The following is a 111,461-nucleotide window of genomic DNA, read 5'->3' on the forward strand; positions in this document are numbered from 1 at the left end:
TTTTTATAATCAGCTGAAAGAAATAATATAGCACTTAAATAACACATGACAGTAAAAGATCACAAGTTGTGAGGCGTTTAAAGTACAAGACACAAGTGAGACTTTTTGGTCGGTTGTGTAACGGGTGGTTTGCCGCATATTTGCTCCTCGCTGTCCGCCACTTTGTGTTGTTTTTCACTATCGTTGCCTGAAAACCAAATGTGAACATTTTAGTACATTGGCTTATAGTGAGCATGAATATTATTGATTTGGACGTTTGTGCACTTACTTGAATGATCTGTGCGCCCTTCAGTATCCTGAAACAACAGACAACTTCAGTTTAGGTATTGTTAAAAATATAGATCAAACTTTTTACTGTGTCTTTTACCTCGCTTAATTTAGTTTTGTTTTTCTTCCTCTGTTCCAAATATCTGGAATGTGACAACAATAATAAGTCTCCAACATTTTCATTGAGAAGCTGAGTGGCGTTCAATGACCGTGAGGAAAAGCAATCCAATCATTTTCCATTATGTTTTTCTCCATTGGGGTTGCATGTGAGCTGTATTCTATGGCCAGCGTTAGGAACATCCATCCATCCATTTCCTGAGCCGCTTATCCTCACAAGGATCATGGGTATGGAAAAAAATTTAGCTTTTGAGGCTTTTTTTCCCCCGAATGTACCAAACATTTTATTCACTGAAATTTACAAAAGCATCGATAATTTAGTTACATGTTTTCTCTCAGCATTGTATTGAATTAAAAATACATTATAATGTTTTAATTAAATTATGTAATCTCTTTCCATGTAATTTCTTGCTCCATAGCCCTGGCGATGCCAGTTAACTTCAGGCAAGAGGTGGGGCACTCCCCGGACCAAGTTGCCAGCCAATGGGAGGGCACAGATAGACACACAGCCATCCAGGATTTAGAGGCTTCAACAGTGGTGGTTCTACAACATGGGTGTCAAACTCAAGGCCCAGGGGCCAGATCCAGCCTGCCACATGATTTTATGCGGCCCGTGAAGGCAAATCACGTGTGTCAACTTCCATGATTTTTATTAAAATCTGTACCAAAATTTCAAATTGTCATATCATAAGTGATGTTGAGACATTGCAAGCAGTTTTGTGTTATAACATCAACAATAGCTCATAAGCCATTAGCCTTGATTTCTGATTCCAAAACTAATTAATACATTTTATGTGTAAATATAATGAGGTGAAAGATTTACATTGCTTCAGTCAGAACGGCCCTCCGAGTTTGACACCCCTGTTCCACGGGGCGGGGCAGTGCCCCCTTAACACTGTGCCTGAACCGCCCAGTGCCCCTCTCTGGTCTTCAAGGAACCCGGCATGCATGAACTTTGGAATGTAGTCGGAAGCCCGGGCCTGTGCTGAGATTCAAACACAGAATGTCTTGACCGTGAGGCAGACATTTTAACCACTAGGTTGCCGGGTATACGTCATGTGATCTTCATATAAATTATGTTAGGTCCAAGTAGTACATTTTCAACTGGTCTTTGATTTTGAAGGACATCCGAGGTCAATGGGGTCAGAGACAGTAACTATTGGAGGCTCATGCGTTTATCAAAACGAGACAGAGGTCTTATTCCTAGAGAGTGTATTTCACATCTTTGTAAGGCCATGAAAAACATGCACCGTTGGACCATTATCCGTCTTCTTAAATATAGGGAAATGAAAAATGGCACAATGATTCAATTAGAATGCACTGGACATAAAATAAAAGTATCACTCCTTGTCAGTGTACAAGTACACTTTTATAGTTACACGCCTTAGTGTAGTATTACATTATACTGCAACATGCTGGTCTGTGGGAAGAGATGCAACGTGATAAAGACCAAGAGGAAGGGGTGGATAAGGGCCCCATCTGGGTGCCATTAATAGTCATAGTTCACACATAGCGGATGAAGTGCTGAAAAAGTAGTGTTCAATGCTTTCTTTCTTTGTATTGTTGCTAAATCTGTGTTAAAAACGTTCTGTTGTTATATTTACCGTAACATCTATGCTAATTTTGTCAACCCGTCAATGACATTTTGCAATATATGTTAGCATTATGCTAACAGTTCCATTACAGGAAATAATTGAATTTGGTTGAAGAGTTTGGGGTTTAAATTAACGTTGACTCTATTTTGTTTCATCTCGCGATTTGCCAGTTAACGTTTCAAACAACAATAACATTGTTCTCCCGATGCAAGTTGACAGTAACCTTCCCACCGTTGCAGATACGAGTCGCAGTTCCTGTGATCGAATTCGGCCACCACCTTCGGTACATCCGATGACCCCACGTTGACTCGGCCCGATGCTCCTGATGCGATCGGCATCTCGACCTGCAGGACCCGCACGCTGACGATTCTGGAATCGAACTTGCGCTCATTTGGATGCGACCCAGCACTCCATCTTCGTCCAATGTCGTCTTTTTTAGTGGTTGGGCGAGGAACGAATAGTAGCTGCTTTGAGTTTTTGTGAGGGGTTTGTTGTTGTATCCATGGAAACAGTCAGGGGGATTGTAGAATGCGCTGGCACTGAAATTGGGGTGACTTTAAGGACAACCTTGACGCAGAGAATAAAAATGAGGATGGGCCAATATTTGTGTCGTCATGGTGACCAACATCACCACCAGTGATGGAAGCGCTGTGTCAATGAATAGATTGAAAAAAAAAAACAGGTTTTTTTATTTGCCTACTTGTACTGCTGTTTATTTTTACTTCCATGTACTTAATATTGAACAAAAAAATGTACAATATAATGTATAATAATTTTTCTAAATTTCTATTCATTCCAAGGGAAACATCTCAACTTGAAAATTTACATCCATATTTTTTTTGTGGCTCATCAGTGAGTATTCTGTATATGTATATATATATATAAAAATCAAATTTTTGTATAAATCTCTATATTTGCTGTATAACATCTTGTTTTTTTTCCCATTTCAATTTTATTTCATCCACGGGCGTCTTTTTGGGATGTCTTGGGCTGAATCTTGTACTAAATTTTGTACTACATCATATGGAAATGTATGTATAAATACTGCGTGTGCTGATATGAAAATAAACGTCTTTCAATCCTTAACAGAAAACGAGAGTGAGTTAGCCCTGTTGTATGGTACAGCTATGGCAAATAGTGGTAATAGTAGAAGAGAGTATTTATTCCAGCTGTTTCACACATTACTTGCAACGAGCGAGCCTCGTTCAGGACTCTTCCTTCTCGTCTCCGTGCGTGATGATGTAGCAGAGGGACTTGTAGTCGATGTTTCCTGTCGGGTCGATGGGAGCGAGCGCAAAAGCCTGATCCACCTTGAAAGTCAAACCAGAGAGAACACAGCTCAGGGCCTCGGAGTGGGAATCCATATTTGAAACGTTTAAAGAACGTGAGCCGACCTCCTCGGGTGTGAATTTGTCAGCCTGGTTCAGCAATAATCGTCTAAATCTGGAGCAGAAAATAGCAAAACAACTGAGCTCGTGTTGAAAGTAAAAATGATGATTTCATTTTTTCACTGTCAGGACATACTCTTCTTTGTTGACGAAGCCTGTCGCATTGGGATCGAAAAGCTTGAAGGCGGCGAGGATGGTGTCTTCCGGATCGGTCCCTGCAGATGAAACACCACAAAATCACCGACTGGGAATCGTGCAATGGGATCTACTTGTCCGGATCGAGTCTCACCGTTGAGTTTCTCGCCAAAGAGAGACAAGAAGACGGTGAAGTTGATGGGGCCTTTGCCCTCGTTCAACATCTCATCCAGCTCTTCTTCCTTCACATTGAGCTTTCCTGTTGATTGAGAAAAATATTTGGAGGGTTTTGCAAACAGGGCCGGTTCTAAGACATGCTCAATTGAGGGGGCAGGCAAAAATGTTAAGGGGGGGATCAAACTAGGCCATTTCTTTATTCCCATTCATTGCCTTAACTTTTTTGTTTCCTGCGCGCCGTCAGCTCGCCTTTGAGCAAGGCTTGACTAGTTAAGAGTGCAAATATCTTTTTTTTTTTTTTTGCTTTTTGTATGCATACACTGGTGTCCAACTCAAGGCCTGGGGGCCAGATCTGGCCCACCACATTACTTTATGTGGTCTGCTAAAGAAAACTATTATTATTATCATCATTATTATTCACAATAACAACGGGAAATATTAACTACAATGTGGCCATCAACAAAAATGTGTATGAGACCACAGAATATACAGCAGAAAGAACATTTAATTATTATTTTGAAAATTATTTTAAAAGCATTTTGTGTTTAAAAGGAAATCTATATATGCTTCCCTTGCGTTTTTTTTTCCACCTGGCTATAAAAATGGTGTGAAATTGATTTAAAACGGACCAAATTTAGTTTCATGTGCGTAAAATCTTGGGTTTATCAATTGAAAGAAAAAAAAAAGAAAAAAACAAAATAAGATGTTAGTTACTGTTAGTTATATTCAAAAAGTGTAACATGGATGATACGGATTCCAAAGATACAGGTTCCTTAAACACTATATACTAATACTCTGTAAAAGGGGAGCTATATTGTAGTCATGTCATTATCCAAGCTGCTTATCCTCACGGGGGTTGCAGGAAAGCTGGAGCCTATCCCAGCTAGCTTTAGGCAAAAGGCGGGACTACACCCTGAACTGGTCGCCAGTCAGTCGCAGGGCAGATATCGACACCATCACTGAGCGAAAATCGATTCCACACTGCCCGCACGAAAGGCAGGCATGTCTGGCAATACACCATTAGTGACACCAATACTGTAGTATGGATGTTATTGTCGGTGTAGTATTTGTGGCATTGTGTGTGTCGCTCCCTGAGTTTTGCGTGTAAGAATGACTACATTGGAACAGCTCAGTTGATTATTTAACTTTTAAAGCCAGTACGTTTGTATTTAATCTTTAAGAACTCTTCATTTAGAAACATTCACCAATTTCATTTTGATTTGCAATTCATTTCATTGAATTATTACATAGGTAGTTTAACATCCCCTCCTCCCCATCCAAAGCCTACCCAGCTGTGCGTAGGTCTCCTTCAGGTCTTGTTTTTTAATAACGCCATCTCTGTCCTGGTCAATGCAGCCAAAAGCCTATTCAGGGGAGGAAAAAACAAAACATTTGTGATGCATTCACTGCAGTTGTGATGCATTAACAACTTACCTCCTTGAATTCTTGTATCTGGGACTGCTCGAACATGGAGAAGACATTGGAACAAGACTTCTGCGCTCCCCTCTGTCTCTTATTGGACGCTTTTTTACTTGCCTACAACATCATGATCGAACATTAAAGTCATATCTTTTCTTTATTGCGTATTTATGACTTACCATGTCCGCGAAATCCCGTGCGGTGTCCCAGCCGAGGCCCTATGCCGGGGTGGGTTTTATACGCAGCCTGTTATCATCCCCCACCTCCTATAATAACCTGTGGTGGGAGTGCAGACCCTTACATGGATACACGGCTGCTGTATATGTGTCACCAAAGGGAGCTGATAAGAGGAGACGCAGCCACGCAGGAATCCTCCGGAGCAGGAAAGTGGAGATATGTCGAGCGGGGTGGCCAAAGAGGGTGACCCCTGATGTTTGGCAGTCCTCCGTAACAATGTTCACTTCTTATTTGGACTTCAAAGTTTACATAATCGTTACTCAAGTGCCATAAACGAATCCACAACAAACAAAACAGAGCATATTAGAAATAAGGAAGGCAATTTCTCTTGAAATTGTGCGACTGCTTAAGAGCCGATGCTAAATTAAAATCCTGTGCAATTGAGTGAACGGCTGGAATAGAGAACGTAGCAGTTTATGTCTCTTAAATTGAAATGTTATTGTAGAGACTTGGGAATTGGCAAATTAGATAAATAGTCAAACTGGACGTTCAGAATGAACGAACAAACTGCTGTTTGAAGTTGGAATCTTTTGAATTCCTCAAGAAACGTGAGAGGAGGTAAATATGGAAACCATCTCTTGATTGGAGAATTTTACAAATGTGGTATTGGAATGTGAGGAAAAAAAGGTTTAAAGTGGCTCTGTGTTGAACCATTCAATGTTGGAATGGTTTGAAACCATCAAAATACGAGGAACAATGAGGTAGATATGCAAAAAAAAATATGGAGTTTTATTGTAAAGATTTATAAATTTGGACAATTTGATAAACCTAAATAAATTCTTCAATGCGGCACTGGAATTTCTCCCATTTCACTTATGTCATCTCAAAAATATTCTTTATTTATCATAAATAAAACAGCTTGCTGCTCAATCCATCCAAGCGATGTATAGTGACAAGCAGCATGTGGCAAATAAGGATTATCTATTACAGTATAATGATACCACGATGTATTGTATCGCTTTTACGTCAGAGTATTGATACAAAAATCAAATGAATAGTACTCCTGTGGAGTTTTTGGCCTTTTAATATATTCAGTATCCTCCCCCAATTCACCATTACATATATAATATACTGTACTATATTGTAGATGCATTGTAGATGATTTTCTTCCCATACACTGTATTGCGGTATTATTGCTATTTTTGCACCAACCCGTAATAGAATATGCACAGGTGAAGCTCAATAAATTACAGTATCATAGAAAAATTAATTTATTTAGGTTGTTCAATTGAAAAATGAAACTCATCTGTAAAACATACAGCATTCCTAAAATATATAGGAAAATACTTTTTCAGAAGGTACATTCCTACCGAATTTCAATATGTTGATTGTTTCATATGTACTATGAATTTCTTGTTATCTGAATTTGCGATTTTCGTTGGCTGTAATCTACAATAAAATCACGATATGTTACACTGTGTTTAATCAACTTACATAATACTTGAATTTCAATTTTTGAACTGAACTACAGGACTGAAATAAATTAATTTTCCACAATACTGAGTGAGAGGCACCTGTATTGCCTCTATATGCCTTATATAATTTCCCAGTACTCCGAAGACTACAATTGTCTAAAACATTATAGAGAATTCTTTTGTATCATGATGTTAAAGGCCAAACAGACAGATAACAGAAACCACAAAAAAATAATAACGCTACAGCATAATAACGCAACACATTCAATTCAGTCATACAGTTTCATGACATGTACAAAAAAAGAATACAATATACATCACATAAAATCCTGAATACCAGCTGCAGAAGTAGAAAAATTATTTAGATGCCTCCCTAACACTGATGGTTGCAAAAAAAACTCCAGTAAAAACAACACGTTTGTGTTTTTCAATACGAAAATAGCGCTCTGTAATGTTGTACACGACAAAAACATACAGTAATGACATAATTAAACAGCACGTAAATATTTCACGAAATATTTAATGGAAGTTGTGGTGCACAGTACGTGACCACTTGGGGGCTGTGTAACAGACATACGGATGTTACAGCTCCTCAGTAGACTGTAGTAATATTAGTCATTCTTCGCAGAGGATAAAGAATACATCTTTGTGTCTACATGTGTTGCTTAAAGGATAACACCGCGACACAGATGGTATTCCTCATCCCGTCAACGGCATTGTGCGTTGTTTATGAGCATTAAGCTAAACAGACTTATCGAAAACAAAGCTGTGTGATTGTTTGAAATAGCCGTGTAATTCTTTTTAATGTTTAATTTGAGAGTAAACCTCAACTAGGATTTTTTTTAAACCAATTGACAGTTCACCATGACCGAAATCCAATGTACTGTACCTCCTTGTTGCAGTCTTGCAGTGCTCCCAACAGAAAAAATATGTGTGCAGCAAACATCTTTTGAGATGATTTCATGTACGGTAATCAACAGTCAAACTTGAACGGTCCTCCCAGGTTCACCTCTCACTGCGTCAGCAAGCAGGCCGCCATCTTGCAGGCCACCGCCGAGATAAGAGCCGCCCCACGGCCGCTTCCCTCCTCTGACTGGATGAATGTGATCTCGCAGTGTGGCGTCAGCTCTCTGACTACTTTGTGAAACCTGTCACGAAAACTGTACAAGAACAACAACAAAAAGAAACATATCCAAACGTACTTTTTATATCTTCCATCAGTATTTCGCTAGTAATACAATTATTACTCTGCCCTGCGACTGACTGGCGACCAGTTCAGAGGGTAGTCTGCCTTTCGCCCGAAGGTAGCTGGGATATGCTCCAGCTTTCCCGCAAACCTTGTGAGGATAGGCGGCTTGGATAATGACATGACATGACAGTTATTACTTCGGCAGATTTTTATACTCTAATATAAACTTGCAGTGGCAGGTTATCAAAATTGGTATTGTACAGTATATAACTAGCAGTAAACATTCATTTTTATGTTTGTATATCAGTACATTCTAGAGAATCTCCTTTTTTGTTTTTACATAAATAAATGAGTAGAATTAGAATATCCACTTTAACAAGAGTATTTTTTTATGGGTACTTTTACCCAAGTACAGTGCGAGTACTAGGAATGCAACAATACCGATAACACATATAACAGTGCTGATATGGTACGTCAGTACTTGTTTGTAGTCAAGAAAAATGCAATGATACTATGACTCCGATTCCACTTTATGAGCCCAATATATACGGTAACTTCTGAACAGGTGTAGTACGAGGCTCGTCAGCCTTGTGGAGATACTTTAAGGCACAGGTGTCAAACCCAAGGCCTGGGGGCAAGCTCCAGCCTGCCACATCATTTTATGTAACCCACAAAATCAGATCAAGCTCGTCAGCTTCCATGTTTCCTATTAAAATCTGTACAAAAATCTCAAATTGTCAATTGTATTAAATAATATTAAATAAAATATTGCAAGCATTTTTTTGTTACCAACCCCCCTTTTTTATTAACTCAACAAACTATAATCCTTTAATTCTGATTTAAGTACTAGTACTAGGTTTGAAACAAAATGCTGTCATTGTATCCCTAGTGAGTACTTTTGCCACCTTTGGCCATTTCTCACCACGGGTGGAGCTTGTAAACGGAGCCGTCCACCCCCACGGTGATTTTGAGGGCCTCCAGGCCGCGTCGCTCCTTCATCAGGTTGATGACACCGGCAAGTCCGGCGGCACACATGTGAGCCGAACGAGTAGAGACGCTCTCGCATACCAGACCCACGATGTCGCAGTCCAGCTCGGACGGTAGCATGCCCAGCGACGACAGAATATTGTAGATTTGCTTTCTGTCCCCCGAGTCACTGGCAAAGACATTGAATGACAGTACACGGGTTTGCATAATTGGCAGTAGATGGGGAAAAAAGGTTTATTATTTTTAAAAATTATTTCATTGAGAAATTAATGTGCATAAATAATTTCCTGTTGTGCTGCTTTTAGTGTAGCTTTGTCTTGTGTGTATATGTGAAAATAAAACTGTATTTTTCAAAGAGAAATGTTTGCGATATTACGAGAAAGCAATAATATTCAAAAATATATTTTTTCACATTAAAACTTTAATGTAATGAAAAAAAAACACATCATGCTCACAGTTGGGGGTTCAAATTTTAGTGACAGCATATTTACAGTTTTTAGATTTCCATTATTCTCCGCATGCTTGATTGGGTTTTCTCTGGCGAATCTGGCTACTCCCCACATTACAAATACAGCTATCCATTTTCTTAGCCACTTATTCTCACGAGGGTCGTGGGATAGCTGGAGCCTTCCCCAGCTGTCAACGTGCAGGAGGCAGGGTACACTCTGAACTGGTTGCCAGCCAATTGCAGGGCACATAAGAGACAAACACCCGCACTCACAATCACGCCTAGGGGGCAATTTATAGTGTCCAATTAATGTTGCATGTTTTTGGGATGTGGGAGGAAACCCGAGTGCCCGGAGAAATCCCACGCAGGCACGGGGAGAACATACAAACTCCAGATAGGCGGGACCAGGATTGAACTCAGGACCTCAGAACTGTGAGGCCAACGCTTTCCAGGTGATCCACCGTGCTGCCCGTTCCAAAAACATGCTTGGTAAATTCATTTTAGACTATCTTGTCCATACTGTAAGTGTGAATGTGAATGGTTGCTTCTCTATGTGTGATTGACTGTCAAGCAGTCCAGGTTGTACCCTGCATCTTGCCCAAAGTCACCCAGGATAGGCTCCACCTCACCTAAGACCCCTAACGAGGACAAGAACTACAGAAAATAGTTGGGCAGTACCACGCTCACTTATTTTCTCTCGTGCAAACAAGTGTCCAATGTCATTGTGCTTACCTTTCCACCTGCGAGACATGTCGCGTCTCGAAGCTGCCGCGCGTTTTTAGCATCTCTGAGGCCTCGCCGTTGAACAGCAGATTGTCATTGACTAGCTTCATCATGACCAGCCTCACCAGCTCACCCATGTACTTGCCGCTGATCAGCTTCTCAAAGCTGCAAGGGGGACACAGGTGACTTTAAAAAAGGAATGAAAAGCTTAAAAAAAAAAAGTCACGCTTAAACCTGACACGTCACAGGAGCAAACATGAGGCGCTCAAGAAGCTGTGTGACGCTGGCCTCAGCAGTTGACTGACGTTGAAGGCAAACAGCCATTAGGTCGACAGGCACTGTGGCGAGCTCATTAATCTGACACCCTTACCCGTAGTCCGGATGTATGAGGCCCCGCCACGACTATAAACATCTTTAAGCAAGGGCAGCCGGTAGCTCAGCAACCAACACCAATGAAGTTGGAACTTTGTTTAAAATGTAAATACAAATAAAATACAATGATCTGCAAATACCTTTTCAACACATATTAAATTGAGTATCCTGCATAAAACAAGATGTTAAATGTTCAAACTTTTGTTTTGTGGGGGGAAATTGTGACTCATTTGGCGCACTCACCACAGACAACCTGTTCCAAATTGGCCTGCCTCCCCTCTTCTCGCTCTTTCGTCTTTCTCTGCAATATGTACGCAGTCATTGATGACAACGAGGCACTCTAAAGTAGCCATGCCAACAGACTATCTGAAGGGAAGATGCATTACGTGTTGGTTGAAGGCAAAGCTAACTGCATGTCGCAACTAACCAGTGACGTGACAGAAGGGACACAAGTTCTTATTTAATTGGGGGTGACTCATGTCAAGGGCTGAAGTGTGTCCCCCACCCTCCAAAAAAATCAAGAAAACTGAAATGTTCATATCTCCAGAATTGGGTCTTTGTAGATATTTTCAGCAACTCAAGTATCTTCAAAGACGAAAAAAAAAAAACATCTATGAATTCACTTCACAGGCTCATTTTACATTAAAACTTGGTCAGACTGAAATGTCCTGGTCTTAACTCTTTTAGTGTGTCCAAGGTGTGTTCATCCGTATTTTGCTTGAATCAGACTGTCCCACTCACAGCTGCTGTCCAGGGTTGATGGAGGTCTCGTCCACCACTCTGTCGTACTCCAACCTGAACTCCTCCAGCTCGCCGTTATCGCCAAAAGCCCCCCACTCCGTGTTAACGCACATGCGGCCCTCCTCGCCTTCCACCAGCTCCACCGTCCACATCTCTTCCATGTAACAGGCATTACAACCGGTACCTGGTTCATAGAAATATAAGATCGTTGATGTTAAAAATGGATGAATCTGCTGTTTAAGACTCATTTATTGTCAGTGTTCCATACCAACAATCATGCCCACTTCACAGCTGCGGTCCTCGTAGTAGCATGAAATCATGGTGGCCACTGTGTCATTCACCATGGCGACAACGTCCATTTCAATGTCCTAATCGGCATGACAATGACAGTCACTGTATGGCTTGGATTCATTTTCTCATGTTCAGTTTCTTTATGTTCTCCTTTTGTTAGGATTGTAAAATTACAAGAATGATAACAGATTTATCTTTTTAATGTTGCAATACTTTGAAGAACAACTTGTAACTTCTGATTTAGTTTTTCAAACTTGAAGGGGAACGAATAATGAGGGGGAAAAAACTAAATCGTACGAGAACAATGAAAATTCTATTTTTGGAAAAAGAAGTCATAATGTGGGAAAGAAATCTTAATATTATGTAAATGTACGGGCGGCACGGTGGGTCACCTGGAAAGCGCTGGCCTCACAGTTCTGAGGTCCCGGGTTCAATCCTGGACTCGCCTGTGTGGAGTTTGCATGTTCTCCCTGTGCCTGCGTGCGTTTTCTCCAGGCATTCCGATTTCCTCACACATCCCAAAAGCATGCAAGATTAAATGGACACTCCAAATTGCCCCTAGGTGTGATTGTGAGTGCGGCTGTTTGTCTCCATCTGCCCTGCGATTGGCTGGCAACCAGTTCATGGTGTACCCCGCCTCCAGCCCATCGACAGCTGGGATAGGCTCCAGCACTCCCCGCGACCCTTGTGAAGATAAGTGGCAAAGAAAATGGATGGATGGATGTAAATGCAGTCAGATATTCTGCTTAGCCTCACTACGACTGCGGGTGAGATGGAAAATGATGACTTTGAGTGATAGGGGGTGTAGTACAACCAAGGCTGGTCACCAGCCAATCACAGGGCAGGTACGGACAAACACTGAAATACACACTCATGGTGAATTTAGTCTTCATTGAATGTTGAAATGAACGAGTGTTTTAGAAAACTGTGGGGGAACCTCAGTACTCCACATTAGCCAGAGACAAGATTCGAACAAGCAACCTCAGAACTGTGAGCCAGATGTGCTGAACAATCGTCTGACATGCTGGTGCATGTCTTCATTTTTATCATCATTTCCTTCTGTGCAGACGTACCCCTCGCCTCTTGATAGCATCTCTGAGCAACCCCACGACATTGTTCCCCTCAGCCCCAGAAGCCTTGAAACCTTTGGTCCAGTTGAGAAGGATTCCCTGCACGGACACAAACTGGCAGGTTAACTTTTGTACGTATAGTAAGCAGGGCTTTTTGACATTTGAAGACAATTTGAAGACGACCTTGTCGATATCCTCATGACGCACTGGGAAGGAGAACGTGAAACCCAGGGGAAGCTTCTTGTGCTTGATGTTGTGATGGTCCAAAAAATTGGACATACACTCTGCGATGTAGTCAAATAACTGCAAACAGGAGGGTAGCAGAACTTCACAACAAACAGCAGATTGGCTGTGTACCATTCTTCTTAAAAGAGGCATTAAGATTTTGTCAAACCAAATTTGACACACACACCCAAAAAATATACCGTATATTTAAAACAAACACACAACCATAGTACAACAAATACCATCAATACTCGTGGTGTCGTAATAATTCTTTAAGCAACAGATGTTTGAAAATTGGTGGAGCAACACACGTAGACAGACATAAAAATACTACTTTTGGGCATATATTCTTTATTAGTCATGAAAAATGACAAAGGTCACTGTTCTTACTGAGTCAGTTATGAACCTTTTCTTGTAGCTACAATACGTCATTATCTGTATTATACAAGACAGCCATATCAAAAGGAGTGTAAGCGCTCAATATAATTAAGTTAATGAACCCTACACTCTTTGTAAGAATAAGATAAAATTCTCGGTCTCTCGTCTCTCTTACAGTTTTTTTTCTCCACAGTGTGAGCTGAAAGTACAAGACACTTTCCTTCATGAAATAATACTTGATCGTTCCAGTATTTTGGTGAAAATATGTCAAAAACAGGTTAGCAAATCACACTGGTTTGGATTGGTGAAAAAAAACAAAAATAACCAAGGCATGTCTTTTCAGCGAGAATTTGTAATTTCCCTGCAGCACTTCATCCCCAAATCAGCAAATTAACAATCAGTGTCTCTATGTGAAGGCTGATTAGAATTATCATCACTCTCCCACCAGCCCCTTCGTTCTCCATCAATGTGGTGCATGCAGAAGACACATTGCCAAACACAAACAGCCCTATTTCTGAAAGTTCTACGTGTAGATATTGGACACACCAACATGACTTTTTATTAATGTTTGTGATTTTTTTTTTAAAAAAAGGGCTGGAGTTTACATGTTCATCCTGCGCCTCTGTGGGTTTTCTCCGGGCACTCCAGTTTCCTCCCGCATCCCCAAAACATCCGTGCGAGGTTGACAGGAAACTAAATTACCAGCCTACAGAGGGCACCTGGTAATAAGCCGCAACCAGTACATTTGGAAAGGAAATACCATTTGGTACATACATACGCCGCAGCTGTGTAAAAGCCGCAAGTGCCCACATTGAAACACGAGATATTTACAAAGAAAGACGGTACACAGAGAGTTTAACAGTAGCGCCGCCGCGGTAACGCTAACCCTGCGCTGTCAGAGCTGGTTAAAAAAAAAAAAAAAAAAAAAAACATACCAGTAAAAGTCACTGAGACACGGCAGTAACACGCTAGCGCAGCGCAAATAGGGCCGGATCGGTAAAAGTCACCTCCTCGGCACATATATTCCACCAGTCTCACTCTTACCTTTTCCACTCGAGTGCCCCCTTGCGGCTACTAGAAAAAATGCACAAATTAGCCGCATCACCGCATAAACCGCAGGGGTGAAAGTGTGTGAAAAAAGTATTTTTACTGTGAATCATTGTTTGTTTGTATGTGTACTGCGGTTGGCTGGCAACCAGTTCAGGTTGTACCCGGGCTCCTGCCTGAAGTTAGCGAGCCTAGACTCCACCACTCCAGCAACTCTTGTGAGGATAAGCGAGTCAGAAAATGGATGGATGATGGACAGATATCTATCGTTGTAATGTAACCTCTGTTTAGTTATCCCTCCACCACAACGTGAATGAAAATGCAAATGATCTTTCCAAGCCTCCCCAAAAACATTTGTGTTTTCATAAGGAAAAAAAGCACTCTGTAATACTTAATTAAAAAACAATTATATAGAGTGCAAACAAAGTACATTATAGCTAATTCATATAGGCGCCTTCTGGTGTGCATGACTTCGTCCCCTGGGGAGCATAATACAGCTATGCAGACACAATAGAAAAAAAGAAGAAAAAGTTTCACAACACCCTTAGTGAGTCTGTAAACTGTGGTTAAATTAATAGTTTTCACAGAGGGTAAAGAATATGAGCCTGTGAGTCTTGTTATATTGTCTGTCTCCCTGTGCCGCTTCGCCGTTTGTGTTCAAACATCCATTCCTTAAAGACTTACAGATGCTAGACATTAGCTGATCCAATGACAGGCGTTTATAATTGTGTTAGCATTAGATGGTGACTTTAAGACAAAGTTATACTGTTTTTTTCAGCACACAATTAGCAATTCCTTGTTTGATGTTTAGTTTGCCAGTTAACTTCCAAAGGTAGTGGCAATAAAAATCGAGAGGCTTTGTTTTGGAAGAATTTCAAACTCCTGCTTGTTGAGAAGTACTTTTTTTTTTTAGACTTCACTTCTACAATACAGCGATCACATGTCAAGTTTTTACGAGCAAGTTGCATCTCAAAAAACTAACGCAGGTACTACTGTCTCGTGTCAATCGTTCCACGGGACTCACCATCTCAGCTGTTCCTGTCATGGCGTCTTCAGGAATGGAGTACATCTGGTTCTTGGTCTCCACCTTCCAGCTCCTCTCCTCATCCGCTCCAACCTTGACCAGCATCACCCGGAAGTTGGTGCCCCCCAGGTCCAGAGCCAGGAAGTCGCCTACCTCTGTTCAAACCCCATACTACACATAAATACAGCGACAGGCAAGGAGTACTTTACAAGTGAGGTTACCTGATCCTTCGGGGGTGGAGCAAACGTAAGTGGGCAGCATTTTGACACTGGCCTCTTCGTGCGTCTCTAAACGCAAGCCTCGCTCCATCTCACGCTGCATCCTCCTCATGATCTCTTTCAACTCGTCCTTCTGCAGCCTGAATTCAGATAGCATTTGATCAACCTGCGGAGAAACCACAAAGGCAATCACTTGGAGGCAATACAAAAGAGGAGGCCATAAGCTCTCCATTACCATCATGCCAAGTTTGTCAAATGCAGAGCTCAGGCCACTACACGTCTTCGCCATCTGCTCCATACAGTATATGAGCTGACGTACAGCATCTTTACCAGGAAATGTGTGTTTTTAAGTGTGCAGTGTGTGTGTCCACACTAGGTGTGTGTGTGTTTGTGGGTGTACAAAGCAGGTCAAGTGCGAGCGTCATTGAATGAGAAGCTCATCTGTTTTTACACGACAGGTAAAGTGGGCCGGCTTAGCCTACATCCCATATCTTTGCAAAATGACATGCACATTTAACCCTAAAACACTGTCAAACCACAAGTAAAAGAAACAAAATGCTTCCCACTTTTAATGACTGTGTGTTTCTTTCAGCTTGTCCCTTTCGGGGTCGCCACAGTGTGTCATCTCAGATGAAAGCACATATGTTTGGCACAATTTTTTTTTACGCCAGATGCCCTTCCTGACGCAACCCTTCTCAGGGAGTGGAGGCCCCAGTGGGATATGAACCCACAACCCCTGGTTTTCCAAACCAGTGCTCCAACCACTGAGCTACAGGGACTCCAAAAGCTGGTTATAATGTCCACTTTTAATGACTAAAATACATTTATCAACCTCTAAAGGTCATATTACCTCAGTCAAGTAACATTTTTTTTTTAAACGTTTTTTTATGTTCATGCAGGTGCTTCAATATCACGATCGGTGTCATTGAGACTTTTTTCCCTCCATTCACCTTCCAAACCGCTTATCCTCACAGATCGTGGGGATGCCAGGGGCCTATGCCGGTTAACTTCGGGTGAAAGGCGGACTACACCCTCAACTGGTACTTTTTCCCTTCATACCCAAAATGTTACTATTGAGCTTCATATTAGTTCAAATCGATATTAGTCACGCTCCCACACTATTGTTTTTCATAAATTGAACTATAAACAGACAATGTACATGTATAACATAACATATAACATATGTAAAATATTGCTGACAGATAACAATGACTGGCTGAACATTTACGTCCAATTTTCAGATTTTATGAGTACATACTGGACCAGAACTGAGCAGCATAACTGAATTAGCAAACAGACTGACTGTTTAATAAATATTCTTCTAATTTCTGAAAGGTTTTTAAATCAAATTGATATTTTACAATCACGAGAGGGGACATGTTTAGGTTGACAACATTTAACGCCACACAAACGATGACATTTACAAAACATTAATGTAAATATTTACAAATACAGTAGCCCCTGGTTTAGATTCCATTCACAAAAAGATGAATTGTTGGTCATTATGTCACTGAAAACGTCAAAGTGCTCTTAAAGGGTACCCCATAATGACAGAGTGGACAACAACTTCAGCAACACAAGCAAAATGTTCAATGTTTTTATGAAAATAGAATACAAATTATCAAAATGACTCGCGGACAGCAAAACCATATAAAACGTTTTAGATTTTGTATCTCCTAATCACTTATTACACTGGCAATAAAAATCCAAATATATCTGTGGTGCATTAATTATATACAGTGTAAAGATTTGTTTTCTTTGTACTTTTGTTTCAGCTGAACAAGAAAAATAAGTGAATTAGGTAAATATTGAATGGGCTCCAGTGTTAACCAAAATGTAAAGCAATAAAAGTATTGTAAAATAATAACAAAAAAATGTGAGTTCAGGCAGATAGAATGGGGGGGGGTTACTTTCGGCTTGTCCCTTTCGGGGACGCCACAGCGTGTCATCTCAGATAAATGCACATATATGTTTGGCACAATTTTTACACCGGATGCCCTTCCTGATGCAACCCTTCTCAGAGAGTGGAGGCCCCAGTGGGATGCGAACCCACAACCCCTGGTTTACCAAACCAGTGATCGAACCACTGAGCTACAGGGCCTCTAAGGCAGATAGAATAAACCATTAAAAATGATTTTAAAATATACAGGGTGTAAAATCTAATATTTGTTTTTAATCACTTTTAATATGACAAAGTACATCATGTATTTATCTTTTCAAATTCCTTACTACAGTTACAATAACAATCCTACAATCCCACATCATAACTACTGGTATCTCTATGTAGATTTCAAAATAGGTGTGTGCTGGTATTTTCCAAGAAACACATTAATTATTGCAATAGTAAGACAACTGACAATTTCAAGAACTGTGTAGCTAGAGGTTATGTGTTCTGTTTTCTTTTGACATATTTGTGCATCCAGTGTCTTTCTGTGCAATAGATTTGCACAGTGCACAAGGGAGGTGGGGGGTTATGCATATATTTGCAAAACAAAAACAGCATCTAAAATTAGCAACAGGGCAGAATATCTGACCTACAAAGTCAACTATGACAAGCACCAGGCAAGACCATCTGCGCTTATCGGGATGACTGTGTGACATTCTACCTAGGGACATCCAACATCCAGAAGTCCAACATCTACTGGTAAACCTTTGGCCAAGGTTTTGCTATGACACGCTGCACACCACGTACACTAACATGGATGAATGAATGGATGGATGAGTACCTTGATAGATACAGTAGATACTGTAGACAGACAGACAGAGATATAATCAAGCGCTTTTCCATTTACCTTATCCATTGTATGACGACAAGGGTGTCCTGTCGGTCATTGGTACTCTGCTGCCCTCCAAAGTTTTTTGTATCCTTACAACGGAATTTCAACTGAACTGTGGTGGGGGAAATTAACCTACTACATTATGAAAATCCAAGCACAATTACATCACTCAAAAAGAAAGAAAGACATGAGAAAAATGTAAATGGTGAGAATGACCAAGGGCTTTATCCGCAGTGATGTCTCGTTTGTAAAATCGCCTCCATTCTTATAGTACGAAAAATACATGTAGCTTCTTCATCCTCATCGGTCTTATTCCGAGTTGGTAATTTGTCCATACAGGATGAATAACGAAACATTCTAAAACTCAATAAAAAGAGTCTCCCAATCAGTAAATCCAAAGGCACATTTTTGCGGAGAAATAAAAAAATAAAAAATAAACTAAACAAGCCTCTGCTTTCAGTTTCTTCAAGCTGTACAGGGAAGGAGAGCTCAGTTCCTGGAAAAGTAAGGACAATTTCCTCCCGGGCGACCTGTCAAACATTTGCATCCCAAACCGTCATCCAAGTTGTTGCCTTGGAAATGAATTGCAGGCACACATGTGCCGTCGAAAACACTCACCGCTGAGGTAAGTGCCCGGGAGGGAATTGTTAAATGGAGCAAGACTACCAGAGAAAACATCAATTGCAATGCTTAGGGGGAAAAAAATAATGCTAGAGTCACAAGTTTAAGGATGATCACTAGGCTAATCATATGGGTAAGATTTTTCGGTGAGTCATTCATCCATAAAATTTGTTAGACCACTTGTCATAAAGAGACCATACATTTTATGAAGTCATTTACTGCGGACTCTTAAAAGTTTAAGTGAGCTCTTGACATTTGACCATTTTGAATGGGAATGAGGTACCTTTATATACACACATATGGCTAAGAACTCAGTATAGCAATACAATTAACAACTGATGCTATTTTCCGTTGAGGCATATCTAACAAAAATATATAATCTCTCAAGGGAAATTCAACTCACATCCGGCTGCATATTTGTGTCCCGCACCACCAAAAAAAAAAAACATTAAATCACACTTTGGCATATGTACAAAGAGAGGTCCCACTGTAAAAGGGGCGTGTAAACCCCCGGGAGGTGGGGTCAGGAGCTTGCTCAGGGGCACCTCAACAGTCACCAGGATGCAGACTAGCAGCTCTCCCACAATTGGTTGCCATTTCATTGGAACTGTGACTCTTTGGTTCCAAAGCCAAGTCTTCACAGATGCCCCCCTGCCATCTTAATCATATACAGTATAATAATGTGCTTTAATATTTCTGCTTGTGGTAAAACTATATGGGAAAAAATAGTTATGTTTTAGTATTTCAATGAACTTCTACATTGTGGTGTATTAAATATCACAGAAAAAAATATATTTCTGGTCATTAAAAATCACAACGTTGTTCATTTAGGGCAACTGTAGTATAAATCTTACATTGGATGGGATCCAAATATTCTATGTAAATTATACACTGTATTTGGGGTGTAGCTAACAATTATTTTGATAGATCAATCCATCCATCCATCCATGCATTTTCTTAGCCGCTTATCCTCACGAGGGTCGCGGGAGTGCTGGAGCCTATCCCAGCTGTCATCGGGCAAGAGGTGGGGTACACTCTGAACTGGTTGTCAGACAATCGCAGGCCACATCGAGACAAACAGCCGTACTCTCAATCACACCTAGGGGCAATTTAGAGTGTCCAATTAATGGTGGATGTTTTTCGAGATATGGGAGGAAACCGGAGTGCCTGGAGAAAACCCACGCAGGCATGGGGAGAACATGCAAACTCCACACAGGCAGGGCCGGGATTTGAACCAAAGTCCTCAAAACTGTGAGGCCAACGCTTTCCAGCTGCTCTACTGTGATGCCTGATAATAGATGAATTTGTAAAATGTTTTTCAATTAAGTGATGAATTAGATGAAAAAAAAAACTCCACCCCTCTTCTCAAAACCAGGTAGGGCATTCTTTCAAACTGACAGAGCAGAAAATGTGCAAACATAAATTGATTATGACTCAGTGACTCTTCCAAAGTAAAAGCAGATGTTGGTGAAAGTCTTATTTTGACTAAACACACAGCTAATCAATATGTTTACATGGAGGACTACAGAAGTGTGACAATATTTACTGTTGAGAGGCTGAAATTCCATGAATCTGGTGTGTCTGAAAACAATCAATGGTCAAAATTGTTGTTGATTAATTTGATAATCCATTAGTTGTCGATTCATTGTTGGACTACTACACTGTATTTTTTAATCTTTTTGTACCTGTTGTGTGTGTGTGTGTGTGTGTGTATATATATTTTTTTTTTTTCAAGTTGACCAAATTCTCTGAACAACTGATTAAGATGTGCACTTTTGTCAACATAGTATATTAAGAAAAAAATCTGTACTGTATTCAATTTTATATATTATTATTATGATTCTGCCCTTGTGAGCACAAGTGCCTCTGATAATGGATGGATGGCTTATTCGCAGGCGGAACCACTAATGTAACAGACTTTTGTTTCGAGGGGTCTGAATATGGCGCGGGACCTAAAGATGATCGTGACGTGGTGATTGGTCACAGGCAAAATAGCATCTTCCTAACTTCTCCATTTGGGATTAGCAGGTTTCGGATTGCCACACAAAGGACATATAGCTAATGTTTATATTTATGTAAAAAATAATTTATTAGGTTTATTGTTTTAATCTAGTAGGCCGTCGCATTTTTTAAACGGGTGTTAGCTGAGAGGCCTGACGAAAACAAACGGGTAAGGAGCACTCGGCCTTGTTTTGTACACTACATGTAGACATTAGTTAACTTGGTTTGAAATACATTGTGATGAAATTCTAGTAGTCTCATTACAAAATACAACTAAATTGCAGTCTTGATCGATGTCGCCTTCTAATAAGGCGGCTAGTCTCCCTTGTTAGCTAGCAAACAGCGCCGAGGTAGCTTTTAAATCGTGATAGCAGTCTGAGGCGGATAATGCTGTCATCTGACCCACATTCCATTAGATTATTTGGCGTGCGTCACCTCGTCTGCTGAGAGGGACCAGGCAGCACCATGAAGCTCTACAGCCTGAGCGTCCATTACAAAGGAACGACTAAAGCAAACCTTCTGAAAGCGGCCTACGACCTGTCCTCTTATAACTTTTTTCAGAAGTCCAGGTAGGGTGACGTTGACCCTGTGTGCATAACTTTTTTACCTCCACACTCTGCACATAAAGAGGAATGCATCAGTAATTTTGAAGATTCTCTAACAAATGTAAATATCAGACAGAGGTAACCCAAATAATCATGGGATGTAGCCTTTTAAGTATTTGATTATTTAAGGGGGGGGGGGACTGGCTACCTGGCCCTGTCCGGAAAAAGTAACCCCTGTCATTAAATCATAAACTAACTGTAGCTAATCACATTTTAGGGGGGAAAGCTCAGTTCATTTTCGCCAACCACACCCAAGCCTGAATAGCTCCAGACCTGTTTACTCAACAAATCGTAAAGACTAGAACATTTTGATGAGATCAAGTCTATCATAAGATCTGAAAAAGATGGAACAAAACGCCACCATCCAAATAAGTTCAAGAACTGAAATTATGGTATTTTCTGGATGACAAGTTGATACCTTTTTTCCAGCACTGCGGCATATGTAACAAAGCGGCTATATTTTGTCGCTATCAGATGTGACTTTAAAAATACAACAAAAACTTGTTTGAATAAAATTGTTAAAGCATAGCTGTTCCCTACAATGCACTTGGATTTGGACCTGTGCAAATACCTCCAATTTGTAGAAGACGACGACTTTCATCCCATGTAGAAAAAGAAAAGCTTCTGCTATCTACGAATGGATAAAACGTAGAACAGTGGTGAACATAGGAGTGGCAATTTGACCCCTAGTGGACAGTAACATCTCGAGCAGGGGTGCTCAATGCGTCGATCGCAATCAACCGGTCGATTGCGAGGCAGTCTCGGTCATCGCGGGACGGCATGCCCACAAAAAAAAAAAAGAAAAAACCCAAGGAACACCAGGATGAAAGTACAGACAATACAGTGCACAAAAAGCTAATTCTGTATTTTAAATACAGGGGGGAATATAACAACCTTAAAACTGTTGGGGAGCATCGTCATCTCACCCCCCTTTCGTTGGTAGCTTGCAAGAGGCTGGCTGCTTGAAAAATAGATCTTGAGGTAATAAAGTCTGGGCACCCCTGATCGAGAGGGTCACAAAGGAACCCGGGAAAACATCTAAGCAACTGCAGGCCTCCGTTGCCTCAGTTTGTGCCTGAATCAAACTGCAAAAGAAATTTGGTCTTTAATGATTGTACGACGTCAGACTATTGTCATAAAACCTCGGTCAGACAGTGGCAACACTAAATGACATAATGCTAATTTTCCCTTGAAATAACAATTACCCTTAAAATAACAATCAAAGATGGGAGGGGGGGGATGCTGAAAATTATCCTGATTATCAGTCCCGCTTTACACAATAATAGGGCTGCAAAATTCCAGGAAAAACGCTTTAAAAATCCTTCCGTTGACAAAATGTTATTGTATTATTATAATTGTATCATTTTGGATGGCTCTATGCTTTTGACAAAATGGTTATATTTATGCTTGAATACAATAAGACCCATGATATGACCCTTAATGTTTCCGAAATTCCTAACCATAGAACTGTTATCGGAAATGTTCCATTCCTTTTTGCAACGCTACACAAAATTAGTGTGTACTGGTTTCTTTTTCAAACCTCTTATGTTGTGTGTCTTCTCATTGTTCTTCAGCATCCAGGAGTTCATGACCTTCACCAGTGCCTTGATTGTTGAACGGACAACAGTTGGAAGTCGTGCCTCTGTCAAAGAGCAAGGTAAAAAGTCTTTGGGGAGATTCTCATGGAACCCCCGGTACCCCCTGCACCGCTTTAAATAACTCTTTAGCCACGATAGGAAAAACTGAGGTTATGATATGCTGTAGGGCTAACACAATCCTTCTCTCACAGAGTACCTCTGTCACGTATATGTGAGGAATGACAACCTGGGTGCCGTGGTCATTGCGGATTCTGAATACCCGCAAAGAGTCTGCTTCACACTGCTTGACAAGGTGAGCGCAACGTCGATGCTGCTGCTTATTCCACATTAGCTACAAGTTCTCCATTGAGACAGCGTTGTGTGTTTTAGGTGTTAGAAGAGTTCTCCAGAGAGGTGGACAGTATAGACTGGCCCTCTGGTAACCCCGACACCGTTAACTACAAAGCCCTAGACGTTTACCTCGCCAAGTATCAGGTCTGTCACCTTGAAATCAGATCATAACAATTACAAAATAAAACACAACAACAACCTGATAACAGTGACTTGTGTATGGAAATTAACGCTAATCTATGATTGACTTCAGAACCCCAAGGAAGCGGATGCAATGTCCAAAGTCCAGGCGGAGCTGGATGATACAAAGATCATTTTGGTACTGCGGACCTGGCTTTTATCTATTTATTTAGTCATATGTTACGTAAGAGACAACTTGCATTGCATTTTAACCACTTCTGACATAGTTTATACAGGGAGTCCTCGGTCTCCGACTGAGATCCGTTCCTACAGTAGCGACGACTTAAGTTGGATTCCACCATTAGTCAGATTTTATATCAAAATACTTTGTATAAAAAAACAAATACGTTGAAATAAACAAGATGACGTACTTAGCTTTACTCCCGAGAGGTGGATGGAGAAGAAGGGGAGGCTGTGCTTAGCTATTGCGAAGGACCTAAGCGAAGTATCAAAGAACCTTGTTTTGTGATCATTGTATCTGACATCGGAACGGAACCCTTCACATGTGCTAAAATACGGGCTTTGTCTTTAATAATTGTCACCACAGTCGACCGACTGAAGCCTTGGTGGTGTTGGTGTCTCTCCTTTCTCAGATCTTTTTATGATCTTGAGCTTCGTTTCTATGGTAATGGAGTTTCTTTTGGCTGCAGAAGCATTGCTAAAAGACAGTTTTCTTCTTTGGGTAAATGTCTGAAAAGGAGGGCAAAAAATGATCTATCGTCTTAGCTCTTAACATGTCTCTCAAATCATCTTTCCCCATTGAAATGAATGGAAATGCAATTAATCTGTTAGCACTTACCCCCAAAACACCTAATATTTTTGTGATGTTTTTGTTTTAATGCATTATAAAATTGAACTTTATAATAACATACAATTACAGCAAAATCAAATGTAAAGAATTATCATATTTTGTGCTTAAAGGACATTGTACTGGTCTTTTTGGTGTGTGAGTATTGGACATCTTAGGGCAGTAATATTAATCGTTGCCTCGTTCTTTGCAGAGGAAAGAGTACTTCTTGGATATTGTTATATTGGCTGTTACTTAAACCATTTTAACACCTCCTTATACAGTTTAGGCACAATCAAATGAAACATAAGTACAGCATGAGCACGCATCCTCATATTCTTACGATGCTGTGCAAACTAGTACATCGTGGGCCATTTGTAATGTGATAGGTCGTAAACTGGCGAGCCCCCGGAATCATTTCTTAAACATTCTACGACAATTTGGATGATTATTAAGACAGCTCTGTAGGTGATCAATCATGATTAATTGCCGTAGTCTTATTATTCCGTCATGTTGAGGGATATTGTGTGCGTGTGGTGTCTGTAGCACAAGACCATGGAAAGTCTGTTGGAGAGAGGGGAGAAACTGGATGACCTCGTGGCCAAGTCCGAACACCTGGGGACCCAGTCCAAAGCCTTTTATAAGACTGTGAGTACCACGTGTTTGTCGGAGAGAATGCTGCAATTTCTTGACGTTTTTTTGGGGAGTCTGCAGTACCTTATGTGACCGCATGTGCCCGCCTACCCCTCTTACAGGCAAAGAAACAGAATTCCTGCTGCGAGATCATGTGACGCCGCCGCCTCGTCCCCACAGACACGCCTCTATCTCTGACTCTCTGCCTTCCTGCTCGTCGCAGTCCTACGTTCCCCATCATGCACCAGCTCTCGACACAATGAGATGAAAATCTGGCGTGATTTTCACCGACGGGGGGGGGGGCCAGAGGAGCGATTGGGGTCCGAGGAACCTTTTGCAGCACTTCAGTAGCAGCGGAGGACAAAACTCGCGTGTCGTTGTCTTTTGATGTCGTGTTGAAACCATTTATCATCCAGATTGAATCACGTCTTAAATATTATTTTTTTTTCATCAATAACATGTTTGTTACTCGTTAGTTACATGCTATTCATTTGGACTTATCGTCAACATTCCTGCTGTCGCTGATACCGTATTTGTGAGGTGTTCATGCGGTGTGAACATTTATTCACCCCATCAGAGTGGTGGTTAATAATGTCTATTTCAAAGCCAAACTGGACTTGGTCTTAAAAGATATACAAAAATGGTTGAATGACACTCCATTGCAACCCCCACCCTGCTTTTTTTTTTTTTTTTTTTTTTTTAAATCTACCTATTTGCGTCACTTAAAGATGGAAACATGCCTTTGGTTGTATTTTAGATGTTTCTTTAATTTTTCTGCTCAGTTTGTGTGTGCATGTGTATGATTTAATGAGTGTGTGTGTGTGTGTGTGTGTGTGTGTGTGTGTGTGTGCGCGTGTGTGTGCTTTTACAGTGTAAACTGTTGTGCAATACCTCTGCTGACTGGTGTCTCAAAACAGGACAAAACAGAAATGTTGCTCATAACAGGTTGTTCAATTGGCCTTTGCACACTTGTCTTATGAGTAATGCAAGATGAATAAAGCCTGTGCAGGGTTGATTCTTGACTTAATAAACACGTCTGGATTAATATTTTGCCCTGTGTGAATTACCTAGTTTGTCATTTATCCTCATTCGGGTGGTGGGAGAGCTGGTCTCCAGTCAGTATCTGAAAACAAATTGTAGATATTTAGAAACACGGGTACATCAGAAAACAGTTTAATATACTTGTGAAAATCTACATTTTGGCGCATAAACTCTATTTAAAAAAAAATTGCTGATATGAATCAACAGAATTTTTGGGAAATAGGGACTGATCCCTATCTCGACTGCCCGGAGGAAACCCACGCAGGCACAGAGAGAACATGCAAACTCCACACAGGCGGGGCCGGGATTGAACCCGGGTCCTCAGAACTGTAAGGCCAACTATTTAGCAGCTGTTCCACCGTGCTGAGTAAAGTAAATTTCTTTTTTTTTTAATAAATAAATAAATGGTGGGAAATTATGCTATTAGGCTAATGATACGAGACATGACTAAGTCTTGATTACAAAACAGTGAATCACACATTCATGATTTTGAAAACGATGAACCATGAATATGGGGGGAGGGAGGGGCTCACTGTACAATTTATGTTCAAAGGAATTTGGTGGAAATAATTTTCGACACTTGTGAAGATAAGCGGCTTGGAAAATGGATGCATGTGCATGTATATAAATATAATATTGTTAAGGTAAAGGAAAATTACATTTTGGCTACAGAAGGTTAAGTTGAAGTTGCTATTTTGCAATCGCAAAGCCTCAATGTGCAAACTCAGCTTTTTTTTTTTTTTGGAGGGGAGGGGGGGGTCCTCTTGAACAGACATGCAACCCTTCACTGTTCCAGTAAAGCTGGTAGCTCTAATGCACATTGTTTTGCTCAATTAAAAAAAAAAATCTCAAATCTATCAAGGTGATTTTAAAACCTTCGAATAGATTCCCAAACGCTTATTTAAGTGATTTATACCGAAATCAAAACGCCTTTCAAGTGTATGTGTCGTTTTTCATGAAAAGTCCGAAGTCTGTCGGAGGACTTGAACGCGTCACGCCAGCAGGCGCACAGCTGAAGCGAGACGAAAACATGCACTGATCACTTTTGGCCGCCGTGGAGTCTCCGAAAACTAATAATAATTAAAAAAAAATGTGGACCGAAGCGCAAAACGACAGCAAGCTCGTCCCCGACGGGGTCGACAACACTTCGGAGGTAAGAAAGCCGACGGGACTGCGTTTTGTCTTTCGTCAACATTCTTGTCTGGTTGCACAGGACATTCATAAACGAAGTCGCTAAAGTGTCACGATAAAGATGTTGACTGACATGCTGCAGTCGAAACATGCCATGTTCACGTCGCTGTTTTGGACAATCGTTTCTGCAGTAGTTTTACTCCCCAGCGTTCTACTTCCATGTTATGCGCGTCACTTTTATCTTCCCTTCCTAACCCCAAGCTGCAACATTGCAATTTAATTTTTTGTGTGTGTGTGCTTTGTTTGTCATAATGTTATTATGTCGTTACACTTTTTAGATGGTTGACCCAGATCTGACCTGGCAAGCACTGCAGAGAAACGGTGAGCCTCCCTTTTTCTTCTTCACTAATAGCTTAAAACGCTCAGGAAGTTTTAGGATTGTTGCTGCATATGTTGAATTGTTGCATCTTAAAGTTGCATTCAGAAGGATGGGCGATGCAGAATAAGATATATTTTGAGAAAAAAATATAACCTTATTTATTTAGCTCACCATTAGTCACAACAGCCTCACAAAGACAACAAGCATCAATAGTTAAAACTATAAGGAAAAATTGCGCAAACACACAGGAAGGTAGCAAACATGAAGGGCAAGATGGCACAGGAATGTCTCCTGTAGCGCTTCACTTTGGCACAAGCATAATACTGCACATCGACTGGCAACACGTAGTGTCTCGCAACAATATGTATGAAATATTCATTTACAATGTTGTTACACAGAGGGTATAAAAGTGTACACACCCCTGTTCAAATGCCAGGCTTTTGCGATACTAAGATCATTTAAAAACTTTTTTTTACCCAGTATCCATGTGGTCAATAATCTATGCAACTCAATAAAAAAAAAACATCTTTGGGGAAATGAATATAATGCTGATTGATATATGAAAGTAAGTCATTTGAAATTCAGTTTTTCACCTTCCTGGAGGTTCTACTGCAGCAGCTGTTCGTCCATCAAGTACCGAAGACGCTTTAAACACAAGTAATGGAATCATTCCTGGTAAGCGCAGCACAGAAAATACACATTTGTTGTGGAACTCTTTTTAGTAACATGTTGACAAAAAATCTTTGAAAATATGTCATTTGGGCTCTTTGAGCCCCAGAGTGCAGATTTCAAATCGGTTTAGCTAACAGCGTGCTTACATGAAAATCAACATTTTCCCTTTAGAGCAGCAGATGTGTTCATGAAAAAAAATAATACTGTACTGCAATTTCTTAGTGATAATGCACATCCATTTTTAACACGGACCCCGAAAGTTGACCTCAAAATTCTGGGGAAAAAAAAAAAAAAAAAAAAAAAAAAACATTCTACCTATGTAGAACGCGTTTTTACAATGCATGATTCTACATCTACTAATATTATCAAAACATTAAGTACTATCCGTATTTTGTTAGTTTTTTAAAAATAATTCTGATATTAAGCACCTCATTTGAACATGTAATACTTAATGGACTTCCTCTATTTTGAAATTTTTATCCCTACTTTTAATTACTAAATGCCCAGACAGAATGTGTAAGATGTGTATAATTTAAACACGAACAGGAAAAACACATTTCATGTTATTTTAATGGAATATAGATTAAACTGTCGAGAAAAACACGATCATTAAACAAAATAGAAGCAGAAAGAAATTATCATAATCACAAATTCTGTCAGTGCATGTAAACTTAGAAGCACAACTGCACGTCATGTACATGCAGTAATATTAGCCTTTTCATAACCTCTAGATGGCGCCATACGTTTATAAAATGGGAGTTTTTTCATTATCCCCTTTACCTAATGTAAAGAGGATTTTGCGTGAAAAAAAATGTTGAAAAACATCACTTCCTGAAATTTGTGGTGGGCAAAAATATTCCCCCCCCAAAATCACTACAAAAAATTCTTTCAAAACAATACTGCAGTCATTTGCAAAGTTGTGACTGCATTTTTGTTTTTGTTGTATTTAGGATTCTGATTTTCTTTTTTCTCCTTACAATTTTTCTAGTTTTTTTTGGGGTCCAACATTCTATATTTTAAAGTTACGGTGTTCACACAGGAGCCATCGCGGCCGCCATGTTCATCACGATGTTACTGGGCCTCTATGCCGTGCTGTGGAAGTGCATGGTGTCGCCGCCGCAAAGGTTCACGCTCAAAATGCGCAGCGCAGCCCCGATTAATTCCCGCCGATGTTTAAAACCGCGCCGTGTCGCTTCATTTCTCCATGTGCCCCCTTTCAGAAAGCGGCGGAAAATAAGAGCGAGACTTCAGCAAAGAACGTCGGCGTGACCGTACGAGACCAGTTTTGCGAGACGTTTTCTCCAAAAGATGCGGATTGCGATGGCGGCGAACCACTAAAGATGTTTGATACAGCGAAGTGACGGGCACTGTTCCCACTCGCCGTCACTCTTTCCTGCTGACTGGACGCTGCTCATTGTTCTTGTTTTGAAAAGTCTGCTGCTTTTTGCGGTGTCAACTCTGCACTACTGAGGGCTGAGACTGCTCACTCCCTAAACCACCAAAAAACTGTTTGAGTGAAGTTACTGCGTCTGATGACGCGGCTAACTACCTTCTATTTTAAAACCTAAATAAAACCCCGTTTTCCTCCCAAGGATGTGAAGGACTATCAAAATCACCCTAAAAAAAGGGAAAAAAATGGCATTACCAATTTAAAGTAATAAATGTATGAGGTCCATCTTTCCATTTTCTGAGCCGCCTATCCTCACAAGGGTCGCGGGAGCGGTGGAGCCTATCCTAGCTATCATCGGGCAGGAGGTGGGGTACACCCTGAACTGGTTCCTAGCCATTTGGAGGGCACATAGAGACAAACAGCCGCACTCACAATCACACCTATAGGCAATTTTAAAGTGTCCATGTTTTTGGGATGTGGGAGGAAATTGGAGTGCCTGGAGTAAACCCACACATTCACAGGGAGAACATGCAAACGCCACACAGGCGGGGTTGGGATTGAACCCGGGTCCTCAGAACTGTGAGGCCAACGCTTTGCAGCTGCGGCACCGTGCCGCTCTATGTATGAGGTCAAAGTTGCATTTTTTTATAGATAAAGTTGTGTATTTTTTAGGAAAATAAAGTTGCATAGTTCCAAGATAGTTACGTATTTGTCAGACAAATTGTGATTTCAGCAGAATAAAGTTGTATATTTTCAAGATAAAATTGGCTTGTAATTTTACAAAACAAAAAAAGTCTCATTCAGAGAAAAAGACTGGATATTTTAGATTTTTTTTTAGAATAAAGTCCCAGTACAATGAAAACTATATGGTATACTCCGAGCAAACCAACATCAAAATTAGAGAGCAGTATTTAGGCTACTGAAAAATGCAAACCTTATTCTCGTAATATTAAAATTTTAATATGGAAAATAGTTGGTCTCATAATTGTTTTTTTAAACTTTTTTTTTGAGAAAAAAAAGTCAAATTTGGCATATTACTATGACCTGGACAGCTAGAAGTCTACACACATATAAAGGAAAAACTTTTTTTAAAGTAGCAACAGTGGTATTTTTTCATTATTGTGACTTAGCTCAAAATGGACAATTATATTCTTGGACTAAACATATCTTAAAAATATGTTTAATGCCCATGATCTTCAAAATATACAAGACTTGATTCTTGTAATACTTTAACTTTTATTTTTTTTAATCTTGAAAATCTACCGCTTTATTATTGCAAGATCACATCTTTAATCTCATGCCACTTATTTTCTTTCAGTACGGCCATCATACACTTTCCTGCAGAAGTAACCTTTTGCCTTTGATGCAATTTATTATCTTTCTTTGGGATTGGGAAGTGTTTAATCACTGTAGATATGTTGTAAAATTAACTGTGATATTTTTTCGAGTGGACTGAACCTGAATAAATGTGAAATTGAAATGACAGTAAAGGGAACGAAAAAAATATGTCTCTTCAATTTGTCTCCGTCATGACTGTCAGTGTTAGTAGGTGAAGATGGAAAGACCAAGGAGTGAAAGTGTCTTGGGTACAAATTCTGTGTCAACTCACTCGCAAGCCTGGTTGTGACCACTCAGCTGTGACGAGCGCTCACATTCACGCACGCAGACTGAAAAACACGTGAACGTGATTAACGACTTGCTGATAGTGTATACTGATTTTCTATACTTAATTTGGATGTCATGTCGGCCTGGAGGATTTTGGAATGGAAAGTTGTTGGTTCAAAACCTGGATGAGAATATGGAAAGAGTGACTTATTGATTGAAAGATGCAATAATGTTGGTTTTGAGATCACTTACATGAAAAACAAGTGTAAAGTCCATTATCTTTTCCCATCTACACAGAATCTGGCAATGTGTTTACACGGCTACAGCATGGTTAAAGGGGAAATCCAATGCTTTCCATGGACAGTGTATCCAATAGGTCATGTAATATGTACCCTTTTTTGACAATGTGATGTTAAATCCTCTCTCATTTAAATGTGTTTTGAGAAGATTTTTATCGACAATTACGAATTTTCAGGGGCGTTGCCATTTTCGCGAGGCGCATGACCTCCATGGACAGATGTGACGTGCCGTTCCAAATGCTTGATTACATAGGACACCATTTGTGCCCGGCGCCCATTTCTCGGTTTTATCCTCGTCTGATGAAGAAATAGCATTATCGGTTGATTGGGAAGACAGAGGAAAACTTCCATACAGATTTGAACCTGTGGGTGTAAATGTTGAATATTCGGATGGTTCTTCAGGCAGAATGACACGGAGTCTGACTACTCGGAGGCCTGCGCGGTACATAAGTGCGCAAACTAAGGATCGCAGAGCTCCAGGCCGGCAGACTCGGATGATTCTTCGGACCGGAATGACGCTGAGTCTGACGAGCGAGCTCCGGTGGAAGACCGCGAGCCGAGCTTCCAGGCAGCAGTGGCCGTTAGCCCCGGACCCCTCCACCGAAGCTTGGCTAACGGCAGGTTCAAATCTGTATGGAAGTATTCCTCCGTTTTCCCCATCAACGATACTGCTATTTCTTCATCAGATGAGGATAAATCCAAGAAATTAGCGCTGGGGATAAATGGTGTCCCATGTAATCGAGCCTTTGTTCCGGCACAGCACACGTCACATCTCACGCATAGGTCATGTGACTCGCAAAAATGGCAGCGCCCCTGAAAATTAATTAATGTAATGTAAGTAGTGGTCGATAAAAATCTTCTTAAAACACTATAAAATGACAGAGGGTTTAACATCACATTGTCAAAATAGGGTACATTTTACATGACCTATTAGATACACTGTTCATGCAAAGCACTAGATTTCCCCCTTAATATGCCACAGACTATAGCTCATCCTATCCGTGTTGCCCAATAGCTCTTTACAGGAAAGAGAACCACATTTCAAAACTGTAATTATAAGTAAACCACAAGGCAAGTAGTGTGAGTTTATCAGTTTTCTATCACTTGTTTTTGTACCTGAATAACCTTGTCAGTCAGCTTTTGCTAAATGGTTAGCATGCATTAGCGCGCGAGAGCTCATTTTATATCGAAAAACAATACCAATTAACATTCGGCTCACTCATACATTGTGATATGTACATTTCACATCTAATAGTGTTTAAAAAAAAAACCACTTACATCATACTCTGTCCTTTTTGGAAAAGTTTATCAGTGTCCCAACGCTGCCTCCGTCTGGAATAAATGTCAGTGTGAAACACCGGTCCATTCGAACATTCCAGGGAAAAATTCTGCGTCACTCTTCAGTATATTTTAAGTACACTTCGCCAAGTTAGTAAAAAAAAAATTCCCCAGCTCTCTTGTGTATATCCAGGAAAACTATTACATATGGCTTTATATTCTTGAGCCAGTTAGTGCCCGTACTGTATTGCTACGCAGTACTGTAGATTTTAATTTACATTTACAAAAAAGACGACCTCAGAGGTGGTCTTTTATTAATTCGATTGTATGGTATTTGTTGCACCTGAGACTAAGATAGAAATACAGTCAGAGATAAATGGCGTTTCGGTTTGGTGGTCTGCTCTGGGCTATCAGTGACCCTTGTCATCGCTGAGGTCAAGCAGCTGACGTTTCTTGGCTTCCGGGGAGGTGCTAACTGCTAAGGGACCGCACAAACAAACGCTGACAAAGATGTGAGGTCAAATTTCGGAGCCATAACGACGATATAAGTAAGATTGACGGCACGCGACGACGATAAATGATATAAACTGCACATAATCGTAAAAAGAATATGTTTCAATACTCACACATGCTTATGTTACCTAGAGTACTTTGGAGGCAAGCAGAAGATTGCAACCATATTTTTATGTGCAGCACAAACCTTTACATACAGTACATCACATCAGTGATTAGTGATTAAAAATAAACCAAACATTGTGTACAGTGCATGAAGCCATTTACATACAATAAATTACCAAGTTGTTACAAATGGAGACAGTGAGAAAAAAAAAAACCACACCAGAATTGTGGCACTTGAAGAAAATTATAAACCTCTTCCAACGGTGCACATAGGTAGCCCTTTCAATAAACTATAGGGTACAGTACATACAATAATTATGTGCATACCTTAGTTATATTTTTTTTGCAAATGTTTACATTCCCTAATAAATATAATTTAAGATCACATGGCAATACAATGGCACTCTATAGGAGAGCAATTAATGCTGTACATAACTTGGGGAAAGCCTAAATTGGCTTCCCCAATATATTTCTTTTTATTTTAAGTGCTCACGGAAAAAAATTGCATCAGTACTTGTGTCTTGGAATTTCCTAGTGCCTTGCTTGAGGGCATGCTGTGGATTCCCCCAGTATCCCGCTAATAAAATAAGGAAATAACCTCATTTACAGATGCAAGTACCAACGCAAAAGGCACAACTGCTTTTGATTAAGCAGGAAGCGCACTGATTGCCGCCACAAACAGTTTTCAAAAGGCACATATGATGCGATTCCCTCACTTGATTAGCCGCGATTACCCACATGTATTTACCTCAATCACAAATACAAATACAGTAAATAAAAACGACAAAGTGCAGTTACTGCGCCATCAGAGGTAAACAATGTTCTCCTCGCCACTGTCCTCCCTGAGATGTCCTTCTAGAGAGAGGTAGGACTGTGAGGGGAGGAGCGGGGCGAGGGAAGGTGAGGAAGAGGGGTAGGTGTTTTCGTAAAGTTCTCGACCTCGCATCTCTGGCCTCCAGGACCCCAGGGAATGTCGATCCAACTGTGGACTGAAGTCTGAAAGAGAGGAAGAGAGATGAGAGGGAGGTATTATAGTTTGCTCTGAGCATCCACAGAAGCAGTGGACGAAAATCTACAAGTGATTCACCCACTCATCCATTTTCTATAGTTTGCCCTTATTCGAGCCTATTCCAGTCCACCCCGAGGAGAACATGCAAACTCCACATAAGCAGGCTCCGAACCCAAAACAGTGAGGCAGCTGTGCCAACCAATAGGTCCCCTTGCTGCCCTAAAGGTGGCAAATTTATTTTCAATAATCTTTAAGTGTCAAAGACGAAATTTCGAACTGGTAGGACAGCACGGTGTACTAGTGGCTAGCATGTCTGCCTCACAGTTTGAGGTTAGTAGTTAAAGGGGAAATCCAGTGCTTTACATGAACAGCATATCTAAGAGGTCATGGAATATGTACTCTATTTTGACAATGTGATGTTAAATCCTCTCTCATTTAAGAGTACTTTGAGAAGATTTTTATTGAGAATTACAAATTTTCAGGGAAGCTGCCATCTTCACAAGTCACATGACCTATGTGCGCGGATGCAACATGTAATGCCGAAGCTCGGCTAACGGCCCCCCGGACGTCGAAGCTCGGCTTGCAGCCTGCCGCCGGAGGCCTTTAGCCGAGCTTCGGTGACGGCGGAGGCCTTTAGCCTAGCTTCGGCGTCCGGGGCTAACGGTAAATGGTGTCCCATGTAATCGAGCGTTTGGAATGGCACGTAACATGTCACATACGCCCACGTAGGTCATGTGACTCGCAAAAATGCCAGTGTCCCTGAAAATTTGCAATTGTCGATTAAAATCTTCTCAAAACACTATTAAATGGGAGAGGATTTAACATCACATTATCAAGATAGAATACCTATTACATGACCTATGGGATACATTGTTCATGCAAACCACTGGATTTCTCCTTTAACATCTTCCATTTAATATACTGTAATTCCTGGCCTACAGAGCGCACCTGGTTATAAGCCTCAGTACATAGAAAGAGTTTAACGCTAGCGCCGCATCACCGCATAAACTGCAGGGTTGAAACCGTGTGAAAAAAGGTGCGGCTTGTAGGCCGGAAATTACGGTATCATATATTAGTATATTACTGCACTACATACACTTGCTGGTGCTCTGCGGCTGTGGTCTGGGTCTGCCGCTGAAGGGATTGACAGAGGTACTGGAAGGCTGACTGCACTCGTGGCTCTTTGAGTAGTGAGCGAATGTGAGCGCATCCTGAGGTTGTTTCCCGTGGGTTTGGCTGAGCAGAGTATTGAGGCTGTTATAGAGACTGGCGCTGAGGCTGAGGTCAGCGCCATAGCTGGAAGCTTGCCGGAGGCCGTCGTGATTCCTCTTCGGGGCGGAGAGCAGGTACTGGTGTGGGTTGTTGTTGGGGGGGTGCTTCTTTTCGAGGGAGTCGAGCAGAGCTGCATCACTCTCGTATGTCCAACAGGTGCCGTCCAGGCTGCCTGAGCGACTGTGAATCGGCGGCAGCTTGGGAGATTTAAAGGACACGAGATCAGATGACACAGAGTGGTGCCCCAGTATTCACAAAAATGTAAATCTTAATATTTGAAGGATTTGCAACTTTTTGACATGGAAATTACTATTCATCAGCCTATCCCGGCTGCTTGTACCACCTGGATTGGTGGGCAGCCCATTGTAAGGCACATTATAGACAGCCATTCAGACTCACAATCACACCTATTGACAATTTAGGGTCTTTAATGACCAACAATGGTGTTCCTACAAGAGAACACTTATGGGCACGAGTTATGGGTCATGAGAAGAAATAAGAACAATATCATTAACAGAAGTAACCGAAACAAGTTTTAATTGCGGTTATGATCGCTATTAGAGATACGGTGAGAAGCTCGGTTATCCGGGAGAGGCTCCTCTGCATCGACAGGAGCCAGATGAGGTGGCTCAAGCATCTGGTTAGGAAGCCTACTGCATGCCTCCCTGGTGAGTTGTTTCCGGCCTGTCCCACAGCAAGGAAGCCCGGGAAATGACTCAGGACAGACTGGAGAAACTAAACTGTTCTTGTCTTTGGAAGGCTTCTTTAGTTCTGAAATTTGAGGTGTGGAGTGTCTCCTGTTTATACTTCAGCGGGTGTGTTCCTTCTGCTCTCTCTAATTTATGAGGGTGTTTATCGTTTAACATGGTTTAAACACGGCCAGCTGTGCTGATCCTTTAACCAAAAAGTCTTTATTATGTCACAAAAGTAAAAGCGTGTCTAACGTCATAATTTCAAACTCTTTTTAAGAGTCCCAGGCTGATAAAATGGGGATGTGCCATGATGCCAGGTGCTCTCTACGTTGACAGGAAACAGTACCCATCAAAGTCAATAGAGCTTGTGCATGTGACGTCACCATTTTCACGCTGCCATATTGCCAGTCAAAAAGAGGTGCTCGACAGTGTGGGGGACATTGAACCCGAGTAGAATATTCACAATACCCGAGACTTGTTGTGCTGTTGGTTATTACAAATATTCAAAGAGGTCATTCTATAGAATACCATCTGAAAAGCGGAAAGATTGATGGATTTTGGATGGATTATGTAGGACTAGATGTTAATATCCCACTATTCATGCATAATTCGGCTCTGAAACTGAATTATGCATGAATCTTAAACGTGCGTAGAGATCACTTCATTTCAGGAAGGAATTATTCTTCTCAATCTCAAATTCACATGTAGTACTTATAATGCCAAGTTGGCTCATTTGAGAACAATGCATATTTAAAAAAACAAATGTCTGTCAGGGAGAGGTTTACCGAAGTATAACGTGTGGCCGCAACACGCTTCTGTGTACATTGGAGATGACCCCGTCTCATTTATTTATTTTTTTTAACACATTGTTCTCAAATGAGCCAACTTGGCCTTACAAGTACTTCCTGGGAAACGCACGGAGGAGCCGACTCGCTTGTTCTCTTTTTTTTCCCCAAATCATGGTTAATGAATGTGAGTTTGTGTAAAACCAGGTGTCATTGATATAAATATTGGTATTTGTCTTGAATACTAGCAGAAAAGATCGATGGATTTCAGCAAAGGTTAACGTAACCGAACAGACTTCCATGTTCACAAGCCGTTGAGAACAGATCCAGCAACGAAGTATTTGTATGTGTATACGCTTTTAAACTTTTCTGTGTAAATCTCGACGACTTACTCACCAAATACATGTGCAGATCCAGATGTCCAAGACAAGCGGAAGCAAATTAATAGTCCAATTTCTTATCGGCGAAAACATCAATTTCAGCATTAAATGTGGGTCCTCTATGCCAAGTGTCTCTCATTTTTCCACATACCTTCGTTTATTATCACCTTCTAAATGTTTTCGGCATTGGACAAAACTCTGGGCGTCGTGCTATAAGAGGTATTTTCATGTTATCTCCAACCGACTTAGCATTAAAGAACGGCTTGTTTGACCGACACTTCCGGCCAGTGACGTGATTTGAAGACGTACGTGCACAAGCTCTATAGTCACATGATGCCAACAATCGTAAGAAGAAAAGGAAATGCCTGTGTTAGGTCATCTTCCAAAACTGTTTTCCAAATGTGAGCGATGCAGCAAGCGACTCACTTTGTGCATCTGTCCTGTGCAGGAAGCATTACAGCTATCGATTGTAACAAAAGAATCCCACAGAAATTACAGAAATTTATCTAACCGCGCCTTTAACTTGATCCAAAGCCAGACTTTGAATATACATATCGTGACAATGACGTCGCAGGACACACTAGTATGCGGAAATCAGACATCGACAGGCTAGAACATTCGAGCATTACAGATAGCTTAATTTCCCCATTTTTCCACAGTATTAAACAGCCTTCCTACTGGTGACATTATTGTATGAATACTTCCTCCTATTCATACCTTGTATCCATCCAGCGGAATGGTGACAGGTAGACTGCTCTGTCGGTTATGCCTCCAGGTCTGGAGGAATCTCTGTTGGGCTTCGAGCTTCTCCTTCTCCCTGTCCACGCTCTTCTGGCCTTCCCGCAGTCTGTCCAGACTGTTATGATACTCCAGCAGCTGAGTTTTCAGTTCCTCTCGCTCGCAACGCAGCCGCTCTGCCTCCAGGATGCATTGCTGCTCACGCTGTTCCAGTGCAGTCTCCTGCTCATTCTGCACAACACATACATTAAATCATATAGACGAGTAGGCACTCTCGTGAGGGAAGCTGGATTTTTCAAACAGACATAGGGTCAGGTAATTCATAGATGACATAATGAGACCAACCTGTTGTTTCTCTCTGGTCACACATTCCTTGTCCCAGCGCTGCTGGTCTTGTTTCAGTTTCACATGGAGTTTCTGCACCTCATCCACCTCTTCCTTCTTCCTCTCCAAAGCCTTCTTTTCAATTTCCTCTGTTTTCTTATCATTGCCCGTCTGCCTCTCCTGCTCCTGCACCACAGCATATCTCCTGTCAACTCTTCGCAAATAGGACGTACCAAAACATTTTGCAGGACAATTCCGAGGCATTCATACGAAGGTGTTTTGGAAGGTGTGTGTGAAGGTGAGGGTCTTGAGCTGAGATTTGTCTCCTTCCTGAAGGAGAATTTTCTGGATCTCAAGACAGCTGTCTTGAAGGGTCACAGCAGCCTGCAAACGTCAAAGAAAGCTACTAATTCTATGGATGTACAAAGACTGCAAGTAAAAATGTAACATCTATCCATTTTCTGAGCCACCTTTGTTCACAAGGGTCGCAGAAGTGCTGGAGCCTATCCCAGGTTTAATCGGGCAGGAGGTGCGACAATTTAGAGTCTCCAATTAATGCATGTTTTTAGGGATGTGGGATTAAAGCAGAGTGCCCAGAGAAAACCCACACAGGGATGCAAGCTCCGCACATGTGGGACCAGGATTTGAACTCTTGGTCCTCAGAACTGTGAGGCCAACCTTCTAACCTGTTACGACACCGTGCTGCCCATCTATAACAATATAACTAATTTAAACACACTTCTACTAATTTCTAGCAAGCTCCAATAAAACAGTTTTTACAAGCTTTAACCCTTGCAGTTAGGCATTGTGCATATTATTTGCGGATTTTCAAAGATCAATGAAATCATCGTCAATGATCATCAATTAATGCTTTGGGAATTTCTACACAAACTCCATGTTGAATTGTAACTTCAGATTTTCAAGTTTGAAGTTCAAGGCAACCGGCCCCATTATTGAAAATCAAAATCGAACTACATTAGTTTGGAGTAAATGATGATACTGGACCTTATTTTTTTTTTTTTTGGTCTTAGCTTAAGCGCTTTTCCATCTGTAGACATTTCCTTAAGTGAGGTTTGGCAGTTTTTGTTTGGGCTGTCAGTGTGGCTTACGTGTAAAAAAAAAAAAAAAAAAAAAAAAAATCTTTTAATTTAGTGAGTGCACCCTATGTGACAATGTAACTGAACAGATTTTATGGTAATTCATTTTTGAAGATAAAAGGGAAGAAGAGACAAAATTGAAAGATGTGCTAATTTTATTCATACATTTGTCTCCTTACTCACCTGCAGACTATAAAGAAGCTGAGTCAGACTCTGGACACTTTCTGCCACCTACAGAATATTATGTTAGTATACCGGGACACTAACAAATATTGATCAACAAACATCTCCAAATGAGAATTATAATGGCAGAACCTTGAACAGTGTATCTTTAGTGTCTCCTTTCTTTGTCTTAGGAGGAGACCTCCACACGACTCCATCCATCGCTGTCCCCTCACTGTCTGATCCAAGAGAGGTGGAGCTCATACTGAGCGTGCTTAAATAATCGGCTGCGGAAACAAAGGGACAAAATGACGTAGCCTGCACATGTTGCATGTCTCACATTGGAGAATTGCAAAAGAATGTGGTTACGTTCTGAGGGAGATTCTTGGATGCTGCTGCCGTGGCTATTGTAGTTGCAGGAATCGGGCCCACGGATTGGAGAGATGTCACTTTGTACAAGAAGGCCATCGTGAGCCTGCAGAATGGTGATCAGGTTCTCCGCTGCAGAGGAAGCAAACAAGACGCAGAAGTTGTGTATTGTGTAGCAGACTCTTTATTGGGGATCTGGTTTATTTTGACTTGATTGAGTACAATATTGAAACTGAAATAGCATTAAATATCTTATACACATTGAAACTAGAAATAAAGCTTTATCTTTCATTCACACTATATTCCTGGCAGCCACAGCAGCCCCTATGTACCCGAGATGTATTGTGCAATAGGATTTTGGACATTTTTGTCCTCCGAAATCCAAATGTGGTGAAGGTGCGATTGAATCAGAAAAATATGCGTCCCATAGCTCCAGGGACTGCCTACAAGTTGTGTGACGCTCGATTACACACTTTCAGGTTTCAATGCGTTACTATGGCCACTTAGGTTTCATGTTAACAGCCTGACTGCCGTGGAAATTTTTCCGATGGTTATAAACGATCTTGCCAGGGATCTACATAATCACAGTGTCGTTTGCACATCCAGTCCGCCTGCGTTGTTTCACGACCATCACATTTTGCCCATGGTGGATGAAATAGACTTGCTGTGGCTGCCGGTAACATAATGTAAATGTAGCATAACGTTATCTAGGTAGAACATGGTATACCAAACACATGTGGACAGGTAGACACAGTATCATTTTACATTTGTACCCAATATTTTAGTTATTGGCATTTCAGATTCCACTTGTTATTGAAAATGCGCTTGCTGAAAAAAAAACATTCAGAGACGTAAATCAAATCACCTTTCTAAGTGGTTGTCTTACCTTCTCTGAGTGCAGCCGTGAGGAGCGTTGAGGCCTGTCTTGGCGACTCAATATCAATTTCCGGTTGTACCAGCAGGTGGCGATGTGCTATGGCTTCTGGAGAGTGCAGCGTTAAGTCAGTGAGCTCAGCATACAGCTGTAATTTCTCCTCCAAACTGTTGCAGATGCGCTGGTCCTGGCTTAACAATGTCTCTACAAAAAAAATACATGTACTTTAATTAATGTGCTCATAGCTAACTGTTCAATCTGTTCATCCAGTATTAAGATGTACTCATAGGTTACCTTGGAACTTTGACATTTTCTGAACCTTCGCTTCCACTGCTCGCTTGGCCTCTTCTGATTCAGCGCTGCGCTCCTCCTCCTCCTCTTCCTCTGGACAACTGCCATGAAGATTAAGTAGGTTAAATAATGATTAATACACACAATACTGTACACAAGCACAAATTACTCTTCCGTAAAACAAAATGTCACATTAATCAATGTACATGTGCACGCAGTTGATTTGAAAACAAACCTCTCGACAGCTTGTCTTATCTGTTTCATCCAAGCATTTCTTTCCTCTCTGGTGGTCGTGTGAACTTCATACATCTCTGGTCCAGCTGAGGAAGCAGAGATGAGGAACATCCCTCGCTCCTCATTGGCTACTTCTCTCACGATGAGCTTCTGCAGTGGGATCACGGGAGGTTTCTGGTCCTGAAAGTAAGGAGAAAATGAATAGATAAGTAAGGCAAATTTAGTAGGGAAGACTTGCACAGGTTGAGGCTTACCACAGCCGCAAATACAAAGCGCTGATCTTTCTCTTGCAGGAACACCATGACGTCAGTAAGCAAAAGCGCCAATGTATCTAGAAGAAAGGGGGAAAAACATACAAATTAGCTGTCAAACAAATCTAAAATGAAAAGATCCAGTTTCAGATATGAAGCTTGACAAACCTTTTAGGCGCCCTGTTGCGGTCTTCCAGTAGAGCAGCCCCTTGTGTTGTAGATCTCTGTGATTGCTGTGCAGGTCTTGCTTGCGAATTACCTTGCCGCTCTTGAGTTTAGCCAAGCTCTTATTCTCCAGCCGGGCGAGCACTTCCTGCAGCTCCTGAGACCTCTCGTACTTATTTACAGTCAGGTCCACTGCGGCGATGATATCCCGTATCTGAGCCAGAGCACTTGACAAGTCTGAGTGTTCCTGACTGCCTTCTGTTGAGAGGAGTGTAACAGAGGTCAAAGTAATGAAATGCCAGTTTTCAAATGGACATTCAAATTTCAGAGAAATATTCATTATTTTTTTGTGTGGTTCAAGATTACAGAAAGTGTTCAGCATTAAGCAAATAAACTACAGTGGAGCCTTGAGATAAGAGTTTAATTTGTTCTGTAACCACACTCAACTCAGAAATCTCAAATCATCTTTCCCCATTTAAATGAATGGGAATGCCATTAATCTGTTCTAGCCTCGTCAAAAGTACCACAAATTTTATGTAATGAGATTTTCAAAAAGAAAAACAGCACTGCATTATACTGTACTTTATAAAATTGTCTAATAATGTCATAAATCGACCAAAGAGGAACAGTTTGGCATAACTCAAACTGTGTGTTGCGTCTTCTGGTGTGTGTGTAATGGCCATCTGGGAGCAGTATAATCCATCCATCCATCCATCCATCCATCCATTATCTGAGCTGCTTATCGTCACATGGTTCTTGGGAGTGCTGGAGCCTATCCCAGCTATCTTTGAGCAGGAGGCTGGGTACACCAGCCAGCCAATTGCAGGGCACATAGAGACAAACAACCAGTTGCACTCACAATCAGACCATAACACCCCTCACACATAGAGATGGCCACAAATTACCTCAATAAAATGCAGTAATCCACAAAGGATAAAGAAAATTTGCCTGTGAGGATTGCTATATTGTCTGTCGGCATCTGTTGCTCCACTGTTTGCATTAAATATCTGTGGCTTAAAAAGTTACAACTAAAATCAATTTAAAGTTTCTTTTTTGGGAGAATTTATCACTATCCAGCTAGCTTTTTCGTTGTCGTTGCGCCCATACTGCTGCTGTATGTGGAGTTGACGTGCCTTGAGTGTAATGTAATATCCTCTCCAACAGGACTGGGTACTTGGTGATGCGCTGAGTGACCAAAAGGATAAACTCTGGTATCCCTCTTCTCCTGACCAGTGAGTTACTGCTCTGTTGCTGCAAGCACACAAACCACAATCAGATTTTATAATCCATAGATCTTGAAAGCATACAGTATTTTAGACCTCTGACCCACTTTGACAAAGTTCTGGAGTTTTTTATTCTGTTGCTGAAGCTCTTTGAAGACGTTGACAGCTTCCATGTGGTGACTGCAGAAATCTCCATATACTTGCTTCATCTTTTCAGCATTTTCATCTGAGAACTGAAAGGAGGATCTTAATTTTGTTTTATGGGTGGACGTCTATATCATTTTTGCAATCGTGAACATGAAGTGTATGTCTCATTACACACCTGCTGAAGCAGGATGTCTCCAATGTGATGGATGAGGTAATTTCTCTGGTTCTCAGATTGGATTGAAGCCTGTCTGCACTCTTGCAGTGATCCGAAAAGATTCCTGTGGAAGAGCAGCAAGGAATCCAAGCACGGGAAAATCCGGGCCACGCAATCCCAGTCCAGTTGGAGCTCCTCTAGCATGCCTCGTCTGAACACTTCCGACATGACTGTCAGAGTCTGGATATGGTGCAGTTCTGTTTGCATTAATTCTACAGAAAGGCAGCAAAGTGGATTATGATTATAATACAAATTTGAATGTTCACGGATTAAAAAGCAAGGAGCTTTGGAATGAAATGGGCAAATGACACTCAATGAGGTAACCCCAGCCTCACCATAAATGACATCCTGCCGTTTGATGGCACGCCTGTCATGCTGCCTGCAGAAGTCGGGACTGACTGCGAGGCTCCACGATTCTGCGTCGAGTCCCAACAGGTCGGCTGACAGATCGCTCAGTAGGGGAGCATCGACTTCATCTACAAAAAGTAGACTTTTTAAAGTAGCCTGAGCTACCTGACCATAAAAGTTTTTGACGTACCCTGTGAAGTGACTGGTGGGTCGATTGAAGGAGGGGTTGTTGTAGTAGGAGTCCCCTCCTCAGAATGTGAGTTGTGAGCTGTCGGAGGGGAATCAACCTCCACCCCTGCTGTGTCACTCAGCCGTCTATATGAAAAAAAAAAAGGGATATAAAAATTTCCGTTTAGCTGCTACAGCTTTGAAGTCTCAGTTCTTAGCTACAAATTGCTATTTGAAGGTTTTTAAATGCATTCAAATGGCAATGTTTGATTTTATAAAAGGTATTTGGACCCTTGTGATGATAAGCAGGTCAGAAAATGGATGGATGGATTTTATAAAGATATTTGGACCCTCTGCATTAGTTTACAATTGCCAGAAGAGCTGAGTTCTTTTACCAGACTTTTTTTTAGAACCATTAAATTGAAAATAACGTCACAAAGCTGGCGGCACGGCGGTGCAGCTGTAGATCGTTGGCCTGACAGTTCTGAAGACCGGGGTTCTAATCCCGACCGTGCTTGTGTGGAATTTACATGTTCTCCCCATGCTTGCGTGGGTTTTGCTTGTGTGGAATTTACATGTTCTCCACATGGCTGCATGGGTTTTCTCCGGGCACTCCGGTTTCCTCCCACATCCCAAAAACATGCAACATTAATCGGTCGGACACTCTAAATTGCCCCTAGGTGTGCTTGTGAGTGCGACTGCTGTCTGTCACGGTGTGCCCTGCGATTGCCTGGGAACCAGTTCAGGGTGTACCCGGCCTCCTGTCCAATGATTGATGGGATAGGCTCCAACACTTCTGAGATCCTTGTGAGGATAATCGGCTCAGAAAATGTATGTATGAATGTCACAAATACTTTTATTTTTTAATGAAAGGCACAGGATTTTGCTGAAAATCTGCATTGTTACTCGATATCATGATACAACAAAAGGTATACTTAAAACTTTAATTTGACAGCTTAAACAATATTTAAAGTACCACTAAACAGTCTCGTACGTACTTGGCAAAGAACTGTTACTGTTAAGTTTGCATGTTCTCCGCGTGGCTGTATGGGTTTTCTCTGGGTACTCTGATTTCCTCCCACATTCCAAAAAGTAGGCCAATTGAAGATTCCATTCTGTACGTGTGAATGATTGTTTGTTTACATGTGCCCTGTAATTGGTTGGCTCGCCTTTCGCCCAGTTAGCTGAGATGTGGGTCAGCACGACCTTAGTGAGGATGAGCGGTACAGAAAGTGGATAGATGGATGGATGCTGAGTGCATTAAGGACCGCAAAGTTCATGTCAATGTCACATAGTGACGGGTTTATCAAGGACAGATTGTTTCTCAAATATAGTACATCCCAGACACTATTCAAAGAGTCAGCATTATATCACACCTGCTGTTTTGTGGATGCAAGAGACGTTTTGGGAAGAAAACATTATTTCTAAGCTGTGTAGCAGCATGGAAAATGTTTTTTTTTCCTTTCTTTCTTGCTGAAACCTTGTAGTGGGAGGGATAAAATACAACTTTCATTAAAAGCTACACTGACATTTTTTGTGGGACAACTGTGGCCAGTAAAAATATTGAAACCCTCATTCACAACATGCCTTCGAAAATGCCACTTAAAACATTTATTACGATTGTTTTTTTTTTTGCAACTACTGTGTTGAAATTCATCTAATTACCGTTAATACACAGGGTTGAACTATAGCTGTAAATCCTACCTGTTCTCTAAAGACACAGTGAGGCTTTTGGGCAGAGGCGCGAGTGTTTCTCGCTTTTCTTTGGGCGTTGTCATAAGTGAGGAAGCTGGGGAAAGTGATGAGGAGGAGGAAGTGTTGTCTTTCACAGAATCTGGAAGAAACACCGGAACAACAAGATAGAATTTGACTTGTAAATTTGAAATGAATGAACGACGTTTGAAAGCTACAAATTTAGTGAGAAACATAATCTGTCAGTGGGAGGACGATGTCCTTGTGCAACCTCTGTGCTTAAAATATGTGCAAACAAACATAAATTCCATCCAGGATGGATCCCCCACTCAGACCAATTAAAATTTAACTTAGAGGTGAGCCAGGGGACATGGTAAATGGGTTACTTTCAGCAACAGGGAAAACATGGGAGAACAGGTAAATGGGAAAAGAATAAATGAAGAGAGAAGGAGGATACGGGAGACAAGAGGGGGGGGGGTGTAATTTTTGACTCACTCTGTGGGAGAGACGAGGTCTTGCTTTTCATCAGCAATGCATTCTTTTCCTGCAGCTTCTGAGGAAACATGTCGTATAAACTTAAGATGATGAAGAACACACTGGTGCCTTTAAAATCTAATAAGTATTGGGTTGTTGTTTTTGGAACATCAAAATAAATGAACTAAATTTGGAGAAAATACTTTACGAAACGCAACGGTGTACACTGCTGTTACTATTTTTCACTGTTCAGATCATCACATGATTCCAGGAATTGCTTTTGTCGCCAAGTGTTGGAATTTATTCTTCCAGGAAAAAATGTATTTCTGATTTCGCATTCAGCCTCAGACTGGCATTGCACTAGCGTGAAAGAAGGAGAGACAAAGGCAGCCTGCAGCCTACTGTAGCACACAGCCCTTATGAGTTTCTAAGAAGGACGTCAACAAGGTAAGATTTGTAAATACAATTGAAAAAGTTGCATTGGTAAATTGATGTTGAGATTCTAATTTATAAAATTATATTATAAAAAGTGGAAATTGGCAGGGGGCAACACAGTTGACAACTTGCTTAGCACATCTGCCCCATGTCTGAGAACCCGGGTTCAAATCCAGCCGCTCTGTGTAGAGTTTGCATGTTTTCCTTGAGGGGGTTGTCGCCAAGTACTCCAGTTTCCTCCCACATCCCCAAAACATACAAGGTAGGTTAAGTGAAGAGTCCACATTGCCCGTTGGTGTGAAAGTGAGTGTAAATGGTTATTTGTTTATATGTGCCCTGCAGGTTGGAACAGCTGGCGGAAGGTCTCTGGTGTGTTATGTGACAGAAGAGTCTCTGCTAAGACGAAGGGCAAAGTTTATAAAACGTTGGAGAGGCCCGCCATGATGTACAGATTAGAGACGGTGGCACTGAAGAAACAACAGGAAGCACAACTGGAGGTGACAGAAAGGAACATACCGACGTTCTTGCTCGGAGTGAGCAGTTTGGATAGGATTAGAAATGAGCTCATTAGAGGCAGAGCCAAAGTTGGAGCTTTTGGAGACAAGGTTCGAGAGAGCAGACTTCAATGGTTTGGACATGTCCAGAGGTGAGAGAGTGAGTATATTGCTAGAAGGGTGCTGAGGATGGAGCTGCCAGGCAAAAGAGCGAGAGGAAATCAAAGACATGACATGAGGATGCTGGGTGTTAGAGAGGAGGATGCATGAGATAGGCTTAGATGGAAAAAGATGACAAGCTGTGGCGATCCCTAACGGGACAAGCCGAAAGGAAAAGAAGAAAGAAGAAGATGTGCCCTGCAATCGGCTAGCAACCAGTTCAGGGTGTACCTCGCCTCTTGCCCAGTGTCAGCTGGGATAGGCTCCAGCAAGATAAGCGGTACAAGAAATGGATTAATGGATGGAAATTGGAAGGGTCATTTTAGGACAAGGCTGCAGTACTAGTTTTTTTTTTTTTTTTGCCAATGACTATTGGTATAGTCTTTAAGCATGTTTTGTTCGACAATTTGTGTCCAAATATCTATTGCTTAAAAGGTTACAACACCGAAACATCAATGGTATTCATTAACGTATCTAAGGCATTTTGAAGTGTTTGTTAGCATTAAACTAAGTGGCCTTTCCCAAGGCAAAGCTATAATATGTGGTAGTTTGAAATCAATAATTCTCTTTGTTTTTGTTTAATTTTCCAGTAATCTTCAACTGGGAGAGGAACTGAAGAGCCCGAAGTCTATTTTTTGAAGAATTGTTCATTCTTTGCCAAATTGTAGCATGTCATGAAGCAAGTTGCGTTCATTGCCACTATACACTGTTTTGAGGGGAAATATGAGTTACTGACTTCATTACAAGTACAAAGAAGCAATGTGAATCATGGGAACAAAGTTAGTGAAACAAAACATTTTGGTCACTGCCAAAACGTTTGGCCACAACTGTACGCTCCATGTGTTTGGATGAAGACCCAAACAGCAACTGCATTTCAAAGAGCAAACGAAAATGATTATTTTTGCTCATTGTTATTGGAGACCAAAGGCAGTGTACGATAGTTACCTTTCCACATGGTGCAACAGAGTCTCGACAGTTCTTATGGACGTTCACGAAACAGTCTGCAGACAAAAAAACAGACAGACCTCTGGTTAATGTAATAATTTCCCTGATACACAAAATAAGTGGCGTCCAGATGGCCATCAAAACTGCCAATCAATGTTGACTTTCGAGGGGGAAGAGAGCTGACTTAATGTCTTTTGTGGGCCAAAACAAAGGCAGAAAGTGTGAGGATATTTACATAAACCCTGACAGTTGAGTCACCCCAAGACATAAAACAACACCACCACCTCAGAATACTTACTGGAGCACTGCAGCAGCTCCTTCCCAGAAACAGACTTGTCACAAGCCACACAGACAGGAGGACAAGATAGGGACACAAGAACAAACTGGTGTCCGTTCGGGCCACCGCTCTTGTCCTTTCCATCCTTTCCCTCTTTCCCTTTCACCTGAAAAAGCAAGCCGTAAATAATACGCATTTACCCGTGAAGCTGACATTTACTACATTTAATGCCACAGTGTGAAAAAATAATAAGGAGAAGTGGCCAGCTTCCCGCTGGGTTACACCTGTTGAAGGGGTGTTAGGTCAGATAAAGGCCCTTTGAGTGAGGCCCTCTGTTAACTTTGTTCTGGTCCATAGGTTCTGCTAATGTGGTGCTTTATCCTTAGGGGAGAATTAAGGGGGATTTCTGTGTGTGCGAGCGAGCAATGTTTATTTTCCTATCAAACTCTACAAGGAAGATGAAGAGTTCATGTTTGTTTACTTGACTGGTTGTGTATATGTACACACATGGCATCATGCTCTGAAACAGATGTTGTGACTATGGCGTATACTACAGAACGTGTTTGGTTCCTTATGATGTTCTCGGAGCTCGGGCGTTATGTAAGAGGATATTTTTTCTGTCTCCTGTTGCTAAGACCCGAGGAGAGGGAATTTTCTCCCTCGCCAAATAAAGGCACCCCGCATAGACAACGGCTCCCCTGCACAGGAATTCTGACCCGGCTTGTCTGAGAGATGGTAAACCTTTTATAGCTCCACTTCGGGTGTGAGGCGATGTACTTGGGTACGGTTATTAAATACAGCGGTAAACCTTAGCCTGAAGAGGTTACTTTCTATTATGGCTCACCTTGGTTTTGTTGCGAGTGCTCGACATCCTGCTCTTGAGGAAACTGAAGGTCCGGCTCACTTTATACTTCTCTGACTCGACTTTGGATGGAATTATGTATTTGTCCCACTCTTCATCCTCGATCCTATTCCACCATAAACGTATCGGTTAGTCATCAGTCATCCCATTGCTGGCCTCACTGAAGGCCAAGATGCAAAACCCATGATATTAGTATTTTTTTATTACCAAATATTACATACTACTACAGATTTAATAGCTTTGGATTCTAGCATCATGCTGAGATGAAAGAATGTCCAGACAGTCTTCCAGGACTCTGCTCTACAGCGTATTATTCTTGATAACATGCTTGGCATGCTTGGGTGTCACTACGGTCTCTAGTGGATGCTATTTATAGGACGACCTCGGAGAGATGCAATTAACATCATGTTAACTATTAGCAGCAACCTAAAACTAGCTTCACTTAACACTGAACAGACAGTCACGGGAGAGCGTGAAGAAGAAAACGACATGCAACGTGAAATCAAACCAATAACATGGCCTAAATTTAGAAGTCACGGCGGTTCTGTATGTGCAGAATGGATGTGGTTAATGTAGTTGAAGGTATTGTAAAATTGTGTTAAAACAGGTTGAGGCGTACATGCATGGCTCTGAGGCCACTTTGGTGAACACATACTCTTTAAGGAACTCTGTGAGGGTGAGGTGTTGGAGTGATGCGCTGCTCTCCTCCTCTGCTGACTGGGCCCGCTTACGGAAACCCAAAACCCTGCATGATGGATATGACACACCTCAAACCAGGCTATTTTTTTCCCCCCCATCAGGAGATTCAATAAATTACCAGTTTCTATTATTAGAGTAAAGGAATTGGGTTTTAAATACTAGTAAAGGTTTTAGCAAGCCATTTATTATTAGCGACGTGACAACACTGGACGGATTTTAATATTGTTAAGCGAAAGAATGAGGGTTGGCTTCTTCAGCCTAACTGCATTTAAATGATAGGATGATACACTATCAAATCTTTCCTCTATTAGCAATACATGATATTAGTGGGCAAAATACATGAGGACATTATAGACTTATGAGCCTGTGACAATGACAAATTAAGAAAGTGAAATTAGTATCCATTGTGTGGTTAAAAAAAAAAAAAAAAAGCTCATGTTAATGTAGCTTAGCAGATGAAGCACGCTTTATCACATCATAGTGTTAAAATTGCAAAAAGAGTCGAGGCAAGGATGCCGCTGTTTGCTTTTGAGGTTATTTTGAGTTTGCAATCAAGAGCATATACTGGTCCCTGCCTTGCAAAAGGAAGTTTGTCACATCCTGCCCCTTCAAACCCCAAACACAGGTCAAACACTGAGGTCTCACACACAGGCATAGCCATCAGAGTTAATCTCTTACTGCAGCCCAACGGTGATGCCCAAAAAGGGTGAAGTCTGTTTTGACATATGAGTAAGGCCCTACACACTCGAACAGATCTCATCTCAGCTCATATAGAGAGCCATTGCGGTTACCTCTTTTCTTTGGAAGCCTCCGTCAGGTTCAGCACACTCTGCTCTGTAATGTAGAGTGTCAGAGAATGAGTGAGTGAGAAATAAATATGTCATTCAAAGGAAGGAAGTTATTACAAACCGAGTGAACCCAAAGCCAGAGGTTGAAAATTTTATCCCATTGGCAGAAGAGTGAAAAAGTCTGAATGCCGTACACCCACACACAGACAGACCGAACATGGCACCATGGTTTTAAAGGGACGACATTAAAAATAGAACGGCCAAACCAAGAGAAAAACCCAGAATGAAATGAAACTGCAACCTTCAAACCCTTTATTAGCCATCTCCAAAGCTTTAAGGTCATACTGGAACTATTTTCGCTGAAGTTCTTTTTTTAAATTTGAGAACATACATGACATGAAGCTTTGGAGAAAGTCTGTTTTTGATTAGACACCAATTCAATATAACATCACCACTTGCAACTTGTATACTGCATGAGAATTTCAGGTTGTCAGTCCCTCATGTCTAAAAGGACACTATAATTTACCGTAATTTCTGGCACACTTTCAACCCTGCGGCTTAAGCAGTGATGCGGCTGACTTTTGCATTTTTTCCTAAAAGCCGCAAGGGGGCACTCGAGCGGGAAAAAGTAAGAGTGGTGGAATGTGTGTCCCGAGGAAGTGACTTTTACCGGTATGTTTCTTATTTATTTATTTATTTATTTATTTATTTTACACTTGGGTCTGTTAGCGCCACGCATTCGTTAGCGATGCACTAGCTCTGTTACTGCCGCGTCTCAGTGATTTAGGCATGTTTTTTTTTTTTTAACTGGCCCTGTTAGTGCTGTCCAACCATGTTGCTATGACATGTTGCATGTATGTTTTCTTTTTTTCTTAAAACCAGCCCAGTTCATGCTACCGTGTTACTGCTATGTTAAGCTAAGCTAAGGTATTAAAAGTTTGAAAACTCTTTGTGTGTACTGTCTTTCTTTGTAAATATTTCGTGTTTCAATGTGGGTTTCAATGTGGGCACTTGCGGTTTTTAAACAGGTGTGGCTTATGTATGTAACAAATGGTATTTCCTTATGTACTGGGTGAGGCTTATAATCAGGTGTGCTCTGTAGGCCGGAAATTACGGTATTTCATAATAAAATCAATATCTTGATTCACATTGACAAATATTAAATTGACGTTTATTGTTGTGTTTGTTTTGACCTGAGAGGTTTTTGTAACATCTGAACTCGCACACAAAGGGCAAAAAAAGCTGAGTGGACTGTATCAATGATTTTATCTGTGAAACAGATTTGAGTACATTATTATGTAGTTTAAAAAGGTACTCAGTGGTCCACCATGATACCCTAATGCTTTTTGTGTGCATCTCCTGATTATTACCAGATTGCCCCCGATGAAGAGATACACCTTAATGCCCATAGAAACTCCCGGCGGCATCTTTCTGATGTACTTACTAACTTGGTTGAGTCGAGAGAGTGATTTAGAGAGAGATAAAGCCTGAAGTAGAGAACGACCACTGCTGTTGAATGCACCATCTACGTACACAAATGAAGCAGGTCCTTAATACTGGACACTGACACACTTGAACACAGTTTTAGTGTTGTCTTGCAGCAACAGGGACACTAAACACAGTGGATATAAAAAGGGCACATACGCCTGTTGAAATAATGAAACCAAGATAAATTTAAAAAAACATTTCCCAACGTGTATCTGGAATATTTTGTTCTACTTCAATAAAATCAAGGTTGATATTTTTAGCCAAAATTCGAAACGGTGGGTATGTCTGACACGATCACAACATCGCCCATCACCTGAAAAAACACCATACCTAATATGAAACATGGTGATGGCACCATTGTGCTTTGCGATGTTTTTCTTTAGTGGGAATTGGAGCCTCAGTCGAGATGGAGGAAATTATCAAGAGTTTTAAATAGCAGTCTAGAACAGCTGAACTTTACTTGGGGTTAATCACAGCCACTTGAAATGGTGGCAGGTGTGTGCTGTCTGACGTTCTACAATTTGAATGTGATTGGGTAATTCAGCTAAATCCCAGTTAGAACAGGATGCGCACAGTTGTCCAACCACATGACTTTGTTTATTTTTACTTCCCTCCTTGAAAATATATATATTTAAATACTGTAAATTGAGTTGTACAGCTTGTAGGTCATATTAATAGCCATCCATCCATTTTCTTAGCCGCTTATCCTCACGAGGGTCGCGGGAGTGCTGGAGGCTATCCTAGCTGTCAACGAGCAGGAGGCGGGGTACACCTTGAACTGGTTGCCAGCCAATCGCAGGGCACATCGAGACAAAAAGCCGCACTCACAATCACACCTAGGGGCAATTAAGAGTGCCGAATTAATGTATGTTTTTTGGGATGTGGGAGGACACCCACGCAGGTACATGGAGAACATGCAAACTCCATACAGGCGGGGCCAGGAACGAACCCTGGACCTCAGTACTGTGAGGCCAACGCTTTACACCTGAACCACTGTGCCGCCATATGAATAATGATTTAAAATCTATATCTTGGCAATCAGATGAGCCACCCATTCACAACAGAAAAGGGTTCAGAGTCCGCTCACCTTCTGCCAGGTCAGCAACCGTTGCATCTCTGTTTAGAAAGGGGCGCGAGGGCCTCGCCTTGGGGGAGGAGTAGGAATATGAACGCAGTCGAACCTCGCCTTCCTCCGAGTTCTGGATGAGAGCAGGGACAGAGCAGAGGGCAGCAAGCAAACAGCCTGAGAACAGAACATTTTTGCATAACGCTGAAAAACTCGATATGTCTGACCTTTTTATCACAGCATTGAGCTGTTGATGGAGTTCACATATCTGCATATTGGTATTTTACAAACACACTCAAAAAGATTGATCACCCCCAGTTAAGAAGTTGTACTTTTTGTCCATAGACACGTTTCACTTTCTTGGAGGAGACGATCAAAATTATGTAAAAGCGTAGCTGATTTATCATATAACGGCCAAGAAGTGAAACAATCAGAGAGGTATTTGCGGAAAATTCACATGAAGGACAATACCTTAGTGGGCTTTTCGGTGTTTGCCTGAGATTGGTTAAAGTCTGGGGAGCTGGAGTGCTGGTTCGAAGCAGAGCAGGGGTAAGAATTTCCCACTATGTCCTCTTCTCCGCTATCACACTCGAGACTTGGACTGATAAAACACAAGAACCAATTTACACTTTGCTGATTCCCAAGCACACAAATGTACTGGCCAGTTTTGTTGTAAACATTGGATAAATGACAAAAGATAGGACGGATGACATTTCAGCTTCTGCAAATTACATTATAATACAAGACAATTATTAACGTAGTGACACTGGATATGGGAGTGGGGGGGGGGGGGAATTTCATGACTGGAACCTAATTGACAAAGGAGGCAGGTGTGGTGGTCAAGGTGATTAACTAATCATTGACGAGAAAGGGGGGAGGATGCCCTGTCTCCTCCTCATGGACTGGGACTGATTGGGGACTACTGAGTTGCAGTACATGGTTAAAACATTAGGCACAAGGTTCACTGGACTGTGCTCACACCTTAGGCATAGAGGGTTGTCATGAGGGTAAATTTTGTCCAGTCTCTCAATTGAGTGCTGCAAACGATGTACAATTTTAAATTGTATAAGATCACGCCTCAAGCATAGTAGTATGTATCTGCCTTAGGATGCATTCTCTCATGCTGGTTCATACTTTTACACATCATTTTGTAAATATTAACTACCCTATCCTTCACCCTAGGGTCATGGGTCTAATATGGCAATTCATTTTGAAATATTTCATGATTGTTCAAAACTTACTGCAAGTGAAAGTCTGCCTGAAAGGACTTGTTGACAGATGGTCTCTGAGGGTCTCTGTTAATGGTGGTTGAACTATTTTGTTAAGCGGCATCATCCACCATTTTGTACATGAACGCTTAAGTTTTTTTGTCACTTTGGTCAAATGCAACTTAACGCTCGGCCCATATCATACAAATAAACGGCAAATAGGCCTTTGAAAAACACAAATGCTCAATTGTTTCCAGCCTCCTTGTCACATTCTTTAAATTGTATGGTGTATCCATACAAGATTTTCAGTCCTTATTTATCACAATGTCAAAATACAAAAAAAATAAATAGATTCCCCCATCCATGACAATATGCATTTAGAATCTGCAGTAGTTGCTCTATATTGTGGGGAAAAGTGTTAGCTCAAATGTTAAAAATTCCATTCATCTTTCATTCATCTAAATCAGGGGTCTCAAACTGGCAGCGGCTTGATGCAAGCAGAGAATTATTTTTCTTTGAGTGAATGTTACAGTGGTGTTGCCATGGAGAGTTTCATAAATAGTTTTGCATAAAACTTGTTTACACCAGCTTCCTCTCTTATCTTATTTTGTGCAAAAAAAAAAAAAATAGTTAAAAAGACGTTTTTTTGTTTTTTTTTTAAATTGCATGAATGTGCACTGAGGCTGCGGCCCAGCCTCAGCTATAATGTGCCCACAGCGGCCTCCGAGGTGTATTAAGTTTGAGACCACTGATTTAAATGGATGGGACGCAGGCTCATATTGACACATATTTTTTTTTTACTTTCAGGTTAAAGTTAAAACATCCAAGTGAGGATTAATTTTTGAGCATGGAAAAAAAAAAAAAAAATCTGATAAAAGTACCATCATACCTCAGTCCACGGGTTGCCGCTGACAAGTTGCATCCTCTGCCGTTCAAAGTGGGAGAGACTGGAAGGGTGGTTTGCGGCTGTCGCTTCTGTCCTCCTTCAAACAAACGGAAAGCGGAAGCCAGGGGGGAGGACGGGAAAGATCGAGGGAGAGCAAAGGGGGAAGAGGGAGAGGGGGGAGAGCTGTGAAGAGATGACTCTTTGGATTTCTCCGGGCCTGGGTTTCGGATAGCCCTCTTGGCGTTTTGCGGCGTGGGTGGGTGAGGATTTTTGGGACACATCTTTGAGTCGGGGGGTGTCATGGAGAAGAGGTCCCAGCAAGGCCTGCCAACATCAGGCACTGGCCGAGAGCGGTATTTCATGTCAACATCATCCACCTGGAAAAGAAAAATGTAGGAATGTATTCGTGTAATGTATTAGTGCACAATATTTGAGCCTTATCCATTTCTTTCTTTTTACCTTTATGAGTAAACAATATAATATATTCAGTCAGTGTGTGTTTTTTGTCAAAAATGACTTAGACACCAACAAGGGTGGAGCATGGGAAAAGGAAACATTAAAGTTTGGACTGTATCCAGAAAAACTACAACCCCTATTACCTTTGTACACACTTTGTCCATGCCAATGCCCACACCCTAACCCTGTCAGCTCACAAACAAACCGATTTTTTTTTTAAACCTCTGTGACAGATTGGCTGTCTTCCTTTTATCAGTGCTTTTCATACGAACTATAATAATGATGCACAACATACATTAGCTCTCACAACATAAATAAATACCCAACTGACCTGATCCACCACCGTGGAGTTGGCATAAACTTTGTCTTTCCCGTGGATCATCGCTGACAGCCTGGCAGCAGCAGCCAAAGTCGGGGACGAGGCTTGGCTCTCGCCTATGGACTGGCTTTTTTCTGTTGGGAAGCAATTTTTCAATATTACATTCAGTTTCTACAGCAACTGCAAAATAACCCCTCACAAACACGGGAAGTGACATAGACATCCTGGGCAACTGAGCGAGCCAAGACTCCATGTGAATATGTGTGTGTGTCGTGTTTGTCCCGAAGGCTCTTTGCACACACACGTGAATGGGTGTGTCAGGCGTTGTGCCTAGGCATCTGTAGGCTTGTTTCTTCCCCCACCCGGCAGAGAAGACAACTTCCAGTGAGCACACAGTAGCATTGAGGGGAACCTTTTTGACACAGTAGAGCCACTGTGAGTAACAGGCAGGTTTAGCTCTGCGAAAACACCCCTGCTCTTAAAACACACACGCTCCACAAAACAAAGCTTCTAAACACCGTTTCTGGGAATGACTTCAAATAGTAGTATGAGTTTAGGTACTGGGTAGAGAGAGAGAGGGAAAAAAAAAAAAGATATATACAATTAAGCCTTGTAATGGAATACTTATTTCACGCATTTTGCTATACTCGTCTACATTCATACTGACCATCAGGTGAACCATGTTTTTGGAGATCAATACCACAATTACAACCTCATAACCGCACTGTTTATAAGTCAGCTTTTACACTCAGTGAGACATTGAATGGAAAAAAAATAATTCCAAACAAAGTTCACAACCGGTCGTACAGTACAATGCTCATCGTGTTAACCCGAAGCGAAGCCCTCCCTAACGTAGTTATTGTCATGTTTTGAACTACAACCTCACTATATTGAGGACTATGTTGGTGTCTGTAAACGTGTTCCAAAAACATTTACTCTACATTCAGAATCAGGTGACACTCAAACTGCAAAACCAGATAGTTTGGGCCTCCAAGCTCCTGGCACCACACAGTTGAAGAAAAGAAGTCCAACTTCATAAACTCGAATAAATCAGACCAACAAATGGCCGTGCTTCATGTCGGCCGAGCGTCCAATAAATCCCGCAAGGAGTCAAGCAGACTTTGATGAGAGATCCAGATGATTCTTGGTCCATTCATGTCGAACGTAAAGGTGCAGATGTAAGACACACACGTGTATAATATAAAGAACAAACATCACGTTCATCAGAACTTGCAAACCACGATACTAACTCTGGGAGTACACTTTGTCCTAAAACCTCAAACATATCCAAAATCGCAGCTGATAGTACAAAAGAGGAAACAACATAGAGTAGCCAACTTAAAGCCTTCCCGATCCTTGTATTTGAGAGAGAACGTTATATAGTAGTACATATTGGAATCAAAAACAAAACCCTGTAAAGCCCCAATTTCTAAAACTCCTTGATTACATGGTACATTATTTTCCTATGTGAACATGATGTCACGGACGAGCTCACTATCTATCTGTTGGACAATAATTTGGATGAAAGACAATATTCTCCAACAAACTGTGACTGAAATCTTAATACTATACTTTCCCCACTATAAGGCGCACCCCATTATAAGGCACACTTCCAATGGATGGCCTATTTCAAAACTTTTTTCATACATAAGGCCCACCATCAGCATTATAAGGTGCATAGAATGGCCGCTACAGTAGAGGCTGGGGTTACGTTATGCATCCATTAGACGGAGCTGCACTAAAGGCTCAATATTAATCCATATATAAGGCGCACCGGATTATAAGGGGCGCCGTCGGCTTTTTAGAAAATTAAAGTCTTTTAGATGCGCCTTATAGTGCGGAAAATACGGTAATTAAAGACAAGCACAAAATGAACACAGAGGCTTGTCAACAAACAGCACATACTGCACCAAAAACAGGGAATGGTTTTCTTTCCCTCTTTTTAATCAGAACTATTTACAACTCAACCAGATTGGATCACGTTTGGCATTTCAAATGTATTGGAGGAAGGTCAAAAACAGTTTGAAAGCAGATCACTTCATAAAAACCCATATAATATATATTATACCGATATAAACTCACTTCTGGGAAACTGCCGGCGGGGGCTAATAATTCAGCTGTTGAACCAGGTTCGAAGCCGCAGCTGGCTGCTACGGCCTGGATCATTGTGACACCTCTGACCCATTAAACACTGCCTGGTGATCATTACTGTCAGCCACTGAGATCTGTGTTTAACATTAGTTAATGTAGGAATAACAGAGAAGGTGGGATAGATCATATTACTCTCACTGTTGAGAGATGTTTGCGTACAGGTTGGCATTTCAAAGTAGGTTTCACGAAATTCATAGCAACACGTCGGGGTATTTGGATAGGGTTGGGCCCCAAGAAGTTGCATGTGAAGAGAGGTGATATTCAGAGCGTGTCCCTGAGTGAGCGCTGACTCTATACAGTAGCAGTGCTTGCAGGGCTGGAGAGAGTTAAGACAAAGACCGCAGTCAGTGGCGGGTCTCCAGACCAGGGCAGTTAAACACGGAGAGTGACCCTTCAACCCTTGCACACCCTTGGGAGAGAGTCATCGAAAGGAAAGCGGGGTGAAAAAGGGGGAGGTAGGTTTGTCACAAGGGCGCTTTCTCAAGGTTCACTCTGTTTGGAGGCTGCTGGGGAAGGTTCAACATAAACAGTGGGTACACGTCAATTGGGGAAAGCTCTACATGCTTTTGTCAGCACAAAATCATGAATCATCCAGGCTTTTCTGCTTTTATGATGTCATTTTTTTGAACCCCTGCGCTAAACATCTGTCACCTCCAAGAGAGGCCCAAAAACATTGGAAGGAAAGTAAAATAATAAGCCAAGTCTAAAAATGGAGACAAAGAATCAAAGCAAAAGGAGTTATTATTTGACGACAAGGTTTATAAAGGGCTGTTTATATAGTAATAACAACTGACCACCAAAATCCACAAACCCACCAGGAGTAACGTCACCTGCAGTCAGTCCAAACCTCACATTGCTTGTTACCGTTATGTTTACATTTCAGTCGAACCAAAAGATCCAAGGGGAGGTAAACCTTAAGCGAACGCTTATCAGTCTTCTTAGTGAAGAAATAAATGGACAGGCCTTCACAACTGGAAACGCACCAAATCTGATGCAGGTCCACTGGTACTAGACACCCCTAAACTTTATGTACCATGTTGAAAGCCACAAAGGCATTTAAAGGATTGTCTTGAAATATGAATTTAATTCTCAAAATAACAATGCTGGTAATTCCAAACTATTGTGTCTCAAATCATCCTTGAATGAATTGTTTCAGCCAACCAAAAATAATAACTGGTTTGTAGTGGGTGGCACAGCGGACCAACTGGTTAGAGCGTTGGCCCGCCTCCTGCCCAATGACAGCTGGGATAGGCTACAGCACTCCCCTTAACCCTCGTGAGGATGAGCATCTCAGAAAATGGATGGTTTGAGGTGTGTTTATTTTTCATGGGAAAAATGGCATACTATATAACTGTACTTGATAAAAATATGCAGCAATGACATATAGAATGTCAAGAAATTAAACAGTTTTTGCCACATTTTTTCCACTTCAATTCATGGATATTATGATGCTCGTTTGGGTATTTCTGCCTTGATATAATACAGACATACTGATATATTGCACACAGAACAAGAGTCCAGCTCCTCAGTAAAATTACAGTAGTAGTCGTTCACAGAGGATAAGAAAAAAAGATTATCAGTATTGCTATACTATCTGTCTCAATCTGTACGCATCTCCATTCAACAGGTCCAAATATAGGTTGATTAAGAGTTGACACGATGACACTGATGCTATTCGTTAGCCCTACTGTGGTACTTTCCATTATAGGTTAGCATTAAGATAAACTGTCAGACAAAATTATTTGGTTTTTAAAAAGGACAACGCATTACTTTGCTTCATGTATAGTTTGTGTAAATAATTCTTTGTTTTATGTATACATTGTGTAAACTTCAAATAGGAGTGCCAACAAATAGCTTGAGGCACCTTTTTTGAAGAGTTGTTTGAGTTCAGCTCCCTGCTACTATATAAGTGCTTGTATCTCGTATTTTTATTTACAAGTGAAAGCAAAAATTAGCTGAACAACCATTCATATCCTCTAAGTCGGGTCACTCATAAAGTCATCATGCTCTTTTCTTTCCAAGACAGAATAGACAGTTATTATGTAGCTTTACTGTAATAGTCGACTATTTGAAAAAAAAACGTAAGGATCTAAACTTTTATTTAATTCATCTGAAATTGTTGTTCACACATCTCCTGCTGATATTTTTCAACTGTTGTCTCTCCAATGTTGTGGTCGGGTTCCAGTCACGTCATATTATTCTTCAGATTGGATCAATCCCTGCATGCTTTCAGTGCCTCGAGATCATCAGGCATCAAAACAATAATAGTTTTTTTTGTATCCAAAAATATTCCGAGCAACACTACAGCTGGACACCCTGTGGTTACATTAGTTGCAGTAACTGGTTGTATAATATAATGGCACATAACCTGCATGTTAATTCAGGTAATTGAAAACCGAAAATTAAGCACTGTTCCGTACTATGTGTTTTAGCAAAGAACAAACTCAAATTCATGTGCCTAATGTCTGAATTTTTAATCTTAGGGTGTGTTTCATAACTGAACTTGTTCATGTCCAAACTTTGGATGCCGTACATCCATTTGAAATTCAAACAAGCCAATCATTTCGACCTCGACTTTATATGGTCACTTTGATAATGGAGTTCATCTTGATTTTTGGCTTTGTACGAGATGCGGACTGTGTTCCTAAAATTTTCTGGTGTCAATCTCAATTACGAGGCAATAACTGAGATTGTGTTGCTGAGGTTTATGGTCAAAAATGGGGGAAAGACGACTGGAGCAAAGCCATGACACAGACATAGCAGTAACTTGAGCTTCTGCTGTATCTGTGAGCGGGGTCTCTCTCTTCCTGGGAAAACACTTTTTTTTTTGCACACAAGCAGCAGCGTTTTGATGAGTTTATGAGGTCACTTTATGTAGCTCCAGAGGTGAATCAACCACATTGGGATATCCTGTGTATTACCGGTCTAATATGGACACTAAAGTTGTCACGTACTTTTTGAATATCATGGTGGCCAGCAGTCACGTGGAGCTGCAGGACTCCACAATGAAACAACAATGTGTGCGGAAGATGTTGAAAGTCCCAAAGCAGTCAATCAGCCTCGTGAGGACATCTGACATTCCGCAACACACTGTCAGATATCGGGTTACATCACCAGCAAACAAACACTTATTGCAGTGCGTCTGACTGTGTCGTGGTAACTCCTTGTGATTCAAATTCTAATTCAATTTAACCCATCTTTACCACACAAAATTATTCTTGCCCACTTTCCGACTGTCCCTTAAAGCAGTTGCACGGTGAAATTTCGTGTAGACAAGTTATCAGAATGCTTTCTAAATGTTACACCTGTGCAACACGTTAAGATGATTTGAAAATGTTCACAACAGCGCAGATGACAACTGGCATAAAGTCTGACAGAACAATGGATTTCGACATTCATAAACATACGGACACTCTATTACCTTTTTTGCCGGAATTCTTACACATCCTCATCCTTGGAAAAGAGGGCCATGAGTAGTTAAAAGGAGAATCTGAGTCAGAATCCATGATGTGCTCTCTTCCATCCAGCTCAAGATTTGTATAAAGAAGCCTCAGTTTACATCCATTTCCTCATGGCAGAAGACACTGTGAAGTAGCTGCAGCAATTGCTCCTTTTTCCAGAGCCCCACTGTAGACACACTGACACTTTAGCACTGAGGCAGCATGTTCCCCCTGTCTCTCCCAAACACCCCTCCCCCTTGAACCCTCCCCTTCCCCCCTTTATAAAACTGAACTGTCCCACTCAGACAGAGTCTACAGCAGTCCTCTTTTCTCTGTCCGCTTTTCTATTTATTTCAGATTTTCCTAAATTGTATCAAACGGTACAGATCACTCTGTCTTTTCACTCATCCGCCACGCTGTTTGGACGGAGCGGGTAGGTGAACCCATGCTGGTAGAGGGGTCGGGGGGTGGGGGTCAGTGACGGGCCGGAAAGAGTGACTGAAGGAGGGAGGGAGATGGAGAGAAAGTCAAACATAGGAGTGACTTCATAAAGTACGGAGAAGACAAACATGAGCGCAGACAACTCTCAGACACTGGAGAAATCATTAACCCTGTGTTCATGATTGTCTCAAAGATATGCTAGGATGGAACGCTCAGCACATACAAAAGGGGAAATCTATTCACTTCAAGTGTGCCGGACACCTGGCATCTGAAGGTAGTCTTCCCCGATCACTCCAATGTCTCTGAACCATTCTCAAAAGCATAGCAGGTAAAAATCGTGCATCCCCATGTGAGGATGGATAAAGGGAGTGCGGACTGCCAGGTCAGCAGACTCACCATGGAGACAACAGTGAGAGCTGTGGCTGTTTTCTTCTTCTCCTCTCGTGTCCTTTCCACCCCCACTTTTTCACCTACTGCCAACTTACAATTGCCCGGCTTACAACGGCAGCAGCACAAGTAGCTTCAAATAGATGACATCAGGAGTGCTTGTCGTTCGTGATCGTAATAGCAATAAAAGTACCCCCAAAGGCTGCCAAACATGTTGAGAAGGCATCTAAATGTTGGACTGCGACAGTAAAAGCATACGAGACTTCTGAGGGCAGAGTGCATCCTGGTAACACAGTGTGAAAGAGTGCTTGAGCAGGGGAAGCGGGGGTGGGAGTGGGGTTGGAGCAGGGTTTGGCACTGTACTGGTGCACATTAATGCTGGCTTTGTGGGGTCTGTGTGAGGTTTAATCCTTTTTTTCCGCTCTCCAATTAGATTCCTCGGCTGGGGTCGGAGACTCTTGTTAGCATTTTTGGCATTGTGCTCATCATCTCCTATTGCTCTGCCAAGCTATCTGTATCATAAATTCTCTGCTCTTACTCTCTATTCCACTAACACACACCAGTCTCACACCACTCAACTCTCCTCTCCCCCCGGGGATCTCAACAAGCTGCTGGAAACAGCTTTTGGGAAAGGCTTGGCAACCCCCATTCAGCCACAATCAGCCCCTTTTTCGTACCCTTACACCCCTTGCCCCCTTCACAGCACTCGATCCCTGCATTCTCTCTCCTGATCACATGCACACATGTGCATGCACAACCATGACTTCTTTCTGCAGATATATTGAGCAGAACATCTTGAAGATGAAGTATCATTTTCTGGTTGTTCACTAAACTCACACTAAAATGCTGACGTAGTGAGACGGGAATTGGAGGAAATGGTTGAATGAGTCTATTTGTGTGTGTGTGTGTGTGTCTTTTGGGTTGGGTATTTGAATTTGGGGGGCATCGGAAGGGCAAAGATGGGGGTAGGAGGAGGAATGGAAGACAAGGGTACGTTTTTTGTATCCATTTTTAACCAGTATACGCACGCAAACAATCTCAAACCTAATTTGGCACTTGTGTATTTAATCCAGGTCCATCACTTGAAGTAAATATAAATTTTAGGAGAATAAGCTTATCCCAAGAAGTACAGGGAGAATTTGACAGCTACGTTCAACATTCCTCATCTCTTTACTCTCATTGCTGAAGCTCTGACGGTGGGGATTCAGTCCGACTATTTGAGGACACATTGGTTCAAGTCAAGAATCCATAGAGAGACAAAAGACTGCAATGGTGGGAAAAAAGACATGTAAAATATGAGATGAGGAAGTAAAAGCTAGACGCAATTACATAAATTGTTTTTTCCAGTCTGTGCCATTTATTTTTTGGTTCATTCGGGACCTAATCGTAGAACTAGATCTAAAAACGAAATTTAAGACATCAGCTGAGGTCGAAGAAGGCACAGAACATTTTTTGAATATCTTCAACACCCAGACACACAGATGCAGAGAGCAAAATGGCAAAAGCATAAAGCATGGAAAACAACACTAGCTACAGGAAGTTCAAATTGCAGACGTCCAGTGCCAAGCGTTGTAAAGCCCGCAGCCTCAGCTTGTAACCACGACATTCTTACGCTCAGGCATCACTCTGCGCACCAGAAAAATCAAGCCAATCATTAACCCACAGGATGTTCCCCCTCTCAAAGCCTTCCCCTTCTCTCAAACAGGAGAGCCGAAGGAAGCCACCTACAGCCACATCGTTAGGACTCATTTGCAATCCAGAACGTGCTGGCAGGAGGAGGATGACTCTGGGCTCGTTACAGGAGCGCTCTCTGCGTCCTATTTTATAAAAATCCTTTCCATGTGTCCTGACTGCGGTGAACAAAGAGTGACAAGTATCCAAAAACTGAGCTGAAATGTGATTTGTCAAACGTTTCCTACTGTTGAGCTCATTCTACGGTTGTCAGCTACTTGCACACCTAAAACAACACCAGCCACATTCAAATCCATATTTGAAACACCACAGAGAAATATTCTAAAATGAAACCTTGACTGTTATGGCATTTTAACAGTAAAAGTAGCCTTCTTACCAGAATCAGACTGCTCATCTTCTTGGTTGTCCTGATTAAGGCAAAACATCAGTGGTTCCTCAAAGTCCTGTCCAGAGAAAAAGTGTTCACCAAGCAGCTAACACATTTTCACACAGAGTTTTCCATCAGGTTACAAGCATTCCTCTAAAACGTTAAAAAAAAAAAAAGGTCTGGCTAAGTACAAAAACACAAGTGTTTGGCAGCGGCTTGGGTGTGCGACAGCGACTGAGATCAATTAGGTAACCATCTGTAGGGTAAACAACAGGTTCTACAGAAACATGAAACGCACTTACAAAGTGAGCTATTCAAGGAAACTGTGCCAGGTGGCGCCTGCAGCACTTTAACAATGAAACTACCGGTAAAATAATGTGGAGCATTGAGGAGCAGAGAGGTGGTGTTGGATGCATTTTACACTTCCTGGTACAGATGTTCAAGCAGGTTGACTAGAGGAAATATATGTCATTTCTGGAATTTTAAATTAAACATAGAACAGCAGTCCCTAACATTTTTTGGGCAACAGACCATTTTAGTGTAAAGCAATATTTTGACAGACCGACAGAGAAAGAAATGAAATCAAATTATTAAAAATACAACTCATGATTACATTTACTGAAGTCATAATTGTGGGAACCCCAATTTTTTTTCCCTTTCAACAAGGAGGTCAGATTTTGGAGCAATGGGAGATAATGACACCCAAGTGTGTCTTCTCAAGTCTGTTCAGAATTTCCTGAAATTTTGTTTCGGTCACTGCGACAGAGAGGGGGGAAAAATGCTTAGCAGAGACATGTACTGATGAAAAAACCCAACACATTGCACCTATTTTTTTAATATAGAAAGAATTTTAAACAAGTATGCAACATTAGCAACGGTGATTCAAAACAAAAATCTTTCATTGCCAAATGAAATAAATCTGGGGGGAATCCGATTGAAATAATTGTGGGTCTGTTTCCCAACATGTTTGCTTTATTTTCCTTGTGAGGATGAGGGGCTCAGAAAATGGATGGACATTATTAATGGTTGTGGCCTTCCTTGATGTGAAATTGTCTATGATGTCCTTGTTATCTGCACAATCTTCTGTACAATATTTATTTTCCCGTTCTTCATCTTTTCTACAGAGGGAAATTCCACAAGGGGGCGATAAGATCCCATACAAACGGCAAAGCTTGATGATTTGATGCCAACGAGACATTACAAAACCATTTCTCGGAACATTTTTCAAAATATATTTTGGGTGCTTTGCCAACCCCAGCAGTGCACAAAACGCACATGAGAAACTTTGAATGGAATCATCTGTAGTGACAAACTTGTTATCCAAGTAGGACTGCTCATAGTCTCTTTTCTATGCGGCTTTTTCTTAAAAGTTATAGGAGTTTTTTTTTCTTTTTTTTTCATTTGGGCTTTTCTCCTTTGCTTACTATTATTATTTTTTACGAGCTTGTGGAGGAACATTTTTGACTCATCAAGACACAAAACAGTTTGGCCTGTGTACAGAGAAACAGGCAAATACACCTGGTTATCAAAATCATAGTTCTTTCAGAAGTTCTTTGATTGTGCTCAATAAATTATTTTTTTTTTTATTCAGTCTCTCTGTGCGACCAGGTACTAAATGGATGGTGGTCGATGTCGACCACTCTCCATATGTTGTACCAGTAGTTTCCATATACTCAAAAACATTAATATATGGGAAAATAAATTATCTAATAACAGTTTGATGGAAGAGAGATTATGTACAGTACTTCCATTTTTGTTTTGTGTGCATGAATGTGTGTGAGTTAACGAGTCCATATTATTACTTACATTATCATCTGGAGCTGAATTATCTTCACTCATATCATACAAATGTCCTATAACAAGCACAAACGGGGATTTTACTTGACAAAAGCACCTGTTGTTTATCTAATAAATCATATATATTGCAAGCAGCACTTGACTGGAGGTATATCACGGGGTTTATTTGCTGTATATTGTTTTCAGTTTTTTGCCCAGTCAGCTAAAATAGCCTCACTCGCCACCAAAATGACGTCAAGTATGGAAGTAAATATGTGCCACCAGGATTTGAATTTGAAATGCCACAGAAAACAGGATTTGAGATGTAAAGTGATCACATTTTCAATAGTTCAGTGTAACTTTTCAATATTAACAATTCAACTGGCTACAATTCGCTGTCTAAAAGTCACTGTCTGTGCCACCAGGCAGGGTTACTTCAGGTTGGACCCAAACAGCCAGTCAATTCAGTTACGCTTTCTTAGTATGTGACATCACGTCACTAAGAAACCGTAACTGTGATTGGCTGGGTGTTCGGTTCTGACCTGAAGTAACCCTGCCTGGTGGCAGGGTGGCAGGGTGAATTTTAGACAGCGAATTGTAGCCAGTTGAATTGTTAACATTGAAAAGTTACACTGAAATACAACTATTGAAAATGTGATTACTTTACATTTCAAATTCAAATCCTGTTTTCTGTGGCATTCCAAATTAAAATCCTGGCGACACATTTACTTCCATATCTGGCACTATAGAGACAGCCCCGTGGATCAGTTTTTAGAGCATTGGTTTGGTAAACCAGGGGTTGTGGGTTCGAATCCCACTGGGGGGCCTCCACTCCCTGAAAAGGGTTGCGTCAGGAAGGGCATCCAGCGTAAAAACTGTGCCAAACAAATACGTGCGTTCATCCAAGATGACACGCTGTGGCGACCCCTAACGGGACAAGCCGAAAGAAACTTACTATCAAGCGCTATAGAAAATGGATGGCTAGATGGTTGGAGGTGTTAAACTAAGACATTTAGCATTTTTGTTTTCTAACGAGTGTTGGTGCTTCTTCTGATGGTATTAAGTGACCACAGTGGGTCTTTAAGTTCTCAAAGACAAATAAAGCTCAACATTTTCAAAATAGAACACTTCTATTATTAATATTTTCTTCCAAAATTTGTCCCATTTGACTTTGCAGTACCATTTATTTCCACATGAGGTCACTTAATTCCTATCAGTGCCACAAACCCAGCAGAGAAAAAAAAAAGTGGTTCAAGGATGAATAACAGTTAAGCCTGGAAAGAAATGTAACTTTGAAATTCCACTAGGCATACAGACATGGATGGGTTACAATACCATTTTCTGCAGGATCATCCACCAATTGTTCTTTGCTAAAAGTCTTCACTGTCCGCTCCCTTCTTAGCGCTTTAATCTGAGGATATTAAAGGTACAACTTAAATATGAAATACATTGGAAGCACCTCCTTTATAATTGACAATAAAGGTGGTTCTTGAATTTTGAAGGTGTACCATTATTTACTCAAGTTCAACCAGACAATAGACACTACTAAAAACCAATATTTTAAAAAGAACTGCTTAAGATCTCATACAAACATACAAAGTGCGCTTCAGATCTGATAAGACTTTAAAGACAATACTAAATTAGGGTGGGGGGGGGGGGGAACAGTCCCACCAACCTCTCTGAGGAAGCCCTCGTCTCGAAGTCTGCTTCTGAGCAGCTGAATGTCAGCATGCCGGCTCTCCTCTGTGCTCCACTTCAGATTTTGTCGGATGGTCACTGTCAGATTACCGGTGTCATGACAGTACCTCAGCAAGCGGGAGTGATCTGCCCACACCTGAGATAGTCCTGCGGGAGGTGTGGCTAGGGGGTTTGGTGGGCTGGGTAAAATCAGAGTGTTTTAGTCATTTGAAAATTAAGACAAAACACTGTATTACACATTCTAATTTGCGTTTGTTTGAAAGCTTAATTAAGAGTGTTGGTCGAGGTACCGTGTGCGCAAGTTTTTAATTACATTCTATCGACAAAAAAACATCATAAATTAATTAGCATTAAAGAGATAACATTTTGACCCACATTAACAAGCAAGGTGTTCATATCTTATCAAACAAATGTAAACATGACTGACTGTTCAGCACACAATAACTCTATGTGCTATAAATCTGGTATAAGGACTGTCGAATAGATTACTCACAATTAGTGTAGATACTTTACAACATTATTTTATGACCTTTGGGTTTTTTTTGTTTTTATTCCCTTTAAGCTCTCAAATAGAAGCAATGTCAGTTCAGGTTTTCAGGCCATGTGAACAGTTATCACAAGCTGTACAAAAGCTTTAGGGATACTGATTTCACCAGATTTTTGCATACAACATCCCCAACAAATACAGTATTTAATCTCTGTATACGTGTCTTTGTACAATGTTTTAAAAATGCAAATTACCAATGTGTGGTTGTCAAACATTTCACAAAAAGAACCACCCAAAATGCTTCTGAAAGTACCACCGTCATGACCAACATTAAAATTATATTACAATACGATCTCTGTAATAGATCTATATTAATATAGAGGGTTCAAGGGGTTCTGAACTCCCAGCCAGTCAAGATCCTTCCCCCACTTGAGAAAAATTTGACCGCCTATCTTTGCATCAATAGTTATCCAGGGCAATTAGTTACTTGCTTATTCTTAGTCGGCCTAGTACAGGGTGCAATTAGCTAGCTCGCAAAACCTACATCCCATAAATGCACCTGTGCTTGAGGCCACAATTTACAGCGCAGTCCTATGTTATTTAAATTTAATTTTCAATTCAATTTCATTACATTTTTAAAACATCCGTTTTTTCCTACTTTGCAGGGACTTGAAAGATTAAATGCTAATGTATCAACTTTGAAAGTTATAGTAAATACAATTGAACAGTGCGCAGTCAGTGATTCTATTGCCATATGCCATACATTGAGAATCACCGACCTAGATAAATATTGTAGCACTGTAAAAGGCAACTACAGTATATGTGAATAGTTATTCTGTCACTGTTTGAATTGACTTTGAAATCTTACTGTGTGAGGAGCTCCAGCAGTTCTCCATTGCCTGATGACCGTGCCAGCTGCAGCGGTGTGACTCCATCTTTGTTTGGAAGGCTGATAGCCATCAGACCTCCCGGTTGACAAAGCAGCAGCTCGGCCAGTCGACACAGTTCCCATCGTACAGCCAGGTGGAGCAGAGACTCTCTTGGGCTGTGATCTGCGATAAGACCACCATTTACTTTTACCCATCATGCAGAGTAACCATCAATCAGGTGAATGTTAAAGAGATTCAATTGTAAATTACACGACACCAAGTTGTAAATCACCAAAGTGGAACAGTGATGGTGATGATTTTTGTGAATTACTTCTGATCACTATTAGCCTACGTGTCACTGATTGATTTGTTCTATGGGCCAGCACTAAATCTGTCTGGCCCACTGACCCACTTTAAAGCAACAAAAGATTTGTAACCAAGTGGCAAAAGCCTTCTATTTTCTTGTCAGCTATCAGGAGTCTGACATGATCTGTAACTCTGAGTCTTTCCATGACAACCCCATATAAAATGAAAACACACACAGGGACGGGAAAACACGTAAACTTAGCAAAGACGGTCCTCAGAACTGTGAGGTAGATGTGATAACCATCATTCGCTGTGCCACCCGGTGTAGGATACAATCGTCAACAGCGTGAAAAATAAAAATCAATAAATATTTCACTTAAATTGATAGTTTTACTTTTTGGATAAAACTACTGAAATAAATCCTTTTTAACATTATACAGTACCAATGAGATGCAGCTCTAGACCACTGCATCAACACCTGCGACAACCTTGGTTATGACTAAGGAAAAAAAAAAAGTGATTACCTCGTAACACTGTTAAAAGAAAAAAAGCCTGAACAATTGTATACTATGATAATATATTATGTACCAAGTCAAGAGCCCATTGCGCATAAATCTACAGAAACAGTATAAAAGTACTACTGGTGTGGTAGCCAGCAGTGAAATTTGTCCCAAAACATAAACTGCGTCTATGCAGAAATTAAGAAGCTTCTTGAGATTGCTTCCAAATAATTCAAACATTAAAGCTGACTAGTATTTGTACATTTCATATGGTGAAAATATTGGACAGATGTACTCTTAGGTTGTGCAACTAAATGTTGGCATTGGTCTTTCAACTGTGTTTAATAGTCTAAAAGGATAATTGCAAATGCTAAAAGGCTTACAAGTACAAATCCCTTTGAGTCTGATTAACTGCAGACATTTAGAAGGAGACACTACATGAAACAGGCTGCCATAATGACATTAGCCTGAAATCTAGTTTGTTATTTATGCTACGTAGGTGGGTGTAAACCACAATTGAGTTCATATGAACAGACGGTGGCATCTTGCAAACACGGCGGTGAGCGCGCAGGCCACATACAAATTGAGGTTCGCCTCGGGCAACGTCCAGATGGAACGGCTCTATTAACCACATTAGAGGCTGCCTAATTAGTGATGATGAATTCAACAGAAGCACACATGTGAGCATGATCACTTCCGATTTCAGTCCGGTGAGCATGCACAGGAAAATGCTAATGACGGTTGAGAAAGGGTATGGGAGTGGTGGAAGGGAACAAAGTTGAAGAGTTCACCTTTGCAAGTACAGTACATTCTTGCAAAGGAAGGTTCTGGATTTATTTATTGGCATAGACAGAGTAGCTTCCGTGGACATACTGTAGAGTTTAAGAAAAGAAAAAAAGTCAACACACCCCTGTAAGAATGCCAGGTTTTTGTGATCCATCCATCATTTTTTTTTTCATACCGGTACACCTTTAGAGACAATATTTTCGGACACTCTTCCTTGCACAGAACAAGTTAGAATATGTCAGAGTGCAAGAGGACCACCTGTGGAAAAAAGGCACCAAAGCAAGATGGTACAACTGTAAGTAGGGTTTGCTTTTGCCGATTGGCAGTGTTGTGTTCACAGCAAACATAGCTTCTGAAATTAAGACCAGAAAATTCAACCTTGGTTTCATTAGACCACAACACATTATTAGTTATGTTTGGGAGATTTCAAGGGTCTTTTTGAGAAAAGAAGCCAGGGTAGGACGTTTTTATTTATAGGATTCTTTCTCACCACACTTCCCCATTAACCAGACATAACCAGAAGACGGTACATTGTTGTCAAATACTACTAGCCATAAGTTGCTGCAGCTCGTGTAATGCCAGTTGGTAGCCTCCTTGTCTGTTTTTTTTTTTTTTTTTTTTTTAATTATTTATTTATTTATTTTTAAAATCAATTTTGGAAGAATATCCAGCAATTGGGAGTGAAAATGTTGTGGCGTATTTTTTGTGTTCCATGGTATATTTAATGCCTTGCAAATTCTTTTGTAACCTTCTCCTGACTGTTAACAGTTCACCAATGAAATCTCTGTGATGCTGTGGAAAATCTCTCCGTACTATGACTTTAGCTGTATAATGAGATGACAAAAACTACAGGAAAGGCCTACTAGAAAAGCTTACCTTTATTTGGTGCTAATGACGGGCACTTTAAATGGTGTCAGATATGTGCTGACTCCCATGTAACAGTTTGAATGTGATTGCTTCATTCTGAACACAGCCACATCCCCACATATAAACGGGTGTGCACAATTATGCAACCACATTATCGGTTGTTTTGTACTTCCCCTCTCTAAAATATTTCATTTTTTCAACTGAAATCTAAAGGTTATACTGCAAGTCACAGTAATGGAAAAATATTTGAAATTATTTATCTTGTTCTTATTCTTTTAATTCACACAAAAAATGCACTTTAACGGGATGTGTAGACTTTTTATACTGCATAGCAGAGTAAACTCCTCAATCGTACTTCTAACACTGAATCTGAGGAGAACCAACAATGGCATTCCAAACAACAGAGATTTTTTTATAGCCAAAGTTTAAAAATAAAATATAAATGGAATCTGACTGATATATTATACAAGAGAATCGAGTAATGACACCACCGCTCACCGTTTCTACAGGGACTCCCAAGCACATTCCAATTTGGAGGAATATCCAGGTTAGCCATGGCGAGGGCTACACGTCGATCCATAGCCCTACGGGAGCTCTGTTGGCCGAGGTTGAAGAAGCTGCTCAGCTCTTTGTGATCCATGGCGCTCAGACAATGTCCGTGGGTGACAAGGTGCTCTGCCAGGTCCTGAGAATGATTATTACATAATATTCTTATCCTGTAACTCTGATATAAAACAATTATTTTTTAATGATTAGAATTTAATCTTTCCTCAAATAGTTCTGATTATTCCTTTTAAAAGTTCTCAGCATAACCCACACAAATATACATTTTTGTATACAGTAATCTCTCTCTACTTCGGGGATCATCTATTGCGGGTGCAGTGCATCGCGGATTTGCGGACCAACCCAAAATGAAAAAAAAAAAAAAAAAAAATCCATATCGCTACGTACTAATCCACCATCTCTGCTGCGACCACATGGACCAATGAAGCAAAAAAAAAAAAAAAAAAAAAAAAAAAAAAAAACACCAGCATACATTAGTACAGTACTGTACTGTATATTACAGGGGGTAGGAAGGCAATGCGGCATCACCGGCGTGACGACATGGACCAATGAAGCAAAAATAAATACATTTTATATATATATATATATATATATATATATATATATATATATATTTGATTTATTTTTTTTTTTTTTTAACACCAGCATACATTAGTACAGTACTGTAGCGGGAACCTGCATTGATAGGGTATAATACGGCATCCCCAGCAAGACAAGGACCTGTGAAGCCAAAAAAAAAAGAAAACCAAAAAACGCCATTTATCCATACTTCGTGGTTTTTCACTTTTCGTTGGTGGGTCTGGTACCAATTAACCACGAAAAACGAGGGATTACTGTATGTACACACACATATCTATACACTATACACATACTGTATACATACACACAGGCACACAACTGTGGGTCTCATACCTGTGCATCGTCTTGGACATACTCCAACATTGCGCCACCCACCCATGTGAGAGGTGTTGTTTCTGAGCACAAGTAGGCCTGTACAGAGACCACCTCAGCAAGGTTATGTCCTTAAAAAAATAAAACAAATGTTAAGCATCCATACATTATGTCACAAATATGCACATTTTGCACTACATCCATTGTGCCTCGAGAGGTAACTAGTGAAATAATAAACTAACAATAAAAGGGCAGTAAAAAGGAGTTAATACAAACATACAGTGAATAAACAATCATTCACAGTAATCACAGCGCGTCTACGTTTTCTTAAACATTTCATCAAAGGATCTTTACTGAGTGTTAACGACTACTGTGCTTGAACATTTCCTTCTGTTCTACCGTGATAATGATGATTTACTTTCTCGACAAAGGCAGGAACCCTCAGTCTTTAGCCACCTAAATGCATGCACAGAGCGGCATTTGTAGAACACTGGCCTTTGCGACCGCTCGCCATCTCTGTCAAATTGTACAGGGGCTTGGTAATGTTGACATATTGTTTGTGGAGCTGTTTCCCATCTGAGAGGAAGCTGATAAGATTTTGTGCGTTTCCAGACATCAAGTCAATGATTGTCTTGGTGTGTGTGAGTGTGCGCGCACACAAGTGTGCGTACACGTATACAGTGCATGATTAGAACGATATGCAGTTCCAAGCTGTATCACAGACAGGAGAGAAAACAGCTTTTCCAGAGGAGGAGTTCCACATTGAATGTTTTTATTTTTCAAGTAAAGGACCTGGGTAACATACAGCAGTACTCCAAAGTCAAAGAATTTTGTGAAAAATATGGATCAGAATCCAAGCAAATGCTGGGAGTTCATATTCATGTGTGAGATCATGCAAGTCAATGGAGATTTCTGATATGAGAGACATGGGGAACCCCCATTTAGTGGGAGGGCAGCGCTGTTTCTAATTGATCAATTATTTAAAGTTTTGAGCCATATCTGTAGTTCAAAGCGTATTGCCTGTGATCGGCACAACTTACAGTAGCTTTCCTCTCCTGTACAAATGTTAAATTATTGAATATTTTAAATGTTATTAAAGATATATTTATAATTATTCTACAGAATGGTCATTTTTCAAGAGAAAGCATTTATTTTCACCTTTGTAACAAAAAAAAAGATTACTATTACATCGATGGAGGGTGATGCAAGCGAATGCTGAGGGGAAAAAAATTGGTATCAGGAGAAACAAAGAGCAAAACAGGTTTTGAATCATGTTATAGTCATTCTTCTTGTCTTTCTATTAGTGAAAAATTGGGAATCGGTTCTTTGTGAAAGAATTGAAAGAAATCATATTGCCATATTGCCATTCCCTAATGTGACATCCTCAACTATGGAGTAATTTTAGTTCATTGAAGTTTCATTTGTCATTAACCACAGGCACGAGGTGCGGACCCAAAAGCAGGACTTCCAGGCAAAGGCATAATGTTAGTAGTTTTATTTCAAAATCAGGTCAATACCCAAAAGGCCGTCCAACACAAGTAGAAGCACAAAAACGCAAAGCTAGTGGCAAGGTCCCGAAACATAAACGGGGTCCAATGACAATGAGGCAAACTAAGAAACGTGACGAGATGTGGTCAAACTAAAAGCGCACAGACGGGCTGTGACAAGTGATTGCTCTACACTTACTTTTGCACAATAGCAGAGTGTCCCAGAATGCAGTAAAGCACGTGCAACGAACTGGCAAATGCCGATGACACATTTACCATTTAAGTACTTAGTTCATTAGTTTCGCAAATGTGACACAGCTGTGACCGCTGTCCCAGGTGGCACCGCCCAGAGCAGTGCCCTGGCCACGCCCCTCACAGGAAGCGCCGCCCACGGCAGTGGCCAGACCATGCCCATGACATCATTTTGTTTTTGTTTGGAATGGTAAAATGTTCATTAAAACAGAGACTGTACGGTTAATAGAAATGTTATGATGTTGAGGTTCCACCAAAACATTTTGTTTATGGAAAACTTTAAAAAAAAAAACAACCCCAGCTGTAACAAAATAAATAAATAAAATTCTAGTTAAAATACACCTCTTTCAAAACAAACTCCTGCAATGCCTCCTCTGTGTCTTACACCAGGCTGTCAATGCCGTTATTTTGGGCAACTACTGCTTTTGTCTTGAACAAAATCCCTTTATTTACTCAGTGTTGGGAAATTACAACAACTTAGAAGTCAATCAGTCCCACAAAATAGATTGCATAGGACATTGAGGTTCCAAGATGTACCCTGCCACTCGCCCAAAGTCAGATGGGATAGGCTCCAGCATGCCCCTCGACCCTAGTGAGGGTAAGCGGTATGGAAAATGACTAAATGAATGGGTACACTCACACATACCAGGCACTATAAAGCACAGCATGACTTCCCTTTGAGCCCTGGTGACATGGACCAGCGTGGATCCTTCCAAAACAATGAAGACTTCGGTATCTTTTATCATGGAATCCAGGCCCTCCAATAATGCAAACACCTTAGCCTGGCCCTATGGTGAAAGAAAATAATAGTTACAAAAAACTATGGTGATTTCTGGGTGAAAAATAGAAGTTTACAGATATTTTTTCTTTTGTAAATATTTGAGCGGTACACTAAATCTCTCAGCAGATTCTCTCTTGAGGGTACGATCAAAGCTCCCCCCTCAATAAAAACAGGAATGCTTTTTTAGTGTCTGCCGCAAAGACCTGCACTGATCACAACAGCCCAGAACACTCCAAACATTTGATCTTAGGAAGGAGAAAACAAATTAGAGTAGAATCATAACGCAGAGACGGAGACTGATGGGAGCCTCAAAATGTCAAATGTGGAACTAACAATATACTGTATCTATGGCACTCTTATTTGACTGTAAATCCTCAATTAGAAGGCCTTTGTTTTATTCTTTTGAGTGTGGGTCATGGATTTACTGTACCTGCAGGGAATTTCGGTGCAGTGAAACAAAACAAATACAGTAATCCCCAGTTTATCACAGATGTTACATTTCACAACTCCCAATAATAGATGAAATTCCACGCAGTAACAGCCAAATACTGTATATACAGTATTTAATCTTTATGTCCTTCCCCAAACTCTTAACCTTTTTCATGCTTGTGAGGTGCAGAAATTATTTTCGTGCATGTGGGGTCACCATCCTCACATTCCACACTAGTTGTCTGTGACTCTGAATGTGTGTCTGGTTTTAAAAGCCATTGTGACGGTCTGAGCTCTCCCGGTGCTGAAAGGTCTCCTTGTGATTAACGTGCATCTGCGTATATTTTGTAAACTTCCGGCCAGTCTGAAACATCCCCATCCATGCTTCAACATGTGCCATTCGACAACTTGTCGCAGAGTGTTCATGTTCGCTACGGACGTCTCAGAAAGACGAACACAGCGAATGTACATATATGTGTATATCTTTTTATCAACTTTTGTTTTAAGGTTAGATTAGGGTTAGGTTACAATGTAAGTTAGCTTCCTCTATGTAGAAGAAGAGGAACTATGAGACCGGGGGATTTCCCAGTAAGCGTTTGCTATGTACCCAGAGTTCTCCTGTTAGTAAAGCATGCGCATTAATCACAAGGAGACTTTCCAGCGCGGGGGACCGCTCAGATCGTCACACCAGGGCCTGGCCTGTTGAGTGACATCTGAGTCAGTGAATGAGAAAGCAGAGTTGGCCATTGTTGGCTCAGGATAGCAGCTGGCTATTAACTGGCTAACCGTGGGCCAGTCTGAGGTATAAGTGTTTCTGGGCATCAGGTGTGACGTATGAATGCTGTTTTTGTGTGTTCATTTTGTTATCCTTTGTTCAGTGAACCGATTTAAAGTACCTGGGCGGATGTGACCATCATTGACTGCCTATGGAGGGATAGCAATTTTAGCTAACAAGCACCAGTACGTAGTCTATATTAAATTAGTCAATGTGTACTTGCTTGTGTAAGACAATTTTGCTTTGGAGTATATTAATTACACTTTATCTTCTTTTTTTGTGTGTGAAATGATCCCCAACTTTGAACATTTTTCATCTTCTATACATTCTTTACACCTGGCTCATGCTTCTGAATAAGTCTACAGCAAAATGAGTCTGTGAGGAAAAATGATGTGATGTAAAGTTATACATGGATCATCATCACGAAACATGAAAAATGACATGGCAAGGAACGACTGCACTGACAATTGCAGAAAAAACTAAAAGGTAAATAAATGAGCAATATTAGGGTTTATGAAGGAAGCAAAATTTAAAATATTTGCCTGATAGCTAATGACGTGTTGGCTAATATTGTTTGAAAATTTTTAATACAAGAATACAAACTGCGGTGGCATGGTGGCCCAGCTGGAAATCTTTGACCTCACAGTTCTGAGGACCCGGGTTCAATCCCAGACCTGCCGGTGTGGTGTTTGCATGTTCTCCTCGTGCCTGCGTGGGTTTCCTCCAGGCACTGCGGTTTCCTTCCACATCCCCAAAAGATGCAACATTCATTGGCCACTCTAAATTGCCCTTAGGTGTGATTGTGAGTGCGGCTGTTTGTCTCCATGTGCCCTGCGAATGGCTGGTAACCAGTTCAGGGTGTACCCCGCCTCCTGCCCATTGACAGCTGGGCTAGACTCCAGCACTCCCTGTGACCCTTCTGAGGATAAGTGGCTAAGAAATTGGATTGATGAAATACAAACTGTAGGAGAGACATTGTTTGCTTGTCAGCAGAGAATTTTGACTTACTTTGTGTCCGACCACTGGGCTACCAGTACATTAATCAACCAGTTATCAATAATTGATCTTAATCGAGGAATCCACCACTGGAGAATTTTGTCTAAAATTGTCTGTATATATAATTACAAATGCATGATAAAAAATAAAAGGCATAAAAGCTATTTTGGAGATCTTTACAAGCAGAAAATGAGATAATGGGCACTAATGGGACAATTTATTATTTAGCTGGGCTCTTAGCCGTTCTCTTGTGTCAGCCTGTAGCAGCAGCACACACCAGTTGCACAGGGGAGAATAAATCTACTGCAAAAGCGATCAAGCTGTGGCCTCAATAGAGCACAAAGTGTGAATTATTTTGGGAAGTATATCAAGTGAATGGAGTAAAATGATGGAGGACAGAAGACAAGGCAGGAGCATCAGTTATAAGGAGACCTTGAAAGATTGTACATGGCATATTAGTATTATGTGCTAAGTGAGCATGGGATTCACAAAGTGTTTCTATTTGACTACCCTTCTCATTCCTTCATTCATATAATTCCGTTCATTAGTACAGCATATCTAAAAGAGATGATCCAAATTCTCACGTGGAAAAATGGGGCGATATCACCTTTATTTATAGTCTGGACCAGCGGTCGGCAACCTTTGACACCGAAAGAGCCATTTGAACCTGGTTTCCACGGAAAAGAAAACACTGGGAGCCGCACATCTAAAATGAAGAAAAAAAAAAAAAAAAAAAAAAATTCTACTACTTTACCGCAGCATGTTTCTTATTAAATCCACGTGCTACAGAGAAAATTACATTTTATTCATTTAATGAACACATTTTGAACATTTTGAATTCTTGAAAAATAATAACAATGAATGTCTCTTTCAAATAAATTAAAAAGCTGAATTTAAATTGTCCATTTGGACTCATCACAGGCGATTGAGTACGCTGCTGCTGAATTGATGTCTTTGATTTGCTGTTTTGTGATATTTTCTGCCATTTTTATGGTTCTGTCTTTGACAGTCTTTACAGAGAGAGGCATCTCTCTGATTTTCTGCACAATTTCGTCTTTGTTTTTAAAGTCCGCAAATAAGTGTTCTGAAATCTTAAGGAATGATTCTTTCATATATTCTCCATCTGTGAACAGTTTCCCATGCCTCCCTATTTCCTGAGCGGCCACAAAGCTTGCATATGTAGTTGAATTTGCAGACTTCACCCACTTCTTGAATTGATTTTTCGTCCGGTCAGCCTTCTGCATCAGTTCCGAAACAGCTTTTTTCCTCTCTTCTCCCTCTGGATATTTTTCAGCAAAGGCTCTGTGTGTGTACTGTTAAAATGTCTTGCGACATTTGACCGTTTATTGTTAGCCAGTTTTTCTCCACAAATTAGGCACACTGGTAGGCCACTCTCGCCCGAAGTAAACGCAAATGAATCTGCCCAGGCATCATTGAATGTTCTATTTTCTTGAGATATTTTTCTTTTCTTACATTTGTCCATTGGCTTTGCCGGGCTTGAAAGTCGCTCAAAATAGACGGCGTTTCAGCGGGTATACCCGCTTCCGCAGTGTGACGTCTATTTTGAGCGACGAAAAAATAATATCAAATAATTTAATATTTCAAGATCACAATAATCTTCAAATTTAGAAATAAAATAATATAAAAACTAACACAAATAAAACACACTTCAATTAAATACAAAAAAAAAATTAGTAATTTATTTTCCCAAGCCAATCAGAGCCGCATTATAAGGATGAAAGAGCCGCATGAGGCTCCGGAGCCGCGGGTTGCCGACTGCTGGTCTGGACACACGTACGCTCCGGTTTCACTTACCAATGTAATCTTGATCCAGCCTGATTAATTTGTGCATTCATTCCAAATACATTCAAACGCAGCTTTTGGTGAGACACGGGGTACACCCTGGACTGGTCGCCCATTGATCACAGGACACGGATCCACAAACGATCAGTCACAGCTACTCTATGGACACTTTACAGCAGGGGTGCCAAATAAAGTTTTGTCGTGGGCCACCTTGTAGTTGCAATTTCCCCGAGGGTCGTTATCATTGTGAAACAATGAGAAAAAAAAAAAAAAAAGAATTGCCTTACTATATTTACACATGCATTTTATGAGCTAGTTTTGGAATCATCAATCAACGTAAATGGGTTTTTCAACTATTGTTCATATTTGGTAACACAAAAATGCACACAATATCGCAAAGTTGTTATTTATCAAAAATCCTGGAAGTTGACAACACACGATTTGCCTTCGTGGACCACATAAAACCATATGGTGGGCCAGATCTGGCCCCCGGGCCTTGGGTTTGACACCCGTGCTTTACAGGTTTAATACGTCTGTTGTCGAAGTTTTTAGAAATATGGGAGGAAGCCTGACTACCCTTGAGAAAACCTGCACAAGCACAGAGAAAAACACAACTTTGAGGCAAACTTGCCAACCACCATGCCACCCTCAATTTGAAGTCAATCCATCCGTTTTCTTAGCTGCTTATCCTCACGAGTGTTATGGGAGTGCTGGAGCCTATCCCAGCATCAATGGGCAGGAGGCGAGGCACACCCTGAACAGGTTGCCAGCCAATCACAAGGTACATGGAGACAAACACCAGCACTCACAATCACACCTAGGGGCAATTGTGAGTGTCCAATGAATGTTGCATGTTTTTGGGATGTGGAAGGAAGTTTGAAGTGATGTATGAAAATAAAGAAAATACACCACATTGAATTCCCATCCAAAATCCAAACAAATCCAAGACTGGCACCATCCCAGACAGGATGTTCTAATGCAGTGGTTCTCAAACATTTTATCCAAATTGCCACTGAAAGTGTATTTGTGTCTCCAATTACCACCATCATGGCTAACAATCAAATACTAACAGCAGTGTAGTATCAAAAACAGGATGAAGGTTTTCATCCAAATGATGTATATTTTATCATATAATCTTCTTTTTTAAAAATATTATTACACGTCAAAAGATGCACTTGATGATTCAATTAAAATGCACTGCACATTAGTTAAATAAAAACTGTATCCAAATAAAAGTAGAATAACCCACAGACCAAAAAGGTTCAAGCCTAATGTATTGCACTTACAGATTTAATTACAAATAAACTGCACGTAGTCAGTAATTGTTTTGTATCCCGTGAGAGGGAGCCTAAATACCACAAACTACTGGTACTCATACCACACCTTGATCATCTCTTTTATACCGTATTAAATCTTGTATTTCATAAATTTAAGAAAAATAAAAACAATGGGGTTTAACAAAACAAAAATTCGTGTCCCGCTTAGAAAGTTGTGCAAACTTTGTAATGTGATACTAGTTTAAAATATCACTCTCCACTTTAATGATGACCTTGTTGCATAAGATCTGACTCATTGGCAAACAAGCAGCAAGCAAGATGTGGATTATGTATTTGTGTAGCCTTGAAGTGACCGCAGTGGGACAAAGAAAGCAACATGAACAAATGTTAAAGGTATTCAATGGAGTGAATGCTGTCTAAAAAAAAAAATACCCCACCTCTTTTTCTTCACTTTAGTAATTACAGTATGTACACTGTTAGGATCAAGCAAGAGGAAGGCGAAAAATATTTACCCTAAAAACATTGATTGGATACACATTTGTCAAAAATCATGTCAAATAAATGTTCCTTTCAATCCTAACTGTGAGTAACTAAAATACAAATAAAAACCAAAACTTTAAATGAATCACATGGTTACTGATTTACCAGACAGATAAACATGATGCTAGACTGTTATTCATTGTGGCACTGACTGATTGTTGTTTTTCAAAAGAAACTGCGACTCAAAAAACACACAGTATACAGTATAACTTATTGAAAGATGAATGAAGGTCACGGCATAAAAATATTTCAACCTCAATGACCGTAGCGAAGAAGAAAACAACTACGTGTACTCAATTGTCATGTGACATTATTTCAGGACCTCTGCTTGAGAGAAGTTTAGATAAAACAGGAAAATCCCAGAAATAGGCTTCGTGTTTAGTTTTGTTCTCTTGTTTTAATATCAAAAATACATATCCTTAACATCAATGCTGCATATCGGAAGACATACTCACGTAAAGAGGGACTTTCCTTCTGCTCAGCTCCATCATAAACTGCACCTGCTGGAAGAAAACGGCAATTACTTTTTTTGTATGTGTGTACTCAATATTAAGTGGACAGAAAAAAAGGTTTATATAACTTATCTAACCAATTATTATTCACTGATATGATCATAAATTGATCATTTTCCCTTCATTTCATAGTCTAAGATAAAGAGCCCTCGTCCTGTGTTCAATCCATTCCACTTTTTCACATAGAGAACATGTTTTACCCGCAAAATTGCTTGCACTGGTAATTTCCTTTATTAATGTGTACATTTGGTGTGTTGCTGGGCACTGGGACTGTCATTATTCATTCAAATATGATCATAAATCTCTTTCAATTGATAGTGTTGTAGGTAGAGAGCCCTTGTCACGTGTGGTTATCCAATTTGTTCCACTTTACCATGTAGACGAGAATGTCCTTGTAACTGAAATAGTAGTTCATGTTTTCCCTGCGGCCTTGCTTGCACTGCTGCTATGAGCAGGCCTGGGTAGCAAATAGGAGTACATCACAAAAAGAACGAAGGCTGGACACAAGAAAGCAAGTCTTTGTAACAGCTCCAGATATTTTCAGTACGACTTTAGTATTACTTAATGAATTTAAGAACAATTGAGTGATATTTTTTTCCAACCGGTTTGGTCACGTCCATCCATCCGTCAGTTAACTGAGACGCTTTGCGCCCAAAATATAATCGCTGCAACTTCCAAAGTATTTGGGAGGAAAGTAATTATGTGTTGAGGCAAAGTCATGTCGTTAGCCTCTCGCAGTCTTACAGTCATGTCAATCAAAAAAGATATTTCAGAGTCTTAAGTCCCAACAGAATAACGGATCGATTTGCTACACTTAAAAACAGATTGCATTCGTTGATGCTTGCCACTCCAAGTAGCTATTTTGATTACATTGTTTAAGTCCTCGAAGTGAAATTATTCTTTCAAATGTTTTGTTAATTAAAAAATAATAATTTGAAAATCTGGCCCCACCCGTGTGCCGTTTTCATCTTCTCCCCGTGCCTGTGTGGGTTTTCTCCAGTTTCCTCCCACATTCCAAAAATATGTGAACTGACAACTCTAAATTGCACATAGCTATGCATGTTAATGTGAGTGATTGTCTATGTGTGCCTTGCGACCAGTTCAGGGTGCCCACCCCTTACCCAGAGTTAGCTGAGATGGATGCCAGCCTGCCTGCGACCATTGTGAGGATAAGCAGTACAGAAATTGGATGGATGAAAAAGGCCATATTTGCATTTTACTTTTGGATACACGTTATCAATGGATACAATACTGTTTTTGTGGTTAATGCTGTAAAGATACATCCTTTTTGTGTACTGTATTAAAGCGTAGACTCAAATCACAGTACAAAAAAAGTGACATTGAACTTTTACCCAGTGTTGTGTTGTTTTAAATCTGTCCAAACAGCAATTTCTCATTTGTTATGTAAAGAAATACTCTATCCATGGCCACAGTTGATGTACAGTATTATACTTGTGCCACCACAGTATGCACTAGGACATATGTTGTCGGACCCATGCCTACCTCATATTGCCAATCTACTGTATGTTTGCTTCCCTCCAATGTCAGCAGACTTCTTTGATTGATGTTGGATAATTGACACTGATGTGACCTCCTCCTCCTCCAGCTCTTTATTAAATATGCCATGCTTGCCTAAAAATACTCTTATCCTCCATCGTCCATTCAACTCACATCGACAGTGGGGGCGGATATTGAATTTCAATGCTACGAGATTAAGATCTGTTATTAATCAGACAGGAGGAGAAGGTATATGACTGCACAACTTAATTATATCTAATAATGATTCCGTAGCTAATAATGCAATATAAGAACTAATACGACACGAAATGCTGTTTGTCAAGGTGTGATAAAATTGTACTCCCCCACAAAATTTACTAAAGTCGGTTTTTGAGCAATTACTTTGTCTGCCCAAGCAAATTAAGTTAAGCAAAACTAAGCAGTTAACTTTACCCCCAACCCAAAGTAAAAATATAATAAAATGGATGTACAGTACTTACCTTGGCATGGGTGAGAGCAAATTACCCCGCTGGAGAAAAACGACAGTCCGCTTCAGCTCAACAAACACAAGTACGCCTGCCTCAGCTCCATTCAACTGCTAGTAATTCACAGGGCGCAGTATTTAACTCCAAGTTTATTCGGCGTGGTGGCTATTTAAAGGGGGGGGGGCGGGGGAGTGGCGTCAGCACACACCGAGCGAGCCTGGTCGACATCCTTCTCTCATCTCAACAGCGCGGAGATGGACACTTCCTCGCTTGTCAAAGTTAAACCATTATTTGGATAGCAGCGACCTCTAAAGGAAAGAACTATTACTGTATGTAAAACTGAGGACCAGCATGGTTCACACAAGCCGCACCCACTGATGGCCTACAAGGTAGGTGCTTTGCTTTTTTTTTTTTCCCACTGTGCAGTAATTTTAATATTTCTGTCTGTAATGTACACCCTCAAAAAGATGCACGTGTTTTTAAATGTTTGTATTTTGGTACATCAAAATATTTTGACTGGACTGAGAAAACAATTCTATAACTGTCCCAAAATCAATGTATTGTGATTGAAATGTTCATTATGCATATACCTGTGTAAAATCCATCCATTAATTTTCTAAGCTGCTTATCCTCACAAGGGACGCAGGAGTGCCGGAGCCTATCCCAGCTGTTATCGGGCAGGAGGCGGGGTACACCCTGAACCGTTTGCCAGCCAATCACAGGGCACATAAAGACAGACAATAGTCAAACTCACATTCACACCTATGAACAATCTATGAACAATCTAGAGTCTCAAATTAATGCGTCGTGATGGGATGTGGTAGGAAACTGGAATATCTGGCGAAAAGCCACACAGGCACAGGGAGAACATGCAAACTCCACACAGGCGGAGCTGGATTTCAAACCCGGACCTCAGAACTGTGAGGCCAACGCTCTACCCAGTTGCCCCACCCCATATAGTCCTGTATAATCTCATAATAAATGGATTGTACTTCATTTACAGCAGCACAGTACCATGCAAAAATTCATACATCAATTGGGCAGATGCTGCTGTATCAGGCGCTGCCAGTTACTGGCAGCAGGATTCTGAGTCTGAGTCCAGGATTTGAACCACCAACACTTTGAGCACTCTTCATCCACCCCTCCCTGAGTCCCATCTGAAAAGGGTTTGTAATTTTGGTTTTATGCATTATTCAGAGCATCTTAATAGCATAAAGCTTAATTCGTGGGTAGCATCCCATTTTTGGGACAACATGATTTTCCGTTATATACTTCAGTATATCAAAATATTTAAGTGTTTTAATCTGAAGCCATAATTTGGCATCAGGAGCGGATGACTCATTGGTCACTTATTTCTCTTTCCTTCCTGACCCAACATGGCTGCCTCAAGCACACATGGAGCATTTTCCAAGAGAAGGGAGAAAGGTCAGTATGCAACCAAGTTCGTCTTCAAAATGCTAATCCATCAGTATTATTAATGTGTGTCATTCTAGAATAAGAATTAATTAATAAACATGTCTAGTATGCACCACTTCACAGAACTGATAACATACCGATCAGTTTTAGGGCACTGGCCACGAGAGGGTACATCTTTTTTGCCCTTTATTTTATGCATTAAATGAAAAAGAAGAGTTATTTCCTTGATTGTGGCCTCTTAGGAGACTTTTATCTCGAGAAGGTAAAAAAAATTGCCACCCTGTCCATGGGTTAATAACGTAACAGTGATTCTAAAGTCTATACACATCCTTGTCTGAATGGCAAGGTTTTGATCAGAATTAGCTTTATTGGCCAAGTATGTAACAAAATGTAAAAATGAAGACCAAGCCATAATTTCAAAATCTCTCCTCATTAACACGACCTATTTTTAACATCTTTTACATTTTCCCACATTCGAGATTGTTATGGTTTGATGACATTAAGGTTGAACATTTTGATGATAATTTCAAAAGCAAATACAACATTGCTCATCACCAAAAGAAAACCAATCGTAACTGTGGTGGTAGCATAACATAAGTTTAGCCACAAAATATTCAAGCTTCTGCTGCGAGGCACAAAAAAAATTGGGCTGTGTACACTTTCATTCTTTCCTATTTTGACTTCCCGTCACAAAATAATTTCATTGTGTATATCATGGTTCACACTAATGGTGAAAAGGTTTTCAGAATCAGAATCATGGGTTTGAGTTGATAGTAGACTCAAGCTAGGTCAATGTCCAGTGCCAGTTTCAAAATATTTTAATGACTGTGGGAAAATCAGAATGACATTGAGCGAGTTCCAATATTACAAGTTTGTGCCTCTTCCTCCTAAACATTTGTCGATACATACACTTAGGAAAATATCATATAGCCACTGACAAATGCACTCATCCATTTCACATATTTGTATTCAAAAGACAATGCTCATTCACATATTTCATTATATGTGAGTGTTTGAAGGGTCTCCTGGGACATGAAGCAAATGACTGCCTGTCTCATGAGGCAAGGGTGTTTTTTTTTTGTTTATTTTTTCCCCTCTATACAACCTCTGAACGGTTGCCATCCCCTCGAGTACATCAAGTGGCTTGGACCTGAGGTCGAGAGGTGCTTGCCTCTCCCTCGGTCAGGCAGTTGGGTCTGTCGACACCTGGGCACGCCACCTCTTTCCTCGGGACGCAAAAGGCAAACACAGTGTCCAGCATACCAAGCACTTCCAGGAGCTCTTGCTGGTAGTCGATTTCTTTCTCCAGGATATCCTGGAGGCGCATAAGTTGCCGGTCCACGACGGACGACTGGCCAATGACAGAATGATAAATGTCCAGGATCATCTCAGCCGCTACGATGAGAATGGGAGCGAACCTGGGATCAATCACGTTCCTGGAAAAAATTAAGAGGTGAGCGTTCCTGAATTATCAACTTAGAAGGCCTTCAATGACTTGATAGGAGTGTCTGTTTACGACAAATCTGATATCTAGGCACTCAGCTACTTATGAACATCTCAGACATCAGAAAATTTTAAATTTACTCCACACAGGCAGGGCCCGGATTGAACCCCGGTCCTCAAAACCGTGAGACCTACTCTTTACAGCTGCGTCACCGTCAATGTTCCCTCTAATTTTTCATCTGTCTGGGCATACAGACAAGATCCCTGAGCACACCGAGGACCACCGTGATGAATATCCGAAGTGCTCACTGTGGCCACACACCAGTATCACACATTATCATATAAAGTTTTGTGCTTTATTAAAAGGATCAAATTACAACAGCAATTTCTATTAGTTTACCTTTAATATAACTCTTTTGGCCAACTTACACAGTTTTATAGCTAACATAATGAGAGTCTTATTGATTGAATTCACACATTCAAAGGGTTAGTTTTTGAATCACCAGCATTCTGGTATACTCACACACTTCTATTTGCACATACTCCGACTGAGACAGTTGTTTTTTGGCATTAAAGAAAAGAGAATTGGTGTTAGTAAACACCTGGACTCTCTATCTTTAAAAACCAAAGACAAAGTCCGAAACCTTGGTGTTCTGATCGATTCCGACCTGACTTTCAACAATCATACCAAATCAATCTCAAAAACCGCCTTCTACCATATCTAGAGTCAAGTCTTGTATGTATCAAGCAGACCAGGAAAAGCTCATCCATGCTTCTATCTCAAGTAGTCTTGACTACTGTAATGGTCTTCTGACTGGACTCCCCAAAAAGAGTATTAAACAGCTGCAGGTCATTCAGAATGCTGCAGCTCGCGTTCTGACCAAAACAAAAGCGGTCAGAGCGTATAACGCCAATCCTAAAGTCCATGCACCGGCTTCCAGTCAGTTTTAGAATAGATTTTAAAGTTCTGCTACTGGTCTATAAATCACCAAATGATTTAGGTCCTGAATACATGAAAGAAATGCTTACGGAATACAAACCCAGTATAGCTCTGAGATCGATTGACTCAGGTCAAATAGTGGAGCGCAGAGTCCGAAACAAACATGGTGAAGCAGCATTTAGCTATCATGCTGCACACAAATGGAAGAAGTTGCCCACAGAGGTGAGGTCAGCCCCAAGTGGGAACGTTTTTAAATCCAGCTTGAAAACTCTTTTTTTTCCTCTTGCTTTTTAGAATATATCCACTTTTTGATCGTAATACTTGCACCGTATGAGGTTTTGTCTTTTTTTGTATATTTTGTCAATTTTATTGTTTTTATCCCATTTCAAATGTTTTATCTCTTTGTTTTCAAATGCCTTTAATCATGTAAAGCACACTGAGTTACCTCGTGTATGAAATGCTCTATACAAACAAATTAGCTTTACTTTGCTTGCCATGTGATCGTGGATTTGTTGAACTGACAGTGTTCTTCTTCTTCTTTTCCGTTCGGCTTGCCCCGTGTGGGGTCGCTGCAGCGTGTCATCTTAGATGAACGCGCATTTGTTTGGCACAGTTTTATGCCGGACGCCCTTCCTGACGCAACCCCTCGGCATTTTAGCCGGGGAGAGAATCTTACAGCACCTGGTATTCCCAGGCAGTCTCCCATCCAAGTACTAACCAGGGCCAAACCCGCTTCGCTTCCGAGATCTGACGAGATCGGGCGCTCTCAGGTTAGCATGGCCGTAAATGCTAAACTGACAGCATGGATGCATTCATTTTAATGCCAAGTAAAATATTGTCAATGAGAACTTTAACTTGCTCAGGGTCAGATTGATGTGTGTGTGATACCGCTAGTTCTCTTTCTCCCAGCCGTTTGCGCTCTCTCACAATAATGTATCAATCCTTTTTCCCCATCTTGAGTCTTTGTATATTCCAATCCCATTCAAATGACTTTTCTGCTGAATGTGTTGCTTGAGGTAGACCAACTTCCACTGACAACTTTAGCGTTGCTGCATGTTAGGCAGAGCACTTTTTCTCACTCGAGAAAGAAAAGATCTCACCCAGTTTCACCACTTGGTCTTCTATTTGCATATACTCTGACTGCCATTCATCTTAAAAGAACTGCAGTTCTTTTTTACTTTGGTTTGGGGAGCCGGCGCATCACATTCACTACCCGCTCGTTTCGCCATGATATGGGGTTAGAATTAGCATTACTGAACTCCACCGCACTGTCTGTTATGGAGTGTGTACGAGCACAGCAGATGCCGTGATTGGTTGCGTAGCGGATTTGCATCGTATCGTATGATTGGCTGGATAGCTGTCACTCATCTAATACAGAGCAAAATGATACAGGAAAAATATATATATATATATCAAATTCATTTTCAGTGCACTCACTGCACCCGGATCAGTTTTCTTTTGCGGTGAGAGTGTGCGAGAAGTGCGCAATTGACCCCTCCGTGGATATTGCGCAATCCGCGTCACTGACAAATCAGAGGCCAGAGATATGCATAGACCAAAGCCCGTTTTTGCTCCCGCCATTTTCTCAGACAACATTGCATGGTCCAGTATAGGTTTAGTTAGCGTTTTATCGCGTATTTGGGTTATTTAACAGAAAATATGGTTAAGAGGTGTAGTCACGGACTTTGTAATAGTGACGACAGGTATCCTGAAAGGCTAGTTGGTGGAGTTCGATTCGTACCGTTTCCAAAACCGAAGACCCAGTACGAAAAATGCCTTCGATGGGTCAAACTTTGTGGAAGACTGCATCATCAACTAAATCCATCTAATATCAACCGGAACAGATATGTTTGCACCAAGGTATGCCCTATATTTGATTTTCAATACATGTCTCGTATAAATGAATTCAAAGTTCTTCGCTAGCATAACACTGCTGCGTGTGAACGATTGACACACTTATTCTTTGTTGAACGATATTTAGCGATGATCGGACTGCACAAACGTGTCGCTTTCTTGCCGGCTCGCGGCCGAGGCTTAAACAGACTGTGTTTGCACGAAGATATGACCTATATTTGATTTTCAATACAAGTCTCGTATAATTGAATGAGACGTTCTTCGCTAGCGTAACATTGCTACGTGTGAATGAATGAATGAAATCAGAAGCATGGCGTCTCTCTCACTTTAGAATGTATTGTATTGTTTTGTATTTGCCATTTTTACTGTTTGTCTTACTTCAGCGCACGTGGCGTGAGGTCACTTCAGGAGGCGTGGTTAAGTGCCCTGTACGGACGGGTCAATTGTGCAGCTTAGAGGGAACATTGGTCCCCGTGCGACCTTAGTTAAACTAATTAAAGAATTAATTCCGTAAATCCAAAATTTGAGGTTCACACCTTCAGGGTGGTATAATTTTAATCCTGAACCAGTCTACATCTCGAGTGAGTGGATCTGCATCAGTTTTGGCCATAGTAGCTCGTGTCTCAATATGCTTATGCAGTCTGGGATGTGCACTGCATAATTCTTCATATTATTTTGAGTTTATTTAATTATTTAGTTTGTTTTATAAAAAAAAAAAAAAAAAAAAAAGATTGAAAGTGCACTGGCGGCTGTATCTATCCTTTACCACTTATGGTGGCATTACAACATGTTCTAACTAGGAGTGGTAAGACTACAGTTAAACTAGTTCACAAAATTGACGATTGCACATGGGCTGTTGTGGCAAGTTAGACAAATTGCTCAGCATCTTTTTTCCAAGGGTGAAATGATCCCAAATATTGGACACACTCTTTTTTTCTTTTACACAGTCTACTCTCCAAGTTGACACCAATCGAAATTGACACCAACGTATTTCTATCCAGAGTGGTGTGTGAGTCTGCAGTAACATTAGTGATTTAAAAAAAAAAAAAAAAATCACAGTGAAGACTTTACTTTGATTTTTGACCAATTCCACGATTATTTTTGTAGGCACCATTCTGTATGTGTTCCTGCTAAATTGGCAGTATGTGGACATCTAGTATGAAAACCGCTAAACAGCCAATGAATTAATTGGAAAACGGCTTCTATCAGTGTGGACGCCACAATGAGCTCATGTGATAATCTATCTACCCATCCATTTTCTGTAGTGCTTGTCTTTATTAGTGTTGTGGGTAACAGACGCCTATCCCAGCTGACTTCGGAAGAGAGATGGAGAGACCCGTACACCCTGGACTGGTAGCTAGTCAATTGTTAATATGATAATGATTATATTAAAATCCACACTTTAATCCTAAACAACTACCTGCATAAATTCAAGACATAGGGACGTTGTTACCACTGTTGTTGGCAAATACAAATGCAGGTTAAGGGATTAGCCAATTTGATATGTATGTTGTGTCTGCATGAAGTTAAGTCAAAATTAAATCTCACCCGATTACAAAGTGGAGTAATTGAGAGACTTCCTGTTCATCCCGTCCGGCTAATGCGTTTTTCAAAGTTCCTCTTCGATCCATCTCCTTCATAACGGCGACGGGAATTTCCGGCTTCTTTTGTCTTGTCCATGACTGCAAACAAACCAAAGTTGTTTTTTTAAATGTACCGTAATTTCCAGCCGATAAACCGCAAATTTTTTTCACACGCTTTCAACCCTGCGGCATATGTGGTGATGCGGCTAAATTCTGGCTTTTTTGTGTCCGTAAGGGGGCACTCGAGCGGAAAAGGTAAGAGTGACGCCGGTGGAATATATGTGCCGAGGAAGTGACTTTTACCGGTGTTTTTTTTTTTTTTTTTTTTTAACCGTCCCTGTTAGGGCCACGCTAGCGTTAGCACCGAGCTAGCATGTTGCTGCTGTGTTACTGCAGCGTCTCAGTGATTTATTTTTTTTTTTTTTTTTAACCGGCTCTGTTTGTGCTATGCTACCATGTAGCCGCTGCAGGTGGTTTTTTTTTTTGTTCAAACTGGTATGTTTTTTTTTTAACCGTCCCTGGAATCGCCACACTAGCACCGCGCTAGCGTGTTACTGCTGCATCTCAGTGATTTAGGTATGTTTTTTTTTTTAACCGGTCTGTTAGTGTTGTGCTACGGTGTAGCTGCTGTTGCTGTTTTTTTTTGTTTTTATTTTTACACACACACACACACACAGCTTATGTACTGTATGTATCAAATGGTATTTCCCTTACTAATGTACTAGGTGAGGCTTATAAATCGGGTGCGCTCTTTAGCCCGGAAATTACGGTATTTGATTCAAATACAGACTGATGGTGATCTGAAAGTAGTATGACAATACCTCCAGAGCTGCATCCAAAGCCTTGGAAACGTTGAATTTCTTCAGATGTGTGTCATATTTTGCCAAATGCTGTTTCACAGGCTTACTGACAAGATAATCATCCTGAGGAAGAAAACAAACAAAACTGTTGATTAGTAACCCATGTCAAAAGCAAATAAAAACTTCATCTTAAACATGTCTTAAACCCTTTTAAATTGAGTTGAAGGACAAAAAGGACCACAGCATGCCAATAAAGCTTACTTGTTTAGGGATGTAGTTTCTTCCTTTCACAACCGCACGATGTGCTGGTTGCTGCCGTTGTTGACCTGATAATTCATTTGACTCATCCGGGGTTTTCCTGTGCTTAATACTCAGGATACCGTCGGTCATACCCACCGCAATAGCCTTATCGTCAGGCTGTAAAGAACAAGATCACAATTACTCAAGGTAATGAGTTGTACAGGTTTGACTTAAAAGATGAAGGGTTGTTTTTATTTCCTTACAGCCAAAGCCAGACTGAGAATGGAGGTAGCATAGTCAAAGTTGTGCACCACTTTGTAGTTGGTTGTGTCGTACACTTTTACATGCCTGAATAGACATAAGAGCAGCATGAATGGAAAAAAATACATTATGACGACATCATCAAGACAAGCTGAAAGGTGTCATTATGTGTTGTGGGTCACTTGTCCTTTCACGTACGTACCTGTCCAAGGAGGCTGACAGCATCCTTTGGCCACTGCTGCTCAGACACACAGACGTGACAGTTTTGTGATGGTTCCTCAAAGACACCAGGAGCTGGCCGCCTTTCAGCAGATCCCAGACTTTGACGTAGCGCCCCCCTGGAAAAGCCACGTTCAAGTGTGGTTACTGATTTCAAAAGTAATTTATAAGGACCATGATTGTTGATCCCCGACACCTCACTTATTGGGCTGGGAAAGTCCGTGAAATAGTATCTTTTTCACAAAAATTAGATTTCCAATTTCATTTTTCCCCCCTATGCTTAAAAAAAAAAAAAAAAAAAAATGACAATGTCATTCAAAACAAGGTTAGATTTGTTCCCCTTTCTAGGATTTGCTTTATTTCTCGCAAACATGGCTTTGAAACTTTTTTTTTTTTTTCATCCAGCAAATGTTTTCTCAGTATTAACTTGCATCAATTTTCACAAAATACCCGGTAGTCAGTGAACGTTGACAAAAGAACGGTTTGGCATTTCCAAATACACATTTTCGCCTTCTTTGTGCTTTGTTCATAGCAGTTTTAGTGCTCACAAGAGCAATAAAACAAATACTTATCTCAAACTCTACATCACCCAACATTTCTCTAGTGGAATTTTTTTTTTTTTAGGTGAGGTAAGGTGAACCACGGCAAAAAATTTGAGTTTTAGAAGAACACGCCTCGGGTCAAAACTTTTATAAATCAGTGCTTCGGCAACGTACTAATGGTGAAAATCTGTTAAGTTCCACCTTTCTTGTCATATGGAAATAATTTTCCGCTCATGTTGTATGTTTCTTAAGAGTGTATTGAAGCCCCAAATCACTTTTTTTGAAAAATAGTCACTAAACCCTTAATTTGACATTGACTGTGCTTTCGTAAACTATCCTCTCTGTGTTCTCAGTCATGCTATTTAGTGCAAGTAAAAACAAACGAGAAAAGTCCCAACACAAACTCTAATTAAATCGGTAAAATGTATTTTTCACCCAGCCCTATTACCCACTTGATTAAACACGACGTAATCAAGCAGTTAGAACTCAAAACAATTCAGTTATGGCCTTGTATAATTTATTCACACAAAAGGGATCAAACCAACAATCTACAAGTCAAAGTTCTACTTCTTTTGACATAAGCATCACATACCTGCTGAGACGAGGAGACTCTCAGAAGGATATAGAAGCAAACTTTCCACTGGCTGGCCGTGGTCCATAGTCATTACAGACTTATCCACTCTGGCATCAAACACTTTAAGTGAGTGGTCATAAGATCCTGAAGGGAATGGGGGGGTGGGGAAGTCATATTTTGCACATATCATCACGCTGTATACTGTGTGCAGAATTATTCGGCAAGTTGCATTTTTGGGGATCGTTTTCATGTATTAACAACTACAGTACTTTAGTTGAATCAAAAAATGTCAAAAACCAGGCGACACGGTGGATCGGGTGCTAAAGCCTTGGCCTCACAGTTCTGAGGTCCCAGGTTCGATCCCGGACCCGCCTGTGTGGAGTTTGCATGTTCTCACCATGCCTGCGTGGGTTTTCTCCAGGCACTCCAGTTTCCTCCCACATCCCAAAAACATGCAATATTAATTGGAAACTCTAAATTGCCCCTCTGTGTGATTGTGAATGGGACTGTTTGTCTCAATTTGCCCTGCGATTGGCTGGCACCCAGTTCAGGGTGTACCCCGCCTCCTGCCTGTTGACACCTGGGATAGGCTCCAGCTCTCCTCCTGAGCCTCGTGAGGATAAGCAGCAAAATAGATGGATAAACCTTAAACCGGACTGTTTAGGAAAGTAAAATGGAAGTTTAGGCTATCTTGGGAGAATGTCATGGACAACTATTGGTGTGCCGAATTATTACACAACTAAATGAAGAATTATAAGCGATTGAAAACTTTCCAATAGAAAAAGAAAAAAAATTATACATAGGGACCAGTATAGCCATCCTTTGTCTTTTTGAAAGATGCAAATTTATTCCCGGGCCACGACTTGAAGTGTCTTCTAAAAACTGACTGAATGATTGTGAGTTCATTTTGACCCCATCTTCAACCTGAAAAGGTCCAACGAGGTCATCTTTGATAATACCAGCCCATACCTTTATCCCTCCTCCACTAATTTCCAACTTTTTCCCCCCCTCAACATATTTCTTATGACCCTGTTGAGTATTTGCAACAAAAACATTTGATGGTTTTGTGAGCGAGCCCCAGTACCTTTGATATTTCAAGAGTGCTGCATCTGTCTGAAAGACTGGATAATTTGTAACTATTAGATAAAGTGAGATAAATCTTTTTGGGACCCATTTTGACAAAAGAAAAGAAGCTGCCTAATAATAAAGCACACCTTCATATCAGGTATTGATCGTCTCATTACACATAATACACAGCACTTGCTATGCTTAAATTCATTGAGCACCCAGGTTCATCTAGCTGGGAGGTAGGATATGCACTTCAATGGGACGATATGGTCAAAATATTTATTTGCCTAATAATTCTGCATGCGTTGCGGTTGCTGTTACGTCATTCAGTTTACTCACCCGTAATGAAGAGATCTCTGTTCAGTTTGCTGGTGAGCCCACAGCGAACGTAATCTGTGTGTTCTTGGTATCTGGTGAGCTCAGTCGCATTGGGGATGTCCCAAAGTCGACACGAGTAGTCATCTGACCCGGTGATGATGTGGTACTGTTGCGAGGTAAAGTCTGTCACATGTACAGCCCTGAGTGGATTTAAATGGAGAAATAAATGTTAGAGGGACTTGATAGACACTTCATTCCGTCGATGGATCCCTCAACAATTCATCAATCAGCTAAAAAAGGCAAATCCAAATGAGGAAAATATTAAAAACAACTCAGTTTCCTACTTTGTGTGTCCTTTGAACTTTCTGAGGGCCACCTTGCCACTGACATCAAACAGCCGCACAACAGCGTCTTCACACCCTGCCACAAGCAACTGCCCATCTGAACGGAACCTGCCGCAAAATGCGGTGTTCTTAAATTGTGTGAATGTCTTTACTGGCTCCTGGGAGATTGGACCATAAATGTGGATCTGACGGGAGAAGGGAAAATTTGAGTTCACACAACATACCATGTTAATATACTTCGAAGTGAGGGGCGATTTTAAAAACACAAGCGTTCATACTCGCGTAAATGCTGTGACTGCAAAGTTATGTGGGGGCACAGGAGAGATGTCGATATTTGTAACTGATCCAAATTCTTTTATCTGAACTGGAGCCTGTTGGTTAAAAAAAAAAAAGACCCATCACAACTAAGAACCAAACACATACAAACATGGAGCATTTTAATTTAGTTCCCATGCCTATTTAACAGCCTTGGAGACACTCACCTTGTAATTTTTCCAATACAGTGTGTCTTGTGTGACTTTCTCTCCAAGTTTGGGATAAACCGGGATTTTTGTAGGTTTGAATAAAGCCATCTTCACGCCTGTGGTTCCTTTTAGTCATAAAATACTCTACCTGGCATTGCAGGGTGAACAGAATTTGTCAAATGTTACGCAGATGGATCATGAAACCTGGTCCAGTCATTGACTATAAAATGGCGATTAGTCTTGCATTAAACATTTGTTGTACGGTGTAAAATTCATGGCAACTACATGAAAATGATCGGCCCATATTTTAATCTTTTTATCTTGTTGCACTAAAAGATTTACAACTTCACGTGATTACAATGCAGGGCTGTGGACTGCCACCAATTATTGTGTTATGTATAAGTTAAAAACAAAAAGCTATGGAAACTAATAGAATTTTGAAAACAAAACTAGCAGACGAGAATCAACGTGCTCAACACACCAGTTTAGTTAGCACACTAGCGATTCGACATTAGCTACTAAGTCACCAATTGGGCGTTCTCACCTTTTAAAATACAGGTCCGGGGTCGTAAATAGAGCTTTAATGGTGATGTTTGAAAAAAATCAAATATTAAAGTAAATTATATAGGTGAACCAAAAGTTTGCGTACTATAACGCGCTATCACGTTGCCGTCAGCTGCCACGGGGGCCACCATGGTTGTTCTAGGATACACTTCCGCCTTTTAGAAAGGCGACTTTGTTCACATTTTATTTAACATAAATGTGACAATTTACACTAAAGTTTATAACTTCTATAGTATCACAAATGAAAATTATAGTCTCAAACGCAAATTTATTTTTATATATATATATTTTTAAATCGATATCGTATGAAGAGTTCATGTTGCGTCACCTCCGGTTCTTGCCCCTTCCTCAGAGTTTCATCCACTGTTTAAGACGCGTGTTTACACACTCCCAGGTCAGTTCACGTAAAACCGAACTTTATCAAGTGAAACGACCTGCTTTACTATTTGTTCTGTAAACTGTAGAGATTCAGTAACATAATAGGACTCTTTCAAAGAGTGATAAAAACCAGCAGATGTTTGCTCATGTCAATTCTACGAGGCCTCAACGACCCCATTAGCTTGGGTGGCTATTTACAGGGTTCTTGCAGACGAGGCCAATAAGTCGCGTTCTATTCAGTAAAGTGTGACACGTTCGAGAATATCATTTTGAATTGACAGCCAAGCTTAATGGACTGAAGTAAATTCATACATGTATTCCATGATGGTAGTGGGCTTGTTACTCTTGATAATTTTAAGGCGCGTGGCAACTGAACCCTCCAATTTGGGATTCGAGTGATTTTCATGATTGACAGTTAACTAGAAAGCTTATTCTACCATACACAATATATTATAATGAAGTGTCATCATTTAAGGTTGTTTTTCCCCCCTGTGGTTCCAAAATACACAACTCCACTTCCCATTAGTTATAGTTCCAAAACATGAAGAAAGTAATGCAAAAACACAACCTGTATGTATACTCGCTGTAGCTAGGTCTTTGCAAATTTAAACATTTTTCCTGGTCTTAGATGAAGGACTCCATAATGAACCAGGAGAAGCTTGCCAAATTGCAAGTGCAGGTCCGCATAGGTGGCAAGGTTAGTTGTCCCACAGACTGGAACTGTTTTAATTCCCGTAAGTCACATCTGTTAGCTGACACGCTTATTGCTTTTTGCAGGGATCAGCCCGCAGAAAGAAAAAGGTCGTGCACAGAACAGCAACAGCAGATGACAAGAAGCTGCAGTTCTCCTTAAAGAAGCTGGGAGTCAACAATATCTCTGGGATTGAGGAGGTGCAGTTAACTTGGTCAGGCTTGGAAACACTTGTTCGTGAAATACTACAACGTATCACAAATTCTGTTATTACAATTTTACGGAAAGTTTTTAAAATGGGTTCCAAATCTTTAGACGGTAACGTTAGAAGATAATGTGATTTAGAAAATCTTCCTGTTGTTTCTTCAGTGCCAACGTCTCTAATCCGTACGTCATGGCCGCCCTCACCACTATTTGATAAACTTTGCCCTTCATCCTGGCGGATACTCTTCTGTCACATAGAACACCAGACACCTTCCGCCAAATGTTCCACCTCGCTTGGACCCAATTTTTCACTTCCTTACCACACTCTCCATTGCTCTGTATCGCTGACCCCAAGTATTTGAAGTCGTCCACCCTCGCTATCTCTTCTCCCTGTAGCCTCACTCTTCCCCCACCATCCCTCTCATTCACGCACATATATTCTGTTTTACTTCGGCTAATCTTCATTCCTCTCCTTTCCAGTGCATGTCTCCATCTTTCCAATTGTTCCTCTGCATGCTCCCTGCTTTCACTGCATATGACAATATCATCTGCGAACATTGTAGTCCAAGGGGATTCCAGTCTCACCTCATCTGTCAGCCTATTCATTGCTACCGCAAACAAGAAGGTGCTCAGAGCTGTTCCCTGATGCAGTCCCACCTCCACCTTAAATTCTTCTGACACACCTACGGCACACCTCACCATTGTTCTGCTGCCATCATACATGTCCTGTACTATTCTAACGTATTTCTCCGCCACACCAGACTTGCGCATGCAGTACCACAGTTCTTCTCTTGGTACTCTGTTCGAGACTTTCTCTAGATCCACAAAGACACAATGTAGCTCCTTCTGATGTTCTCTGTACTTTTCCACAAGCATCCTCACGGCGAATAAAGCATATGTGGTACTTTTTCTCAGCACTTTAGCACTAAAGCACTATATTAATGTAATGCATTATTCATTCATTCATCTTCCCTTCCACTTATCCCCACTAGTGTTGAGGGCATCCCAGTGACTATCGAATCCATCTTCGAACGAGAGCCAGGGTACATATTGAATTGGTCAGCCAATCAGAGGGCATATACAAACAAACAACCATTCACACTCCCTTTCACATCTACGGACAATTTTAAGTCTCCAATGAATCCATGTTTTTGGGATGGTGGTGGAAAGGGGGGGGGGCAGAGTCCCCAAAGAAAACCCACACAGGCATGGGAAGAACATGCAAACATTACAGAGGTGGAGCTTGGATTCGAATCCCAGTCCTCACTAACCAGTAATGCATTCTTTATTTATTGTCTTTCATCTTCCTTTTTGCACCACTTATATATATATTTTTTCGACTCTGCAGGTGAATATGTTCACAAATCAGGGAACAGTTATCCACTTCAACAACCCTAAGGTGCAGGCATCCCTGGCGGCCAACACCTTCACCATCACGGGCCACCCTGAGAACAAACAGCTCACGGAGATGCTCCCAGGAATCCTACACCAGTTGGGAGCAGACAGTCTTACAAGCCTCAGGAGATTAGCGGAGACGCTACCCAATCCAAGTAAGAACAGCACTTTGCACTCACTTTTTTTTTTTTGCCTGTTGAAGTCCACAATCAACAATGGTTTGTGTTTTTCCTAGTCGGGGAGAGCAAAGCACCCATGATCGCTGCTGAAGAGGAGGATGACGAAGTTCCTGGTGAGCAGTGGGCGCATGTGAATTACACATACATGTCTCAATAAAATGTTTCTTTTTGGTAAAATTTCAAAATAAACCTAAAATGCACTACTTTACAGTGGAACCTTGGTTTTGACATTATCATTTAAAACAATCATGTCAAAACCAAGGCAAAAGTTCTCATTGAAAATATTGCAACTCCAATTAAGCCAATACAGACAGCCCAAAAATAAGAACAACCACAACAATTGCTCAACAGTACCTCACCATTGCAGACATCAAACCGGATTTTTTCACAGGGAAGTGGCCACTGAGCGTACAGTGTCATCTATAAGTTGCAACAGAGTTGCTGAAATGGATCAAACACCTGTTGTGTTACCCTTCCACTCCTGGTTGGGTAACAGCAAGTTGTGCTAAAAGTACAGAAACATTGAAAATTTTAATGTGCATTCAAAAGTTGAGATCAGATTAGGTCCATCCCCAGAGGTGACAGTTCATTTTAGGTTCATCTTGAAATTTCACAACAAAAAAAAGCATATTCCTCAGTTTTTGTTACTGGTGTATAATAATCTTCATAAACGCTCCTAAGTGCTGTGTCTATTATTTCAGATCTTGTCGAGAACTTTGATGAGGCTTCAAAGAACGAGGCCAACTAACATCCCCCAACAAACACAAACTCTTAACTCACCTCATTTGTCCCTGATGAGTGCACGTCCAGTTGGTTTGGGATCAAACTAGTAAAGATGACATCCCCGTCCTCTGCTACACGGCTCTTTGGCATTCTGCAGTAAAAGTATTTAATTCTGACAAAAGTGTACACATCCTTCAACTTGACGTTGCCAGTCTTGCTTTAAGATGTTCACAAACCAGATGTTCGAGTGGAAGTTATCACGTAATAAAGATTACGCTTAAAAGAAAGTGATTGATTTGATCATTTTACACTTCTTTTTCTTTCGGCTTATCCCGTTAGGGGTCGCCACAGCATGTCACCCACAGTCCTCATGTCCTCCCTCTCAACATCCATGTCCAAACCATCGAAGTCTGGTCTCTCTAACCTTGTCTCCAAAACATCCAAGTTTGGCTGTCCCTCTAATGAGCTCATTTATAATCCTATCCAACCTGCTCACTCCAAGCGGTAACCTCAACAACTTCATTTCTGCTACCTCCAGTTCTGCTTCCTGTTGTTTCTTTAGAGCCACCATCTCCAATCCATACATCATGGGTGGCCTCACCGCTGTTTTACAAACTTTGCCCATTATCTGAGCAGATACTCTTCCGTCACATAGAACACCAGATACCTTCCGCCAACTGTTCCATCCCACTTGGACCTGTTTCTTCACTTCCTTACCACACTCACCATTACTCTGTATTGTTGACCATCGCAATCTCTTCTCCATGGAGCTTCACTCTTCCTCCTCCACCCCTCTCATTCACACACACGTTTATTCTGTTTTACTTTGGCTTATCTTCAATACTCTCCTTTCCAGTGCGTGCCTCCATCTTTCTAATTGTTCCTCTGCCTGGTCCCTGCTTTCACTGCATTTCACAATATCATCTGCAAACATCATGGTCCAAGGGAATTCCAGTCTAACCTCGTCTGTCAGCCTATCCATTATCACTACAAACAGGAAGGGGCTCAGAGTTGATCCTTGATGCAGTCCCACTTCCACCTTAAATTCCTCTGTCACACTTAAGGCAGACCTCACCATTGTTCTGCTGCCATCATACATGTCCTGTACTATTTTAACATACTTCTCTGCCACACCAGACTTACGCATGCAGTACCACAGTTCCTCTCTTGTTACTCTGTCATAGGCTTTCTCTAGATCCACAAAGACACAATGTAGCTCCTTCTGACCTTCTCTGTACTTTTCCACGAGCATCCTCAAGGCAAATAATGCATCTGTGGTACTCTTTCTAGGCATGAAACCATACTGTTGCTCGCAGATACTTCTGTCCTGAGTCTAGCCTCCACTACTCTTTCCCATAACTTCATTGTGTGGCTCATCATCTTTATTCGTCTGTAGTTTGATTATTTAATGATTCAATTTATATTAATAATAATTTATAATATAATAATAATCATTTATAATGTATAAAATAATAAAAACCTAATAATTTAATAAACAAACCGAGCAAAGGACATTTTTGTAGGTTGTGAGGCCATGACAGTGATAAGAAAATCTATTTCTTAACATTTAATCACATACAAAGTGGAAGTTCAAGAGAGAAAAAAAATGACCTTCGCAATCTTAAATTGATTATCATAAATGTCAGCCAAACTGAAACCTGCATTTCTCAAGGACTTTGCTATCCCACATTGTCTTATCTATTACTGAATCTGTTGTTAGAACCTGTCCATCGTTTGCCCAAAGTCACTAAAGAATGTGGTCCAACTTAGTAACCCAAACAAGGGCAGTGTATTTGAAATGGATGGATGGAAAGTAATCAATTTCATCAATTGAGTGGAGCCGGTGATCGAAATATCCTCACCATTCCCCACCACCTGAACAAAACTCTCGAAACCACAGATTAATGTTCACATCAACGTAATCAGTGGTGAATGAAAAGGAAAGAAAAAAAAAATGACACATTGAGGAAGCCCTGCAGGAAACATCAGTTGCGGTTTACCATGTGAAACTACTTTTTTTACACACTGGACACGAACATGTTTCACGATGAGGAACTCTTAAAATGACGTTTGGCTAACGAATTGGGGCTGTCCATTGAATGATGAATAAGTAGGGAAATTCCTTCATTGGGGACCCCTCTGCGATCTTTTCCTAAAAAGCTCAATGATAGTGCTATCTACTGCACTCCCACTCCATTTATTTGCATAACACATTGCTGGCACGTTGATCATGAAATTAAATGAGAAATCATAGAATTCACTAGCACTAAAATGTTAACCATAGATAAATTGATTAGGATTTAATTTATTTGCACTAAAACTTAGAAAAAAACTTCACAAAAATTTTTGGTTCATATTTTAGCAATTAAAGACTTTGTTTTCGTTGGTGGTGTTTTTGTAAATAAGTATTAAAGTCGTACTCTATATTGGTCATGATGGCAAATGCTGACAAGAATTCCACTCATACGGCATTTCTCAACCGATTCAAAAATTCCTTTTTCCAAATATTCACCTAAATTCAGGACATGCAGGGAACACTATTCTGGAATCCACAAATTCCAGTTTTCACCGCTGTGTCACATTTTTGATGCAAAGAAAAAAATTAAAATGAGGCTTTAATTAATTCAATCGGTCTCATTCCAAATTCAAACTGTTCTACTCGCTGCTTTGTTTGAGGCCGCTGCTGCCTTCACTTTTGTTTGTTTTATTGACACAAGATCTGACCACCAACTTGTTGTCAAGGAATATTCCGTTTATTTGACTTTAAATAATGTAAAGAAAACATTTGGGGATGTTCTGGAGTTCAAAGAGTCAGTAGCTGTAGCCTACTGTGTTTTCATCTATGTTTTACAACTTGTGATGAATGTTCTACTAAATTACATAGAACATACATGAAATGATTTGAATTGATAATTTTTCAGTGCTGAATCCCATATTTCTGTAATACCTCAAAATCAGTCTATGCTTCAATGACAATCACATTGTATTTCACATCCATTGTGTTGGTGTATAAAGGTATGTATTTACAAACCTGAACTGTATAGTGTTAAAATATATTCATTCACTAAGTAATTGATGTAAACAAAAAAAAAATCTCAATTTTGCAGCATTAACATCTGAGATTTTAAAATCAAATACAGATCAATCATTCAAAAATCAAAATTTTTGCACCTTCCTTTATTGTCACCTATTTTTTCTGTCTGGCAATCTGCTTCCTTCATGACAATCATGCCATGTTTTTGTGGTTCAACAAAAAAAAAAAAAAATTAAAAAAATATACAGTACTCTATGCAGAGCATCTTCTGAACCCAATCCAGGGTTGAAGTTTCTTCGTTGCAGTGTAGCACTTGATGTTTGGTGCTCAATTGCTTGGTGTGAGGTGTTTGCCAGTAATAATTTTAGCCTTTTCTACCTTTCCCCCCAAAGTCAGAAAGGGATGCGCTGCAGCATCACCTCTGACCCTCATGAGTATCAGCGGTACAGACAATAGATTGATGGATAATTTTTTTTCGTTTGTTTTGTTTTTTGTTTTATATTATTTTCTTCCCAAACTTTAAAACTTAATCCTTCCAGTCCCTCCTTCGCAAACAGTTTAAGATTGTTGTGTCATTTTTCTGATACCTTCAGGTTTTAGTATCATTTAAAAACATTGGGCGGAATGGTGAATCAGCTCGAAAGCATTGGCCTCGCAGTTCTGAAGACCCAGGTTCAATCCCAGCCCTACCTGTGTGGACTTTGCATGTTCTCCCCGTGCCTGCGTGGGTTTTCTCTGGGGACTCTGGTTTCCTCCAACATCCCAAAAACATGCAGAATTAATTGAAGATTCTAAATTGACCCTAGGTGTGATTGTGAGTGTGGCTGTTTGTCTCTAATTGCCCTGCGATTGGCTGGCAACCAGTTCAGGGTGTACCTTTCCTCCTGCCCGCTGGGATAGGTTCCACCACTCCCTGCAACCCTTGTGAGGATAAGCGGCTATGAAAATGGATGGATGTTTGTATTTTTTGTTTTTTAAATGTTTTGAAATGAGTAATAGGTGTTACAATATGTTGCTATTGTGATGCACGTGTGCGGCTGCCGCTTGTCCAGGTCACTGTAAATGAAAATTGGTTCTCAATTGATTTACCCGATTAAATAAAAAACGATTACATGTAAACCTGCTAACTCACAAATAAGTAATGAGAACCAAACTTAAACCGTATACAGAAATCTAGGGCAACCCCCCACCCCACTGAATACTAACATGAGCACTTTATTATCGTACATTATTATCTGATTCGAAACCACCCTGCTTTTTTTGGTTTTTTTTTTTTTTACATGCAAAACAACAGACAGGAAATGCTCTTTCAACAGTCCGCTGATTTACTTTAATACGTGTCTCAGTTACTATCTTTCGCTCACCCCCACACAGTTGCAAAAATGGTGTTGATGCTTGCTGTTGCTCAACAATATAAAAACGAGACTGGGCGGCCACTTGCTGCATACGATCATCAGGTCAACTGGACTTCTGCTCTTCATTCATTCTCCGTGTTGCTTCACCAGAATGGTAAGACAAGTGTATTAGACGCTTATTGAAAATTACTATCAGTGTAGGATTGTTTTCTCAATGACAGAATAGGGAGTGAATGGACATGCCAATTAAATGTGATTTTTTTGGGGGGTTCTTTTTAATGGCTAATATTTGCTCCTGTGACCCCCAGAGATCAATGTGGATACTCGGGCTCCTCTTCATTGGCCTGATGGGAGCAAGTGGACTCAACTACTTCCCTAAAAATTGTACGTTTTTACATTTTTATGTTTATTTATTTTATTTTTATTATTATTTTTCCTCAATCTTCATATTGCAGTGGGCTGTATGGTATTTGAGTAGTTTTTTTTTCCAGATGATTTGAAAACAGACGTGTACTTTTACCCCTTACTTTTTTCTTTTTTTAAACGAGACCATGCAAAAAAGATACCAAAAAAAGGCATATATGTAAGAAAGGCCATTTCAACCATATTTGTTTTTTATAAGTGATTAGCTGGCAACCAGTTCAGGGTGTACCCCAACTCCTGCTTGGCTCGGAAAATGGATGGATGGTTTGACAGCTTGGGGACTCAAAAGGTGGGGGTCAATGATGACATAACTGAATCAGGGAAGCAAGATATTCCTCATTCCTTACCATATTTAAGAGAACTCCAACTCCGATAAAGATTTGTAGCGACTTGCTCATCATTAAAATAACTACATGAAGCAAGCCAACAAAGAGTAACAAGTGAGCATGCTTGCCATCTTTGTTGGAAGTGGCCCCCAATCCTCAAGTTATTCTTCCGCCAGCTTCAACAAATCAGCAGAGCTACTACTACATGCGCTAGCAATACTAAGCTACTATTAGCACTGTATAAAAGCTAACGTTAGCCACAGTGACTACATTGGTAGCATATTTTTTTTATAAAGACACATTACTATAATACTAAATGGTATTCGTTTGTTGTTTTGTTTATTGAAATGCACAATTAATTAAACATCAAAAAGATGTGATCAATTTACCTGTCGGGCATAAATATTGCTAATTCTGCATCACTTTTGAACCCTTCAGCTGCCTTAGTTCCCTCCACCTCTTAAGACAACACATACTGTGTTCACCATTGTATTGTCTCGGGATCAATTCAATTCCTTCTTTTTATGCTTCTGTTTGCTATTATTATGGCCAGTGGAAAGAAAACAAAAAGCCTTTTAAGCTTTTCAACAGGAGGATATTTCTAAATATTTGGACTTTTTTTCTTTATCCCCCCCCCCCCACACACACACACACCCCACACACACACAGTTGTGATGGCAAAGAGAAATGGCAACGCCACATTGCGGTGTAGTACGACATCCAAGGGAAGTGAAGTCAGCTGGGAGTTTGGGGGTGAGGAGGTGGATGAAGAATACGGGGACAATATGGTGAAGGATGGTCCAAATCTCCTGGTCAAGGAGGTAGACGGTCCTGCACTGGGAAACTACACTTGCTGGAGCGGAGGAGAGAGCATGTCCACTTATCTCCTGCTGATGGTCGAGGTTGACAAGGAACTTGGTGAGATTATTTTGTTTTATCCGGTCTAAAAAATTGTATTCTTTAATTTGTTGGATTCTTGAAAAAAAAATTGTGTCTTACAGATTCTTTCCTCACCTGTCGCGCAAAGTCTTACGACTGCACATTTACCTGCACATGGAACGACAGTAGATACAAAGCTGTGCGACTTGGACTGGGCCCTGATTGGTAAACAAACATAAAATAAAAAAAAAACAAAGCAAGCATAATGTTGACCTTTTGCTAAAGTACACACATACAAAGAATAATTGGACACAAAACACTATAAGATCATTTCACTAATTTTACAATGTTGTCCTTAAAAATAAATGTTTTACAGATTATTTGAGTTTAAAAATAATGCAATGAAGTGCACATGGGGACAAGACTCTTTGTAATTTCCAGTAACAACCCAGGCTACACTTAGCTCCTCCTCAACAAATAACACTTGACTCTCATTCGAGATGTATTACGTCAACCTTCCTTCTACAAATTACTGTACTTACTCTCCTGATAAAACGGGCCTCTGGTGCTATATTGATGGTTTTAAGAAAGAGCACCAAAAACGAGAATTAGGGTAAATTTGTCAATAGTGAACTACAGATGTTTCCCATGCAGATTACTGTGTATTTTAACCTGATAATTTCCGTTATTCCCATGGGTTAACAACCTATGGGAGGTGTCAACCGGGTCAGGTGCTGTTTGAGCAGGGTGACAGTCGAAGGCGGGGACCTTGCGCTCGAATTCCCGAGTTGGCTTTAGGGACGTAGAACCTCACCTTTCTAGCAAGGAAAGAGCCAGAGTCGGGAAGGGAATGAGAAGCACACAAAGTGGGGTCTTCAATGGGTCAGTTTCACACGATGTCGATGTTTCTTTTTGCATCCCCTCAACAGCCGTATAGGACGCAACTCGTGTCACTGGGTCGGCAGCAACCAGCAAGATGGGAGACTCGAATTTGTGCTTCACCACTCACTCTCCCCCTATGCCGAGGAGAGCACCCCGCTGGAACTCACCGCTCAGGCCATCCAGGGCCATTCCCTCCTGCATAAAACTAAGAGATTTTATCTTCAAGATATCAGTGAGTCAGTGCAACTAACGTTTGCTTCATCATTTTTTCCCCCCACAAGCCACACTGCCAAATCAAGATTAACATTAGGAATGTCTTTTTTTTATCTTTCGTGTCGGTAATAGTATTAGAAGTTCTATTATTAATCTAACTATACTACTAGAATCTGTGGGTGGGTTGTTGGAACTAGATACATGAGATCGGCAGACATGTTTTAGTGGCGGATCATGTTGCCAAGACCAGTGACAGTGCTCCAGTCACACACGAATCTCTGCATCATCCTCCGTGCAGATTGTTGTGCAACTTTTTAAAGGCAATGAGGGAACCTGCTTCGATTGGATAGGATTGAAGTTCGCATTAATGTCCTGTTTCTAAATGTGCTGGGGCTACACCATTGGGAAAAATTTGCAAAACTGCGTTTAACACTCTTCATCACATTTTGACACCAAGAGATCAAGACAATTGAGTTCATCAGTTTATCAACCTTGAAGAAGAATGAAGTATATGCACTACTAACATGCTAATGAACTGGCACACAATCATAAAAAATTTCCTGAGTTCAATAATGAACTGCATCCTATTTGTCAAAATTGGACATTTTTGGACCTGTATTCATCTGAAAGCAATGCCATTTCGCTCATGGTTTCTGCACTTAACCTTAATGACAAACATTGAGTTATCCCCCTGTAGTTCTCAGTGGCTCAAGTTCAGTGCATTTGTAAATTGTGCCAAGAATTTTAGGTTCATGCTGAATGAAATCCCATCTGAAAGCCCAATACCCCGAACTTTTGTCAGAAGTAAGGATGGGTGGGTGGATGCATGGATGGATAGATCAACAGACGTAAGCAGTTCCTGTTCCACTGTAAAAATTACATGCCAGCAAAACGCTATGTCTGTCGTTATTCACCCGTTTAGTCACACGCTCAACACGGTCGTCTGACACTGACAAATCGCTCGTCGCGCGCCAGTGACACGTTAGTATACGCTCATGGTTTTTAGGGGTATCTTATTTGGTCACTGTTACACGCTTCTCGTGCGTTAGACACACGTTAATCATGCGTTAGACACACGTTAATCACACGCCAGATGTGTCATCCTCATTTGAGAACGCTGAAAAATAGAACGATTGAAATGTTCAGAGCACGTTGACCAGAACGTCATGGTGTGACGGGGCCATAACATGGAAATACTGGATGTAGACTGTCACCTGTAAACTAATCAATTGTCTTGTGTCCAGTTGAGCCAGACAGTCCTCAGAAGGTCAAATGCCAAAAGTTGGCTCAACACCTGAAAGTGACCGTCCATCCTCCATCCAGTTGGTCCACCCCTGACAGCTTCTTCCCCCTGGAACATGAAGTGGAATATGAGTACCCTGATGGAAAGGTGCGATACGTACAATGATTCGTCACACCAAACTTTTTTTTGTGTGTCTGTTTTTCTCACGGGAATGTTTCGCTAAGCCCCGTTGTTCTGTCCTCTTCCCCTGATGTTAGATTGGACGTGGCTCGCCCTTCCTGATACCCAAGAAGATCTGGAAGCTGAAGGTTCGCTCCCGAGATCTGCTGGTGCAGTCCAGATGGAGCCAATGGTCTCAATGGATAAATGTAACCTCCTGAAAATTCTCTCTGCCGACTCTTTGTCAGAAATTCAGTGAAATGTTTGTCATGTTATGGGATACCATGATGGGGCACTGACATTCTGACACAAAAATTATTTATGTTTTTATTTATTTTTGTATTTATTTATTTATTTTCAACCAGCGCCCAATAACTGAGAAATGTTATTCTTGTTGCTGCTCCATCAGCTCATCAAATAAATGTTTGACACTCTTTCCCCTTTTGTTTTCATAGTTATTGCGCTCACTAATACACACATGAGTTTTCTATCTTTGTTCATTAAGTTTTGGTTTGTATTTAGTATTACCTTCACTTCCAAGTGACCCAACTTGTAAGGTGTTCTGTAGTCGAGTAAAACGCACAATTGCAAAATGAGAACACTTGCAAGGAGCTGCCAGAGGCCACAACTTGTGCCCAGATTCTCACAAGCAGAGTAACCGACTGCAGCTCCTGATGGCACTCACTGGGCCACGTCCTTTAAGGGCTCACAATCAACACAGGAATAGTACACTCACTAATTACACTTTAGAAAAACTGTATATTTCTTTACAATCGCTTAATCTCAATATGGTTTTATACAATACGGGGCTATTTTCTTTCTTTATTTAATTTTTTTTTTTTGGGGGGGGGAAGACTGGAATGGATTAATGGCATTTTAATTCATTTTGTTGGGGAAAATTGATGTGATGTAAATTATAAGTAAAAAAAACATCCATAGTAATCCATAGTACTAATATATTTGTAAATACAGTACAGAATAACTTTTTTTCTAATTCAGCAATTCATTCTGTTTCTTCATTAGGTGTTGCTGCTATAAATGTGACATATTTTAAAAAGTCAATGCCATATTAATAGCGACAAGTGTCTCTAATTTCTGCAAGAAACATCTTTTTTTGATCAATTTGGAGGTTTATATTATTATATATATTATTATAGGTTAATATTTTGACATACGCAAATCTCAGTATTTTATCTTCACCTACTCATTGTAGGTCCAAGGCGGCAAAAGGAAGCTTTTCAAAGCCCAGAAGAGCGTGACATATTGCAATCCAAAGATGCCTTCTACAAAAGTCGACCTTTGGAAAAGAAGGAGAAACAGAGCTCAGTAGGGGAGAAGAAAAAGATTTTCAACAAAACTACTCCACATGAAATCATTCAAAAATGTTTTATTTACTACGTCATCATCTGTAGGCCAGATTGGTGATGTCACAGAACTTTATCATTAAAGTAATTGATGCATACGCACTCTATTGTAAAGTTCTTGGCGGAGTTTAGCCTGCCTTAACTTGAAAAAGCTAAGAAGATTGTTTAAACAACAATAAATCAACTCCTTTATAGTAGTCTGAATGTGTTTTACTCACACATAATTTATATACAGACAGGCTAGTTCAGTGTGGTCGTAGTTAGCCCTTTTACCTCACACTTCAAATGCTTATTTAATCTTTAATTTTGTGCTTTTAAAAAATGTGAAAGATGCGCCTGCACAATTTTATTTTACTTTAAGGAATAAAACCTCTGTCATTTTTTATTAACGTTTAGACTTAATAAAATAGAATTCATAACATGAGTACTGGTGAAACATATTTCACATTTATCTTCATTATAGCAACAAATAGTAGTACAGTAATTCATATCTGAGAGACTTTGATGTAAAACATCTGTATTGCAGTAGAATGGACAACAGATGACAGTCAAGCGATCGTTCGGCCATCGGCGCTTTAAAGTATTCAGTATTTATTGACTATTTTACAATAAACTACATTTTATTACAAAGTGTAAATTTATTCATATGAATATTGAAAATAGAATATCCAAATTATTGAAATTAAAGCCACAGAATGACCAATAAGTAAATGAAACTCCATATTATCACCATAGAAAGAGTGAGTTACAGCTCATCAAAGACATACTGCAGTCAATAACGTGAGCTTTTATTTATACATTCAAAATTGTAAAAAATCTATTGCTTGTCAACAATTTATCATAAGAGCAGACCTTGGAAGATAGATTGATACGCAATGGTTTCTTTTCTAAAATTTTATTCTGCCAGTTGTCTTATTTACATTTATAC

The 111,461-nt window shown here is 40.6% G+C and overlaps 8 protein-coding genes, 2 long non-coding RNA genes and 1 pseudogene across 25 annotated transcripts; 6 read left to right on the forward strand and 5 right to left on the reverse strand.

Moving 5' to 3' along the window:
- Window positions 1-1,008: 1,008 nt before the first annotated feature.
- myl7 (myosin, light chain 7, regulatory) lies at window positions 1,009-6,395 on the reverse strand. 2 transcript variants are annotated; one of them, XM_061816101.1, is made up of 8 exons: window positions 5,278-6,395; window positions 5,114-5,215; window positions 4,968-5,043; window positions 3,657-3,761; window positions 3,504-3,582; window positions 3,374-3,422; window positions 3,165-3,289; window positions 1,009-2,627 (listed from the first exon to the last, which is right to left on the reverse strand). In XM_061816101.1, exons 1-7 carry the CDS (start codon window positions 5,278-5,280, stop codon window positions 3,185-3,187), a joined length of 519 nt encoding a protein of 172 aa, XP_061672085.1. In that variant the 5' UTR covers window positions 5,281-6,395; the 3' UTR covers window positions 1,009-2,627; window positions 3,165-3,184. The 2 variants fall into 2 exon arrangements, with proteins under 2 accessions (XP_061672085.1, XP_061672084.1); XM_061816100.1 differs by lacking the exon at window positions 1,009-2,627 and having other exon boundaries at window positions 3,121-3,289.
- A 135-nt stretch (window positions 6,396-6,530) lies between these two features.
- On the reverse strand, window positions 6,531-32,927 carry gck (glucokinase (hexokinase 4)). 10 transcript variants are annotated; one of them, XM_061816089.1, is made up of 13 exons: window positions 32,791-32,875; window positions 31,218-31,394; window positions 26,063-26,118; window positions 23,008-23,109; window positions 15,467-15,629; window positions 15,246-15,400; window positions 12,755-12,874; window positions 12,575-12,670; window positions 11,479-11,578; window positions 11,211-11,394; window positions 10,107-10,262; window positions 8,862-9,095; window positions 6,531-7,910 (listed from the first exon to the last, which is right to left on the reverse strand). In XM_061816089.1, the coding sequence occupies exons 5-13, from the start codon at window positions 15,618-15,620 to the stop codon at window positions 7,763-7,765; spliced, it is 1,347 nt and encodes a 448-aa protein (XP_061672073.1). In that variant the 5' UTR covers window positions 15,621-15,629; window positions 23,008-23,109; window positions 26,063-26,118; window positions 31,218-31,394; window positions 32,791-32,875; the 3' UTR covers window positions 6,531-7,762. The 10 variants fall into 10 exon arrangements, with proteins under 10 accessions (XP_061672073.1, XP_061672071.1, XP_061672072.1 ...); XM_061816087.1 differs by lacking the exon at window positions 31,218-31,394 and having other exon boundaries at window positions 32,791-32,927; XM_061816088.1 differs by lacking the exons at window positions 31,218-31,394; window positions 32,791-32,875 and adding an exon at window positions 28,140-28,250.
- Window positions 20,777-25,691, forward strand: ykt6 (YKT6 v-SNARE homolog (S. cerevisiae)). Its single transcript, XM_061816099.1, has 8 exons — window positions 20,777-21,031; window positions 21,279-21,431; window positions 23,042-23,124; window positions 23,257-23,357; window positions 23,435-23,539; window positions 23,649-23,714; window positions 24,909-25,010; window positions 25,118-25,691. Exons 2-8 carry the CDS (start codon window positions 21,328-21,330, stop codon window positions 25,151-25,153), a joined length of 597 nt encoding a protein of 198 aa, XP_061672083.1. The 5' UTR covers window positions 20,777-21,031; window positions 21,279-21,327; the 3' UTR covers window positions 25,154-25,691.
- sb:cb288 (uncharacterized) lies at window positions 26,818-31,099 on the forward strand. The gene is made up of 5 exons (XM_061816102.1): window positions 26,818-27,189; window positions 27,506-27,548; window positions 28,150-28,221; window positions 29,258-29,342; window positions 29,439-31,099. The coding sequence occupies exons 1-5, from the start codon at window positions 27,127-27,129 to the stop codon at window positions 29,485-29,487; spliced, it is 312 nt and encodes a 103-aa protein (XP_061672086.1). The 5' UTR covers window positions 26,818-27,126; the 3' UTR covers window positions 29,488-31,099.
- Window positions 32,928-33,258: 331 nt separating the features above from the next.
- Window positions 33,259-40,202, forward strand: LOC133498872 (uncharacterized). Its single transcript, XR_009794483.1, has 3 exons — window positions 33,259-33,338; window positions 39,895-39,950; window positions 40,062-40,202. It is a non-coding gene; the product is annotated as an uncharacterized LOC133498872 (long non-coding RNA).
- On the reverse strand, window positions 33,455-84,679 carry LOC133498865 (rho guanine nucleotide exchange factor 28-like). Of its 5 annotated transcripts, none has more exons than XM_061816079.1 (40): window positions 84,664-84,679; window positions 84,471-84,568; window positions 82,417-82,464; window positions 76,007-76,148; window positions 73,643-73,752; window positions 72,665-72,851; window positions 69,707-69,890; window positions 68,329-68,530; window positions 67,989-68,064; window positions 66,684-66,730; window positions 64,887-64,953; window positions 56,412-56,533; window positions 55,628-56,001; window positions 54,002-54,131; window positions 53,552-53,663; window positions 52,421-52,501; window positions 50,980-51,022; window positions 49,472-49,595; window positions 48,649-48,793; window positions 48,351-48,406; window positions 46,339-46,396; window positions 45,856-45,985; window positions 44,174-44,298; window positions 43,971-44,111; window positions 43,597-43,847; window positions 43,382-43,507; window positions 43,185-43,302; window positions 42,055-42,309; window positions 41,890-41,966; window positions 41,637-41,815; window positions 41,405-41,502; window positions 41,123-41,314; window positions 40,237-40,368; window positions 40,021-40,154; window positions 39,889-39,936; window positions 38,879-38,992; window positions 38,630-38,794; window positions 38,264-38,515; window positions 35,514-35,886; window positions 33,455-34,404 (listed from the first exon to the last, which is right to left on the reverse strand). In XM_061816079.1, the coding sequence occupies exons 3-40, from the start codon at window positions 82,450-82,452 to the stop codon at window positions 34,214-34,216; spliced, it is 5,397 nt and encodes a 1,798-aa protein (XP_061672063.1). In that variant the 5' UTR covers window positions 82,453-82,464; window positions 84,471-84,568; window positions 84,664-84,679; the 3' UTR covers window positions 33,455-34,213. The 5 variants fall into 5 exon arrangements, with proteins under 5 accessions (XP_061672063.1, XP_061672065.1, XP_061672064.1 ...); XM_061816081.1 differs by lacking the exon at window positions 84,664-84,679 and adding an exon at window positions 78,949-79,047 and having other exon boundaries at window positions 84,471-84,629; XM_061816080.1 differs by lacking the exon at window positions 84,664-84,679 and having other exon boundaries at window positions 38,630-38,788; window positions 84,471-84,629.
- On the forward strand, window positions 41,685-48,321 carry LOC133498873 (uncharacterized). The gene is made up of 6 exons (XR_009794484.1): window positions 41,685-41,821; window positions 43,216-43,283; window positions 46,660-46,764; window positions 46,848-47,014; window positions 47,095-47,249; window positions 47,996-48,321. It is a non-coding gene; the product is annotated as an uncharacterized LOC133498873 (long non-coding RNA).
- A 1,992-nt stretch (window positions 84,680-86,671) lies between the features above and the next one.
- On the reverse strand, window positions 86,672-97,226 carry utp15 (UTP15 small subunit processome component). Its single transcript, XM_061818216.1, has 12 exons — window positions 97,066-97,226; window positions 96,540-96,669; window positions 96,336-96,428; window positions 96,058-96,242; window positions 95,735-95,913; window positions 94,346-94,471; window positions 93,195-93,330; window positions 92,995-93,079; window positions 92,753-92,908; window positions 92,513-92,614; window positions 91,657-91,790; window positions 86,672-87,307 (listed from the first exon to the last, which is right to left on the reverse strand). The coding sequence occupies exons 2-12, from the start codon at window positions 96,627-96,629 to the stop codon at window positions 87,007-87,009; spliced, it is 1,587 nt and encodes a 528-aa protein (XP_061674200.1). The 5' UTR covers window positions 96,630-96,669; window positions 97,066-97,226; the 3' UTR covers window positions 86,672-87,006.
- On the reverse strand, window positions 88,924-89,042 carry LOC133500068 (5S ribosomal RNA; annotated as a pseudogene).
- A 174-nt stretch (window positions 97,227-97,400) lies between the features above and the next one.
- Window positions 97,401-100,942, forward strand: LOC133499357 (transcription factor BTF3 homolog 4-like). 2 transcript variants are annotated; one of them, XM_061817291.1, is made up of 6 exons: window positions 97,401-97,479; window positions 98,092-98,160; window positions 98,241-98,354; window positions 99,707-99,908; window positions 99,989-100,045; window positions 100,634-100,942. In XM_061817291.1, exons 1-6 carry the CDS (start codon window positions 97,402-97,404, stop codon window positions 100,678-100,680), a joined length of 567 nt encoding a protein of 188 aa, XP_061673275.1. In that variant the 5' UTR covers window position 97,401; the 3' UTR covers window positions 100,681-100,942. The 2 variants fall into 2 exon arrangements, with proteins under 2 accessions (XP_061673275.1, XP_061673276.1); XM_061817292.1 differs by lacking the exons at window positions 97,401-97,479; window positions 98,092-98,160 and having other exon boundaries at window positions 98,239-98,368.
- A 4,059-nt stretch (window positions 100,943-105,001) lies between these two features.
- il12b2 (interleukin 12B 2) lies at window positions 105,002-109,499 on the forward strand. The gene is made up of 7 exons (XM_061817881.1): window positions 105,002-105,198; window positions 105,353-105,428; window positions 106,463-106,711; window positions 106,795-106,897; window positions 107,602-107,786; window positions 109,012-109,157; window positions 109,268-109,499. The coding sequence occupies exons 1-7, from the start codon at window positions 105,196-105,198 to the stop codon at window positions 109,388-109,390; spliced, it is 885 nt and encodes a 294-aa protein (XP_061673865.1). The 5' UTR covers window positions 105,002-105,195; the 3' UTR covers window positions 109,391-109,499.
- The last annotated feature ends 1,962 nt before the right edge of the window (window positions 109,500-111,461 follow it).

Source organism: Syngnathoides biaculeatus, chromosome 4, assembly GCF_019802595.1.
Source record: "Syngnathoides biaculeatus isolate LvHL_M chromosome 4, ASM1980259v1, whole genome shotgun sequence".
In the NCBI taxonomy this organism is placed as follows: Eukaryota; Metazoa; Chordata; class Actinopteri; order Syngnathiformes; family Syngnathidae; genus Syngnathoides; species Syngnathoides biaculeatus.

Coding starts and splice junctions, on each gene's coding strand:
- il12b2 (XM_061817881.1), top strand. Junction 105,429..106,462: donor CAACTACTTCCCTAAAAATT/GTACGTTTTTAC, acceptor ACACACACACAG/TTGTGATGGCAAAGAGAAAT. Junction 109,158..109,267: donor ATGAGTACCCTGATGGAAAG/GTGCGATACGTA, acceptor CCCTGATGTTAG/ATTGGACGTGGCTCGCCCTT.
- ykt6 (XM_061816099.1), top strand. CDS start 21,328: ATGAAGCTCTACAGCCTGAGCGTCCATTACAAAGGAACGACTAAAGCA. Junction 23,540..23,648: donor TTTACCTCGCCAAGTATCAG/GTCTGTCACCTT, acceptor GATTGACTTCAG/AACCCCAAGGAAGCGGATGC. Junction 25,011..25,117: donor CCAAAGCCTTTTATAAGACT/GTGAGTACCACG, acceptor CCCCTCTTACAG/GCAAAGAAACAGAATTCCTG.
- LOC133498865 (XM_061816079.1), bottom strand. CDS start 82,452: ATGATGGAGCTGAGCAGAAGGAAAGTCCCTCTTTAC. Junction 73,753..76,006: donor GCTGTGCTTTATAGTGCCTG/GTATGTGTGAGT, acceptor TATTTTTTTAAG/GACATAACCTTGCTGAGGTG. Junction 56,002..56,411: donor ACTCCACGGTGGTGGATCAG/GTCAGTTGGGTA, acceptor TTTCTTTTCCAG/GTGGATGATGTTGACATGAA.
- sb:cb288 (XM_061816102.1), top strand. CDS start 27,127: ATGTGGACCGAAGCGCAAAACGACAGCAAGCTCGTCCCCGACGGGGTC. Junction 27,190..27,505: donor GGGTCGACAACACTTCGGAG/GTAAGAAAGCCG, acceptor TACACTTTTTAG/ATGGTTGACCCAGATCTGAC. Junction 29,343..29,438: donor ATGGTGTCGCCGCCGCAAAG/GTTCACGCTCAA, acceptor GCCCCCTTTCAG/AAAGCGGCGGAAAATAAGAG.
- myl7 (XM_061816101.1), bottom strand. Junction 3,583..3,656: donor CTTTGGCGAGAAACTCAACG/GTGAGACTCGAT, acceptor TTTCATCTGCAG/GGACCGATCCGGAAGACACC. Junction 3,290..3,373: donor ACAAATTCACACCCGAGGAG/GTCGGCTCACGT, acceptor TTGACTTTCAAG/GTGGATCAGGCTTTTGCGCT.
- LOC133499357 (XM_061817291.1), top strand. CDS start 97,402: ATGTTGCGTCACCTCCGGTTCTTGCCCCTTCCTCAGAGTTTCATCCAC. Junction 98,355..99,706: donor ATATCTCTGGGATTGAGGAG/GTGCAGTTAACT, acceptor TCGACTCTGCAG/GTGAATATGTTCACAAATCA. Junction 99,909..99,988: donor GGAGACGCTACCCAATCCAA/GTAAGAACAGCA, acceptor TGTTTTTCCTAG/TCGGGGAGAGCAAAGCACCC.
- gck (XM_061816083.1), bottom strand. CDS start 22,388: ATGACGATGCTCCCCAACAGTTTTAAG. Junction 15,630..22,038: donor TCGTCTTCTACAAATTGGAG/GTATTTGCACAG, acceptor GTTTCTCCGCAG/GTTGATCAAATGCTATCTGA. Junction 9,096..10,106: donor CATGTCTCGCAGGTGGAAAG/GTAAGCACAATG, acceptor TGTCTTTGCCAG/TGACTCGGGGGACAGAAAGC.
- utp15 (XM_061818216.1), bottom strand. CDS start 96,629: ATGGCTTTATTCAAACCTACAAAAATCCCGGTTTATCCCAAACTTGGA. Junction 96,429..96,539: donor TGTATTGGAAAAATTACAAG/GTGAGTGTCTCC, acceptor TTTAACCAACAG/GCTCCAGTTCAGATAAAAGA. Junction 92,615..92,752: donor GAAACTACATCCCTAAACAA/GTAAGCTTTATT, acceptor TTTCTTCCTCAG/GATGATTATCTTGTCAGTAA.